This window comes from Ostrinia furnacalis, unplaced genomic scaffold (assembly GCF_004193835.3).
Source record: "Ostrinia furnacalis isolate ACB-3 unplaced genomic scaffold, ASM419383v2 OfSCF0092, whole genome shotgun sequence".
In the NCBI taxonomy this organism is placed as follows: Eukaryota; Metazoa; Arthropoda; class Insecta; order Lepidoptera; family Crambidae; genus Ostrinia; species Ostrinia furnacalis.
In genome coordinates this window covers 206962-328857 of record NW_021130331.1, presented here as the reverse complement: position 1 = coordinate 328857, position 121896 = coordinate 206962, and the positions used below count along the sequence as shown (strand labels likewise).

The 121896-nt window shown below is 38.8% G+C and overlaps 13 protein-coding genes and 3 long non-coding RNA genes across 19 annotated transcripts; 10 read left to right on the top strand and 6 right to left on the bottom strand.

The window, feature by feature from the left end:
• Window positions 1-2299: 2299 nt before the first annotated feature.
• LOC114351578 (xylulose kinase-like) lies at window positions 2300-10370 on the top strand. Its single transcript, XM_028302848.1, has 8 exons — window positions 2300-2498; window positions 3043-3125; window positions 3360-3507; window positions 4199-4375; window positions 7622-7855; window positions 8438-8594; window positions 9885-10145; window positions 10207-10370. Exons 1-8 carry the CDS (start codon window positions 2445-2447, stop codon window positions 10368-10370), a joined length of 1278 nt encoding a protein of 425 aa, XP_028158649.1. The 5' UTR covers window positions 2300-2444.
• Window positions 10371-10518: 148 nt separating this feature from the next.
• Window positions 10519-11421, top strand: LOC114351816 (xylulose kinase-like). The gene is made up of 2 exons (XM_028303155.1): window positions 10519-10686; window positions 11124-11421. Exons 1-2 carry the CDS (start codon window positions 10557-10559, stop codon window positions 11303-11305), a joined length of 312 nt encoding a protein of 103 aa, XP_028158956.1. The 5' UTR covers window positions 10519-10556; the 3' UTR covers window positions 11306-11421.
• Window positions 11422-21000: 9579 nt separating this feature from the next.
• On the bottom strand, window positions 21001-63843 carry LOC114351679 (uncharacterized). Of its 2 annotated transcripts, none has more exons than XM_028302973.1 (2): window positions 63618-63843; window positions 21001-21180 (listed from the first exon to the last, which is right to left on the bottom strand). In XM_028302973.1, the coding sequence occupies exons 1-2, from the start codon at window positions 63781-63783 to the stop codon at window positions 21011-21013; spliced, it is 336 nt and encodes a 111-aa protein (XP_028158774.1). In that variant the 5' UTR covers window positions 63784-63843; the 3' UTR covers window positions 21001-21010. The 2 variants fall into 2 exon arrangements, with proteins under 2 accessions (XP_028158774.1, XP_028158786.1); XM_028302985.1 differs by lacking the exon at window positions 63618-63843 and adding an exon at window positions 55250-55648.
• Window positions 28212-30868, top strand: LOC114351669 (uncharacterized). Its single transcript, XM_028302961.1, has 3 exons — window positions 28212-28482; window positions 29180-29718; window positions 30619-30868. The coding sequence occupies exons 1-3, from the start codon at window positions 28227-28229 to the stop codon at window positions 30718-30720; spliced, it is 897 nt and encodes a 298-aa protein (XP_028158762.1). The 5' UTR covers window positions 28212-28226; the 3' UTR covers window positions 30721-30868.
• Window positions 59007-59476, top strand: LOC114351690 (uncharacterized). The gene is made up of 2 exons (XR_003655800.1): window positions 59007-59084; window positions 59273-59476. It is a non-coding gene; the product is annotated as an uncharacterized LOC114351690 (long non-coding RNA).
• Window positions 63844-64374: 531 nt separating the features above from the next.
• On the bottom strand, window positions 64375-67926 carry Prx5 (Peroxiredoxin 5). The gene is made up of 3 exons (XM_028303099.1): window positions 67589-67926; window positions 67242-67508; window positions 64375-64725 (listed from the first exon to the last, which is right to left on the bottom strand). The coding sequence occupies exons 1-3, from the start codon at window positions 67679-67681 to the stop codon at window positions 64528-64530; spliced, it is 558 nt and encodes a 185-aa protein (XP_028158900.1). The 5' UTR covers window positions 67682-67926; the 3' UTR covers window positions 64375-64527.
• Window positions 67927-68734: 808 nt separating this feature from the next.
• Tnpo-SR (transportin 3) lies at window positions 68735-81771 on the top strand. 2 transcript variants are annotated; one of them, XM_028302908.1, is made up of 11 exons: window positions 68735-69028; window positions 69168-70055; window positions 70326-70505; window positions 71468-71631; window positions 72277-72490; window positions 73053-73208; window positions 74432-74667; window positions 75620-75940; window positions 76546-76715; window positions 79510-79741; window positions 81487-81771. In XM_028302908.1, the coding sequence occupies exons 1-11, from the start codon at window positions 68915-68917 to the stop codon at window positions 81545-81547; spliced, it is 2736 nt and encodes a 911-aa protein (XP_028158709.1). In that variant the 5' UTR covers window positions 68735-68914; the 3' UTR covers window positions 81548-81771. The 2 variants fall into 2 exon arrangements, with proteins under 2 accessions (XP_028158709.1, XP_028158715.1); XM_028302914.1 differs by lacking the exons at window positions 79510-79741; window positions 81487-81771 and adding an exon at window positions 77956-78029 and having other exon boundaries at window positions 68736-69028.
• Caf1-105 (chromatin assembly factor 1, p105 subunit) lies at window positions 81638-87005 on the bottom strand. The gene is made up of 7 exons (XM_028302925.1): window positions 86777-87005; window positions 86406-86639; window positions 86021-86229; window positions 85635-85904; window positions 84451-84654; window positions 83192-83337; window positions 81638-82699 (listed from the first exon to the last, which is right to left on the bottom strand). Exons 1-7 carry the CDS (start codon window positions 86903-86905, stop codon window positions 82098-82100), a joined length of 1794 nt encoding a protein of 597 aa, XP_028158726.1. The 5' UTR covers window positions 86906-87005; the 3' UTR covers window positions 81638-82097.
• Window positions 87006-87366: 361 nt separating this feature from the next.
• Window positions 87367-88341, top strand: RpL36A (ribosomal protein L36A). Its single transcript, XM_028303131.1, has 3 exons — window positions 87367-87473; window positions 87617-87790; window positions 88179-88341. Exons 1-3 carry the CDS (start codon window positions 87471-87473, stop codon window positions 88314-88316), a joined length of 315 nt encoding a protein of 104 aa, XP_028158932.1. The 5' UTR covers window positions 87367-87470; the 3' UTR covers window positions 88317-88341.
• A 333-nt stretch (window positions 88342-88674) lies between these two features.
• On the bottom strand, window positions 88675-89515 carry CCDC53 (Coiled-coil domain containing 53). The gene is made up of 3 exons (XM_028303061.1): window positions 89308-89515; window positions 89032-89196; window positions 88675-88948 (listed from the first exon to the last, which is right to left on the bottom strand). The coding sequence occupies exons 1-3, from the start codon at window positions 89356-89358 to the stop codon at window positions 88685-88687; spliced, it is 480 nt and encodes a 159-aa protein (XP_028158862.1). The 5' UTR covers window positions 89359-89515; the 3' UTR covers window positions 88675-88684.
• A 336-nt stretch (window positions 89516-89851) lies between these two features.
• BCAS2 (BCAS2 pre-mRNA processing factor) lies at window positions 89852-92585 on the top strand. 2 transcript variants are annotated; one of them, XM_028303050.1, is made up of 6 exons: window positions 89852-89951; window positions 90246-90587; window positions 90679-90842; window positions 91056-91268; window positions 91743-91896; window positions 92404-92585. In XM_028303050.1, the coding sequence occupies exons 2-6, from the start codon at window positions 90513-90515 to the stop codon at window positions 92533-92535; spliced, it is 738 nt and encodes a 245-aa protein (XP_028158851.1). In that variant the 5' UTR covers window positions 89852-89951; window positions 90246-90512; the 3' UTR covers window positions 92536-92585. The 2 variants fall into 2 exon arrangements, with proteins under 2 accessions (XP_028158851.1, XP_028158842.1); XM_028303041.1 differs by having other exon boundaries at window positions 89884-90587.
• A 322-nt stretch (window positions 92586-92907) lies between these two features.
• On the top strand, window positions 92908-97725 carry LOC114351729 (ubiquitin thioesterase otubain-like). The gene is made up of 5 exons (XM_028303031.1): window positions 92908-93034; window positions 93135-93434; window positions 93991-94212; window positions 95264-95374; window positions 97597-97725. The coding sequence occupies exons 1-5, from the start codon at window positions 92927-92929 to the stop codon at window positions 97681-97683; spliced, it is 828 nt and encodes a 275-aa protein (XP_028158832.1). The 5' UTR covers window positions 92908-92926; the 3' UTR covers window positions 97684-97725.
• A 451-nt stretch (window positions 97726-98176) lies between these two features.
• Window positions 98177-101142, bottom strand: LOC114351708 (putative E3 ubiquitin-protein ligase UBR7). The gene is made up of 2 exons (XM_028303012.1): window positions 100821-101142; window positions 98177-100241 (listed from the first exon to the last, which is right to left on the bottom strand). The coding sequence occupies exons 1-2, from the start codon at window positions 100983-100985 to the stop codon at window positions 98319-98321; spliced, it is 2088 nt and encodes a 695-aa protein (XP_028158813.1). The 5' UTR covers window positions 100986-101142; the 3' UTR covers window positions 98177-98318.
• Window positions 101143-103127: 1985 nt separating this feature from the next.
• On the top strand, window positions 103128-103714 carry LOC114351723 (uncharacterized). Its single transcript, XR_003655804.1, has 3 exons — window positions 103128-103270; window positions 103370-103433; window positions 103702-103714. It is a non-coding gene; the product is annotated as an uncharacterized LOC114351723 (long non-coding RNA).
• Window positions 103715-107634: 3920 nt separating this feature from the next.
• On the top strand, window positions 107635-108503 carry LOC114351717 (uncharacterized). The gene is made up of 3 exons (XR_003655801.1): window positions 107635-107663; window positions 108089-108147; window positions 108414-108503. It is a non-coding gene; the product is annotated as an uncharacterized LOC114351717 (long non-coding RNA).
• A 1496-nt stretch (window positions 108504-109999) lies between these two features.
• Window positions 110000-110888, bottom strand: Rsph9 (Radial spoke head protein 9). The gene has a single exon (XM_028303119.1). The coding sequence runs from the start codon at window positions 110813-110815 to the stop codon at window positions 110000-110002; it is 816 nt and encodes a 271-aa protein (XP_028158920.1). The 5' UTR covers window positions 110816-110888.
• Window positions 110889-121896: the final 11008 nt, after the last annotated feature.

Here is a 121896-nt window from a genome sequence, read left to right as displayed (position 1 = left end):
CCAACTGAGCTAGGTCAGTGCCGGATTAAGCCAGCGCGGGGCCTGTAGCAAATTTCTATCAAGGGGCCCTTGGTTTGCTTTAGGTTCTCAAGTTTAGGCTTAGATTTAATCTAAGAGTTTAGGGTATTAAATGAAACAAAACTGTTACAAATGAACTTTTCTTGATTTAATGTGGGGAAATTTAGAGATAACACTTTCAATATCAACTTCTTTAAGCAAATCATGCTCTACGAATATATTCAACAAAGTAAGATGATTAAGACGTTCTTGTCCCATCGTGTTCCTTAATTAATTTTTAATACGTTTTAATGTTGAAAAAGAACGATTGCCACTGCAGTTAGTGATCATGAGAGACATGTAAATGCGCAAGGCAATTTCTAAGTTTGGAAAACACGATCCGAAAGAATTATTAAAAGTTTATAAAATTGCTGCTCCAGAGGCTCCTGTGTCTTGCTGTCAATAAGAGTAGCCACATCTGTTTTAAGATCAAGTAAGTCAAGAAATCTGTTTTCAGAAGCTCTGCAAACTGCACTAATTCGCCACCTAGGCTGTTCTCCAAATCAATTAACATACTGACAGTAGTTTCACAGTTCATTTATGAAAACCTTTTATATTATGTTCGCAAAAATATAGAGCAATTCACGAAAAAGAGCGATTTGCATAACTTTAATACAAGAAACAAAAATAAACTTGCCGTTCTTTAATAAATTACCACAAACTGTTGTAGAACTACCCATTGACCATTCATAAATTCAAAGCACATATTAAAAGTACCTTAATGAAAAAGGGCTACTATAAAGTCGATGATTATTTAAAAGATAAAAATGTTTGGGATGCGTTACTGCCTAGCTCGCATAAATATTTATAGTTAACTTTGTACATTTTAAAGCCTGTAAACCTTTGAAAAAGAGGCTGACAATAGTGACTGAGTTTCTTGCGCTGCTTCTTCTCAGCACTGGCCCATTTATTGTCCTGAAGCAGTGGTAGGGTTAATACTGGGACGTGTAAAAGTGCTTTTTTTAAGCCTATTCACAGAAATAAATGAGTTTTATCGATTATAATTAAACATTAGAACATTCACGTTAAAAAGTTCGTAAAATACCTACCTACTTATTTTTATGATTTAACGTGATGAAATAGAGTTTTAGATTTTCAAGTGAAAGTAAAGCATAGCCTAAGCGCTTCGCGTTTAAGGCATGCAAGATATTTTACGCTCCTATCTAAATTAATCTTTTTTTATTTCGGTCAGACAGGCGTTGGAGCGCGGGGCCCCCAAATTCGCGGGGCCCGTAGCATTTGCTACTCTTGCTACGTGGCTAATCCGGCACTGAGCTAGGTACTTAGACAAATAAAAAAATATATTTTTTCTACAGACTAGAATAAGACCGAGGAAGTCTAGACTAGAATAAGTTTAATGAATTTGTTTTTACATGGCATAAAATATTCTTGCGGTTTCTGATACCCCTGAACTGGGGTGTAATTTAAATTACATGATGAAATTCATCAGATAGCCGTGTCAGTAATAACCCTTTAATTACCTAGTTTTTATTTCAATTGCCACGTCCTTAGTACCTAGCACATACAAACCGCAGCATTATTATACCCTTATTATTGAGATACGATATCAGACAGGCATACAGCCAATGGGTAAAACCATTCCTCCTGTTTCAACCTGTTTGTCTGTTTAAAATTAATCTACACTAAAAACGACTGCTTGCGACTGCTGACTAAGTACTGGTGTTAAGTTTAATCGGGCCACCTGCCGCCACCTGACCGATGTTTGACACTCACTGCACACAATATTAATTTTATTTAGGAAGCTTTCAATTTATTTAAGCAATAAGCAATGTCTACGTGCTGTAACTTTGCTCATAATATAGATTAGGCGTTGTATGGCCGCAAAGTAGCAATTAATTATGAAAATACACATTAATTATTTACTACAGTAATTAATCAAGGTAATAAATAGTATTTTGTTACTTTTATAATTGATAATTCATTATTAATGAAACATTTTTAAGTAACAAGATGAATTAGCCAAGGTGAATGAGGGAAGCTGAATACGCGCATCTGAATTATTTAATTAAATTTTAAAATTATGACGAGATGGTAGTTAGATAACATTAATAAGTACTTAATTTATTAAGGATTTGATACTCTGGTATTTGAAGATATTTAATAGAAAGTACTAAGTACAAGTTTTAGATAGACGTATTTAAAATAACATAACTGGGTCACATATTCGACAGTTTTATGATAAGTTTTGTCAGTTCAACATAGGTACATAATCTACAATAAACTGACGCTATCGTGAAATCGTGTTATAAAATTTTACAACGGCATTCAGTCACGAAAGCCGCATAGTAGCAAACGCGGTGCGGCCACTCCCGAACGGAGTGTACTTGTGTCAAATTACGTGCCTGTCAAAAAAGTGTAAAAAAAATATGGACGAATCGCGGAAGAAAACTTTTTTGGGATTCGATTTTAGTACGCAAAGGGTAAGTTAATTATTAATTTATAAATGATTACGTACAAGACTAAAGGACTAGAAATCAAGATTTTTTTATTATAGCTGTCCTATACTCATTAATTAATGTAATTAATGAAAACGCCGGAGTAATTAATTAATTGGCGATAACATCTTTAGTTAACTTACTTGAATTTTTAATGTCTAACTGTGTTAACTTATGACTCAGGCTGCCTTGTCTAGACTTAGAGCTATTTAACGGTATGCTGCAGAAATCTTAGAACTTCTAATTTGGTTTTACCATAACCATAAAGTAATTAAATTAAAAATAAAATTTAGCATCTGTTATTATGCACTAACCTAGAAGTTATGTACTGTGTAATTTTTAAAAGATTCAGTGGAAGTGCATTGACTGAGGCAAAAAGTTTACATTCTTTGTATCAAGGTCAACAATAACAATGTCTATGAATGTATTCAGTAAATTTTAAATTATCGCTTTCATAATAGTCATAGTCATAAATGTTTATTAATACATTTTGCATATTAAATTATTTGTCATTTGTTTGTGCTTTTAGCTAAAAGCAATTGTAATCGGTGAAGAATATGAAATACTTCATGAAGCAGCAGTTGAATTTGATGTTGACCTTCCCGAGTTCAGGTAATCATCTAAACATTTCAAAACTTTTTTCCTATGAAAATGGAAACATACACATTTTAATATAGTAATATTGATTCTCCTTGAATAATAAATTGCTTAAATTGAACTCCAACTTCCCTATATCATACCAGATTTTTTCCATGAAAATGTAAACATACACATAGTAATATTGAATCTCCTTGAATAATAAATTGCTTAGGTAAATTTAACTCCAATTTACCTATATCATACCAGAACGGCCGGTGGGGTGCTCAAAGGAGAGCGCGGTGAGGTGACAGCCCCGCCTCTGCTATGGGTCAAAGCTCTGGACATGGTGATGGACCGCCTGGTAGTGGCTGGCGTTGACTTCTCCTTGATCGATGCCTTGTCGGGAGCAGCCCAGGTAGGTCTTGGAAATAGAAAGTTTTTATGGTTACAGCCACCATTGTATGCTTAGTTGTGGGAAAACATTTAATAAAGCCCTCCAATCTTTTGTTATAATCAAAAGTATTGTAAACGTTTTGATTTCTTTTCCGTGTTGCAGTGAAAGTTAAATTAATTGTTTTTAATATATTCAAAGTACTAATTTTGAGATTTATCACCCAGACATCCATTTAATATAATGTAAAAATTTTCTTCTGTCAAAAGTAATTGTTTCCTTTCATTTAATTTTATTACTATTCAAGGAACATAAAAACAAAACATATTATTTGTATTTATTTTTATAATGCATCTTTTCTTCCGGATTTGTTATCTTAGAATATTAAAAAAAAATTCGTATAGGTCGCACAATGAATGTTGAGGCGATTTAGAACATGCAAGACAAATCTTGGATTGTGTTGATTGCCTCAACTCTTGTTGCGCGAACTTTACACTCTGCTTTAGCCTGGGCGCAGACCACCGACTTAGTTGGCCGATAGTCGAGCCCGATATGAATTTGTATGAAAATCAAATCGGTGTAATGTGTGCACTTCCATACATGCCTATACTGATTAACTGCCCGACTAAACTATCGGCCGACGAAAAATCGGTGGTCTGCGCCTAGGCTTAAACAAAACACTACTCCATGTTTATTATCTTCTTCCCCTACATAGCAACACGGCTCAGTCTGGTGGGCCAAGGACGCGGAGTCCCGTCTGGCCACACTTGCCCCGGACCAGTTCATCCACACGCAGCTGGCTACTTCCTTCGTGACCAACTCGCCGGTGTGGATGGACTCCAGTACCTCAGCGGACTGCAGGGCGCTGGAGGAGGCTGTTGGAGGACCAGAGGTGAGTGCGGGCAATAGTGACTTGTATTGGCATAGCAATAGAACTCATTATGCTGGGCCAAGGACGCGGAGTCCCGGCTGGTCACGGTGGTGACTCAGTTCAGGCAATAGTGACTTATATCATCATAACAACAAGGCTCAGTATGGTGTACCGTCCACACGCCGCTGGCCACCTCCTTCGTGACGAATTCGCCCGTGTGAATAGACTCCAGCACCTCTGCTGACTGCAGGGCGCTGGAGGAAGCTGTTGGAGGAGCAGAGGTGAGTGCGGGCAATAGTGACCTTTATCATCATAGCTATAGGGCTCAGTATGGCAGGACAAAGATCAGAGTTAAAGTCGAGTGACCAGTTCGAGCAATAGTGACCTGTATCAGCATAGCAACAGGGCTCAGTATGGCGGGCCAAAGACGCAAATTCCCGGCATGCTACACTGGTGATCAGTTCGAGCAATAGTGATTTATATCATCAAAGCAACGGGGCTCAGTATGGCAAGACAAAGACCAGAGTCAGAGTTGAGTGACCAGTTTGGGCAATATTGACCTGTATCATAATAGCAACACGACCCAGTATGGCGGGTCAAAGACGCAAATTCCCGGCATGCTACACTGGTGATCAGTTCGAGCAATAATGACTTATATCATCATAGCAACAAACTGTTGGAGTGCAGGCAATAGTGATCTGTATCATCATAGCTATAGGGCTCAATATGGTGGGGCAAGGACGCGGAATCCCGGCTGGTCACGGTACTCACGGGTGACCCTGTTCAGGCAATAGTGACTTGTATCATCATAACAACAGAGCTCAGGATGGCAGAACAAAGACCAGAGTCAAAGTCGAGTGACCAGTTCGGGCAATAGTGACCTGTATCATCATAGCTACAGGGCTCAGTATGGTGGGGCAGATACCAGAGGTTTGATCAGTGTGGGAAATAGTGACCTGTATCATCATAGCAACAGAGTTCAATGTGGTGGTGGGCCAAGGGTCAGAGGTGAGTAATTAGTGCGAGCAATATTGACCTGTATCATTATAGCAATAAGGCTCAGTGTGGTGCGCCAAAGACCAGAGGTGAGTGCTCAGTGCCGGCAATAGTGACCTGTATGACCATAGCAACAGGGCTTAGTGTGGTGGGCCAAAAACGTGGAGTCCCATGTAGCCACACTGGCTCCAGAATATTAAAGAAAAACATACAAAATGCATCCGAATAGGAAAGACAAAAACATTGTTAATAGAATTTAGCAGGTAGGTAGTACATTTCCACGTTCTAATTTAATCTGTGTTATTCTCTAGTTTTATAAGCCTAATAAAATAATTCTATTAGTATCACAATAATTGTTAACGAGATCAATACAAACGAGGTGCAATGGAGCATTGCAGGTAATTTCTCGTTTCTAGCTCACATTACTATAGGTGTACCAGAATCTCATGGCAAACAAAAATATTGGAAAAGTGTGTTTTTCATATGGCCATTGTCTATGGCTTTACTGTCACCTGTCAAAGTAAATCAAGAGATCTGTCAGCCGCTGCAGAAATTTTGTAATCTCTTCATGCCTATTTGTTATTTTTGTGAAAAAGACGAAAAAACTCAAGCAAGTCATATTGTTTTCAAAGAGTATTGTAAAATAAGGCATAATTCAAAGTCAATCTTTGATTTTAATGCGCGTCGTTGAGTTGACAGTAAGTTGGAGTGAAATGTTTTGATACTTACCTACATTTAGTTTATTACCTAACTGCGTCAGAAGGAGGGTTATGTTTATTTTTATATTATTCTTACCTAATAGCTGCTTTATCGGGGTTTTCAGGTGTATTTCATGCATTGGTGCAGAGGAATGGTGAAAATATTATGACCATGTAAAGAAAATTGAAAAAGATTTCATCAAGCAAGTTTGAGTAATTGAAATGCTGAAAAAGCGATTTATATTATATTAATACCTCTTTAACTTGATCATCTATCTGAAGAACAAGAAATGCAAGTGGAGTTCTTAGAATCGTTTTCTAGTTCTGAATGAAGTAATAAGTTATAAGTAATGATACTTAATAAAATTATTTACAGTAATATACGGTTTACTTATTTTTCAAGACATGTTCCTATGTTAAAAACCCGATGTATAACAACATTCTTCATACACATACCTAAAATGTATAGGTAGGCATTCGTACTTCATGTTCATTATTATTAGTCATAAATAAAAATTAAACAGTATCAAGATCGTTTAATCCAATTTCCCCAGTATTGCACTCAACAAAGTTTATTTTCCCCATTTGCCATGAGATTCTGGTACACCTATAATACCAGAATCGTTTATTTTTTTAAGTAGGCTAAAGTGCTTTCTCTCGAGTACCGCTTTAATTTTGCAGATTGCAGCTCAGTTCCGTGCACATGAATTTATAATAACAGAAAATTCTATACGACAAAAACTGAGTTCATTTACTCTTTTTTATAATTCGCAATGTGTTACCTTTAGAATTCGTTCAAGGCTAACTAAAAAGTCGTTCATTTTTTGCAATTAGGTTCGTAAAAAACTTTACACAATACAATAATTTTGAGCCCACCAACCGCTTCGGGATATGGTGAGTGAGATAGCAGATCTCGTGGCAGTCTTTCGAGTGTTACATAAATTATTCTTCTATACCTAGGAAATGGCCAAAATAACCATTTCAAAATTGCCATCGGTTCACGTCACGAGCGCAGAGATGCTCAGAATGCGGGTCTCTCTGTGCGTGTTCTAGTTTTGGTGAGAATAAACGAGATTTTATACAGATCAAATCTCGTTTATTCTCACCAAAACTTTTCTATTCCCACCCAGGAACTGGCCAAATTAACAGGCTCACGCATACCAGCGGTTCACGGGCGCTTAGATCCGCAAGATGTTCCGCACTTGTCCACGGGCGTATCAAGCCGCGACGCGGATTTCACTGATGTACATAATAAAATACTTTCATTCTTATCCAGGAGCTGGCCAAATTAACGGGGTCTCGCGCATACGAGCGGTTCACGGGCGCCCAGATCCGCAAGATGTTCCGCACGCGGCCGCGAGCGTATAAAGCTGCGACGCGGATCTCTATGGTGTATTTATTTCTTAAAAGACTCTTCGTTTCCAGGAGCTGGCCAAATTAACGGGGTCTCGCGCATACGAGCGGTTCACGGGCGCCCAGATCCGCAAGATGTTCCGCACGCGGCCGCGAGCGTATAAGCTGCGACGCGGATCTCTATGGTGTATCTATTTCTTAAAAGACTCTTCGTTTCCAGGAGCTGGCCAAATTAACGGGGTCTCGCGCATACGAGCGGTTCACTGGCGCTCAGATCCGCAAGATGTTCCGCACTCGCCCGCGAGCGTATCAAGCCGCGACGCGGATCTCGCTGGTGTCTTCCTTCGCCTGCTCCCTGTTCCTGGGGCGTATCGCTCCCATCGACTTGTCGGACGGCTCCGGGATGAATCTGCTCGATATACACTCTTTGAAGTGGGACGAGAAGGCTTTGAAGGTAGGTGTTATTTATGAACTGGTAGTTTAAGTTAACGCTTTTGTATTCTTGTATAACTTGAATCCAGAAGTAAAAAGGCAAGTTGACCCCTCGCAGGAGACATGCGGTTGCGAGCCACCAACTGCACTAAAACTTTCTACAATATTTATCATATATTTATGATCTAACTTAAGTATCTAATCTCCCGCTTTTTTCATCAATCCGTTGCTAACTATCTTCTTAAGGTCGCCGGTCCATCAAGCTAGTGCGCATCTTGTCACTACGTTTCCTGAAACTGTCTCATTCAACCGATATGCTCCAGTTTGCCTCAGTTAACCATCATTTAGCATCCCAAACTTATTTAGTCTACTGCCCACTTTGAGAATAATTTATTTTTAGCGCCCCCCATTTTTGTGGTCAAGAGTCGAGCTCAGTCGATGTCTAAGAGTCCTCCTAGTAGATGAAGGCCTCCCAAGCCTCTACACAACGTCCCGATTTTTTTCTGGGTCTCTTACCGCCCCCCTTTAAGCCTGCAGCGCCCACACTTTCGTCATCCACTTAAGCTCATATAGCAACCTGGTAAACTCGACACTTTATTTCCAGGCATGCGGAGACGAGACCCTGGCCCAGAAGCTAGGCGAGCCGATAGCGACTGCTAGCGACCTGGGCGTCATCTCGCCATACTTCGTGGCGCGCTACGGCTTCCGCGCCGACTGCAGAGTGGTCGCCTTTACTGGAGACAACTGCTCTGCGTTAGCAGGTAATCTATATCTATGAAAGCGAAAGGTCACTGATTGACTGACTCACTCATCACGAAATCTCAGAAACTTCAAGTGCTAGGAGTCTCAAATTTTTAGAACGTAGGTGTTCACTAAGACGGGATTTTGCAAAATTCAACTCCTAAAGGGGTAAAGCGGGATCCACGCGTACGAAGTCGCGGGCGGCTGCTAATAATAAATAAATAGCTGGACAACTGTCCAAGTGTAACTACACTGTAATGTAGCCCCAAAGAAACGGGTATAAACTAAGAGTAAAGCATACGATGCGTTGCGGCGGCGGTGCGACGCCGGAGCAGTGTCGCTGCGTCGTCTTCCATAGAAATCTGTAGCGGGCACAGGAGCGGTGCGACGAAATCTTTGCGGTGCGGCGCTGCAACTCATCGTGTGCTTTGGCTTTTACTTTTTTTATACAAATATACAGCACAGGAGGATGGCTCTAATTCATCAGAAGCAAATAGAGGATTGGGTCTAAACATCCCAATACATAACTGTATATTGGACAATCTTCTAAAGAATCTGCTACCGTGGCTTGATTGGACGTCAGACCAAAGTATTCCCATAAAACACTGACACTTACGAAATATGTATGTTAATGTATATTGGCAAAGTAAATAAGCATACAATCTTAGTAATATACTTCGCGAATATCTAAATAAATATTTATCTGGGAGTTATCTTAGCAGATAACTCAAGAGGGCTAAGGTTTACAAGTCGTCAAAAAACAATTTCGCGATAAGATATCTAACTGGCAGCACACGAGATTAAGGCGATGTAATGTGACAGCGTTTGATTCGCTTATCTTGTATGATTGTGTTTACAATACTGAGATGTTTGATAATAAAATAATAACTCTTTAGATGTGATTTTTGTACAATCTTAATAATTTGCTTTGAACCGCGATTTCGTATTAGAAAACTTAGAGGAAATGAAAATGCTCTAGAATCTAGAAGCATTAAAAAACGTAAATAGTGCCAAGAAGGGATTTTTGGAGTCATTCCTCAAGGGTTATACTCGTAATACTGATTGAAAGTTTGTATGAAACTTCATAATGTTGCAAAATTCATGCAAAAACCAGTTGGCTGGATAATGATACTGACGCGTCCTTCTTAGCACGAGATTTTGTTTTTTTTTGTTCTGTGCCAAATAAAGCGTAGTCTATTATAATCTATACGTTGATTTTGTGGCTGGACACAGATTTTCTGTGGACGCCTTGTAATGAATGTAATTATGAGCACTTAAGAGAAAAATACATGCAAAATTTTACTCCACAGGTCTTCGCCTCCGCATCGGCTGGGTGGGTCTCAGCCTGGGCACCAGCGACACGCTGCTGCTCGGGCTCCCCGCGCCCGCCGCGCCCCCCGCGGGACACGTGCTCGTGGGGCCCACGCACGATGCCCCCTACATGGCCCTACTGTGCTTCGCTAACGGCTCGCTGACGAGGCAGAACCACCGCGATCGCTTGGCTGGACCCAGCTGGGACGCGTTCAATGACTTGTTAAGAGCGACTGTTAGAGGCAACATGGGTTATATGGGTGAGTCGTAATTAAGTAGCTAGAGAAATTACCGCGCTTCTTTCGGGGCACGTCCTAATAGGGCCCACTCACGATGCCCCCTACATGGCCCTACTGTGCTTCGCTAACGGCTCGCTGACGAGGCAGAACCACCGCGATCGCTTGGCTGGTCCCAGCTGGGATGCGTTTAATGACTTACTAAAGGCGACTGTTAGAGGCAACATGGGATATATGGGTGAGTCATAATTTAGTAGCTATAGAAAAAAACCGCGATTCTTGCGGGGCATGTCCTAGTTTAATGACTTACTAAAGGCGACTGTTAGAGGCAACATGGGATATATGGGTGAGTTATAACTCAGCAGCTATAGAAATATTAGCGTCGTACCCTCCGCGGGACACGTCCTCGTGGGGCCCACGCACGATGCCCCCTACATGGCCCTACTGTGCTTCGCTAACGGCTCGCTGACGAGGCAGAACCACCGCGATCGCTTGGCTGGACCCAGCTGGGATGCGTTCAATGATTTGTTAAGAGCGACTGTTAGAGGCAACATGGGATATATGGGTGAGTCTTAATTTAGGAGCTATAGAAAAATACCGCGCTTCTTGCGGCGGGGCACGTCCTAATAGGGCCCAAACACGATGCCCCCTACATGGCCCTACTGTGCTTCGCTAACGGCTCGCTGACGAGGCAGAACCACCGCGATAGGCTGGCCGGACTTAGTTGGGTTGCCTTCAATGATAATGATAACAAACTTCGATAGTATCAGCGTGATTTCTTAAAAGAACATTAAAAGGTCAAATTAAACTCTACCTCATAAGTCAAGCGTGTTGGTAGATTGCTGGCTCTTGAGTCTTCTGAGCTCTCGAACGAACCCTCAGAGTCTGACGCGAAGCCTATTTGTATCATCATTACTGTCCTCTCTCCGAGTTCGAGCCTTAAAAGTTCAGTAACTTCACTCAAAGATTTAATTTTCGACTTGGTGTTTATTTGTCCCTCAGGCGTGTACTTTGACACCGCGGAAATAGTCCCACGGGCGGCGCCGGGCCGCTGGCTTCGGGACGCGAACGGGCGCGCTATTGACCGCTTAGCGCCGCAGTTTGAAGCGCGCGCGCTACTAGAGGGACAGGCTTTAGCGCGCCGCGCGCACGCTGAAGATATGGGATTCACGCTGGGTGAGTGAGAAATAACAAGCATGATATCCACCAAAACGGAGAGGAGAGGAAACGAAAGGAGACGTTTTGAATAACCAATCGGATTTCAGCGGGTACCTCTACCCTTTTGGCAGATTGAGCCCCACATAACTGCTCCCTTGGCTGGTGGGTATTAGAGGTGGGCGCCGATATATAATTGGCCGGCGGCGGCGCGCCGACTTTTTGACTTCGGCGGCGGCGGCGTCGGCGGCGTGACCTTGTTTGACCTTTATTCATTAGGTTTTTTTTTTAAATCTGCTTTTTTAGTATGTGTCGTCAAGACTAATCAGGTGATTTGCAGTTGGTTGGGGTTTGACACGGTAGAGCTACTAGAGCAGTGGTTTACCGTAGTAAATTAGCTCTCTTGATCATAGATACTTTGATATTTGGATAGCAGGTTTGGCTGAGATCAGGTTTTCAGGAGCGTACCAATGTGCCCTTAACATGTATTTTTGTGCTCTTTGGAGGCACACAGTTAAGCACACAAACACACGGTCGACCAAAATTAGATGCCATAGATGCCATAATATTATTGTTCAGATCTGTTTTATTTACATTTATGGTCTTTCCATGTCATTCTGCGGCCCAGGTTTTTAATGCAGGTTGATTGCAGCAATGTGTCGAGAGAGATTTGAGATTTGATTTGAGATTGGCCGGAAGATAAGTTGACGATGTCTTAAATCAGTGTTTTTCAACCTGTGGCTCGGGAACCCCTGGGGGGTCGCGAAACCTCTATAGAGGGGTGAAAAAGGTTGAAAAACACTGTCTTAAATGATAATATGGTGAGACTTCGGGGCTTGCTTACATGCGCCACTTGGTCAGTCAAGCATTATTGGCATTTAGCTGACTTTGCAACAGTCTAGTCGCTTTAAGATCACAGTTACATTTTTGAGGAAAGCCGCAGCTTTCTGGTGTCTGGGCTACTTTAATAGTAAAAATGTTATAGAGTACCGGACCAAGTACAGAGACCTGGGATACTCCAGCTCTGCAGCTGAAAAGAGAAGATTTTGTCACTTGTAAGATAAAGTTGCGTGATCCATAAGCCTGGCTTATGGATCACTCAGTGTGTCATTGTCAAGACCATGGACTGAATGGTGATCAGATCAAATGAAGGTGTTTTACGAGGGTCCATTTTGGCTATTTCTTTAGCTCCCCCAAAGACTGGTCCTGCGCCGCTCGCATCCAGGTACCTCCCGCGACCTTCACCAAATCTTCACTAGGTCGGNAACAGACAGACAGACAGACAGACAGACAGACAGAGTTACTTTCGCATTTATAATATTAGTTGGGATTTGTGTCAGTGTGCTCTTCTAAAGAGTGTATGACGATTGTATGTAGGTACTTTTAAAATGTACATAATTTTAACTCATTGGTTTTGTCTCATGTTTGAGGAATGTACTATTTATCATGAGTAGAGTCTTCGTTTAAAAGGATGCGAACGATTTAAATTTCAATAGGTAGCCAAAATTGATAATTTTTAATTATCAAAAATTTAAGCTTTCTCCAGTAACACTGATATTATTATACTGTGACTCATCAAAGTCATCATTGTCAAAAATATTGACAAATCGCGAACTGTCACGGCCAAAAAACTGACACGCGTCCGTCCTCCGTAAGCGCCACCGCGCGACTGATTGAGATTGTCCAAGCCGTCATGGACGATTTTTTCCACATTTTTTAACATAGTAACTAAATAAGACGCAATATAAAAATTTCATCCGTTAAAAGCCCTCAAGTTATTTCTGAACTTTAGTTTAGTAAAAGATTTAGAATCTCAAATCGCTTATTTTAAAAATAAAACCATAAATAGAAAACGAATAGAGGTAACTTTGGGAATTTATTCTATCGAGTCAACTTCATCAAATCGTGTTTCCATCCGTTAATAGCCCTAGAAAATATCCTCAACTATGCCCAATAAAAATCTTAGCCTTTAATTTTACTGTTTAGTACCTCAAAAATGAAAAATGAAAACCTCATTTTCGCCATTTTCTCTGCTACCCGGCCTTAAGTTCGGCAGATTACGGGAACTGCGTGCTTGGCCTGCATAACTCGCAGGAGACGTCACGCTCTCCAGCCTAAGGTGAACGAAGGTTTGCCCTTTTAACTTTAAGGTCCCATATTCTTATTTTGTAACGCTCTTCCGTGAAAGATGTGCTGGATATTTTAGTTTATTCGTTTTTAAGAAAAGCCGAAAATGCTAAGAAAATTTTATAACGATAGCAGTTCCTACTTAATAATGACAATCAATCAATCAACAATCAATTCAACCGCCTCTGTGGTCTAGTGGTTAGACCACCTGCTTCAGACGCAGAGGCCCCGGGTTCGATTCCCAGTGGGGGCAGAGCTTTCTGTTCGGTTTGGTTGGTGCTAGGGCTTGTTCCAAGTCCGCCTGGCTAGCTACCACCATCTTACCTAAGTCTGTCGCCATAACAACAATGTTAACGGTATTGTTGCGTTCCGGCAGTTAGAGGTAAGATAGCCAGTTCATCTGTGGTTGAGGATTCCGGGTGATCTTCGGCCTGATCATCACTTACCATCAGGTGAGATACAGGCCAAGAGTTTCCTCATTGTGGATTAAAAAAAACGGTGTATTAAAACTGAGAAGAAATCCTTATTGCCTAGCTCTACATACTGCTTTATTACAAATTCAATGCAAATGCTATGAAATAAACAAACGTTATATTATATTAAAAAAACAAACGTAACACCTATTAGACACTGTTACAAGGCAGTTACTATGCTGATATGAGTATTCATGACATCTGACATAGCGCTGGTGGTTATGGAACCGTGCCAAAGGCAACAAGCGACCACCTCGTGCAACGAAAAGTGATCGAGATAGAGCTTGTTTTATAGGCAACATTTGACAGTTGCTTCCATCGTGATATGAATTTCAGGCTTGAATAATACAAGAAAGAGCAGACTTCTTTAGAGGCATTTTAGTAAAATGATTCTCAAACAGAATGATGTACCTAGAGGATGATTAGTAAAATGATTTTACTAATCATCCTCTAGGTACATAAACTCTATTTCATAGCCTAATGTGCCGATTATTGCACAGATAAATTCTTGTGCTTTTCGAAGCTGAAGTAATGTACAAATAAGTAGTAGAAATGAATCAGGCCTGCGCAATCCATTACCGGCATCATACATCATGTCCGTGACTGCGCTGAACTGTCGTTTCGGGAACATTTCATATTGCGCCCCAAAGCGGCCGTGACATTGAAGTATTATCACATCCGATGGAATTGTATTGAACACAAACTTTTCATGAACAAATATAACCTCCAATGTGCACTAGGTTTCGTTATTCGCAATTAAAACAATTTAACAAATCAACCAAGTATCTTGCCATTTGAATAAGATATCTTGGTTAACCTGTGGAGCTATCTTCGCATGAAATCTTTAGATACGCCCTGGTGATGCTCTACCTCTGGGCTTCGGCTTGACACTACTTTTTGGGACACCCTGTATAACAGCAATCACCAAGAGCAAAGCTACAGATGGATGCCAGATCTAGTCATCGTCCTTAAACGAGCAGCAGCAGGAAAACGATGGCTTTGTGAATAATTTTTGTTAATGGCTTTCAAAGGCCGAGCCTACGGCGCTGTGCACGCGGCGAAGTGCCGGCATTATGCATGCACCGCACTGTGTCGAAACACAGGATAACGATCTCAGTAAAAGTGCCGCAGAGTACCGCAGCGCCATTGTGTATCGACAGAAATTAACATCGTCCTCTAATGACAAACAATTTGCACAAAAAAATTTTGGCACCGTCCAGTTTTGTTTCAAAATTCATCTGTACCTTGTCTGTACAATTCTGATGCTTCGTTTTATTTTGCACACCCCTGGGAACTATGTTTTATCACGATGAACTAATCCGTTCCAACTACGGCTCTACGTACATTAGCAAGTGTACAACACTTCAGCGATGTCACCAAAAGAGGGCACGGTCTGATGTACTATCGGGGACTCGGACGCCTTGACACCTTAAGGGCCTAAATTGTTTGCACACACACGCTCGATTATGCTACGCCCCCTTCATTCATGTTTCGGATCTAAGCAGCGTCGGCGCACCACTGTAGATGTTTGCCCTAGCAAACCAAGCTCTATGTAAAGCGTTTAGGATTGAGTATTGCTTATTACCCGCATCCGTAGCGCTCGTTTGGCAACGTCGCATTTTAGTCAATTTGGAACCCAGTAAAGAATCGCTACAAAATATTATATGGGGCTTCGTGTAAAATTTGAACTAGCGGTTTAGCTAGTTAAGGCGAGAAATACAAAATCATACAGTTACTTTCGAATTTTACTTATTTAATAGGTATTTAATTTATTCGGAACTTATAATTTATAAACAATATGTTATTGAATTAATTAGTAAAGAGTTAAGGAATATTTGTGGCTTAAAAACAATTATTGTAAGATCTGGCTACATAATAACTTTCTTAAATCCTTGAATGTAAATAAAAACCTATAATAGGTTTCTATTTATAGTTACGGTCAAAGTTAGGTGGTGCAACTCAGCCTAAAACTAAGAAAGATTGAAGAAAAAGAAACATTTCGTTTTTAACCTTAACCGTATGACAATAAAGTGCACAATGGTATTTCGTATTGCAACCTAAGCCCTGATTGTCTCTTATTGGTCGTAGTAAAAATATAGTAAAATGCGTAACCAATTAGAGACGGGGTGAGCACGTGACCGGAGCGATGCGCTTACGCTAAAATTTCTACAAAGTGGTCAGGCGGAAGAGTCCCCGATAGTACCTAGTGTAAATAAGTACCATCCATATACGGGCTGTAAGCAACTGAGGAACTATGTGTGATAAGCTCAAACAGTGTGGCTTCTAACATTTGTAAACTAAGTGCGAGTGTCGAGTACACCCCTCACGGAAGCAAACAAACAGCTTGCTAGCACAGAACTAGCACTCACTTGTGTGTTCTAAGCAAACTTTAATATCAAAGACCAATATTTGAATGTTAAAATATCTTCTTGAGGAATATGCTAGTCTAGAACGTAAAAAAATATAGCAACGTGTATTCCTTATGCTACAATATTCACCAGCATCGCACGCGAGCATGCAAAAGCGGACAATACGTAATCACTGTCAGTGAAAGAAGGATCAGTGGCGGCGTAGCNCCCCCCCCCCCCCCCCCCGTCACAAGTCCTATGGCACCCCCTGGTACCCCCCAGGATTTTGGGGTTACCTACCGATTCGAAGATTGAAAGCCAATCATGACATAGACCGCAGATTTGCCATGCAGATGTGCCAGTGAGTACTAATCTGCGCGACTTGTGTCACCCCCTGATGCTTGGCACCCGGGGCGGACCGCCCCCACCGCCCCCCCCCTTACGCCGCTACTGAGAAGGATTTGCTTTCATGTCAATCAAGTTGAAATTCGTTCGCGCTGGTGGATTATTGCCGCCCGAGTTACTCCAAATTGAATGCTCAACGCGCGCGAACCTCGCAGCGAACATTTATTACGGCACAACACTAGCAGCGTCTGCATCGACGTTGATAGAAGACAGGCACTACTATTCAGAGTGACAGAAATAATCTCGCAGCGAAAAAGAACTACTTCTAAGAAATAACACACGATGTAATAAAACTGCTGAAACAAAAACGGGAAAATGCGGTATGTTAGATAGATTAGATAGAAGTACTCGTACATACCATTTTCTCCACCTGGCATTTTGAGGGGACCTATAGTACCTTGAAACTTCGCTGACTCTAAAACTCTAATCTAAAGCACAGTTTTAAATAAATACAGTTCCACAATTTTATTGCATTATGGTCCATTTACATGCAACTATGTTGATCTTTATCCTCAGTGAAAGAGCTCAAACGGAACTGTTCAAACAGAGAGAAGCAAACAGCTCTCCAATACGGCGTGTTTGCGGACGGTCGACAATTTGCACAGCGCGATTAGCCCCACGTACTTAAAGGGGATTCGGTAAACGCAATCTGCTTTTACCGTTTAAAAATTAAAGCTGGAATCTGATCAAACCAGCAGATTTCAACATTGCCTTTTGATTACTTTCTTGCAAGCATTTCCACCTGACTGAAAAAGTAGAGCAAAACGACGGTGGCGGCCAGCTCGGACTAAAAAGTCAAACTCTGAATCATTATGAAAAAGTAGCCTTTTCAAAAGTACTTACTCGTAAATTATGGACAATCTTTACTTCCAAAATATTCTTACGCAGCAAAAAAATCTGGCTAGTAGATAAGAACTAGAAAAGAGTTTTGCTATGCAGCTCTTGTTAGCAAAATACTTTTCTCTTTCTCTACAAAACGTAATTTTGTACATATCTTCACTCTTTGAAGCTAAGTCGCCACGTTCGGATTACTTAGATTATTTAAATAAAGAGCATAATATTTACTCGTATTATAAGGCAGGAAAACCTCTAAATGCCAAGTTCCATGAGCACTCAAGAGCGCTTTCACTGTGAACAGTTTCTACTTAGTACAAGTTCGAGTGGCTAAACTCATTCCACTATAATGTTGGAGTGCACAAAGCGACGAACTCATGCTGGCCTGTAGGCCTAAGATGCGCGCCGTGATAACTTTTATCGACGTCAATTTGTATGGGCAAAATCGATAAAATAGCGTGATAACGGCCTATCACGGCGCGCATCTTAGGCCTACTGGTATCTATTATTATTAGTTAAGACTATGTCGGGGCACTGCACAAGAAACTAAAGCTTCAAATATGCGAAGATTCTTTGAATTGAAGTAGTGAGCACACTGGTAGTGGGTACCAAACTGAGACAAACGCTAAGACGATAAGATGTTATGCTACGACGATCCGGTTGAATTTTTGCTGACAAAATTCGAAGAATTCCAACTTCCAAGATTCGCCGGTATCTGCCAAGTACCACACGTATCGACGATAGCATCTGGAGAAGTTTTGAATTTATTCCATGTGTTACAAGTTTCAAACAACAAATATTGAACCCCGACGTCCAGCCAAACTTTCTACACAGCACGCAAACATTATTACAACCCTATTTCAAGAAACTTATTGCCTAGCCTGCGAAAAATCTAGAACTACAGAATAAGTAAATCAGGAAAAATAGTAACCAGTGATAAAACATTTTACGGAACCATTTTCCGGTTTATTCATACCAAAAAAGGGAAAATTTTTAGTAGAGAATAAAATAAAAAGTGTCATAAATTTCCCGGGACATAACTTTTCGTGCAGTTGCCAATCCAATGAAGCGCGCAGCATTTATGTCAACTAGGGGCGACGTGAAACTGCGCTTTCAGCTCGGAAATCAAACGCTGCCTATCGCGCCGATTATGACAGTTTCATTTATAGGCCATAAATAAAACTGCCATAAACGGCGCAACTGGGACTTAATGTGCTCTGAAAATGCACCTGGATTACAGAACCTGACACTATTTTCAAGTGGACCCGGCATTTATCGGATAGGTTGAGAAATAACTTGAATGATTACGATAGGTATCAGTCGGTGCTTGCTTGCTAAGCTAGTATCTAGCTAGCTAGTAACACCTACATAATACATCGTGGTGAATAAAATATAATCCTTATAGGCCCAAACAAAAGTAATACAAGTTATTTCGCTTGATTTAGGAAAGTTAATACATTATTGCAAATGATAACGGCTACTGACATGTGACAATGGCGCTACTTTTTCCCCAAACAAGGAAAACATAACGTACTTACAGTGCAACAGTGTAAATAAAGTTGCCATCACATCATCACAAAGTAAGTCATTTAATTCCCGATTTGAAGGTAAGTATCAAACGAACCGCTTTCATTAGCATTTTATCACTAAATTAAAAGCGTTTTATATTAAACCAGTAGCTGCAGCACGGCATCCCGCAGATAATGGCCGAGCGTTTTAATGAAAATAGCATCGAAAGGGGAGCCGCAGCGACCCGATGACCTAGTTGCCGACGTATGGCCAGGTGAGACGTTATTGATGGAGCCTTTGTTCCTAGCCCGGCAGATAAGTGCTTGTTAGCACCAGAATGTACCTAAAAATAACACAAAGAACCCACCCCCGTATCGGGACCATAAGATAAAGATTTCAATGCTGCTGTTATGAAGCGGGGGAAGCAATGAATACCAAAACGGTTGAGCTCGTTAAACTGTGAGTGAAACGTGATTGTATTTCTTTCGTAAATTTTTTACTGGCCGGCTGGGTTGGGATTAATATCTGCAAATATTCTTGTAATTTCATTTTGAAAATTCAACCCTCGTGAAGGTCGTATGTATATGCTTACAACTGAAAAAACCTAAGAATGGCCATATCAAGCTTCAGTGTGATTTCATTTTTAAATGTGTTGCGAACTTGTTATACATCACACAACTTCCATATGAACAACTAGATATTGCTCACAAAGTGTAGACTTCATTAAACCTTCCTGATCTAGTTGCAGCTGGCGCTCGGAATATTGAAAGTTCCGCGGTGAAATTGAACGTCATTTCAAAATCAATAACCGAGATTAAATTTGCTTTAAACCACGACCATCAGGATATGGTTTGGCTTTTACCTACGATCGTAAAGTGGTTTAGTTAGACGGATCTCTGGCTCTAAATAGATTCCGACTGTAATCTAGTATGACAGCATTGAACGCTCTCAGACATGATCCGATTCCCAACTGAAATGCCAACGCTCAGATTCATACATAAGTAATATTTACTGCTACGATCGTGTACTCACGAATAGAAACGACGCCTGACAACACAATAGACATCGATAACAACACCATGTTGGGCGCCATGTTCCCAATTCTCGCACATTCGCATTACTTTTCGAATTGAATGAATAATGTTATGGTAACGCACACTCGCGGCAGCCGACGTCAATATTTTCAGATTCATTTGAGGCGAGGGAAACATATTGCAGGTTTCTCAATTTTGGGTGCTCATTTCATCAGAGGTTTTCAGCCCCTCTGTGAATATTTGACACAGATAGGGCGAGTGTTGATATGTGTGAGACTTTTATTACTTCAGTTTAAATGCAAATCTGTTAAGCTTCAGTTACTTTAATGTTTCAATGTATAGGATTATTTAGTAACTAGTGTACCATTACTATTACTCCACAGATATTTGAAAATACCCAGCTTTAATCCTCCTGTAGCGGTCAATCAAATCCAGTTTAGTTTGGCAACAAGTTAGAAAGTAGACTAGAGCCCTTGATTCGTTTTTCGTAGAATGAAATAGCTGTAATTTATAAAATAGAAGAGTGCGAGATCTGCCTTTAAAACAGTAGACGATGAAAGATCGTTATTTTTATTATTCGCAGTAAGTAGTTACTCATCATAACCAGGACCTAGAGGCCGAAGTCTGATGCGTTAGTCGGACACATCATTTGGGTACCCCAGTTATGTAGCCTCCATGAATTGCGTGGCCAATGCTCGTGTACCTATACAAACCTACAAACCCTCTGGCTCCGGTTCTGTTACAGGGTTTCACTGCGGCTTTTTTTTGTGTAAAGGGTTCCTGTGTTATTCCTCCGTAGAAGTTTATGACTCACTTGGTGTAGGCGTGCTGCAGGCGGTGCGTGGCGAGCGCGGCGCGCTTGAGGTTCGTGCGCTCATAAGTGCCACTTGTGGTCTAAACTGAATAAATATTTTTGATTTTGATTTTTTGATTTTTTTGATTTTTGAGGCGGCGCTCCTCCGCCGGCGGCAGCTCCGGAGCCCCTCCAGCGCTCCGTACGTGACTCACTTGGTGTAGGCGTGCTGCAGGCGGTGCGTGGCGAGCCACTGGCGCAACACGAGGCGCTGCTGCAGCACCAGCGCGGCGCGCTTGAGGCGGCGCTCCTCCGCCGGCGGCAGCTCCGGCAGTCCTTCCAGCTGCTCAGGCGATCCGCAGCCCGACAGCGTCGAGATGCCTGCAACAATGCATATCGTCAGCATTTGGCCACTTTCACCCAACAACCAAAAAAAATTGTAAGAAAAGAAAATCGTCTGAAGCTAATGCTCTCATCTCATGTCATGCCGACTGTCAGGCTGTGCGCCTAATCATGAGATTAGGCCCGCAGCCTGACAGTGATGATATGCCTGCAACAATGAACATTATCAGCATTTTACCAGTTTCACCCAACACCCATTGTTTCAAGAGGCAAAATCGCATGAAGATAAAATCGTTTGAAGCATTTGATTAGACCCCACCCAACAACCCGACAGTTGTGCCGACAGCGTCGAGGATAACTACAACAAAACCCTTCATCAACATTTGGCCACGTTCACCTAACTCTTTCAAAGGTCAAAGACCGCCTTAAGATTCCCAATGTACCTATTGATTGCAGGGAGACAAAGCGTTTCCAATGTATTGTTACCCTGAAAAGGTTTCTGTAAGAAACAAACCTTTCGCTCTTCGTTAAGTCCCAAATAAATAAGACTGTTTCAAGAGAAAAATCACATTCTCTATACAAAGTTTATATTCAGCATTAGCATTAATAATTCAAAATGCTTAACAATAATCACTTAAACAATATTAGGTGACACTGAATACATTTAACCACTCCTATAACTGACACGCACAACCTTGAAATGTGTATAGTTATTTTAAAGGTTGTGGATTGTTTTTAACAATAGAAAATAGAGTAGGATATTTTGAATCGAAGTTTTCCTAGCGTTATTGTGCGGTAGTTAGCTTCCGATTCGCATTAATTTTCCTTTCAACCAAAAGTTCTTTTGTATTCAAAGTGAAAGAAATACTAAGTTTAAAAACACAATTTGGCGCCCAATGTGGTGTTGGTAACTAAGTGGTGATAATGGTGTTAGAGTCTCGTCATGCTTTATTCAGAAAGTTCAGAATATTCACCGTGGGCATGACAGACGGTTTGTTGATTACTTGTCGCCTGGCAACCCTCGGCCTTGACCTTGCCAGCTGTAGACTTGTCTAGAATCTTACGTACATATAAGAGGTAAAAAGTTGTTTTAGCTTTTCTGAGATACAATATTAAATTAGATAAAACCGTATAAGTTTTGTCGAGGCTCTCCATACCTTCAACAAACAAAATTAAACAGAAGCTTGTTTAAAATATTCATCGCCTTTAAATCTAACTTCTTAATGATTCTAAGAAATCGACAAAAGTCTCGTCAAGTCACTTGAAAGTATGAGACACTTTACAATCGATTATCGTGAACAGTGGGCGTAGAGCTTTCGGCGATTTAAGAAAAACTCTTGAATCTTTGCTCCTATTTATTTCAATTCATTTCTTTGCGGCTCCAATCACAGACAGATCGAATAGTACAGACTCCATGGAGTACGCCGAAGTGGAAAATTTTGAAGCCTTTCAAATCGATTTCAACACACAGTAGCAAATCAAGCAATCTGAACAAAGAAGCTCGTTAAGGCGAAATAAATTACGCCGGGAATATGCGAATCTGAATCACGCGACGGCTTATAATCTGATGAAGGCACGGTTTGACGCTCATTGGTGGAGAAACACGCGAATTTTCCAGGCCATATAACGATATGACGTCACGGACAAGAATATACAGCGAATAAATACATCTGTCTGTAAAAATACATTAACTTTGAAATCAGCTAAACTTTTTTATTCAACTCGGCCCCATAATGCGCATTTTTTCTTACACGACTTGTGGTGTGTCCTCATCTTGATGATGGTCTGGAAACTTGAAGAGATCGTTTTCTGTAGGAGGTACAGTAAGAAAAATATGTAAAGTGTCTTCATTTCAATCGGAATCATAAAAGTTTTTCAAGTTTTTGTGAAAACTTAAATAAGTAATTTTGTTTTATTAAAAAGGTTAAAATAAATTATACTTAATATGATGTACGTAATTAAGATTAAGTAGGTACCTTTTTACTGTGAAATCATAATACCTATTATTTTTACAGCTTACAACACAACAATGCTTGGACAATATAAATCCAAATTACGCCCACCATTCCGTTGGATTACATTATGCAAATCGAAGATTTGCTCTAAGGTCAACGGGAAATGAGGTTCAGAGAATCTTTGGGAACCACCAAAATATTCACAGTCATTTTCAGCCTGAGCTGACAGAAATGCGACATCTCTACAACACACAACCGAATTGAGAACCTTCTTGTTTTTGAAGTCGGTTAAAAAGTATTTTTATACCAGACTAGCTATTTATAAAAGCTTTATTTTTTGTCAGCTGATCCCTTATTTGCCTAAGTACCCTAATATAAACACGATTAGCTGAAGGTATTATGTAGGGTAGGACCCATGTTACATATTAAACAGTTTTATTTACATTTAGAGACATATAAAAAGGTCAAGTCATAAAAAGGATCAATATAATGATATGTATAGAATACTTTATAGGTCGGGGTAATGTTATTCCATCATGCATGTCAAATGTCAAGAAGAGGGTAGGTCAGTATGCGATATAACTCGTCAATTTGAGCAGTGTGCAGCAACTCTGTGACATTTTATGTACTTGTATTAAGTGTCATTTTAAAACATCTACATCAGATATCACTACTACAAGTCGGCAACAAAGTTTTAATAATCCAAAAATGTTTAATTTCCCCTCATTTTTAATTAACAAAGATTTAAGTGGTGTCTGAACTAAAAGTGATCCGTTTCAAAGCTCAAAGAAGGTCTGCGAGGATTAGGATAGGACGGTAAACAACTTTAGTCATTTAATTAAGTTTTTGGGGATTGTTACTGTATTATTATTACAGGTTTTTAAGTTTAAAAACAAACATCTTTCTCCTAATGAAACTCCCCACTACGATTCCTAATTAAATGTATTATTTTATACAAGGAATATCTAAATCTTGTTATCTGATTACCTGGCACGGATCTTCCAAAGTCTACCGACAGACAGCGAAAAGAAACTTTGTAATTTCAAGCTTTCCTATGTTGTTTTTAGGCCAAACCGAAATCAATCATCAGGCAACTTGTATAGGCCTACCGAAAGGAGTTCCAAAGTCGGATTTCCCTTTTAAAAGGAAATTAATTAAGAACATTAGGGAGCTCGCCAAAAGTTTTAAAAAGCAAAGATTTTTAGCCTAAACGTGAAAAAGTCCGTTCAACATTGCTTTTTATTACTGAGCCTCTAATTATATCAGGAAACGCGAAAACTTTCACGGTCATTATAAATATGAAGACTCATTTCACTCAAAGAAGATTAATAACAGAAATGGCTCTACAAGACTTTCTTTTGGTATTCAAATTGAGTGGCGTTATTAGCCGTAATTTAAAAAAACTTATAATAGGTACCTAGACATTTGTTTTAATATCTCTTGGCACCAAGTAACTGTCCAGTCGTTTTGAGATACTTAGTTGTTTGTCGTTAAGTTTTGTGACTGAAAAATAGACCGAGGTACATGAAAAGGAAACGAAATCAAACATACATAGCCTGTCTTTGCCATTTCAGTCAAAATTGATACCTAGCTCCAACTTAAATCCTCAACTTAACCAAGGATACAGATAGACTGATTGCTCTCGCCTACGCTTTACATCTACATCTCACAATATCTCAAGCACCGGCGTGGGGGTACGTCAGGGTAGCATTGTAGGGTTTACATTTTAACGCCTACAAATACGCTTTCGCGAAAGCAATTTCCCGTGCCAATATTGAATTAGCTGTTTGACTACATTTAAAATTTCGTTACGCTGGATGTATTGTTGATCTGAAAAGCTGAACGGATGTTCCAATAACGAGATCTTCGAAACACAAATATTGATTTAAATACAGTCAGATCGAGATTAACATCCAAATGGATTCGTTGTGACGGTTATTTTAAAGGGTTTTGCATTCAAGAAATATTAAACACTCGTCAAAATAATTGAATTGCGCAATATTTCTTTAAACCAGCCGTAAATTCAAGGAAAGCAGTCGATGAAGCACATGTTGTCGTGCCCTGCGCGCTCAAACAACTGCACACAGGAAGATGTAATGAATGCTACTGACAACGCCACTCTTATAGCAGTTTTGGGCTGACGACACGACAAGAAGAAGAAGAAGTAGGAAAGCCTCAAAGATCCTTGTAATCTATCAGTTGCTGTTCTTTGTTTTGCAGCACCTGATACCTCAATTCCCGAATGTCCCTGGCGGATATATCTGGCTTACCGGCTTCAGCGCCTGGCAATATTTTGTGGCCAAGACCTCCTGCTAACTTATGATCATAGCCAGGACCCAGGAGCGCCCACGTCCCGGTTACGTAACGCGCACATACGTCACTTGTTGCTCGGAAGTAGGGCGGCGAAGTGGGCCGGTGACCCTCGGGACCGCTACAGGTGACCGCACCCGGTTCGAAAGGTTGTATGCCTGTCAAGTGTTCTTTAAATCAATTTGTTCCCGATTTCTTAGCATTGAAACCAATGGAGCTACAGCCAGATACAAAGGGATATGCGATAAATTTTCCAAAGCTTTCTAAATTGCATGAGGGCTATACGAAATATCGTTGTGGCAATCCTTGGGGAGACCTTTGTCCAGCAGTGAACGTAATTTGGCTGAAACGAACGATTCAAGAATCCGGGATTATTTTCTTACAGGAAAAATTTAGAAATCTGTCCTCTTTCTTCTATGTTAACACAAAAATACTGGTTACAGTTTCAATACATATAAGAAAGATAGACTAGAAGCCGTAGTTGAGGTAACAAGAAGAAGAAGAAGAAGAAGGAGAAGAAATCCCTAAATTAAAGATCTATTTGATGTTGCCTAATCAAAAAACAATGGACATAAATGATGTTTTTATTATATCCTAAATCAACATTGAATTCGCTGCCTCACATGTACAGTACAGGTACGTAGTTAATCAATTAATAAAATATATTTGGATGGATGCTGAAAAGCAAATAAACAGATTTTGCATAGAACCAAAACAACCAACCAGTTGCAGCGCTAGGAAAATAGGGCGCGGGCCTTGAAAGTAGGGCGCGCGGGCGTTGCACCTGGGAAGGGCTGACGGCTGCATGCGCATCCGTCATTGATTTCCATCTCCACGCACGACCCGTGATTAGGAACAGCCGGGAACTAGGCCGATGCCCGACCTCACAGGTTTTCAGAGTTCTCATTCGAAAGGAAGCTACTGGCCCGGTAAATTACCTGAGGTATCGTTAAGCCCGATTTCTATCCATTCTCAAAAGAAACTCACAATTCAATTATAGAGCCTAATCTATCATCCAGTCAGTTTAGTCCAATTTTGATTCAGAATCAACTGATTCAAATGACACGGAATAAAAGCCATAAGAAACTAGAATGCTTCAACTATACATTTCATGGAATAATTTGTATTTAAGAGTGAGTGAAACTGGTCAAACTTTGATAAAATCAAGTTAATTTATCACTTGTATGTATTAGAAATTCTTGTTTAAGGTGACATTAAAGTTATGTAGCATCTTTGGTTCGTATCGTAGGTAAATGGCACTTCATTTCTGATCTTCGTTGCATACGTAATGAAGTTNATTGATATTAAAGTCTCCACATACAACTACTTTCTTTGAACTATTACACACTCTTCTAAGTACCTCTTCCATTGTGGTTTCAAATAATTCATAGTTACTAGATGGGGGTCTATATACACATACAATAACATAGTCGTCCAGTTCTGCACATGACAGCTCAATAGTTCGCTCAACAGAGAGAGATACAATATCTTTACGCTCTTTACATTTTAATTTATCATTGATTAATATTAGTGACCCTCCACGAATAGCTAACTCTCTAGTGAATGAACTAATAAGCTTATAATTATTAATGCTCAGCATTAGTTCATATTGCCTGAGCCAATCCTTCCTATTGTCTATTCCTTTCCCTCCTCAATCCCTCCAGACCCCTCGCTGGCGCGCGTGTCGGCGACCAGCGCGGTGCTGGAGCAAATCATGCGCCTGAGTCCGCGCGCGCACACGGAGTGCCGCTACATCACCGGCTGGACGCGCGCTCATACTGTTAGTCAGTGTAGACAATTTGCAGTTTAATGTGTTATAGGGCAGAGGATATTGTAGTTAATTGACATACTTTTCAAGATCTGTAGATTAAGGCAATGATTGGTGCCACTGTAGACCAGTCTTTCCCAAAGTGGGTGATAACGCCCCCTTGTGGGCGCTGCAGGCTTAAAGGGGGGCGGTAAGAGACCCAGAAAAAAAATCGGGACGTTGTGTAGAGGCTTGGGAGGCGTCATTTACTAGGAGGACTCTTAGACACCGACTGAGCACTCGACTCTCGACTACAAATGGGGGCGCTAAAAAGAATTTATTCTCAAAGTGGGCAGTAGACAAAATAAGTTTGGGAACCGCTGCTGTAGACTAAAGAACTGTCACGCTATGTGAGCGCTAACAACAACTGTTAAGTATAAGGCTGGTTTTAGTGTCACGGGGACCGTCCGGTATCCGGCGTCCGAACTTCTAGGGAGCGTTTTAGAGTAATGCGGTCCGGAGGAACCGCTCCGCTCCCTAGCAGTTCATACAGATCGGCTGTGCGGAGCGATCAGCACTGACAGTCCGCGTGACACTAAAACCAGCCTAAAACAAAAGCCCTCATTTGCGGTTATGCAGAAGCATGACACCGGGATTGTGGTCTCAGTAATAGAAGAATAGGAACCAGTAAAAGTAGTAGCATTCGTGACAGCATTGAGTAGCGGTATTTCAAGATCCCAACGCATTTTTTTTTTCAATATCACTTTGTCTATAAGTACGAGTATAGATAGCATTATTTATAATTATTATTGTAGCTATATTCTCATCATCTCTATTCGTCAGTCATAGCTAGATGGTACATTACTGGTAGAAAGTCGTATGTAAAAGATCTCCCTTGTAATATGTGCTGAAAATTCAGATTTTCAACCTTATCTCGTTCTATACAATTGTATTGGTGTAATTAACTGTTGGTGAACCAGATAAATAAATAAAAATATAAAGTTCAAAATCACTTATTCTATTATTTTTCACACGTTACATTAACCTTTCCAGGATCAAAAGCCTTCAACAACATGACAGAGCAGTTCAGCAAGCTCAACAAACTCAGTCATTCTCTCAACGCGCGCGCACGTCCCAGCCTCCAGCTAAAGTTCGATAAGGGAGCGTCTAGAACTAAGAAAATATTCACTCTTGGCCAGAATAAGTCAGACAAGAAGAAGGGAAGCCTGTCTGATGGCATGAGCAGTGATTATTCGTCCGACGATGAGAATAGGACTAATATTTTTGAGCCCACGTTGGATAATTTTGAGAACAGTCAGCATTATATTGGTAAGTGATTAATTACCTACCATTTTCTTACTGTCATTACGTACATAAGATGTGACAATATTTAGCTTCATGTGACTATTAATGCCAAACACCTAGTTTGTTTAAAAACCCGAAGGAAATTAAAATGATGAAGATATAAAAGAGTAGAGGAAAAAAGACAAACAAGAAAATAAAAATAAAAACTTTATTGTACAACGGCACATCAACCTAAATACTGACCGCTTCGTTCGTTTCAGCCAAATGACGTCCACTGCTGGATAAAGGCCTCCCTCAAGGTTTTCCACAATGAACGGTCCTGCGCTGCCCGCATCCAGGCTCTTCCTGCGACCTTTACCAGATCGTCGGTCCACCTAGTAGGAGGCCTGCCCACGCTACGTCTTTCAGCCTGTGGTCGCCATTCTTATGAAGTCGTAATAGGGTTCTTTTGTAAAAATGTAGACCACACAAAACAAGAAAAAAAAGAAACACGAAAAGAGACTTGTTTCACTGATTAATATTTTCATATTGTTTAGTAAGCACTTTTAAAATAGATACCTAAGATACAGGCAAAATATTTTGCTAAGTTTAGGTATTATTAATTACGTCCGTACACTAATTTTAATTGAAACCAAACGTGTACTTATCTAGGCAAAGTTTTATACAGAAATAAATTTATTTATTTATTGTTTATTTAATTTAATGTATCTTTTTTCAACAGGTAAAGTAACATCAACAAGCCAGCCCCAAGCAACAGAACCGGAAAACGATTGCGAATTAATCGAGAACCCTCTCTACTCTTCCAAAATAGAGCCGCAAGAGAAAGAGGCAGTTTTCGACCCTACCCAACTCGTCCCCACCACCACCGAGAAACAAAACATCAAAACCCCAAGCAACGTTAACAAATTCAACCCCTTTGACACAGAAATGGGTACAACCCCCGAAATACAAGTGGAAAGTGAATCGTATAAACCAGCGCCCCCTAACACTTTACTACTATCCCAAAAGCTGTCCCACAGTTCGAATGATATTAACTACGAGGATCCGCCAGAAGGGGTAAATTTTCATGTCAGGTCGAATTCTCAGCATGAGATCACGCTGAACATAGCTCAGTCGCACAGCGAGTCAGCGATTAGACAGCTGAAAAATATCGCCAGTCCAGTTTCGAGCGCGACTAGGGAGATGGTATTGTCGCCACTGTCGAAACTCGCTAAAGGCGTGCAGACTTTGGGCGCCAATTTAGATCCGAGGAAGATAAAGGTGAGTTTCTATATCCTAACTGAATCATATTTTTGTACATGGTGTATGATATTTTTATGCAACTAATACCCGTTCTCACTAAACTCGATTGAAAGCATGGCCTAAAGTAATTATAGTCTTTCATTGGTTTTAAGTGTGTGCAGTTGGCCAAACTGTTGATTGACGTTTGATATTATTTATGACTGTGCATTTTATACATTTAGGCTAAGAACTCATGGCGCGATTTTCACCCGCGCCCGCGGCGGTTGCGGGCCCGCAGCTTCTGTAAAATGCAGATACTTATGTAAAAACTAATGCACAACTCACGACGCTGTGACGGTGACAATCGCGCTGTGAGTTCTTAGCCTTAGCTCGCATAAATAAATTGGCACCGTTAAACTTTTGGAAAATCCCGGTCACTCTACGTCGTGTTTAACCAAATGTTTTTAAATTTTCTTTATTAATCATAACGTAATACAGATACTTTAAAAGAACTCTGATTTCCGAACTAGGTATAGAATACCTGTATCTCAGAAGAAAAATGTGTTAGTCAATGATGGCTATCGTTTTTATACTTAACAGTTGGCACCCCTGGCGATTGACAGGACCTTACTCTACAGTAGCGCCATCTTGATGAGTTCAATTGCGATAGTCCTCCTACCACTTTAGCGCTCACCAGTTGGTGCCACTGTCTTCGCTACTAGCAAGTGACAGGACCTTACTCTACAGTGGCGCTAACTGGTGAGCGCTAAAACGATAGCCCTCATTGTCACATTGCAAACTTTTAACGGTATCTAACGATGCTAGTTATTTCCTAGCTGTTGTTGAAACTTCATTTTGTCGTAGATAACTCCTAAATATTTAGGAAATTCCTGTGTTTAGTAAAAACTGAGTTTAATTGTATTTTGTATGTATTTACAGGGCTCCGCTGCAGTGAAGCATATTTCCGAACAGCAGTACGAAGAGCACAGGCAACTCCAAGAAAAATGGCGCGATTGTAACACTCGCCTCGTGGCGTTGTAACGGTAGTGTTGCCACACGCTAAAATTGTAGAAAACACATGGTACGTTCTTTTAGTTATCCTTGAGTCGCGTATTCGTTCAAATTGTAAGTTGTAGGTTTAACTTGTCACCTAATGACAGTGTTGCCAGCCAAATATTAGAATTACAGGTGACAAAATAGAAAAAGCTTTGCTTTGTAATTGAAAATTTTATGGCAACAGGATACACCACACGTAGCTGAAGTAAATGAAATTGCAGTAGAAAATTGTTTAGAGAAAAAAATGCGTTCTGAAAATCAATCAGAATGAGCACTTCATTACTTAACTGTTCTCTCCAGTGATGAAACACAAGCTTTATAAGCAGAGGTCTCAGCGATTTACATAACTGTATCGCATTTTAGCTTTCTTAAAACTAAAATTTTAATGTTGCAAAACTTGCAGGAATAATATTTGAGATTGAGTTTTTTTTAATATGGCAACATTAAAGAAGGCGTGACCTAAAACATGGCCGCTGCCGCCACGCATTAAAACGTTGAGTCAGCATCAGTTTTAGACGCACTTTGACTGTTTGCAGATCTTATTTCTAGAGACGACATAAGTGTCAAAACTGTGCGTCAACTTTTGATGCTGACCGTACCCTATTCTGAGGGTAGATAATAATCGAATATAATATATTTTCAAAAGCGTTGTTATTTAAAGAGCCAAATAGATGTCTTCTTTGAATAATATTATTGATTCGAATTATGGATATTGTATTCCGAATGTTATTAATTGTCTAGCTTAAAACGTCAATTAATTACATTATAGTTCTTGTTTTAGCAGCTTTAGTTAATTCGAATAAATAGTGATCTTAAAGACGGTAATATTACAAGGAATTGATGTAATGTTCCCATAAATTTGTGTAGTTACTAGAAGATCAAAAACGCAGTTTAATAACCCTATGGTTTATCGGTTGCCTCTGTCACACGTATAGATTAGACAAGGATAGATAGATTAAAAGGGTTTAGAGTGCGTTAAGAATTATCTACATTGATGTGTAGTCTGTGTTAGTAAATAGTATGCATTCTTTTCGATGGAAAAGTATCAATATCTCTTCAAACTTGAATTATAACACAATTGAATACAACACAAAGTCCTATGCTAACTTTATGGCATTTAGGTGATTAGGTGGTATTGATATTTAATCATTGTTGTGTATCATAAAAATGTTATAGTTCCTTTAATTAGGCTCTATTATAAAACCTAATTTACTATTCCACAATTTGATGACTATAACCCATTTTGATTGTAATAAAATTGCTAAACGTGACAATTTGTATTTAAAAATTAATATTCTTTTTAAGAAATGTGTATATTTTGGCTTTGTTGACGCATTTTAGGGTAGTTTGCATTCATCCTATATGTATAATAATCCCTTTACCTTGAAATTTAAAACATTCCTGTTATAATGTAGTAATATTTAATCTCGTGTACAAACATGTTTAACGAAATTATAACCTTGTCCACTAACAGTATTAAAATTAAATGTAACTATTGAAGCATAGTTTTGTATTAGAACGTGTTTAGCAATCTATTAATCAAAATACTAGTGTAAGATAAAGTAAATACAAGTACGTTTTGCTTTCGGCAAGCTGGTGATTTCAGTAACAAAACGTAATTTTCGTTCATTTTGAACCTTTTCATCAGTAAGTTCTCTCCAGACCAAAAATAATAGTAAAAGAGTTACACATTATTTAAAAAAATATTACAATACATAAACAAATTATTTAAAAAATCCGTCTATCTATGGTCTTTGCGACGACATCAAATTTTGTCTATGGTATTATTCAACAATTTTACTATGAGTTAAATTAATCTGTATTGATTTCCAATTTAATTAGTATAGCAATCTTTAAGTTAAACTTTCAGTCCTTTTCAATGTCACTAGCTTTTGCTTGAAGCAAACTGTACTATGTATTAAAATGAACTAACAGTATAATAAAAGTACAATATATTTGCCAATAGAACGAAAAATATATAAAGTTGACTATTTTATCCTGCGCAAGTTCTATAAGATATATTTACCGTTATTTAAATAATAAACATATAACTATGTCACAAAATAATTAAGTCTGTATAAACAAAGGCATTCGCTTGATGTACGGACGACGGCACGTCAAGCGAAACACTGTAGGACCCATAGAGATATAGAAAGATGCCAACTAATGCGCTGAGTTCAACACACACAAAGTAATCAAAATATGTGCTCATTAGCCACTGCGGTATCAGTACTCAACGTTCGAATAATCTTTAGTACTACGCAAGCAATGTAAACTGTTTACATTATGACGTCGCACAGTGTTTTTTTTGACCCGAAAAAGTGACATTCTGTTTTTATCACTAATATCCAAAGTTTAACTTATTATTAATGTTAGACTAAAACACCCAGGTGACAAATAGCTATAGATTATTTTTTTTTAAATATTTTAGAAAATTTATTTTGTACTGGGTCAAACTACAATTTTATTATTATTTAAAGAAACGTACACACTAAGCTTCTCTTTGCATTGCTGGTAGGTAGGTTGGTGTATGGCGAATATTATTGCACCTATAATAATTATTTAAAAGTAGTTATAGGAACGACAGTATGATTATTTTTTAAATTTAAGAAATTATTATTTTTCTCTTTTTCTACGCCGAAGTAGAATCTCTGCTTAGGTCAGATACATTTCTTAAAATAAACTCTATCACCTATAATTTTTCTATATTCTAACTCGGCCGCAATTTCGAGAAAAAGTATTTTTTCCAAAATGTTAGGATTGTCACAAACAATGACCTTACGTAGTTCCACTTTCTTTAGGGTTCCGTGGCCAAAGCTGGGTGTTTTAGTCTAACATTAATAATAAGTTAAACTTTGGATATTAGTGATAAAAACAGAATGTCACTTTTTCGGGTCAAAAAAAACACTGTGCGTCGCTGCTATCATCATTGCTGTCACGAGCAATGTGTTCTGTTTTTGGGCATATTGCTGCGACACCGGCCCCGCCCCCTTGTCAGATCTCCCTTTCGTTTCTGTGATCTGTGGTAGGACCTTATACATGTTGTAATAGGGGCTATTTTGCAACGAAAATGTAGTGTGATGTGCTGTCGTCTTCTCCATTAAGAGTCGAATATCCGCTAAAAGTAAACCAAACAGTATTGGAAAATAATTGATTGATATTTTAAAGATGCGCCTTTTTGATGGAGGCAGAAAACCCTGCAAGCGTATTTCTTTGTTTGTACGAGTTCACCAAAATAGTTCCCCAACGATTCTATTGTAACATTCGCCTTAGTATACAAAATAGAGTTGTTCCGATGTGTAACACATATTATATCGATAAAACTACTTTTATGAAATATTTACAATACATACATTTATAGCAATAATAGCTTTTACATAACAGATTAATTTTATACTTTTGCACTATAATCGACATAGGCAACGAAAAGCCTTTTATAACAGACTATTTTCTCACAAACTATAAAAAATAAACAGTATTTACTCGATTCACAATAGTATAACTTTAAAAATACGCAAATGCAAGTAATTTAAGGTATTAAATTAGTAGTAATANTTTGTTTTTTAATACTACTACGCTGAATATTGTGTGCGGATTGGGTTGTCGTACAGGGGTACTACATGGTAAAATAAATCTCGGAGGCGAAAGCAGGATAATTTATAAAGTTAATTCAAAAACAATCCACTTTGTTTTTGAAGAGCTCTGATGACAATCCAATCATAATAAACAAAGTCTCCAGATAGAATGGGATTAGCAATTACGAGCTGCCGTTAAATCGAAAGGCGGTGCTATTAATTACACAAATGGACCCAGAGGGCCATGTCTTTAGTGTGCGGAGTAATGGTCATCTTCGATGGCGTTTCAATCAATTGGCTGGGTCATTTATGTTAACTAGTATGTTAGCTTTATGTAAAAACTAGCGGCCAGGCGCGACTTCATTCATACGCGTGGATCCCGTTTTACCCCATTAGGGGTGGAGTTTCGTAAAATCCTTTCTTAGCTGATGCCTACGTCGTAACATCTACCTGCATGCCAAATTTCAGCCTTTGAGTTATATATTATATTTAGATATTGAGAATTGAGGAAAAGTCTATACTAATATTATAAAGCTGAAGAGTTTGTTTGTTTGTTTACTTGAACGCGCTAATGTCAGGAACTACCGGTCTGATTTGAAAAATTCATTCAGTATTAGATAGCCCATTTATCGAGGAAGGCTATAGGCTATATATGTTACTGTAAAAGCTCGAACTACGGTTAATCTTAAGATTTAAGTGTAAGTCTTAGGATTTACCGACATGAGTTGGTAAATGTAAGTATTTCTGAAAATACGACGATTTTTTCGAGCTTTTACCATTCGAATTCAGTATATGCTAGGTTTTACCTCTGTCAGCTGGTAGATGTTGGTTTAAGGAATAAAACAATGAGTAATTCTTAATGGGAAATTATAACACGATCGACTAAAAAATAACTTAGCGACTGATGATGGCATACTTACTGTTTTAATAACTTGAGCGGTATGAATTTGAGTAAGCGAAAAATTAACTTAATTAACGACGAATATTGATTAATCCTTCAAGGCCCGCGAATCTAGACACAATAGATAATCAATTGTTATGGCATTAATGTATGCCGTCTGGGACTTTAAAGGTTAATATAATCAAATGCAGAACGAGCTTACAAAAAGTGGGTTATGTTTAACCCTTAAGTAACACCGTGGGGTAATTTTTTACCCCAGGCGCATAAATATTGACATATCTTTTTTTCTACCGAAGCTAGTGCAATGTCATTTTGTGTATTCTCAATGCAGTGTGTGCGCTTTAAGCTCGTAGACGCGGGATGTGAAAAAAAACATCTGTTTGGCTTGTACAGGTAGGTGGGGTGGAAAATTACCCCAGGGTGTTAGTTACGCATGCTTTAATTTATCATCACCTAACATCTTATTAACAGGTTTTTACAATATTGAAACAAAATGAGTAAAAAAATTTATGACGATTAAGTAGCACGTTGTCTCGAGAATGCAGAGAAATAAATAGAGCTTGATTTACATGATACTTTTCGAACTTTGAAGACATCCCCTCAGAACACAGCGTTCATAAATTCGACACAGAAATAGAGCCCAAAAGTGATAATTACCTAATAATTCAGCGTGTCTGATGTGTTTTGAAAAAAAATATTAGGAATAAAATAAATAAAAAATATATTTTCATAATTTTATTAAAAAAAAGTTATTTTTATTTTGCTTTATTATAAAGCCAGAAATTATCGTTTTATTTCATTTTGTGTTTAAAATATGTATAAAAAAATTATTCATTGTCCGATTAGTGTAAGTTTTTGGTTCCCACAATAACTTTCCAAGATTTTTCTAGAAGACCATTGTGGAGACTATTAGTTGCCAATGAAAAAATCTTTGTTTTTTGTTATGATTGATTTGAGATGTTTCTTTACGCTAGATAGACGTTCTTTTAAAACAATAGTATAATTTAGTGAGTCCACTAAAACACTGTAAATCACAAATTAGATTGATTTTAAATATTTACATAAAATTTTTCAAGTTCCGTTTGGGGTATTTTTTTACCCCAGGGTGTTCAAAGTGTAACCAAAAATAAGGATGTTACTTAAGGGTTAATCCATTTTAGATATTAAAATTCTGTCCGTGCGATTACTAAGTGAGCGACTAGAAATACAAAGAGGGCAACTTCAATATTAAGATAGATTCGTTTTTTTCCAATTGAAGTAATTTCTGATGATGATGATGATGATGAGATGCGCTGAGCACGTTATGACATGTTTTGTTTTTCAACGTTTACCGTGCCATTAATGCAAATCCTAAGATTTACCAACGAAATGGTGGTAAGAGTTCGAATCGCAAACCTTTTGGGACATTTACCATTAGACATTGGTAGATCTTAGGTTTTACTGGAATATCTTAGGATTTACTGCAATTCGAGCTTTTACAGTAACATATATACCATCACACTACGAGTAATAGGTGCAGAGCAAAAATCATTTTCACGCGTCACGCGTACGAAGTCGCGGGCACTGCTAGTCTATTTATAAAGTAAATGGAGGAGGAATATTTACATACTTACAGGGTGGAAACAATAAATGATCTCACTCGATTATTTCTAAAATGTAAAAGATATATAAAAACTGTTTACTGATCCTGAAAGTGCTTCACAAGCTCTATCAAACGGTATCAATAATAGGTTACAGAATAAACTGGATCTATCCGAAAATTCAATTTTGTTTTGCTCCGCAAATATTGAAAAAAAAATTAAACTTACTGCTAAGGGCATTTTTAAGGGATCGTTTGATATTGATCAAGCCATCCTGACGTAAACAAGTAAATCTAAGGCTGGGTTGCACCATCTTAGGTACTTTAACTTTGTCAATTTGTTATCGTCATAGTTAAGGTCAAAGTTAGGTGGTGCAACACAGCCTTAATATACCTATCTTACTAATATTATAAATGCGAAAGTTTGTATGGATATCTGGATGTTAACATGTTTGTTACTCTTACACGTAAAAACTGCTGAACGGATTTTGATGAAACTTTACAGTATTATTGGTTATAACGCAGAATAAATTATGACGATCTGTGAACTAAAACTAAATTTCACGCGGGTGAAGCCGCGGGCAAAAGCTAGTATTGTTATAATTTCATTAACTTCAAAAACAATTAAATAGTGAGATTGTGTTTTACTGCGTCTCCGACCACGTTGTCTTTTGGCATAGAAATAGTAATTGATTAAATTTGTTTAAAATTCTGCATAGGATGCATTTAATTCATTGCCATGTAGTTATAATTAAAGTTGTTCTATTTAGGTAACGTAGCAAATAATTAAAGTAGTTCTATTTAGGTAACTGTAGCCAGTATTTCAATAATTATCTAAAAACAGTTTGTCGTGTTTCTACGAGTATATCTGGTTCTAAAAACCTTCTAGTTTTTTTCTTAAATTGGGCATTTTTAATTTCTAGTTTGTATGTATTACTTTACCCAAAGAAACTTAGGTAGGTTAGGTTAGGTTAGGAATTTCAAATGTATAGTAGTAGGCCTCAAATCTTCAAATTGCAAGTGTAGGTAATGTACTTAGTCTTTATTACCAGATGCGGCTAAATCAATCACACTGATGCATCAAAAACATTATATGAAAACCTTAAGTTTAAATGAATCAATATGTTTACTACGAACGTCTGTAAACAAACAAACGATATGTATTCAAATTGCTCAAAACAATTTACGGTGACCATAAATTCAGTGTTTAACAAAGTATGCGATATATTGCACTTTTTTTTTCATTTCCACGCACTAAAGCGGTGGTAAAATACGTTCGTTTACGTGCGGCGTAAATTGAAGGCAGGCACATCAATTACGCGTACATATGCGCACAGGGGTCGCACGCTACCGACAAACCGTAGGCTAATTCGTGCAAAACTGCCTGGAACAGACACGTATTCAAGGTTATTGGTTAGTTCGTTCGTTTCAAGCAAATAATGTCCATTGCTGGTCAAAGGCCTCCCCCAAGGATTTTCACAGCGACTGGCCCTGCGCTGTCCGCATCCAGGTTCTTCAAGCGACCTATTGGTTCGTACTCAAGTTTATATACCCGTCACGTCTCCACAGTTAAGCAGTAAAATACCTACTTTGTGGAACTCTCTGCCAGCATTGCTCTACAATATATTCTTCACCAATCATAGATTTTACGAATGAAATTTACATTTTTTATAAATCTGTCCACTACACTTTTGCTTTTTTAACTTATTTTGCATCATCTGGATATGACAGGTAAACTCAAATTCTTATTCAACCATACTTTTATATATTATAAACGAGTGAAGACTTGGATTAAAATATTTACCTCTTGACATAAATAATTTCCTGATCAAAGTCTGCAACGTTGCAAGAACTTAGATATTATCTTAAGGTTCTTTACCTGCCTCATAAAAGGCCCAAGAGTAAGCGCCATAAAATTTCCTTTTAGCAAAATCACACTTTCAAACGTCAAGATTGGAAGTGTTTTTACCTTCCAGCCTTTAACCTAGGTCTCTAAATGCCCGTTTGCCCTAGCTACGCCCCTGAAAGCGAGATATTACCGCCCAAAACCGGTTCGAGCCAGTTATTACAAGACCGAGCATACGAACCAATGGCCGACGGGCTTTTTGCGCTTGACCGACGACCGTTTGAGGAGAGCTGATTGTGTTCGCCCAAAGTTTGATTGGGAATAAAATTTTCAGTTTATTCGCAGTATGAGTGCCCAACAGCAGAAAATTTTAGGTTCACCGCTCGTATTTGGGGTCAACGATATTTACATAAAATAACAGTCAATTTCATGCGTAATTCTAACATGATTCTACTTATCTAATAAGAGGTCGCCTATTATTAGACTGACTTTGATAACTTTTAAATGATCCAATCAAAATAAGCTAACATACGACACAACCATAATATCTTTAGTTATTTTCGTATTATACAGAATACGGCTTTCCACATAACAACAATAATTGCCTCTCATATTTTATTCTGAAATAAAATAAACATCGTCTTTTTATGTATCACAACTCGGCTTCATCTTTTGTGCAAAGACGAATTGAGACAATCTTAATAAAACCGACTTCATTGTCTAACCCCAAACGTTTATCTTTGCGTTTATCACTTTTTTTTATTTCTCAATGTTATCTCTGGCATTATTTTCGTCGTCGAAACGAGCGCCGAAGATTAGGTTTTCAACTACAAGCGTTTATCAGGGCCAATGATGCTTTCTCATTAAACTCTCACGTACAAAATGGAGGGAGAATTCTTATCACGTCGACAATGGCTTGGGTTACTCCCTTTGAGTTCTTTCGGAGGCGACAATGTGAGATAGGTTTCGTGTTCTTCACAAGAAATTAGTGGATTGATTCCGACACCCTTTTTGGTTCGACTCTGATTGAATGTGTTTTTCTTTCAACTGTTTATGTGAGGTGTTTCGTCCTTTGATGTTTCTCGTCGTGATGGAAACGTTAGGGATGAATGTCTTTGTGATGTAACGCCCTTTTAAGGATCCATTGTCATTTTGGGGTTATAGATTTTGTGATTCGCGTTTGTGAGGTGCAAAGATTACGTGTTTTACCTTGATGCAGATCTTAAGTGCTATTTATTAATAAACATTTTTGTGTCATCTTGCCTGCAATATCATATCCAACTTGGAAACCAATAATAATGGCATGTAGTTATACATGTTAATGTGGCGTTAGGATACCCACCTGCTCAATGGACCAACGACCTCAGGAAAATTGCTATTGCAGGCTTAATGAAAAAGTAGAGATCGTGCTTTATAACCATCATTTATGATATGTGACAAATAAAAGTTAATCACTTAAATTGAGTTCAAATGATAAATGAAATACAGAATCAGTTTGCTGACAGGCAAATTTATTACTTCAAGAAATTTTACACATATCTGCTTAATATTTACGATATGTCAAGAAGTCTTTGAAAAAATCACAAAATTTTACAATCAATTAACTTATTCGTTGAACTTAGTATTCACAAATTAATTATAAACATTGAATATTTACAAATAGAGTAAAAATTAAATTATACAGAGTGAAAAGAAAAATATAGTTGCAAAACATAACAAAATAACAATACAAGAGTTCTTTCGGACCATTATCTATCTAAAAAAACTTCAAAATGTTCTCTTCGATATTCACCTTAATACTAATAATAGAATATTTACAATTTATAAGTGTACCAGTTCAAAGATAACAGTACTATTTATAAATATTTTAATAGCATCACAGTGAATTCATTTAATTTAAAATTAATATATCATTAATATTCGTATGATTCTCATTTAAATGTAACATATTATATATATATTTATTTACAATCATTTGATGTAAAAATCTTCGATTATACTAACTGATTACATAACTTTCGGGAGGCAACTTTTACCAAAAACTTTTACTTTTAAAGGTAACGGGGATAATCAGTTTCCAAAAACTTTCAAGTACCAACACCAAAAGGTCTATTCAAAACATTTCCAATTTGATCTTCCAAAAGCGGACTATTATTGTTTATAGTTATCTACTACAAAAAATAAAATAAGACGTTAAACATCAGTAGACCAAATAATTGTATGAAAACGTTATCATAAATTATAACTTGTGTCTAATTGCAAAATGATTAAAAACATCGGTTAAAAAACTATCACAAATTAATATTAACTTATTAATGTACCTGTATATTACATGCTGTGATCAGCCATAGTTGTTGCCTTCCGAAGATATGTATCTCAAATATTTTTCCTACTTTTGAGTGCGTTAAGAAATTATAAAAATGATCTATTTTTAAATTAATATTCCCATACGGAATACCTTATTGTCGTTTGTGTTCCGAGCTATTAATTACATTCGGATACTTTAAGAAGAAAAATAAACTAAGACGTTTATAGATTTTACTATTAAAATATTAATTTGTTTAACATTGTTTTACCATAAAAAAACAAGGTACATTTAAAATTATGAGAATATAAAAAGTAACATGTAGATTTTATTTAACCTTGTAGGGGAAAATACATATTATCTTGAAATTCTTTTATAATTGTGAGTGCCACAGATTTTCATGAAATATTAATATATTAATTGCTAACATTTTCTTCGTGGAAGTGATATCCTATCGTAAAATATATTTATCTTCATGTCAATATTTACAGTTTAATTCTAACTTTACATCAAAGGAAACGATCGGAACAGTCTTTATTTACTTAATTCGATGTTTTTTATTTATTTACAACAAATATTTCGAAACATCCAAAAAGGCATGGATAAAATTTATCAACAGGGATGAAATGATGAAAAAATTACCATATACAATTAACAGGCAATAAACGTATTTTTAGAATATTTTATTCATAGTATAATATTCAGAAAAAACTAAATAAATTATACAAAAGTTACGTTCTGTAAAGTAGAATACGAACTTGTAATGAACTTTCGAAGAAAGTATAAAAAATTACTTAAAAACAACTTTTAAAACATACATACATATTCATACAAATTATTTTGGCAATGCCTAGAAACTTTAAAATAATGTAGAAGAAAAATAGATAACAAAAAAATCCCAAACGGTGTCAAGTCGAACCAACGCGAAATAAATTGATCAAGTTTATTTTAGTGATGATCACGATTTACTAATAATAAAGAAAATGAAAAAAAATCGCATACAAGTTGTTACTATCAGGAAAAAGAAAAAAAAACGAATAACGAACAAAAACACTGTCATAAAAAAGTTATTTATTAAAAAAGAAAACAAAAAAAATATAAAAAATCAGCTAGCAGTTTCCCTTAATTCAAAGTTAGCGTGCTCGATACATCTAAACGCAGCTCTCCCGCGCATTGGCTAGCAATGGCGTCCGGGTCGTGACCACCTCTCTTCGCCGGGAGAGGGTGCCACTGGTCACGCTGCGACGGTCTTCCGCTAAGGTTCCGATGCTCTGTGAATAATGGTTTGTTTTGAGCACAAAGATGATTATGATGATAAAAAAATCCATAACGGACATTCGGATAGCAAACTAAAGGAATTTGGGATTCCTAAAACTCAGGTTGTTGTGAACGTAAGATTACTAGAATAGATAGAAATAGAACTAATCCTGTTGGTAGGTAGGTACTTCATATACGATAATGTATTACAAGCAGGAAATAAGTTTCACATAATACCATTTTTAAAAGGAAATGTGTGAAGATTAAAATGTTCGGTTCTTCTTCACACAGAAACATTACAATTTTAATTATAGAAAACCAATCTATATGCATGTAAAAGATGACATTTCCTTTTATACCGCGGTCAGAAATATTCAGTATTTTAGTATTTTTCTAACAAATTAAGTTAGGAGTTTATTCTATTATCTCCGACATGTTTTTCAAGCTTGATACAACCAAAACTAGTAACTATTTTCGTCGAAATCTATCCCGAGTCTTTCCAATATAACCATTAAGCTTACTAACATAAATCAAATTTTACCTGAGCATCAGACGCCGGCGTGTTGGGCGTGTGGGGAGTGGTAGACCGTACTTCGTGCTGATGAAGACTGTGTACACTTCTGGAAGAACCGACAGGTGGAGACACTACTGCACCGTAGGGCGGCGGCTCTGGTGGCCGCTCGGAGTCCCGGGTGCAGTTGAAATCTGGGCCAAAATATACTAAAATAAACATGTGCCACTAAACATCTCACCTAAAATGTCACCCTAATTAAAATATTGTGTTTTGGCTGTTACAGGTACTCGCTATATTTAAGGATGTCGTGTGGCTCTCTCCTACCTTTGGGCTGATCATCACTTTTCATCAGGTGAGTTGCATGCCAAAAGCTTGTCCGTGATATCCATCATCATGGATCGGTAATACTTTGATGGAAGTACCTACATATTTTTCCTACGACGAATCAGGCATGGATACACGTCCTGTGTTCAAAGTTCGCCGACGCATACTCGTTTATTAAATAATAATTATTTTTACTAAAAGTCAAGAATCCATCCTCATATCCACTTACTCATACATTTGCGGTCTAAACAAACAACGTTAAAACTTTCTTGTTTTAATTTCAATCTTTTATTGATTCATGGAACTATGTATCAACAAAAAACAGTAAAAAATCAGCTAATAAATAAGTTTTTACGCAAAACAGTTTTCGTAAATTGATCCGTAGTCCATAGTCAGTTTTGTACATACCTAAATAAATAATCTAAATGGTATAATAAAATAAAAATGAAATAAAACATCCAAATATTTGTAGCCTTTCTCTCTCTCTATCATCTGTCAATAAATATTATGTTCTATTATTTGAATTATGTAGGTACGTTATCATAACAATTTTCCGATGTCAATCGATTCGTAATTTCACGCTGGTTTTGTTCCTAAAAATATAAAGTTCGTTGTATTGTACTCTGAGGACTCAAATGTCAGACAGTTTCCCAAATTGATTTCTATTTATGGCTCGCACTCTCGATCCAAATAGATAGAATCGTATTTCAATGGGTTTTTATCCCTGTAAATATTTTTGTCACTGGTAATTGAACAAACATGAAAATATCTTTCGCGGTATGTTACTTATTGGCTAAAATAGATCCTGTTATTACCACACACAATATCAATATTTTTCATTCGTACATTCATTGTAGACTTCAAAAAATATCAATTCACTGTGGATATTTGCTACGCTACATTTAGCAGTTTTTTAAATTATACGTACACCTAGATAAGTAATATTACAACTCAAAATTTTAATTTTACAAGAACATCGAGTAGTTCACGTGATTTTTGACGCAGATTCTGATTTTTTTTTAGTTTATTTTGGAACAACAAACAATTACACTTATAATTTAAGTATAAAACATGGCTTTCCATTTCGTTTGGTGCATTTAACAAAACATTAGATTTTTTTTTAAATTATGTCTAGATCTAGAAAAACAAACATCGACCATCACAAACTCACAGCCTTGATTGATAGATTAGTGCAATGCTTTTCTGAACGAGGCAGGTGAGCTTGCGAAGAGTTCAAGTTGATGATGGCTAACTAGATTTTGGATTATTCCGAGTTATTCTGCCCTTTATCTAGAGCTGTGATATGTACTAACCTTTACCCAGCGGCACAACGTCTGGGTTTTTATCGTCCGGTTGCATTGGCGAGTGGTTTGTGTTGTGGATCGTCGTTTTGTACCCCTTCACGGTTTGTAGCGGAGCTGGAACAATGCAGGGAAATGAATAAGTCTGTAATTAAAGCGAGAGGTTTACAGGATATTGGGTATTTGTCCTTTTTGCTGCTGAGTACGAGATAATTACTATCTTACCGATACTTTAACGGGGTTATTGCTATGTAAATACTGGTCTACATTATGTATACTGTATGTATACGCTTAGGTTAAACGACATAATAAAATGTTTACTTTAATAAAAGTGTAAGTCATCATAAAGGCCTCTACCCACCAAGCCCAGTTTAGTGACAGCGGATATATTTCAAAGGAAACAAGTGGACGACTTGTAATTTCTATTACTTTTGACAACATGACGAAAGTCGACGACTCATGTTGGTCGGTCGAAGGGTTTGGTGTGTAGACTGCATAATACATTCTAATAATGAATATAGCTATTAAAACTTTCAAGTTTTAACCTTCACTCATTCACTAAAAAAATTTTATGATACCGCTTTTTCCAAGGAATGTAGGTACAGCTGTTACTGAAAACAATGTAATCTGATAGAATATTTAATTTTAGAGCAACCCATTAGCAAAAGCATTTACCAATTTAAGCCCCAGTAAGCCTCCCACCTACACCAGTCAAATGCAATCCAGTACTCACCAATAAACCCACGCATATTAACTAAATCTAGCCCAAACTGACTCGACATTTCAGCCTAGAGCTGTGGAAATACCTAGTAGGTACTATATCGATAGTGAGAATTATAATATGCTAAATCAGTAACAGTGTTAGCAGAGAAAGCGTTAGTAAACATATTTATTTTATTTGAAATATTACTTGAAATGGTACCTACGCTTTTTTGCCCTAATGTACTAGGGTTGTTCAAAAAGTACCTAATGAGAATGGGATATTTCTATCCATCACAAAAATCTGAAAAAAAAAAATGAGTAGGTAGCCTAATTTTAACTTAAAAACTGGTAAAAAATAATTTAAGTTCACCATTGCGTTTAAGAATTACATTCACAGAACACGTTCTATTACTTTTTGAACACCTCTCGCATTAGCTGACCTGACGAATTTCGTACCACCTGTGTTCATCAGAAATAATGTAAAATTATAATGTTGAAAGAATTTGTTAAATCGGTCCAGTTGTTTCCGAGCCTATTCAATACAAACAAACAAATAATCAAAGCTTTCCTCTGTAGAATATTAGTGTAGATGTAGTAATTAGGCCATTTGATAGATAGAGTCATTTTAAGCGACATGTAAATAATTAAATTAGGTATTTTCCATTTAAAGTCAAAACACCGACCTTACTCCGCGCCCCACACCTGGATATTCGTGAATAAATCATACAAAAAGTCACGCTACACTCACGTCTCGTGTACTATATTTTTTACTGGCTCTCAATATTATTTAAATATTGTAATTTACTCCATTTGTCGATAGTGTGGACGATAGCCTTTATATCGATAACTTTTTTCGAAAATTTTTTCGTTTAGTAGAACTAACGCTTTGATCAACCGACCAAATTGGGTCTACAGAATACAGCCAATATTTTATTTTAGGCGAACGTATTTTGTATTGCTGAATAATTCGTTAAAACCGACGATATTCGTGACTGATAACGGTAAAGCAAATCCAATCAGTACTCGAAATGTTACCGCGAATTTTTTCGTTGTATTACGACTAGTCTATTTTGAGAATTAATGTTTTTAAATCATAACTCTCTTTTCGATTTGCATGAATCGTGTAAAAACTATGATCTTTTTATTTCCTGAAAACTAATATTTTATTGGAAATATTGTTTGTTTTGATATTTATTTCGAGCTTTATTAAATAATATGAGTACTAAACAAAATACACGTATTGCAAATGCAGTGTCATTTTCGAATCTAGCTGAGTTTTGATGAACCAAATGCCTGTTCTGCAAAGGAAGAAATAATTGCCAAAGTTTAAGTCTTAAATTTTGATATTTCGAGTCTCAGGCAGCATTGAAATGTTTACTTCTTGCCTACAAAAAATGTACATATTTTATATGAGTATCTTATTCTTAAAAGACAAAAGTTTGCTTTCCCATTTAGGTATAGTCCACGAAATTTGCAAGCCAAGCTCGTATAAAGTTTATTAACCTGTCTTATTCAAACATCTGTGTAATACATTCACGTGATTTACCGTTCACCCATCGCAAATGGGATAGCATGGGTGACAAATAAAATGATAGAACTATATGTCGATTGTTTCCCACGACATACTATGGGTTAGAGTCACGCCATTCACGTTTTAGATCCTAAAATCCGCCTGGCACTAGCCTGGCACATTTCGCGAATTTGCCCATAAAAGCGAAAGAATTACAGTGTTGTAAACGAAAAATGACAAAAATTCAAGCGAATGAAATTACTCGGTTTTGACGATTGTGTGTGGTAAGTAATTTCGGTTTTGATAAACTGTCTCTATGTTAGACTAGTTTGGCTTATTCGTATCTTGTACCAAACAACAACGACTATTGTGGTTGCGGGATCATATCCCGAAGAGGATAAAATCTCTAAGCGTGATTAACACTAGCATTTATTTAATTGCTTTACGTTGTGCTCTACTTTAGTTTCAGTTGCTTTGAAAGTTTTTCGCTTATGATTTTTGCTATGTTTATTTTTGATCTGCGAAATATTATCTCGGATAAACTTTAAAATGGCAAAATAATACCAACATTTTATATGACCGCAACTTGAATTTATTTCCAAACAGCAGCTTGGACATAAAATTCAATCCGTCCAAAGTTTTTAGTTTCACCCAGCTGGTTTCGAAGCCGGTCGCAGTCACACAGCGCACTTGATATCAAAATTTTAATAAACAGTCCGCTCCGCTCGCAGCGTAAACTTAATAAAAATGTCGTGGTGTGACGAAACATCTGCAATATCAGTAGAAATGCAGAAGTACATAAATCACGGCCGAAATGCAGCGAGTTCCAATATTCCAGTCACGCGAGTTAGATCTGCTAGTGTTTGGGTAGTGAAATTAGGGGCGGTAGGTGCAATCAATTTGTTTTTTTAACTACACACTTAATTTATTAAATAAGTTTGATATGTTAGTTTATAAAAAGTAACGCCATCTAAAGTTCTATTTGCCGTAGACTTTAATATGTCGTAACGGAAATAGGACTGATTTACAAGTCAAGTATGCTACAGAATTCAAGTAACTGAGAAGTAATACTACTCCTTAGATACAGTCATACTCATAACCGTATACCATAGTAATGCTACGATAATAAAACTAACAAATGGCAAAAACGAGAGTTTTTTTTCACAAATGAGAAGAAGTAATTAGAAGTAGAAAATTTTTGAGGATCTTTAACGACTTCTTATTCAATAAATTGAACGTCGTTTTTGTATTGGATATTTATGGGAGTATTTTTCATAACAGAATGACATAAGTTTAGCTGTGTAAGTACAGTATAATCAATATCAAAAATAGTATAACCATTCAGTCATACATTCAGCATTTATGTTTTCCAGTGCTACAAACTAGATAACAGTAAAAGTGACTCTACTTTATCTGTCTCCACTGTGTGTTCGCCAGTGAACTCCGGCCGCGATTCCGATTTATTTGGCTCTCCTTTATATTGGGCGAAACAATTTACTTACTAATGCGTTCGGCGTTCCATGCTATTGTGCGCATTGTGCGGCTTTCAGCGCGTTTGAAATACAGAAGCTACGGTTAGCTCTGTATGCATGGAAACTTTGTTGTTTTGGTTCCAGTCGGGCTTAATACTTGATGGTATTTGGAATCAATAGTTCTGTTATGAGCTTCTGTCGCTTGGTGGTACGTTTTGTCTTTTATTAATCTATGGTTTTGTAAAATCGTACAATCGTTTAATAATAACGTAATTATGTGATAGAATCACTTTTTCCCGTGGCTTTGCCTGCGTGAATGCGTGAATTACGGTCTGTCACAGAAATGATGTGCGTCAAATCGCCACTGTTTATTGCCATAAATGTCTACAAAAATATGTAATAATTGAATGTATGATAATTACTTGAGATTTTACGTTTAAGGCTTGGTATTTCTGCTAAAGTAGGTATTTCGCGCTGTCAAAATCTGCGCGCGCAATACTTCGCCGAAGACAGCGCGCCAAAGAGCTCTCGCGGCTACACAGTATAGAAATACCAGTTGGTTAGGTTAGGTTGACTTCCTTCCGTTCAAGTGTCACACTCACAGCACTTTCTAATACAAATCATATCCAAGTGATACAAATTAAAACAACTTTCAGAATTTTTGGGAATATATTTTAGAATCGAATAAATATAAAATATAACTGCCAAAGTAAACAGGGTTCAAAGAGGCGTGGCGTCACCCGACCTTCCGGAATTTTCAAGATTACGTCACCCGACCTATCGTTAGGTCCTCGGGAGCTTGAGCGATTGGAAAAACATTTTATGATCAGTTACTCTTAGTAGCGATTATTTAGAGCTTGGATAATAAATTATAGTTGTTGCAATTCACGAAACTTTGCATGTGGTTAATTACATTAATCAGTACACGCATCAATTTTGTTCAGCCTTTTTGTTTATTAATAAATAAAAATATCATACTAAAATTGCATACATATTTTTTTGTATTGGTCTGGGTGTTTTCTTTCCATAATTTATGTATAACTTATGTACGGGGCTCTGTATTGAAAATCACTATGAGCATCACACGCGGTTACCTGCCGCAGGCACCCGCTCTGAGCACTCATGGGAGTTTATGCAGAGGTCGCTAGAGTTTGACTTTGAGCTTTGTTTATAGTCATTACGAAGCAGATTTTGATGGGAAACTGCACTGTCTTGAATTCGAAAGGGTAATTTGACGGTGTTAGGGGAATTCTAGGAATAAATGCAGAGCCTCCTCATTGAAATTGAGACATTTCAATTTGAGATTTCACTTGACATTGATTGCAATCTGACATGGAGTTTTCAAACACTTGTAAAAATAAAAAGTAATTAAATCAAAAGCAGTGAGACTCCCAAAATAACTTTCTACCCCTTTTACACGTTTGTCATAAATTATAATATTAAGGAATTGTTAAGCATCAAGTAGATTGAACCAAAGAATCACTGTCCCATACAAACTTTGCCCCCTTATTATCACCCCCTTCATTTCTTGACCCCATTTCGGAAAATCGGATGCCTACGTCGTACAAAGAACACACCTTCCAACTTTCAGGTCTCTACGATATCCGTCAGTCATTTAGGACAAAGCATTTTTATTAGTTGTCCAATACTCTATCGTTCCAGGTATGTCATTGACAGGAGGGCGCTACTATCTTAATGGGTTATTTATTAGTCCCAACTTTATGCCACTTGACATTTCAGAATCGTTTGACTTTAGATACCTAAGCGATTTGATATTCAGAGTCCCTTAATGAAATCAAGTTCTAAAATAACTTGAGGTGTTGTACCCGATCAAGCTTTTCATTGCAGGACAGTTAAATGTAGTTTTATTATTAGTTTCTTCTTTAAGTCTTGATTTGTCAGAGTAGGTAAAGGCTCCATGAGAGCAAAATTTAGCTTTATAATGGTTTTTAATTTTTTTCTTGAAATATTTGACGCCTTGTAATCTCTCGTTATTATAGGTCCACACAAATAAAGAATGTTTGACTTCGACTTTAATAATTATGCTCTTACATAATTAGAATAATATAAGAATAAGAATTTTTCGGTTTTTATACAGGGTGTTAGGTAAATGGGTATATGAGCCGACACTAGCCCATGTTAACATGGTCATATAAATGGTATGGCGAAGTCAGAAAATTGATATCTTCATTTTAATTATTTTATTTTTCATACAAATCGGATTTTATAAAATTTATTTTTTATGAAAATTTAAAAAATTAAAATGATGATATCAAATTTCTGACTTCACCATACCATTTATATGCCCATGTTAACATGGGCTAGTGTCGGCTCATATACCCATTTACCTAACACCCTGTATAAGGTTATTTTTTTAACTGATCATATTTTACCAACACATCCTATTACCCCCTATTGGGTTAGTAGTAGTTTCGCACGATTTTCCTTCGCACGAATATGCGAAACGTCCCCTTTCAATAATATTTTTTTTTTAGTAGGCGTTTCGCCCGGATGTATTAGATTAGAAGTATTAAAATCGCGTGCGAATCGATTCTTTTTTGAACTAGTTGTATGCGATTACTAGTTCTCAAAGGGGTCGATTCGCACCCGTTCGATTGTGAAAACCAAACTTATATAATATTTACTGTAAGTAAATGCTAAATAGTAAATTTATATTAGTTTGGATTGTGAATATCCTATCCTACTATAATATTAAAAAGGCGAAAGTTCGGATGTCTGGATGTCATGATGTCTGGATGTTTGATATATTTTTAGATCTCAAATAGGTACTCGACGCACAGTGGTGCTACAGCTTTGGTGCCATAGTAACAAATGCTAAGGCGGACGTATTCTGTCAGAATACAGCACTTTTTTTTTATTGGCCGACACTTTTGATTTTGAACAAAAAATGTATGAATAGTCGATGACTTTTAGATCTCAAATACTCGACGCACAGTGGAACTACGGCTTTGGTGCCATAGTAACAAATGCTAAGGCAGACGTATTCTGTCAGAATACATCACTTTTTTTTGTTGGCCGGCACTTTTGATTTTGGACCAAAAATATTATATGAAACGTGGATGATGTCCTTTGTCCAGTTATAACTCCATTTACATCTGCATCTGTAAACAAGGGTTCATGTTCTCCAGCCCAGATGCCGAGTAAACAGAATCGTCTTTCAGTGACGTGCAGCTGCCCCTATATTTGACCCACTGACCTAATTTTTTATTATTTATTTGTATCAGTGTGCTCTTCTAATAAGTGTAAGACGATTGTATGTAGGTACTATTAATATGTAATTTTAACTCATTGGTTTTGTCTCATATTTAAGGAATTTACTATGTATCATGAGTAGAGTCTTCGTTTAAAAGGATGCGAACGATTTAAATNAGAATCTCAAATCGTTTATTTTAAAAATAAAACCATTATTAGAAAACGAATAGAGGTAACTTTGGGAATTTATTCTATCGAGTCAACTTCATCAAATCGTGTTTCCATCCGTTAATAGCCCTAGAAAATATCCTCAACTATGCCCAATAAAAATCTTAGCCTTTAATTTTACTGTTTAGTACCTCAAAAATGAAAAATGAAAACCTCATTTTCGCCATTTTCTCTGCTACCCGGCCTTAACGGCTGTAGCCGTTAGGAGCCCTTTGATGGCGACGTAAAAGACATCCCTTGAGATCCTGACGGAGCTATTTTCAAACAGATTTTATCCTTACAATGCCTACCTCAAGGAAACAGTGAGGCGTGATATCTTACAGGGACGAGTTTTAATTCCTGGTCAAATGAAGTTAAAATTTGGACTGTTCTTAATTGCCGCCTGGCAATATTAGGCAAGGGAAGGGAGGAAAGAATCACCTGCGTGCCTATTCACTATGCAGGTGAGTCTAGCTAGAGTCTGTAGTTGTAAGACGCAGAAAATCAGTTAAATATTTAGGTCCAAGTTTCGGAAAGGAGGTTATCCGTTTATCAGGAAAACGAGCCTATCTATTCTTAAACAGGACGAAGAAACTCGGAGGTTCCGAGAAGGTGAAAATTGACAGCAAACCGTCCGTCCGCGCCGAAAGAATCTTCACTCTCATTTTCTTTAGATTTAAAGCAAAGTTGCAAGAACTTTACGTACAATTAAATGCGGTTGAAACATTGTTAAACAAATAAAATAAATAAATAAACTTGCGTATCGTTCTAGCTACATGCTCAATTAAACATTACAATGAAAATACTGAGGCGGTGCCTGTTAAATTTTGGAGCTAAGAGCTAAATTGTAAATGTGTGTTATGTCTACTACATAGCAGACAGTTACGCATTAAATATTCACCCGCTGGTAAGCATAAGCGCATCTATTCGTAAAATAAGCAGTAGAATATAGCAAGTACCTATACAAAATATGACATGCAACCAGACTGAGTACAAGTACAGGGTATAAATCATCTAAAAATGAGCTTAAAGATATCATGAATCAGTTTTCCATAGCAGTCAGTCAACCAGTTCATGCATTCGTAACAAGGGGGTTGAGGAACTGAGCTCTCGGTGTACTCAGTACTTCCTAGTCATAAAGGCCATCTGTTTCCGGCACTGGCAGACATTCCGCCAATTAAACATTCATCTGCAAAGGAGCATGAACTTCGAGTCCGGCCATAGCTTTAAGCTTCTACATATAGACAAAGCACAATAGGGATCAGGACAGGGATGAACGGAGCGTGCATTGAGGTGTGTTATATCCTATCCGGAAGGGAAGGAATATTGAGTTAACGAAGCGAAAAATGTGGTATAACATGACCTGTCCTGTGAGTAGTGGTCGACTTAATATGCATTAAGTAGAAGATTGAAGTACTTGGATGCCATGGCAAATTAAAATTCTCCATAAAGCACAAGGACAGAAATTAGTAATGGCGCCAGTTCTATAGTACGAAGGCCAAAAAATATGTTAATCATTGTAATTAGCACTTTAGCAGCTCTAACAACTGTTATGGCTCCATTAAGGCCTCTCGAGGCAGCTTCATTTAATATAAATGAGAGTAAATAAAATGTAAATTTCCGATCGTGAAAGTGTCCCGCACGGCGCGGGTGAGCGAGCGCTTGGCCCGCGGCCAGCGCCCTATTGCAGATGGACAATGGACTCGCTGACTACCCGCCACTTTTCACCTCTATGGTGATGGTGAGTGACAAAGGAAAGTAGTATAGAGAACTAGAAGTAAGCGTGACTTTCATATTCGGTTCTATGGTGAATAGTCACAGAAATAAACTACGCAATGCTTTTGGCAATATCAAAGAATCAAAGTCATGGCAATAATATGATAGTGACTGCGACGAATCTTTGATCCCCGATTTTTTTTTGTTGTATTTTTTCACTCGCTAAGCCAGTAAGTAACGGGCATTGACAACATTTCAGTAGTTTCCCTTGGGTTTGCCTGAACAAGGAAGACTGAAAGCCACTTGGCCGCATTCGAGAACAATTCCCCGTGGTGGCTCTTGAAAATGACAATTTATACGACAGCACTTCTGAGAAATAAAATAAGTAGAAATGCAAGACGATTTTAAGCCATTATTAATTTACGAGTAGCACATGCAAATGAAAAAAATGATGTGTCTCTTTTTCTCTAGCCGTTACTGTAGGTAGAAAATGGTTCTGTTTGAAAATCAACTTACCTAGTTATTATTTTCATCATACTGGATTTATCGTATTGTATTATAGTCTACTAATGGCAAGGTAACAACAATTTCTATTTCTAAGCGATTATTATGTACGAATTCATGTGTAATCTTACATCATAATTATGTAAACTAATGTGAAAACAGCATAATTACGAAAACAATTTTTTTGCCCCGTCATTCCTTTGGCGGGTGGTCGTTAATTTGCTAAAAGCGCGGGCTGAGAGCGCAGAGCACACACGGTGGACGCCCGCAAATACAATTACTCCGAAACTAGCAAGAGAATCCAAAGAGGTATCTTTCGGAGTTTGATGCAGTCGCAAAATAATCTAATTAGAATCAGTTGCCTTTCAAATGCAGAAGAACTAAAAATTTAAAACTAAATCGAACATTATCGCCCATAGATTTGAATCCCTGAGGTTTTGAGCTATTTTGAGCTATACATTTGAAAAGTTACACCGGATGAACACTGGATTAAAATGACATTTCCATACTAAATGACAATTTAAACCAGAGTTAAACTAGGGTGTTACTTTTATAAGGGGGTTGAAGTGTAAGATTTTACCTGCAAGTAGATTTTGTCAAAATGTCGCTTCAAAAATTATGAAGAGGCAGTAAACTCGATTCACACGATTTCCGAGAAAAAAATTACAACACAAACACGTACTGTACGTTAGTAAAGGAATAAGTTTGTGGCCGTTAGGACAAGCGGTTTTACTGCCGAATGCATTTAAGGATCTCAGTGTGATGTGAATCAGGGCTCCACTCGCCTTAGGCTCATCAATTAGTTGCATGCAAGCCACTACTGTACAGTAACCATTACTCTCAGGGGTAATCCGGGTATTTGCAACCAACGTCTAGCTCATAAACCCGCCACGAATCTGAAGATTATAGGATCTGCGACGAAAATTAATAGCATAGATGACTATACTGTAGTAGAGATAGTTTAATGACATTTCACTAGGCAAAGCAAACAAAACGCAATAAATATTACTGGCTCTTTAGATAATACATCATGAAATTCTATCTGCATCTCTAGCTAGACAAAACATCGACAGAAATTCGTTTAATCACAAACATGTAGGTAATGCTTTATTTGTGACATTTTCAATTTTCCCAATGTGCGTCCCTAACAAAATACTCGTAAGTAAATTTCAAGATTGAGATTTTAGAGATACATGGTAGAAAAACCAAACCTAAGTAAGAATGATATAAATAACTTTTAGTCACAAAACAGTAATAGATCATTGTTATCCGTAATTGAAATAGTTGTCCAATACGACCGGTGTTTTGTTTGTCGGGCAGTTGCGCTATTAATATTATTTATTAGACAATACTAACAAGCTCCTATAAATCATTGTTCGGCCTTTATGACCTGTCTAAAGCTAACAAAGGACCGCGTAAGCAATATTAGTAAATCAAGTCATAATCAAATAATATCAAAATGCTTTAACAAATAAACATAACTTTTGGTGGCCTTAACAAACTTGAAAGAAAGTTATCTGTTACCTACGTTACGTGCTACGTTTTAAAATGATACTAATAAGATCTTCTGAAAGGTAAATTATAATACCTGAGAACTGCGAGACACTGGACAGCATGGAGAGTCCCGAGTGCCTGCTGTGGGACGGGTGGATCATCCCGATGGAGCATATCTCCGCGGTCTCGTCGAACTGCCACATGCCGGGCTCGAAACTTATGCTCAGCTTTTGTACTTGCAAGCCAAGAAACATCAATGTCCAAACGGCTTTAGCACATCGGATCTTCCTTTTGTGATGTTATTTACAACGAATACAAAGGATGCTCACTTGATTGAGAGAAGATTTAATTTATTTAGTATAGAATCACGTTTTACGTAAGTTTATGCTGAAGTTATGGTTACTTTAATTGGTTGTTATCACATAGAGGATTAAAGCGATCATATTTAGTGATGCGTGAAGATATGCATGGATTGTAGCGGCGTGCACACGGCGCGGCGGCTGCGGCGCGACTGCCCGCCCCACTACCCACTACCACCCTCTCGGTGGAAGGGGTGGGACTCGGGTGGGGGTGGGTAGCGCGTGGGGTAACAACGTCAGGGGATGCCTCGCCAATGATGGCAGCGGGATATCAGTCGCTATTCATTAATTATTTGTTTGAATAAAGTTAAAAACAAAATTATAGCATGATGGAAACAGTTTTGAAAACCAGAGGTCGAATCGATGTGCTAGATGCAGGGCGCGCCTCTTGTTTTACTGCGTGGTCCCGCGCGTGGGAATGACCCAATGGAAAATAGGTTACAGATTTATAATATGCTCACTATCAGATGTTAAACTGGGGGTGGCTAGCACAAGTAGGTCAAAAGTTCAAGCTGCTATAGTGCAAGTAATTAATTAATTATTAGAACACTAAAGAAAGCTTATGGTATTCCAGTTAGACAGCCAGTAAAACAAAAAAAAAATACTAACATTAGAATAGAATAGTTTATTTCAAAGAAATTATGTAAACTGTGACTGTAAATCAGTTTTGTTGTTACATTCATGGCCACAATTTAATTTTGATTAGATTTTAAGATTAACTAGATTTATGTTCATATAATGTCCATCCATACCAAGTACATGCTGGCAGCATTGGTTATTGTTGAAATCCTTCTGGGCGGACTTTGTCCAACAGTGAACATCGTTTGGATGAAAAGGGAAGGTAAGATGTAAGTACATGAGCAATTCAGGTAAATAAGTTGTCACCAAAACAGACTCAGGCATATAGGCAGGCATTTTAGATATATGGATAAATAAATGATACAAAAGGACATTGTCAGAAACCGCCTAAAAAACCGCCCAAAAACATTAACCCATCATAATTATTTTCTATTTTTTTTAATACATTAAGCACCCTTTCATTCTAATGGACACTTAAGCATTGAAAAATGAAATAAATAAGTCTTTTAACGTTTATTCTATAATACTATTACAACTTCCGGACGTTTTGGTGCGTGGCATGGTCTAAAACCTATCAAGTTCCATAATTTTTGCCGATAAAATCTGTACGAGGCATTACCGTACTTTATTGCTGGGAGTCCATGTATAGTGATGTTCCTGCGGCCATCATAGACAATAAAATATCGATTTTGAAAATAAAATAAATCGTAGTGTCCGACCGAATGTTCGGTTTCGGTTTCGTTTTCGGTTGAGTTTCGGTAAAAACACGAGTTTCGGTTTAGTTTCGTTTTCGGCGGCAAACTTGCCGAAACTACGACCGAAACCGAATGTGCATTCGGGAGTTTCCGCACTGTTATCGGTCATGTTCGGCTCGTTGAATGAGTGAATGAATCCGATCAGAGCCAATGTCGTGATTCGCTCGCTTGTTTGTTTGCTTGGAGATGCAGATTTTCCTCAAGACTACTCCCGCTACCTCAAGGGCGAGCGCATGCAGCGGGTACCGGCTCTGAGGCTAAGGCTGGTTTTAGTCTGGCTGGACAGTCCACGTGACACTAAAACCAGCTTACGTGGAGGCCCCTAGAGTAATAATCTTTAACGTGACATGTGTGTCAAAAAAAATGCACTATTGAGTAATTAATATCAATTTTGAAGTAAATCACCATCAAAATAACTTTCTACCCCTTTTTAACATAGTTTCACTAAAATTTCACTAAAATACGAAACACGTCTTCCATTAATTCTGTTATAGGAATGTTTATGCAAAATTTGAAGTACATAGATTAGACGAAGGAATCTCGTTATCCCATATAAACTTTGCCCCCCTTTTTACCTCCTTAGGGGTAGAATTTTGGAAAATCCTTTCTTATCAGATGCTTACATCATACAAAGAACACATCCTCCAAGTTTCAGGTCTCTACGACTTATACCTATTGTGATTGTGATTGTGATATTAGTAACTTTGTGATTTAAAGTGAAATCTATGTGATTTTAAGAGAAAACAATAAAGTCTGACTGATTATAATAACGTTTTCTTTCTTTTTCCCTCAAAATATGAGCCTTGTAAGGAAGTTTCGGTTTCGGTTTCGGTTTCGGCCGAAATAGACACCGTTGCCGAAATTCGGTTTCGGTTTCGGTCGTAAAACTAGTTTCGGTCGGACACTACGTATGGATAACACTGTTGTTACGAACGGCCTCCTTTTAATAGTCTATGTTTTTATAATTTTATTTTTTACTATGATTTGTCTGCTTGTCAGCTGTCTGTTTGGTTCGATATCCCTGTGATCCTGTATCTTCCTTGATTCCTTAATATAGCGCTTTCCCTGAGCCCGGGTATCATTTTCACTCCTTTTTATCCTAATTCCTAACAACTGTCACCAGAATTAAAAAGGGCCTATGTCGATGAGGATGGGAACTTCGAGATAAACGGCTACTAATTGGAGGAAACACAACAACAAGCCCCCGCGACTGAATCCCTCTCAGCTCTCACAAGTCACAAGTCTTAGAGAGTTTTGTGGAAATGAGGAGGGACATACCGAGATCTCAGAACTTGAAGAACTTGTCGGACAGGTTTGTTCTAGAAAAATTTACAAAAAAGACATCAAATGGAATACAATGGATGACTGCTTTTGAAACAGAATTTTTAAATTTCGATAATCTCCCTATTTAGGGGTCCAAAATTGGGTTCTTCTTGTTCATAAATGGAGTCTGAGTGAGGGTATTTTTTTCTACCTATATTTTATCGCAGCTAGTAGTAATCTCAGTTTAAACATAAAATACTTTTAAAGAAAACGTATCTTGATTAACTTTCAAATCCCTGTCATCGTGTAATGTGAAATGTGCAAATTACAAAGTAAAAACGAAAAAAAAAACTGCTTATACTGTCCATAATTGGTGAATTTACCTTACGGGAATATTTTAATGAAGGTGATGCCTTCGTATTGGATAGAGGTTTCCGTGATTCTTTACCTTTATTACACCAATCTTCTAAATATATAAAAGGAGAAACTGACTGACTGACTGACAGATCAACGCACAGCCTAAACGGCTAAACGTAGGCACTTGAAATTTGGAAGGGACGTAGCTTAGGTACCGTAGAGGTGCACTAAGAAAGGAATTCCCGAAATTCCCACGGGAACGGGAATTAGCGGGAAAAACGGGATTCACGCGTACGAAGTCGCGGGCGGCCGCTAGTGTGGTTATAGGTCTTACGTGCTTGCATCATTACAGGAGGGTGCAACTCAGCTTTCTACAGCTGATGCATATAAGTCGAGAGCAGTCACCATATACCGTTGGGCTGTTGAGGTTGTTAACGGGAGATTAAAAAGAGATTTTAAGTTATTACGTCAAAACTATTTTAAAATAGCGAATAGAAGTTTTATGAAAGATTTTGCTTCTCTTTTAAATATGNGCTCTCACAAGTGTCTTAGAGAGTTTTGTGGAAATGAGGAGGGACATACCGAGATCTCAGAACTTGAAGAACTTGTCGGAAAGGTTTGTCCTAGAAAAATTTACAAAAAAGACATCAAATGGAATACAATGGATGACTGCTTTTGAAACAGAATGTGCTCGTCTGGGAATTGAAGAAGATATCAGCAAAATTGAAACATTGAAGTTATTTTTGGAAGACTCGTGTCTAGATTGGTATAGTTCTATGCTTATGAAACATACTGTGATTTCAGATTGGTTGATTTGGAAGAAGAGTTTTTGTGATACTTACGTGGACAAGGGTTGGTCTCCGGTCAGGTATGCAATGTTATTTAAATATAGACAGGGCTCACTACTGGACTATGCTTTGAGGAAAGAAAAACTTTTATTGGAGGTAAATAAAACTATAGATAAACCTACTTTGATTGATCTCATCGCTACAGGACTTCCAAATTTTATAGCAGATAAAATTGATAGAGGGAGCTTAAAAAATGTTGAGGATTTATTTAATAACATTAGAGGCTTGGAACATTTAGTAAATAAAAGGGCGTTTGACAAAACAACAAATTTGGAAAATAATATCAAAGATAAAAATACAAGGGAACGGCCATGTAGGATTTGTGAAAAAGAAAACAAAGGAAGTCGGTATCATCCTGAATCTGTATGTTGGTTTAAAAATAAAGAAAATAACCTGGGCCCCAAGTCTGCTATTTTTAATTAAATGACAAGCTATTGTTATTCAATTGATATTCAATTACGATTCCATTACGATTGAGACAAANAAATAACCAGTTTAAGAGAGAGCAAATTAGGAGTGTCAATAACTCAGAATTAGAGATTGAATTAAATGAGATAGATTCAAAAAACTAGATATTCCACCATTAATCAAAACTAAAATAATTATAAATGACACCATACATACTTTAGGAATTTATGATTCAGGTTCGAATGTATCTTTAATAAGTTCCAGGTTATTATCTTTAAAAGGTGACTCATTTGATAGTTATAATAATAAAACAAATTTAAAAACGATTAATGGTGTAAAAAAACCTATTGGTATGGTAAACTTAAAATTAAAGATTTTTGAAATTGAAAAGAATATGAATGTTTTTGTCATAAATAAAGAAAACTTTGACTATGATTTTTTAATTGGATTAGATTGCATAAAACAGTTTAAGCTAATTCAAAATGAAAATTTAGAAGTTACTCAAAAAATAAATATAATAAATGGAATTGAGAATCCGAGCACTATTGTGGAGACTGAAAATGATGATTGTAAAATTAACTTTAATGAACACATACAAATAGAAAACTTTAACATTTCAGTTAATCATTTAAATGTCGATGAAAAATTGGAAATAGACAGATTGATAGAGAAATATGGATCACTTTTTGCTAAAGATAAATATGATATAGGTACAGTGAATGGTTATGAAGCACATATTGATTTATTGGTTGATAAATACTGTAGTAAAAGACCATATAGATGTAATATTGAGGATAGAAAAGAAATAGAAGAACAAGTGTCAAAATTACTAAAAAAAAACCTAATTGAGGAATCTTATAGTCCTTTTGCAGCCCCAGTAACGTTAGCGTATAAGAGAGATGAAGGGAGAAGGTCGAGATTGTGCATAGATTTTCGCGACCTAAATAAAATTGTAATTCCCCAATGTCAACCTTTTCCACTTATCGATGATTTGGTGGCAAAAACAAGGAACTGTCATTTTTTTTCAACGCTTGACATAAACTCTGCATTTTGGTCCATTCCTTTAAAAATTGAAGATAGAAAGAAAACAGCATTTGTTACCCAAGATAGTCATTATCAGTGGACCTGCTTACCGTTCGGATTAAAAACTTCACCAGCTATTTTCCAAAGAATACTCAGCAATATCATTAGGAAGCATGGTTTATCAGATTTTGCTGTCAATTTTGTCGATGACATTTTGATTTTTTCCCGGACATTTTCTGAACATATTTTACATTTATCTTTGTTAATGGAAGCAATTAATAAAGAGGGATTTAGACTAAAATTCTCTAAGTGTAGTTTTGCTCAAGAATCTGTAAAATACTTAGGTCATATAATAGGAAATAACTCTATTACTCCACTAAAGGATAATTTAATTGCTATAAAAGATTTCCCTGTACCAATGACACAAAAAAATGTCAGACAATTTTTGGGAAAAATTAATTTTTATGGAAAGTATATACCTAATATATCAATTAGAGATGAAACGGATATCCGGCAACTATCCGGTAGGCCGGATATCCGGCCCTAATTTACTATCCGGCCGGATACCGGATAGTAACTCACTATCCGGCCGGATACCGGATATTAAAAAAAACGACAATTTCCTATTAATAAAATGAAATACATTAATATTTGAGGTAAATATCAATAAAATGGCTTACAATAATGATGGCTTTTATTTAAAGTCCAAAATTTACAAAAAAGCCATATTAAGGCCTTTTTAAAACTAATTTATTTTTCTGGGCTATTCACTCTAATGACGAATACATAGATAAATAGTAAATATCTGTTAATGTCGAAATATTGCCAAATAAAATAGGCGATTTTTTTTTCACTGATGGTCTGATGACATCATGTAATTACACTGGCCATCACAAAAATCGACCCTCCCGCGACAAGCACTTTCAAACGTATGCATCCCCACTTCCCACCAATATTGGCACCATTTAAAAGCCTAGTTCTAAACTTCATTTCATTAGTGCTGGCAGTTCCACCAGTACGCCGTCAGGTATAATACCTCCTATGTTCTTCTGATTAATGGCAATGCCAGATTTTGTATGGAAAGTGGCGTCTTTTTTTTTCGCGCGGCCATCGACCAAACTTTGTTTTTTGATTACAAAATAGTGTAATAAACCAAACTTACTATGGCATGTATACCTCTAAACTCAGTCTGAACTGAGTTACGAGCATTAGAAGTTTGATGATTTTCATACTAGATTTGCTTTTTGTGCGCAAGTTTTGTAAGAAATTGCAACAAAATATTGCGCTATTTTTTTATTGCGCTGATTCTGCTCCATACTGATGTCTGGAGCCTTAATAGGATGATTTTTGTTTGTTTACACATACAATCTCACTATTTTGTTGCAATTTCTTACAAAACTTTGCGCGCAAAAAGCAAATCTAGTATGAAAATCATCAAACTTGTAATGCTCGTAACTCAGTTCAGACTGAGTTTAGAGGTATACATGTCATAGTAAGTTTGGTTTGTTACACTATTTTGTTAAAAAACAAAGTTTGGTCGATGGCCGCGCGAAAAAAAAAGACGCCAATTTCCGGCATTGTCTTTTGAGTGATCTCCAAAACCCATTCTATTATTATATACGATTCGGCTTCGATATCTATAATACAATAGGAGTTTATTTCATGTGTCAGATGACAAGGGTGGAAACAACCTACGATTCATGTTGTTTATTTACGTGCAATATGTGGGCATATTATAAAAGTGGAATGCCGAGTTGTATTTCTAAAACTTGTTCTATTATTTTATACTATTTGGCTGCGACTCGGCGTGACGACAATACAAAACATTTTTCGCGAATCGGTGTTCATACATTCACACAATACATTAGACGCCATGTTGTCATAAACGACATATTATAAAATCGCTGTGATTTAATATTCTTAATCATTAATTTTATGGCAAGTGTCCATCAGGAATCATTGTTCTTACACACAGAATCGTATTATTTCGCTTTCGGGTAGTAATATGTCAAAATTGTTGGTTCTTAGGCGAACAATGTATGGAGAACGAACATTGTCCTTTATTAATTTATTTTTTAGTAAATTCTTTTTTAAAAAGGATATTGTGTCTCATTTATGTACGCTCCCCTATTGTTGGCACAGATATCAATATCTCAATCAAAGTTACATTCTGAATTGTCAATCCCTTATTAAACTAGACATACTTTATAAGATAAGATATAATAAGATAAGGAATGTTGATTGTGTTAACTCTATAAATTAAAAACAAGAAACATTACTTACCTGAACAGTTTTGCTTACATTGTAATGAACCCGTTGGGTCCAATAAGAACTAAGACGCAATCGTTTTTGATTAAGTCTAATTAGGTAGGCACTTATCTGAGGATTCATATAATAACTTGATGATGTACAATCTAATTTTAATCATGATTGGAAACTACACTTAGTAAAAGATAGGATTGGAAAAGGAACTGTTTAAGATTTTGATACTTTTCACAAACATACAATTCATTAATAATGACAATAATTTGATCTTTTTAGTGGCAAGGAAGGATATACATAGATATGATAGAGCCAAACTTATGTTTTTGCAGACACAAATTACCTAAATGCAGGATCCTTTTTAGATATTCATAGGTTATATAAACTTATCGAAGCTATTATTAATTTCATGGTGCTTATTTGAAAATTACGATTGCAATTTAGGTAATAAACACTACACAAAATACAATGCCTTAGTCCAACTAACAGAAAGAGGAGTTACACAATCAGGATTTTATAAATGAAAAATCCAACCTTTGCCACCTTCCAAGTCACTAAGGATGAATACACGTTATTAACTTTCTTATTAAAATAATTAAATGACTTACCATATTCTCTGAAAAGCTTCTTGTACTCTCCAAGATCATTTTGATCCAACCACTCGTCTACCAAAGCACTTTCATCTTCAAATATGTCAGTTAAAACTAGTTGACTTAAATAAATAATTGTAAATACTATTAACGAGATGCCAAAGAAGTTTACGTGCTGAAACATTATTTTACTGCTAAAGTTACATTATTATTTTTGAATTTTGAAAAAGTCGGACGGGCGAGGGGTTTGTTTTGTTTGATGACATTTTGTTTGACATATTTTTATTGACGTTTCTGAACGTTTCGTTCTACGTACGAACGTAGGTATATCAATGATTTCACGAAATACCTAAAATAAAGTTTGTAAAAGCAATTTGGACCATGACCATAGAGTGGGTAGGTGGGTATTCAGATTTTTTGTAAACAGACAGAGATTCACGCTAAATTAATTCGTCGACCATAGTGACCATAGCTGTTAGGATTTCATGAGAGTGAGAAGGCTTGTAATTTGAATACAGTATTTGGTCTCACAATACAGATCAAGCAATGGAGAGAAGTTTTTCTTTCCAAGGAAAGAGAAGAATGAAAGTTTTCGAAGACCAATACCTACAATATTGAAGAGCTAGGTTTTTCAAATAATAAAAAAATATCTTTTTTCATTTACTCGCTACAGACGATCTTCTCAAGGTCGTTGGTCCATAGATCAGGGACTACTATGTTTGCTGAGCCATAGATCACAATATCTTTAACTACTACCAGGATAATAAAACAACAGTTCTTTGAGAATCATAAAATTCTATTAATTAATTGATTAATTTTCATCATATCACAAGGAGTGCTTTAACAGTCTATGATCTGTGAAAGCTGTACATACAAATCACATAGCAGGGGAGCTTATATGCTAACTTTGGAGATATGTTGCGTGCGTTTATTTCTTGACCTTGATTTTGTCGGCCAGAGAGCACGAGAGGCCGGTGCCGTCGGGCTCCACGTTCAGCTCCTCGATCTTGCTGTCGTTGACCACCATGGAGAAGCGCTTCGACCGGAATCCGCCGAGGGGGGGCAGGTCGGTGCCCAAGTCGAGGGCCTTGATGAAGGCGCCTTTGGGGTCCGCTAGCATGCGAACCTGTAACGACAAATACTCAGTCACAAACGTGTCAGCGATTAGAGAACAGTATGGATGTAAGTGTGATACTGTGATTAACGTTAGTTAGTCACCAGAAACGTCGTAGGAAGGAAAAAGTAGTAATTTTTGTAACCGACACGAGCAGTAGGTACATGACAGGGAGCCGAAGTTACCGTATTATTGATTTCAGGTTGAGGTCGTATTTACTGTATGAAAAAATGCCTATACGTGTCTACATTTGCGCAGCGATGTGCAAATTTCTATGCGAATTGGCATTCTGTGCTCTAAAAATAGACCTCCAGGCACGGAATATTCGATTTATAGCCTTTAGGTGGGTCGTGCTTTGCGGGAATGATGACACATCACTTCTTGGATATGTCGCCAATCCTGCCGTGAAATTATATTTACGAGAATAACACTTTAATAGAAGAACTGATAAGTGATAACTTATTTATCTTTACCTACTTATAACATTTGATTTTTAATTGCTTGATACCATACTATCATCCGATACAACTAATAGATTTATTTTAGATAGACAAAGAGCAGGCACTTTGCTGAAGACCTTCGGAAAATACCGAACAATTACTTCCTAAAATCACAATCGTTTTCACGCAAAAAAACAAAATGATTTTATGATCTTGAAAACTACTCCGCCAGCACCGAACCGGTGACTGAATGGCGAAACGAAAGTTATTAAATGTATGCCTAATAATGACATTGAGTATACCTTATTAAATTAAATGTGAAAAGATATATTTGCGCGAATACAAAAGGACAAATATTACTTCCCGCGACCGACATTCGAATCTAATAATAGCTGTCTTGCCCTTGAATGTTTACTTTAATTAAGTAATCGATAGGTATACAATAAATAAAACTCAGGAAAAAACAGTATGGACTTCGAATAACAATCTATTGCATAAAGTGATTAAAGACACAACAACACGCCACAACAGTGGAAGGAGCAGTAGGCTTGGTTTCCGGCCTGTATAATAAGTCAGGGACTAGTTCAAACACTGAAATCAAATCAATCTTATTGTATTCACGGGCCTGAATCATAGCTTTATTTTAAATCGAGCTCGTATGTCAAAGCGCCGCAAAGCTATCGAAAAGCGCAATGTTGGTTGTGGTTATCAAATTGTCTTGGAAGCAAGCTTGGAGTCGAATCTCAGTTTAGACGAATTAGACGTACAAAAACCTTCGCTATTTATAAATATAGGGCCTGGTAAGATTTCAATAATAATAATTTAGGAAGTTCCGCCTGTTTCGGATCATCTTGTGTCAGCAGTGGCGTAACTATACCATCCGAGGCCCGTGGCAAATTCTGTGCATGGGGCCCTTGGCGTATCTAGAGTTATTTTACAGGGGGGCCCCGGGACCATCGCCTTGGAGCAGCGCGAGTGCAGGGGGATTGCGCGGTACCCAGAGAAGTTGCGCGGTTATTCCAGACTAACTTTCAGTCCAATAGTCCAATCCTTCAGGAAAAGTCATTCTAACAAAAGCAAAGCATTTTTGAAAAATGTTTTGTAAACAATTTTGTATTTTAATTGTATCTTGGTACTAATTTGAAAATAATAATTAGGGATTAAACTGACTTTTTGTAAACTGTCATTGTTTGAGCAAGAATATGTTGTGTCTCTAAAAACTGAGCATAATAATTAAACAATTCGAGAGACCCTACTGCATTGCACCTTAATCATGTCAATTATTATCAAAGAGGGTGAAGGTCAGACTCAGTGCCTACTGTATAATAAAATAACTGTTACTTAATGTTGTTTGCGATGAGTCTGTTGCTGTGGAGAGGTCACCTCAGTCAATACTTTTAGATTATTCATGTGATTAACAACAAGTCTTGAACAAAATATTTAAAAAAAATGCCTACCCTATTATATATCTATTTCTTTATGAAATGTGGACATAAGAATAATTATGGGAAATTTAAAAACCTAAAGGACTGTAATTTAAAACAATCCTGAATCCTGTGGAAATATCATGCTTTATAGCTTTACTTTTTGTATCATTTGTTGAATAGATTAAAAACTGGAATTCTTTTTCTATGGAAATCTGGAATCATCTTACTTGACATTGCGGGAGTAAGTCAAGCGTAACATTACTTCTTTCAACCTTCATTTAGGTAATAAAAAATTACCTTGCAAGAACATCATGCACATCAAATCAAATGCACTTAGATTAGTAGGTAATTAAATAAATAATTTTTGTAAGGTATGCAAATAAATTATTTATCTATCTATTAGTAAAGAGTGAGATTCAGTTTTCATTTATCTCAAACTTGAAAAAGGGTAGTCAAAATTTTAAAAACTCATTCGTTACACACTTAACAATTACTTAACAATAAAACAAAAAATCATTAGTCAAACATTTTAGTGGTTGAATGAGATCATGAGTTTGTAACTTTACTAATTGATTTCTTTTGCGACTCATGTTCTTGATCAATTAGAAGTATTTATTAAAGAAATTAGTAGGTATGTAAAAAATTGTAAGTAAATGATTACCTTTCCCTTAGTATTGTGTTGTGCGCCCCACGCAGACATGACGTAGGGGTCGTTGACGGACACGCACACGATCTCCGAGACGCCCTCGGCCTTGAGCTTGTCGGCGCTCTGCACGTAGCCCGGCAGGTGCGTCTTGGAGCACCCCGGCGTGAAGGCGCCCGGCACCCCAAACACGATCACCTTCTTGCCCGCCGTCAGCTCACAAGTGTTCACTTTGTTCGCCGGCGAGTCCTCGAACAAGTCCGCAGCGGGGAGCTGGTCTCCAACCTACAAAACAATCCCGACGTCAGCCTCCAGTGCTTCCAGAAGTTCCAGTTACATAATTTTAACAAAAAACATGCACTCACCTTCACGGGTGCCATGGCTAGCGGAGTGGTGTGTACTGTGCGGCTTGTCGCTTGCTTAGCGAATGCTGAAATACCTCGAAGCGGTAGATACATTTGTAGATTTGCTTAATTTTTATTCTTTGACAACTCCACCCTCCACTTCGCGGTATCGATCCGATGAAATTGACAGGTCAAATGACAGGTGTCATAAATAGCACAGGTGAAGAAAAATGGTATTATTATTTATTGAGCTTTATTAAATTATTTTATAACAATAGCAAATCCTTATCAAAAAAATAATTAACAAATTAATAAATTATTAAATAATTTTTTGGACACATGAGCCCAGCAGGTGCCACTGCCACCATTGTCTAATTATATTTATGTCTATGGTTGGGTGATTTAAAATTAATGTTGCCATCTTTCCAAAATGTCCAATGAACATGGTAATATTAACACAAACAAACACCTTTTATCGGATTTTGAGTATCTGTCAGTCATCTCAAAATGAGACCCTATAATTTTTTTGATCTAACTAAAGTATCAACTCAGTTAATATGCAACTCTTTTTGAGAACTTGCGCATTTATTCACAAGTCAGTATAAAGGTGTGAATTGAGAATTTTTTTTTCATCATCATCATCATTTCAGCCATAGGTAGGACGTCCACTGCTGAATTTTTTTTAAAGAAAAATATTTTAAAAGTTCATTCAGTTTTTCGTTCGTTCGTTCGTTTCAGCCGAAAGACGTCCACTGCTGGACAAAGGCCTCCCCCAAGGATTTCCACAAAGACCGGTCCTGCGCCGCTTGCATCCAGGTACCTCCCGTTCAGTTTTTATTCCTACTTAATGGGATGCATAAGTTTTCTTGTATTTATAAATGATAAACAACATTTACCCATGGTGGCCTTTGAAAATTTTGTGTGTCAGAGATGTCCCGCCCGGATGTCCCTGTTGCACAAACCGGAATAAAAACTATCTTATGTCCATTCCTGGGGCTCAAACTCTATCACTACCAAATTTTATCAAAATCGGTTCATTGGTGCTTGAATGCTTAACAGACAAACCTTATTTTCATGATAGACAAAATGGAAAGTAAAGTAAATTATAGCAACACTTATTGTTTATGGTATAACATTAATGACAGCACAGATTAAAAATGTATGTTCACCTGTCACCAGTTGTCACAGATTTCCTTTCGTCAAGCATTTCATACGTTTCGTATGCGGTTAGTTGTATTTAATTTGTATTTTTACTTAAAATCTATGTTTTAGATATGAAAGTGCATGGTGTTTGTGTTATGAAAAACGGGCGTTAAGTGACTTTGGTGTTGTGTTCACGTTTAAAATATGGAGGCCCCCCCAATGGACACAGTTTATCAGGCCATCAGTGCCTTGTACGACAACCCAGATGCAAGTGAAAAGGAAAAGGCATCTCTTTGGCTTGGAGATGTTCAAAAATCTGTAAGTATCATAGTTTCTTCCAGAATAGTATTAAATATAACTGCCCAATAGATATGCCATAACATGTAAATCATGAAGTTTTAGTCACAATTTGTGCCTAATACGTTTAAATAACCCCACGTCATGCGTTAAATTTCAGATTCACTCATGGAAGATAGCAGACGATTTGCTGCATCAGAAAAAAGATATCCAATCGACTTATTTTGCTGCCCAAACAATGAGATCCAAAGTACAGAACAACCTCTCAGAATTGCCACCAGAGGCCATCATATCGCTCAGGGACTCCTTAGTGTCTCACCTGGAGGGAATGCCGCCCGACACTAGTTCAGCCATCCTCACACAGCTTTGTCTGGCTCTAGCAGACTTGGCTCTACAATTACCTTCATGGGAAAACTGCATAAGTGAACTAATAAAAACATTTTCTAACAAAAATGACTATGCCCTATTAGAAATACTGACTGTGCTTCCTCAAGAAATCGATTCATCAAAACTGAAACTGGGAGAAAACAGACGGGAAGACATAAAACAAGAGTTAAGGTCTAACAGTCAAAATGTAAACTTATTTTTAAAAGAAAGTATTGTTAATTCTCCAAATACACATGTAGGACTAAGAATTATTAAATGTCTAACGTCTTGGATACAAGTTGGAGCTATTGATATGCAAGAAATACCTCAGAATGCAGTTATTGGGTTTTGTTTACAAGTTTTAAGGGATCACAATTCAATAAATATTTTGCACGATGCCGCTTGTGACTGTGTTTGTTCATTACTGCACTGGTTAGAGGATAGTAGTCATGATGAAGTGGAGAAACTGATGTTTGACAGTCTGTCAGCGCTTGAAGACAGTTACCACTTGGCCGTGGCTCATGAGGAGGAGGAGAAGGCATCCAACTATGCTAAAGTGTTTACAGAATTAGGTGAAACATTCTTAACAAAAATTATTGATGCTGTGTCTAATGGGAATACTCACTTTGCTATGAGGTCACTTGAGTTGGCTCTTGTATGTGTGGGACACCATGATTATGAGGTAATTAGATTTTGTATATTTTTGTTCTTTAGTTTGGCAATGAACCAAGCTAACCTGATAGTGATAGTATAGCTATAGTTATTTTTTATTGTTTTATAAGTCACATAAATATTTACTTATATCCTAGGATATCTTAAACTAAATACATTTGTTTATTTATACTTTCTTATCATTACAAAAAGATTTAAACAATCACATTTATATTATCTTAGTCATACTGTTATTTTTATGTTGTTTAATTTAATGGAAATAACTGTCTTACTGTTCCAGGTGGCAGAAGTAACTTTCAACCTATGGTACAAGCTCTCTGATGATGTTTATCAAAGGGACTATCAGCCATTGACAGATGCGTTCAAGCCTCACATAGAAAGGCTAATCGAAGGCCTCGCCAGGCATTGCCAATGTGAGCCAGACCAGAGTACACTACCAGATGAAGGTGATGATTTCTTTGTAAGTATATTACTTCCTTGTAAGTATATTTTGGTTACACAGCTGTGCGATTGCCACTAAAAACTTGTTCAAACTGAGAGATTTCTTACAAATCTGTATGTTTATTTCTTTCTTGTGTATCCTTTGTGCATAATTTACATAATAATTTGTGTGATTATAATAAAGAAAGATAGGTACTGTATTTATCTACATAATATACAGTTTTCTATAGTGTTTGAGCTCTTGTTCTGTAGCTGTCTTAGGTACGCATCTGTAATTGTAAAGCGAAAACTCGTTTTCTAATTAACCTACTTTAATTGTGACTTTTATGTGGTGTTTTTTGGAGAATACTGTCATAGTTAACCTCACAAATAACGGGCGTTATTGTGGGTGTTTTTTTAGTTAATTACCACACAAATATCGGGCGTTATTGTGGTCTTTTTTTGGTTCACAGCCTCACAAATATTGGTAGTTATTGTGGTAATTTTTTAGTTAAAAACCACACAAATATCGGGCGTTATTGTGGTCTTTTTTTCGTTCACAGCCTCACAAATATTGGTAGTTATTGTGGTACCTAATTTTTTAGTTAAAAACTCCACAAGTATCGGGCGTTGTTGTGGTCTTTTTTTCGTTCACAGCCTCACAAATATTGGTATTTATTGTGGTATTTTTTTAGTTAAAAACCTCACAAATATCGGGCGTTATTGTGGTCCTTTTTCCGTTAACAACCCTATAAAATAAATATAGGGCGTTATTGTGCTCTTTTTCTGGTTAGCAGCCTTACAAATAGCGGGCGTTATTGTGTTTTTTTTTTATTCACAGCGTCACAAATATCGGGCGTTATTGTGATCCTTTTTTCGTTAACAACCCACAAATATAGGGCGTTATTGTGGTCTTTTTCTAGTTAGCAGCCTTACAAATATCGGGCGTTCTATCCTTTTTTCGTTAACAGCCTCAAATAGCGGTCATGTTTATTCTTGCAGGAATTCCGCATCAAGGTGATGGGCCTGATCAAGGATGTGGTGTTCATCGTGGGCTCCAGCGCGGTATTCCGGCAGATGTTCGCGGCGCTCCACGCAGACATCTCCTGGGAGCAGACCGAGGCGGCGCTGTTCATCATGCAGTCGGTCGCCAAGAATATACTGCCGTGAGTTCTAATTCTTACCCCCTTTTGGTATGAATTAATGGTGATGTAGACATTGGTGTATATCCAATCCACTCACTATTGTCTTCTGCAAATGTTCCTCTTTTTATGAAGTCCTAAGGTCGCAAATTCAGAACAGCGGCACGTGCAGCGTTGCGGTCAACGCGTACGCACGTAACTAGTTTTCGCTAGAACGCGCGTAAGGCCCTTTTCACACGTCCCGGTTGCCGCCTATTCGGTGGTGAAGTGTATGGGCATGGTACGTAGCTTTCACATGTTCCGGCGTAATTAATCCGGCATGCCCATACACTTCACCACCGGGCACCCGGCGCCGGATAGCCGGCAACCGGGACATGTGAAAAGGGCCTAACGCGTGCGAACGGGGCGTCTGTGGGTAACGCCCTTATTCACAAACATTACTATGAGGTCTGAGTGCGCGTGGACGCACAGGGTGACACACGAACCAATCGCAGAGCTCTATTCAACGCTGTGCGTTCGATTCAAGCATCGTTTGTGAATACGGGCGTAACTTACGATCAGTAGTCGAGCGTCCACGCACAAAATACGGCGCGTGAAATGGAGCGTCCATTTCACGCGCCGCCGTTCCGAATTTACCGTCTCAGTTCTTAACAACCTATCCCGTTCCAGCGAGGAGTACGAGTACGTGCCGAAGGTGGTGGAAGCTATTCTATCGATGCCTGACGACACGCACCCGGGCGTTCGCAAGACTTGCATCCTGCTGCTGGGCGAGCTGTGCGAGTGGATCGAGCAGCACCCCGAGGCGCTGGAGCCCAGCCTGCGCGTGCTGGTGCGCGCCGTGCACGACGACAAGCTGGCCTACGCCGCGGCGCTGGCCTTGCAGGTGAGACTGTTGAAATATGAACGCAGCCCATATGTTTTTTCTTAAGTTGACACTAGGTGTCGCCACTTACGTTTTTCTCTCGCTGAAATACACGCCGCCATTGCTCGTAACGCTCCGTCTTTTATTTATAAATTCCTTATATTTTCAAGGCATCAATGAACTAGTCGTTCCAGTTTAAATGATATGCTTTTCGAGTACTTCATGTCAGGCCTAAAATCAAACAGTACCTCTAGCATGAACATCTTTCGTCTTCGCGTATCCGATAAAATTCGATACTCAACCTTTGAATTAAACGATAACGTGACAATTTGGATTCTCAAAATAAGTTTTGTACATCCATTTCTTATACTAAGTTCACTTTACGACACGTTCACAAGGGCGTTGTTGCATTTTTCGTACTAAATCTTTTGATGGCGATTCGAATACGCAAACGATTCGAACTCGAAAGTTTTTCGTGCTAGCCGTACAGGTCCTACTCCGGCTGGCTCAAAAACGGCATCACGTCCGCCTCGGACCGCGTCTTCTCCAAAGAAACAATATCACAACATTGTTCTTGTTGCAGAACATCTGCAAGGCCTGCCGGGTGCAGGCGGCGTCGCACGCGATGTCGCTGCTAGAAGCCACACGCGACTCGGAAAAGCTGAACCTGCCGCTGCCGGCCGCCGCGGCGCTCGCGCGAGCCCTCGCCTCCGCGCTCGGCGGCCTGCCGCCCGACCAGGTCAGTTGCTCATGACGTCACATAACACTGCCGCCCGACAAGGTCAAAACGGGACTATTCCCACCTCTCGTTCCCACCACTGCAACTCCTGTGTAGCCAGGATCTACAGCTTGACCGCCACAAAAACCCAACCAATGAAGGTCAAGTTTGTCCCGGGGAAGAGTTAAACTGTCATTGGACCCGCAACGAAATTAATCAGAAGAACATAGGAGGAGTTCGAAATTAAGGTTCGACCAGGTCAGTCGCTGATGACGTCACATTACACTGATGCCCGCGGGATCTGCCCGGCTTTTACCCGTGGTCCCCCCAACATGTCCCCAATTTATTTTAACCATGTTCCCACCGCACTAAGTGTGTGATGTGAAGATATTATAAGGATATTATGGTGCCGTACCTACCTATAATTATTTTCTATATTAATTATAGATTTTTTTATAATATTATAGATACCTAGGTGACAAGCAATGTTTGCCACTTAGTGCGGTGGGACCATGGTTATAATAAATTACGGGGACATGTTGGGGGGACCACGGGTAAAAGCCGGATCTGCCGCCCGACCAGGTCAGTGGCCGCACTCCTGGACTCCTGCAGATGACGTCACTCATAACACTGCCCGCAGGATAGACCAGCTATTGTCGCACCCAATGAGCAGCCTTGTGACAATTTCGATACACATACTTCAGTTTATCTTGGCGCGTAAAGCTATGTCTTATGCAACTTTGAACTGTGTGACAGTGACATAACGGTGGTCATGCAAGCAAACATAGTCAGAGTCACTGTATTTATATTGTTACGAATATCCCGATTAGACAATAAGGGAGAAACCACACAGTGCGGTGGGGGCGCGGCGCGGCGGCGGAGCGGTGCCGCTGCGGCGTCCTGCGTATAAAAATCAATGATATGCCAGATGTTCTGGCGCCGCACCGCAAGCACACCGCACTTCGATTGAGCGAGACGGTGCCGTTGCGGCGCCGCATACCACCATGTGTACAGTGATGCGGCAAAATGTTTGCGGTGCGGCGCCGCACCGTACCGTGTGGCATCTCCCTAAGAATACTGGTCTGTCGGATTTTAGTGGATAGGCCCCATTCTGTTGGGAAGACGCCCACATAACCTGCAGGCCGTCCACATTGCCCAATGGGTATGCTCAAAGAATTTCCAGACGAAAAAAAAATGTGTAACTGTATCTTACTCGGCTGAACTAATTTGTTTGTATTCTACAGCTCAGCGTGGCCATGCGGGAAGCGGTGAGCATGCAGCTGGCGCCGCTGCAGGCGACGCTGAAGTCGGACGCGGCGCTGCAGAAGGGCACGAGCTCGGACCCGGTCAGCAGCCTGGACAAGATCGCGGCGCTGTTCCGCGACATCAAGGCGCCGGCGCCGCGACACGACGACGTCGCGCTCGCCTGCCTGCCCGCGCTCGCCGACGCCTGGCCCGTCATACGCGACGTCATGCAGAAGTGAGTGCGAGATGGGCCTAAGGCTGGTTTTAGTGTCACGCGGAGCGTCCGGTGCGGACCCGCTCCGCACGGCCAATCTGTATGATCATCTAGCTCCGCTCCCTAGCAGTTCATACAAATCCGCACTGACAGTCCGCGTGACACTAAAACCAGCCTAACTAGGACGACAACTGTCGAGCATGTCGTGAGTCGAATCACGAAGAGACGTAACTATATTTTATCAATTTTACAGGAGCGACGATTATTGAAATATGGAAAAATGCATTTCGGGCCCTTTTTACCTGTCAATACTGGCTTCCTGAAAAAGAATTCAGTTACGATCTTTTGTGAGGTTATGAAATGCATGTTTTTTAATAACATGGTGTGTTTAACTCAATATCGCCAATTACGAGATGTGGAGAACATGCGGAGTCCATGAGGCACCTACTGTGCGAATGTGACGCGCTAGCGAGAACTAGGGTGGGTCTCCTAGGGTCGACCTATCCGGCACCAGAAGATTATAGGCCATCTCACTCAAGCCCTTGATTCGCCTTATGGATAGGATTTTTGCAGATGACGAAAAGGGAAACACAAAATATCCCAATGGCCCTCATGCGTGGCCCTGAAGAAGATAAGACTGCTCCGCAGGAGACGGTGAGGGCACCGGGGGGAAAAATTACTCGTCTTTGCCACACATAAATACAATAGACACAGAACTAAAAAAAATAGTAATTTCTTCGGGTTAGCTTTGTCTCAACAAATACTGCAGAACTGACAATGTCGACCCACCCGGAACGGTTTCTACACAATAAGTTCAGGATACAAGTCTAGGACTCCAAAAGATGCAGATTACTAGTCCCAAATTTGATAAAAATTAACCGAGCAAAAAAGCCTGCAGCTTAATCAATAGTTGTAACAACCGAAACCGTCGAATAATAATTGCATTGTATTAAACTGTCGATTTTCCCCTCAGATACAACACCGACGGCCGCATAATGGAGCGGTCAACGCGCGCGTTACGCTTCGCCGTCCGCTGCGTGGGACGGAACGCTGCGGCCTTACTTCCACCGCTCGCAGTACACATGGCGTCACTATACATGACTGCGGCACACAGCTGCCTGTTGTACCTGGCTTCAGTGTTACTTGATGAGCTGGCCGCGGCGCCGGGGTGCGCGCCCGCGCTCGTGCAACTTCTGCAAGACCTCATGCCGCGCGCCTTCAACCTGCTACAGGTGCCCAACGGAATGCAAGACAACCCGGACACTATTGATGATCTGTTCCGGCTTTGTATCAGGTTAGTCAGCTTGGTGTCTTTGACGACGGCTGTCTGTAGTTTACAAGATTTTTTTATTCTTCCACTCCCCATGCTGAGTAGATGGGCTGAGGACTACTGAGGAGGCCTGAAGTTCGCATAATTATCCCTTTAGTGACTTTTAACTATGTCATTATGAAGGAATACAGATCATAAAACTAAGATTCCCCTTTCCTGGACGATTCCTTTCTAAATTATGTAATCTCTGCCCCACAAAAGTGTCTCCCAACACGTCTCTCAATGATAGAGGACTCTCTCACACTCCCGTGCAAGATCCTGCAGCGCATCCTGCTGGAATTCCTTGCTGCTGTTCGTAATTCTATATGTGCACTTAAATTCTGAATGATCCCTCTATTTATGTCACTTTTATTGCACAGAAAATAAAGTCCAACATGTTCTTCAGAGATACAATATTAAGCTCATATTCCCCTGCAGATTCCTGCAGCGTATCCCGCTGGAGTTCCTTGCAACTTTTCGTTCTGTTATAAATGTGTTTTCTAACCCTCTGTTTATTTTTGTCTTTAGAGATAGGGTATTATGCCACGCGTCTTTCAGCGACAAATCATAAAGATGGTATTCCCTCGCAGGTTCTTGCAGCGTATCCCACTGGAGTTCTTATCATGCGGCGCGGCGGGCGCGGTGGTGCAGTGCGCCAACCTGGCCTGCAAGCTGGACCACCGCGAGGCCAACTCCTCCGTCATGAAGTTCCTCTACGACTTCGTGTCTGCCGCCAATAGGGGCAAGGACCAGGTCAAAGGTAAGGCGGATCTTGAAGTGGTTGCAGGTTTTGCGACTTACCATAGGCGCAGGCCACGGACTTTTAGTTGGCCGATAGTTGAATCGGGCTGTTGATCAGTATGAACATGTATGGAAGTGCGCACACGCACACTACACCGATTTGGTATCCGCCGATTCTTCATACAAATTAGAATCGGGCTCAACTATCGGCCAACTAAAAGTCGGTGGTCTACGCCTAGGCTTAGGCGGCGTGTGTTTTTTATGACAACTTTAAATTAACATCTTTCCCTCTTATAAGACTTGACACCGCTAGTGTACTAATCGGTGTTCTTGAAATACACAATTTTTTTTATATCCATAGGTCGCTGGCTCATATCCGGCTCAAAGGACCAAAACTAATGTAGCTGTTATAAATCACACATTAAAGATTTGCGGGGTGGTGACTCGATTATTCCATTAATTCTAGAGGAATTGGTCTTTTCCCGATAGCTCCATCCTAGCTTCTCCAGGATCAATGACGAACGACGATCGTTCGTTTCAGCCGAAAGACGTCCACTGCTGGACAAAGGCCTCCCCCGAGGATTTCTACAAAGACCGGTCCTGCGCCGCTCACATACAGGCACCTCCCGCGACCGTCACCAGATCGTTGGTCCACCGAGTGCATTGGTTCCTAAACTTATTTGAGACGTGCCCCCTTTTGACCATAAAAAAATTCCTCAAGTCAAGATTATTTATTGATTGTATCGAACAGTCTAGAATGCACTCTCTCAGTGGTCGCAGGTTTTTATACTTAAGTACACAGATGGCCCGCGCCCCCCTTTAAAGGTGTTTGCTTGCGCCTCCCCTGGCAATCAATGACCTAGTGGGTGACGCGCAGGAATCGGTCTCTTCCCGGTAGCTCAATCTTAGTTTTTCTAGGATCAACGACTCTCCCTGTTTCACGGTACTTTTAACTGACTATGAGCGTCTCCGCAGTGCTAGCCAACGAGCTTCTAGACCTGTATGGGGCAGAGATGATGACGTACTTCCAGTAGCTCCGTCCTAGTTTTTCTAGGATCAAGTACTGTCCGTCTTTCACGATACATCTGACTGACTTTGAGCGTCTCCGCACTGCTGGCCAACGAGCTGCTTGACCTGTATGGTACAGAGATGACGTACGCGCAGGAATTGGTCTCTTCCCGGTAGCTCCACCCTAGCTTCTCCAGGATCAACAACTCTCCCCTCCTTCACTATACTTATGACTTTGAGCGTCTCCGCAGTGCTGGCCAACGAGCTGCTAGACCTGTATGGGGCAGAGATGATGACGTACTTCCAGTAGCTCCGTCCTAGTTTTTCTAGGATCAAGGACTGTCCCTCCTTCACGATACATCTAACTGACTGTCTCCGCAGTGCTGGCCAACGAACTTCTAGACCTGTTTGGTACAGAAATGACGTACGCGCAGGAATTGGTCTCTTCCCGGTAGCTCCATCCTAGTTTTTCTAGGATCAACGAACGAAATTCAACTCTCCCCTCTTTCACGATACATCTGACTGACTTTGAGCGTGTCCGCAGTGCTGGCCAACGAGCTCCTAGACATGAATGGGGCAGAGATGATGACGTACTCCCAGTAGCTCCATGAGCTCCATCCTAGTTTTTCTAGGATCAAGGACTGTCCTTCTTTCACGATACATCTAACTGACTGTCTCCGCAGTGTTGGCCAACGAGCTGCTGGACCTGTATGGGGCAGAGATGACGTACTCCCAGTAGCTCCATCCTAGTTTTTCTAGGATCAAGGACTGTCCCTCTTTCACGATACATCTGACTGACTTTGACCGTGTCCGCAGTGCTGGCCAACGAGCTCTTGGACTTATATGGTACAGAGATGACGTACGCGCAGGAATCGGTCTCTTCCTGGTAGCTCCATCCTAGTTTTTCTAGGATCAACAACTCTCTCCTCCTTCACTATACTTATGACTTTGAGCGTCTCCGCAGTGCTGGCCAACGAGCTCCTAGACCTGAATGGGGCAGAGATGATGACGTACTCCCAGTAGCTCCATGAGCTCCATCCTAGTTTTTCTAGGATCAAGGACTCTCCCCTCCTTCACGATACATCTAACTGACTGTCTCCGCAGTGCTGGCCAACGAGCTCCTAGACCTGTGGAGCAGAGATGACGTACGCGCAGCAATTGGCCTTTTCTGGGTAGCTCCATCCTAGAGCTTCTCCAGGATCAATGACTCACCTCCTTCGCGCACGATACATCTAAGGGCCCTCGCCCATGGCGATTTTCACGAAACGCGCGACAGCATCGTTACTAACGCGTGTTAGTCGCATTTGGCATTTGCAACGCACTATAGAAGTGATGCCAACGCGCTACAGCAGCGTGACTGCATCGCTACAAAAAGTCGCCGTGGGCGAGGGCCCTAAAGATAGCATTCGGATCAAGACGACTGCGACGAGAGACCACGACCCGAAACCGCGACAGGCAACCGGTCGCAGGGCGACAGCTACTTACGAATCTTCGCGACACGAGTCGTGCGATCCATACGAAACTTACTATCTATTAAAATTTCGTCTTCGTGCGAAGAAAACACGGCCATTTTGCATCTGTCGCGTCACGGCACTGCCTTGTGAGCGACCGAGTCGCGCGACGCAAGTAGCCGGCAGGCCACGCCCACACGTCGCGCGACTCGGTTGCTTGCATCCGTCAGCACTTCCTATTAATTTATATAAAGCAGTGGGTCGCGGTCGCCGGTCGCGGTCTCGAGTCGCGGTCTCGCGTCGCGGTCGTCTTGATCCGAATGCTACCTTAACTGACTTTGACCGTGTCCGCAGTGCTGGCCAACGAGCTCCTAGACCTGTATGGGGCAGAGATGACGTACGCGCTGCTGGAAGCGGCCGTGCTGCACCTGCACGCCTACATGCTGGCCGAGGTGGCCGAGGTGCTGCTGGAGCTGACGAGCGCGCGCGGCGGCGCCTGGCTGCAGGCCGCGCTCGCCCGCCTGCCCGCGCGCCCGGCCGCCGCCACGCCGCAGCAGTGCTGGCAGTTCCACCAGTACGCCGTCAGGTATAATACCTCCTATGTTCTTCTGATTAATGGCAATGCCAGATTTTGTATGGAAAGTGGCGTCTTTTTTTTTTAGCGCGGCCATCGATCAAACTTTGTTTTTTGATTACAAAATAGTCTAATAAACCAAACTTACTATGGCATGTATACCTCTAAACTCAGTCTGAACTGAGTTACGAGCATTAGAAGTTTGATGATTNGTATCGAGTGTGCGTTTGCGATTATAATGAAGCTTGTAGAATAAGGGCCAGTAACTATTTTTAATGTGTTATCATTAGTGTCGAAACTATAAAGTATATTTTACCAAAAGTGGGGTTGGGGACGGTTGAAACATTTTTTGTGGGTACGGTTGAAACAGAAAATTTATTAATGTTTATTTTTTGTAGATACCGAGAGTTTGGGTAAATAAGATTTCCAGAGAGGAAATTGACTTAGTAAAGCATTAGAGGTGGTAAAAGCTAGAGATTCACTGCGGAAAGCGGCGGAAAAGTATGGTTTGAAAAAAAAAAAGATTTTCGTTAATTTTATTCAGAATTTTAACATTATTCTATTATCAATGTTTATTAGGTTTGGAAATATCATTTAGTTAATCATATTTCTGTTATTTTTTTAAATGTTTACTACTAATCAAAGGCTAATTAATGATTTAGAAATATTAAATACTTAGACTGATTAATGTCGTCATGTGGTACTATAATTTTAATATTCGTATTATTAATGATAAATAAAACACGTTTTATTAGTACTTATTGTATTATTTGTATGTATTTTAACAGATCCCAATCGCTGTTTCAACCGCCCCTGGCATGGGGACGGTTGAAACAAAATTTCTTTTTTTTTAAATTGCGTATATTTCTATAAATAGTAACCCGGGAACTATAATGATACAGCCATATCATAGCTAAAACTTCAAATTTCAATTTCACGTATCGTAATCGTCACTTGGTTATTAAACAACAAAATTATAGACAATAAAAGCAAAATTGTTTCAACCGTACCCAGTCTCCCCTACGTGACCAACTGGGCTGACAGTTCCACCAGTATGCTGTCAGGTACGTGACCAACTGGGCTGACAGTTCCACCAGTATGCTGTCAGGTACGTCACCACACTGCTGCTAAAACCATCAGTACGCCGTGAACGTCACAACCCACCCCTAGCTCGCAATATGCGGTGAGCCATCACGCGTATGCAGCGAGTTAGTACGCAGCTAGCGCGCAATATGCGGTGAGCTAGCGCGCAGTATGCAGTGAGCTAGCCCACAATATGCGGTGAGCCATCACGCGTATGCAGCGAGTTAGTACGCAGCTAGCGCGCAATATGCGGTGAGCTAGCACGACGCAGTATGCAGTGAGCTAGCACGCAGTATGCAGTGAGCTAGCCCACAATATGCGGTGAGCCATCACGCGTATGCAGCGAGTTAGTACGCAGCCAGCGCGCAATATGCGGTGAGCTAGCGCGCAGTATGCAGTGAGCTAGCACGCAGTACGCAGTGAGCTAGCGCGCTGAACACATTGCGTGTTTTAAATTCATAAATTAAATTCAATTATTTATTTTCTAGGAATGACCTAAAAACTATTGCTAAGTACTTGTTAAGTCCGGTAATGATCGTGAGCTACTATTCACTAATACTGAAAATATACTGCTCTACTTCTACTGCCTCTACATTTGACTACTTAAATAAATACAGAAACGAAGCTAAGTTATGTTTCCAAATATTAAAATATACATATTTATCTTATTCCAGGGCAGAGAAGTGCAAAGAGATGACCCGGCTGCTTCGCGACTTCGCGCGGCTGTACCGATAGCCGCCAGGCGCCCGACTGAACCTCAGCCGCTACTGAACAATAAGACAAACTAATTATATCCGAACTAGACTCTTACTCTTAGACTTCTTACTTCTTCCATATTATCCTACCTAAGTGTAGCCGAGTGAAACAAAAAATCTCATATCAAATGCGAAATGTTTCGCATAATTAAAAGTTGATTCATTTCTTCCCATCTCAAAATTCAATTAAAAGAGTTATTTTAAGATTTGTATAGATTTATTTTTAATAAATAAACCGAACGAGTCAACCCTTAATAAGTTAGGTAAGTATGACACTTTCTATCGATGAAATATATTTTGTTATTATTATACCTTCTTTTATTTGATTGTGATACTTGCTTGTAAATATTTATTATAAATGTTTACTCATACACTTGACTTTCTTTTATTGTTCCAGTAGTAATTTGTTAAAAAAATAAGCTTAAATTAAATGTTAAATGTATATTATAATTGTTATGTATCAAATCTTTTGTGACCAGTTCTGCATCTCTGTCGGCGTTATTGGAATCAAAATGGGCAATATAATCACTTCACTTTTTCTTACTATTTTTAGGGCTCGATAGGGTGACAAAACTCACTCGTCTAGGGGCTTTGGGACTCGGCGCAGCCTTCGACGCGGGTGACTTCACGTCCGTCACTTTGGCTTGCTTAAAGAAATTATTACTGCTAGAACTTTTCGGCGTCTCCGCTTTAGGCGACTCTTTCTTTTGCTCGGGAGAAGTCTTCATTTGTTGGGGTGACGTCTTTTTCTGGTCTTTCGGCGACTCAGCTGACTTGGTCTCAGTTTCGTCGTACACCAACTTCATATCTTCGCTGTCCTCTATTTCGATGACCGCCGAAGGCTTCTCAGAATCCACTTCCATCGCGTCTTGCTTAGGCTTGCCCATTCCACTGTTGGAGTTGTCATTCCACGACGGCATAGCGACTTCTTCTAATACATCAATTTTTATGGGAGTTTTCTGCTGATTGGTCTCGATCTTCTGCTTTTTAGGAGACTTCTGTGAGGGTGTTTTGAATTTGATAAACGAGTCTATTTTTTGGACGTTGCTGGACTGCTTTTCTTCAGGAGCTTTCTCTTTTATTTCGGTTTTCTGAGATTCTTTCGGTTCTTGTTCTTCAACTTCCATTTGGTCTGTAATAAATGATAAATAGTTTACTATCAATAAAGTAAAATAGGATTACAAATCGTTGGAAAAATGCTTCATGACCAAGTAGGTAAATATTATGCAATTCACACAAGTTATACCAATAAAAAAAAACATTTGTAAATCCCACATTAAGCATCTAGGAACTGGATCCGATGATAGGGGTGGATCCGGCTCGAAGGACCATTTAATATAGAGCGTGTGGAATGAACACAACCAGTTTGAGTGACTTAGAAATACACTGATCTATTTCTTTATTGTATTTATCTGTATGATTTATGACTACGCTCGTACATACCATTCCCAACCGATATGATATTTTACTAAAGTTTATTTATTTATTTTGGGAAACATACAGTTACAATATAATTTAACTTAGGTGCAGTAAGAAAACACAAACCAATTAAGTTTCCACATTTAAGTTATAGTTAAAGTTGGGATTTATTGATTCACTTTAGATATTTGTCTCACGGCGATACCTTCAGTGGTCTGAGGAAGCGCTGGTGTTTCTTCCGGCAGCACGTCGCCCAGCTCGCCGTCGTCGAAGCTGATGACGGAGCAGTAGCCGTCCGTGCTGCTGGCCACCAGCCGCCGCGCGTCCGGAGACCACGACAGGTCCGTCAGCCTGGAAGAACGCACAGGCGATTCAAGCTAAACGTCCACATGTCGGTATCGTACGCAACGGATAGTAGTATTATTTATATGGAAACTCATATAAGTGCGTCCACCTGTCCACATCGTACGCATCGCACATCCGATACGATGTGTTTTGTACGATGCGTCCGTTGCGTACGATACCGACAAGTGGACGCTAAGCTTTAAGCAACACACAGGATTTCACCTGGATTTTATGGGCTATTCAATATGGACAGATACACCTGGATTATAAGGACAGCTATTCACTATGGACAGTTGCAGTTTCATCTTTATTATCAGGATGTTAGGTTATGGTGAAGTCAGAAATTTGATATCTTCATTTTAATTATTTTAATTTTCATACAAATCGGATATTATAAAATTTATTTTGTATGAAAATTAAAAAAAAATAAAATGATGATATCAAATTTCTGACTTCACCATACCATTTATATGCCCATGTTAACATGGGCTAGTGTCGGCTCATATACCCATTTACCTAACACCCTGTAAACGCGGCTTTTCACAATAGACACTGGATTATGTATCAAAAATATACTTTTTCTTCTTTTCAGCACCAGCTAATTTATTGAACCAAAGTGGTGGTAGGGCCAGCTATATTTGGAACGTGCATGTACCTTATCTAATGCATTTGAAAGTGCAATATTATAACTTTTAGAGTCATCCAAAGTTTGATTTTTTTTTTTTTTTTTTTTTTCAAATCAAGCGGGCGGGGCATATAGCTCGTAGAGACGATGGCCGTTGGGGCAGAAAAGTTCTTGAGTGGCGACCACGGGCTGGAAGACGTAGTGTGGGCAAGTTTCCTACTAGGTGGAACGACGATCGGGCAGCGCAGGACCGTTCATTGTGGAAAACCGTGGGGGAGGCGGAGGCCTTTGTCAAGCAGTGGACGTCATTTGGCTAAAACGAACGAACAAACGATTCTTTTTTTTTAAACTTCCATAAAATATGAGAAGAGGCCGCAGGCATGCAATATTCATTGGTTGTCGTCAACCTCTCATGTGAAGAAAATAAGATGTTTTTTCATGTGCTAAGTAATTTCTATTTTTACTACTTTTTTGTCAAAAAGTCAGGGTCTCACCTGGTGTAATGTATATTGGATATGAGCGCGACAGGCGTCTTCTGCTGCGTGTCATACAACAGCACGCTTCGTTTAGTAGCCACGGCGAGCAGCATTCGTGGCGCCGGCAGCGCGGGCGCGGGCCCTTCGCGGCGCGCGCTGAACCGCAGCGGCGCCCACCGCACCGCCAGCGCCGGCTCCCCGCACGGCAGGATGCAGGCTGGCCTGGAGAATAATAATCTATACTTATAATAAATCTGTAGAGAGGTCAATTCTGTACATGAAATATATTTTCAAAATAACTATCAAAGGGTGATTAGTGATCGATACTGATTGCCAAAAATGCAATCAGTAAAATTTTTGTCTGTCTGTATGTTCCTTATACAAACAAAAACTACTCGACGGATTTTAACGAAACTTGGTACAATTATTCTTCATACTCCTGGGCAGGTTATAGTGTACTTAGGAATTCCCACGGGAACGGGAAATTAGCGGGAAAATCCTTTTTTATGAAAAATTTAAACCGCTTCAGTTAGACGCTTGAAATTTGGCGTTCAAGTACCTAGTAATCTTAAAGCTTAGTTACAACAGGCTATTGCAAAATTCCCACGGGAACGGGAGTTAGCGGGAAAAAACATTTGTATGCAAAATAAATAAATATCCTTGGACATTTACTTTTTAAGACATTTATTTCATCAAAAGAATTTACAATTCATTTGGTTGTGAAATAGGAATAATTATTTTGTTAGTGATACAAGTGCCGGAATGTTTTACATTTTACACTACACTTTAATCCCAAAACTAAGCAAAGCTTGTACTATGGGTACTAGACAATGGATATAAATATAAGTTACTCTTGAAGTTGATTGAACTAGGGGTGTCAGAATGTATAAGTGGTATAAGTTAGAAGCCGCGACAGAAACTGCGCCGTGGAAGACGGAACGCGAATACATCGGACACATTATGTCTGCAATGTTTAGTTAGTAAATGCTTCAACATTTCTTTTCAAATGGAACTACCGCCTAGTTCACCTAGCTAGGACTAACCCATAAAAGCAATGCTGTTATGTATTTCATTTCAAAGTCAATTTAGGCAAATTAAAACTTCTTAAATCAATGTACAGAAAGCCATACAATTTACTTCTGTAAATATGAGCTGAATAAATACACCTTTTTATGAATTGAATAATCAGAAAGCATACTCACACTTTCAATGAATATCTAGTGTAAATGTACACAGCATTGATTGGTTTTACATCCACCTTGGCCTGGTCAGGTTCAACTCGACCAGCTGGCACTGCCAGCAGCAAGCCATCAGGGCTGAAATGCAGTCTTCTGAAGTATGTCTGCAGCGTGTCATCGTGGTAGAGACGCACTTTAACTTCGTGCAGAGGGTGGTCAGGTGGAAAGGGAAGTGTGGCTTTGCTGCTTCGTGATACAACTTTCTTTGTGTTCACATCAATGGTACGGAATACTCTGGAATGACGAAGATTGATTAATACATAATTAGAATTCAAAATTAAATACAGGAAATAAAATAATCTTAACTAATGTCAAAAAATCAACTTCAAAGTAATGAGCAAACCAAATACCTGTCTGTGCTAGCAGTAGCAATGATACTGCCTTGAGGATCCCATGACACTCCCTGGATGAATCCCTTATGATCTGTGATGATGGATGTGTACCGGCCTCGAGTAACATCCCACACTAGCAGCTTGTTGTCCACAGAGCCTGACGCCAGGTGCAGGGAATCAGGACTCCAGCTGAGATCTAGGACATCTTCCATGTGGCCTCTGAGTGTCTGATGGATAGTAAAAGTATTGACTGAAGAAGTAATGACAGTATTTTAAATGTTAAATTTTTTACAACTAAAATGATGTGAATGCTCTCAAATACCTGCCTTGTTTTGCATTAATAACACCCCTCATTTAGCGTGGGGAATTAAAAAATGGAAGCTTACACAGATTCACCACTCACCTTGTGAATTACCCACGTTTCTTTGTACTGCTCCTCTCCTTGGTCAAGAGTCTGAACAGTTTCCTTCTCAGTCTTTTGTTGCCAGACAAAAATAATTGATTCGTCATCTCCAGATGCCAGAAGTTGTCCGTTAGGGGACCACCGTACTACATTCACTGCCTTTTGGTGACGGGTTAGATCAGCAACTACCTCAATGTTTACAGATCCTGAGTCACTGGAGTTTATGTACCAAATCTATAAAAAAAAAGTAACTTCAGATAATGCCTATAAACGTACAAAGGACTGACTGATTACTGACACAGAACAGATATACTCCAAAAGGACTTATTTAGTATGGTTTAAAGCAATGTAGAACAAGAAAAAGGATTTACCAAAACATGAGAATCCGTGCCACCAGTAGCGAGCCGTAATGGCCCATTAGGCTCTGTATTTGGCTGAAAATCTACACTAAGGACTGGGTCACGATTATGCCAAGATATTTCGGGAATGGCGAATTTCATTTTATCACAGTTTTTCTAACAAACAGGCAAGTAAACTTTTCAGCTGATTAATTTCTTAAATCTGTCAGATTTTAGGCGCCAAAACTCTCCGATTGTGACATTTGTTTTCTTAAATTATTTATTTTTAATTATTTCTACTAATAGTGTTACTATAGTTTAAAAAAATTTTAAATAACTAAAAGCAAAAATAAACTTCTAACTTTTTTATATAGCGATTGCCCTAATAAATATAAAAATAGAGGTAAAAAAAGCGAGAAAACTATCTAAGAATATGAATTCTTAAGGCAGGTGGGGCGGGGGTGGGGCAAATAAAATATTTTCAACCATCTTTCAGCAACGGATTATAAACATTAAAAAAATAGTGCAAGTTAGACAAATGAAATGGTCGAACTCACAAGAAATACTATTCTTAATCATAATAAGAAACAAAATTTTTCTACTACCTACTAATATAACTTGAAAAGTGGCAACATTTAAAGAGTCACTGTCAGTAGTTTTTAATCTGCTGTCTCTTTCTCTCTCGCCTTTTTGACGTTCTTTCAGATCGTGTTGAGCAAAAATCAAAATGGTTTGTGTTTTTTCCGTAAAAATATCCATGTTAATCATGAATTGTGTTGATTTAATTCGAATCAAAACCAAAAATATATGTTCAGTGTTTATTCAAGTGCCTCTTGGAAAAGATATTTTAGTTAAACCCGTTACCAATTTCAGGTGAACGTACCAAAACAGCGCAGGACCTACTGCAAAAAGTGCAAATGCCACAAGACCCACAAGGTGTCCCAGTACAAAAAGTCAAAGGAAAGGCATGCTGCCCAGGGTAGAAGGCGTTATGACCGCAAACAACAGGGTTATGGTGGTCAGTCCAAGCCTATCTTCAAGAAGAAGGTAAACATCTAACATAACCTTTAACAACCGGTAGTATTATTGATTCTCTTGCTCAGACAAATCCTTCTTCTAATTGAAAAGATGAAATAGCTACAGTATTATTGTTACCCAAAAAAAACTGTTCATCAGACAGGCTATTCAAGACTATAATAACTCAGTTGCTCAATAATATCCGACTGATTGTAATTAAATGTTAAATGAACCTGTTTCTGACATAGAAACTTCTTTCTGAACAGGAACTTATTGTACACAGTAATTCAGTGTTCACTACAATCATGCCAGGTTGATGATCTTAGAAATAGTCTCATTAGTAATATGCAGTAGGTATCTTAATTTGTAAATAGTGTAAAACTGGAAGAAAATTAATTCAGTATCCCAATTGTTTTAGGCGAAAACTACCAAGAAAATTGTGCTGCGTCTTGAGTGTGCCGACTGCAAGGTGCGATCACAGGTTGCGCTGAAGCGATGCAAGCACTTCGAGCTGGGTGGAGACAAGAAGAGGAAGGGACAGATGATCCAGTTCTAGGCTGGCTAATAAATAAGTTCAACTATTTGCTGGTTTCATTTCACATCATATTAGTTTGAAATTGCACAAATGGATAGTAAATAGCTAAATGCTTTTGACCATAGGATGTATTAGTGATTTTCTAGAATTTGCATTTTAATGGTAGAGATGTTGATATTATTATATTCTTGGTGTGTTACCCAAGTTCTTAGTTTTTAATTTTGCTGTAATACAAAATTGACCATCTACTAAATTTCTGTAGTTATTCTCTTCTCATGTCTTAGGTTAGGTAACAGGCTATTGAATTATTAGTAGGTAATAGAGAAAAAAATCTAGTGCCCAAAATTTTTAATGGGTGTTTTGTAAGAAAACAAACAACTTGTAAATATTCATTTATTTATAATCTGCTCAAAAATATCAGGGTCTAACCCTTCCATAGATACTTTCAGCTTCACAGCCTGCAAAGGCACACCGACCTGGACCATCTTGATAAACCTGTCGTATTCGGGCCTAGTCTGTGGTGGGCTCTGTTCAGTCTCTTGAGTTTCTGGTGAAGGCTCTGGCTCTACATTCTCTGGTTTGGAATCTGAAGAAGAGTCTTCTGGTGGTTTTTCAACCTCCTTTACACTGTTAACTTCGGGTATTGAGGATAACTGCAAAGTTAAAGAAAATAAAGTTGACTTGATTTAGGTACTGTTTTGAGAAAAATATGCTCACAATAAAAACAATAACTTACTCTTGCTTCTAACAGCACCATAGCTGCTTCAACTTTCTCCAATTTCCTTTCAAAATGCATTAGTTTTTGTTCGCAGTTTTTCATAAAATTATTTAGGAACTGGACTGTAGTGATAGCAAAATGGTTTACAAAAGCTAATGTTCTTTTCTGTTGAAGTGCGGCGACCTACAATTTTAAAAAGTAGATAATTGAGTATGATTTATATGGGTTGGGTCACGTTGGGTAGAGTTTAGATGGCTATAAATTAAAACGATAAATAGGTATATTGAAAAATACCTTTGATAGATCCAACTTGGTCAAGTCTTTTTGTATCATAGTTTCTTGCATATTTATACACTGGAGGCAGTTCTCTTTTAAAGAGAGAAAACAGTATTTTTTAATTTTATGTCTAGGTACCTATTTTAATAAATAAATATTATACAAAACTTTGTTTTGTTGGAGAAGATAAAAACTCAATAGTTTCACGACGTTCACAACATTGACAAATTTGACAGACAAAAATAAAAATGTCAGAAAGCAGCTGTTCTGCGTTTTGTTCGCAGAACCGTTGAACATTTTTTTAATGGCTCGCGCGGTTTGCTAATGTGCCAATTATTTTTAACTTTGCTGTAGTAAACGAGATTTAAAAAAAACAGAAAACCATAGTGATGATGAAAAAGAATCTGTATTTTTTATGGAACCTAAGTGCGTACCTAGTACCTAGTATTGTGTATCAGTGATTTATCAGTCGTCCGATTACATCTCTATGAACGATGTCACTGATGTCAGTCTGCGAGTCTGTCAATTGTCATTAATGTCAGAATTGTGTCATTGATCATTGATTGAGTAAATTGAGTTGTTTGTGAGTGAAAGATAGTTCGCTCTGCGAATGCGGCTTGGACGAAGGCTCTGCTGACCACATATTTTTTAACTGTCCCAGGGTAGGCGCGTCGTTATACGACTCCCTACCTCAAGACTTTCCCCGTCCTTGCAATCTTAAGTCAATCCTCGGTCTTGTTAACTCCCCTATTTTAGACATTCTATCAAAATTCATCCTAATTAATAAAATAAAACTATAATAAATGTTCACGTCTCCCCCTCTCCACTAACTATTTTGTTTCCCTTCCTCCCTCCTACTACTCACCTTGTTGTCTGTTCTCTTGTTTTTTTGTGATTTTATTATGTTTATACTAACTGTGTTGTCTTATTTGTGCCGTTGTGTTTGTCTGTTTTAGGTGTGCACGCTAGACTATACCTAATAGCACTCAAATCCAAGGTTTATAACTTTTTATACCGTGTAATGGCTATGCTCACGTGACATTGGCAAACGTGGAAACACAATAGCCATAGAGGAGAAGAAGAAGAAGAAGAAGAGTTGTTTGTTGCACAGGTTTGTTGTCTTAGATTAATAAATCTAAGGTTGTCTTTTGTTGTGTTGTGAACTGTTGTGGTCCGCTAGATTTTACAAATATTATCACCAAAAGTTATACAATTCAGTGAAAATGGCTGGAGAAGTGGTTGTTGATGCATTACCGTACATTGACCAAGGATACGATGACCCAGGAGTCCGAGAAGCGGTGAGTAAATAGATAACCTTAAAGCACCATCAATTTTCCTAACGTTTCAAATTTTCTAGAAACGACTCAAAATGTAATTTTTAACGTTCAGGCTCTCGCTATGGTGGAGGAAGAGTGCAGAAGATACAGGCCTACAAAGAATTATTTAGAAAATGCGGGTCCAGAACCAAGTACAGCGTTTGAAACTACTGCCCTTCAGAGGGAAATGGAACGCGTTCAACAGCGCCTGCCCATGGAGCCGCTATCTATGAAGAGGTAACCAAATTATTTGAAACGGGTTGATTTGTAATAAATAATTTTTTAGTTGCAAACTGTTCATCAAACTTTTTTCATCCCTGGGAACTTAACACTCAAATTCAAATTCACTCTTTATTGCACATTAACATAAATCTTGATGTCTTCGTAATTATTATGAGAATATTTCTAATAAAATTATTGTAGTTTATAATAAACCATTGTAATTTTCAGATATGAGTTACCACCACCGCCCGCTGGACGTTTAGGTGAGCCGGCAGCTTGGGCTGAGTCCGTAGAGAACTCACATGCACAACTCTCACATCAAGCAATCAGAGTGTTAAACTTAGAACTACAGTTAAGCTATGGGTCAGAAGCATGGAGATCATACCTTAACACGTTGCAAGCTTTGGTCACGAGATCCCAGAATGTTCATACACAACTCAGGTAAGGTTATTGGAACAAAGAAACAGATTTCAGCATTTCGAACCTGATTTTATCTCTTCTGTATTTGGGTCTCATAATAGTAACCAATACTTTTACTTTACTAACTTTTATGAAACTAAATTTATTATAATTTGAAACAACTCAAAATAAGGTTGTTGCTTATCTGTACTAAAATCCTTTACTGTAGTAAAATCAATTCAAACCTTTATTGCTCCAATTTTTTCCATTTTATGTTTCCACTTTATTGCTCCAATTTTTTCCATTTTATGGTGGTTGTTCTAAATTCTTATGGTGATTTATTGAAATAATTTAAAACTCAGTACTTATCTCCTTTTGGGAATTAGTCTACTCTTAGTCAAAACAAAAAAAATATTTTCTTTATTTTTTGAATACATATTTCTGTTCATGCAAAGACATGTGAAGTGTGCAGCAAAATAAACATTTTACTAATACACTTTCCTTGATACATTTCAGGAAACAGATAGCAGGCGTGAACTGGGAGCGCAAGCGTTCGCAGACGGCGAGCGGCGCGCGGCTGCGGGCGCTGCGGCGGCGCTGGGCGCACCTCGTGTCCGACAACTACCGCCTCGAGCGCGCGCTCATGCAGCTCGAGATACAGCTGCAAAAGGTACGCTATGACCACTCCAACCGATCTACCGTCCTCGCCGGCGAGGACTCGCGCCGCGGTCCCCTTCGACCCGTCCCTTTTTCTCGCGGTATCGGCACGTGCCGGGCCGCTTCTCTCCCCAAACCTACGTTAGGCTACCGTCCCCCAGCAACGCCCTAGGCCGAGGTCCGAGCCCCACTCGGGGGCGCCCTTAGGCTCGTTGCTTAAATTTTGAGGTTGAGAGCCATCTGCGCTCACCTATTGTCCGGTGAAGCTGAAAAAGCCGCTCACGGCTATCAGCATAGTCCGATGTGTAAGGTGATGAATTTTCTTGCGCTGCTTCTTCTCAACATGGGCCCATTTATTGTCCTGAAGCAGTGGTGGGGTTAAAGTAATACTCAGACAATACATGTAAAAGCGCTTTTTAAAATCCTATTTGAAGATAATAAAATGGTTTTATGACTAAAAAGTCATAAAACTATAATGCATTACAGGCCCTGAAGTTTTAATAATTAATCTTGATTTCAGGCTCAAGGACAAGCCCCCATTGACGACAATGAACCAGCAGATTTGGAGGCGGTCAAGATGTTACCAGACAAACTCAACTCGGAGTCTGAGAAGGAAGTGCAGAAAAAGATTGAAGATATGTTTGCTGATTAGATTTAAGACATTGTAGAATAAGTTATGAGAATATAATTTATAATAATTAATTTTATTGTTATTTTACTATTTCTCTATCCTTAAACCCGATTACGTGAATAGTTGTTGGATGTTACTTTATATCTATGCATTTTCTGTCTGTTTTCTGTTTATGATGTTCGAGGCTGCAAAAACATAAACAGACGACGACAACTTCCAGCCACATTTGAGGGTTATACGGAAGGAAAATAAAGATTTATTGCACCCTAATGGATGAAAGCTGCACAACCTAGTCTTGAGGACCTTAGAGTTGAGGACAGTCATAAAAAAAAGTATAAATCAATGCAGAAACCAAACGCATCAGTTTTGGTTCGATTGTCATTTGTCGTCATCTGTCAATTTTTATTTGAAAATGGCGGACGATGCATCAAGCAGTAGCGGCTGTGCCGGTAATTTAGTGGATAACTCAATAAATCAGGATGAATTGATTATGAAACAGCAACGGGAGATAGAAAAAGAGGTAATCTTTGAAATACACTTGGTATCAAAGTCAGCCGAGGGCTGTAATTTTTAGAAAAAATAAAATCATACATGACGTGATGTTTGTGTTTGTTTTTCAGATATCAGAGTCGATACCGCTTGTTGGGGAACTCGAAGCCTTATCATCATTAGAAAAAGAATACAATGAGGACCCAGTGTATCTTCTAAAAGTAAAAGATCTGGCTTCTAAGTATAAGTATATGAGGAGAACGCGGCCTGACGGTAACTGCTTTTTCCGGGCATTTTCGTACGCATACTTAGAGTATCTTCTCACAGATAAGGCCGAGTATGAAAAGTTTTTTGAAATAGCAAAGAACTCCAAAGAAATCCTCCTAGCGTTAGGCTTCTCTCAATTCACAGTGGAAGACTTTTACGAGACAGTAAGTTTATTTTTTAGGTTATGTTTTTTGTTTCACTTGCATGATTTGAATTGCTAATTGAGTTGTGATGGTTATTTTGAGAGAACAAATCTTTGTTTTATTACCTACATTTTTGTTCGTGCAGATGTTCAGCTCTGATAGGACAATGTCAATAGTTGATACACATAGATTACAGGATAGCAATGTTGATAATGTATTACTCTATTGTGTAATATTTATTAGTTAGAGCAATTCTACTATTGTAACTCAATACAAAAATCTATATAGTCGGCCGTTTAGTGTAGTGGTTCGAAACGGACTACTATTCCGGAGGTAGCGGGTTCGATTCCCACACAGTACAAACATTTATGTGCATGAACATATTTGTTTGTATTGGACTGGGTGTTTTCTATGTATAATAAGTATGTATTTACAAAAAAAAGTATTTAAGTATGTTTATATCTGTTGTCTAGTACCCATAGTACAAGCTTTGCTTAGTTTGGGACTAGAAGCGCAGTGTAAAATGTCCCAAGGATATTTATTTTTATTTTATTTTATATTGGGCTTAATTTTGTAGTTTATGGAAGTTGTCCAACGGGTCGGAGAGCAGGCCGGGGGCTCCCCGGACGGCATGGAGCCGATCCGCGCCGAGCTCCACGACAAGTTCAACAAGCAGGGCTATTCCGACTACATTGTGGTGTACCTGCGCCTCGTCACTTCCGGCCAGCTGCAAACCCAACATGACTTCTACCAGAACTTTATAGAGGGGCCCCGGACTGTGACTGAATTTTGTAGGCAGGTGAGAAATTATCTAATATGTTTGGAAATAACCTACTTATTTTGTTTCATGCATTGCTGAATACAACATTATTATAATATTGTAAACACACACATATGGGGCACATAGCTCGTAGAGACGATGGCCGTTGGGGCAGGAAAGTTCTCGAGTGGCGACCACGGGCTGGAAGACGTAGCGTGGGCAGGCCTCCTACTAGGTGGACCGACGATCTGGTAAAGGTCGCGGGAAGAGCCTGGATGCGGGCAGCGCAGGACCGTTCATTGTGGAAAACCTTGGGGGAGGCCTTTGTCCAGCAGTGGACGTCATTTGGCTGAAAAGAAAGAAAGAAAGAAATAATATTGTAAACTACCTTGTAATCCAGTAATAAAGGCTTATATTATTATTGCTGAATAAATCTTTGTCTTGAATATGTTTGTCCTCCATGGTTAAAACTCATAAAACTCATTTATTTTTGCAAGTAGGCTTTTAAAAAGCACTTTTACTAGTGTTAGCTAGTAGTCCCTCATTTTTACCCGACTACGGCAAAGCCAAAGGAGGGTTATGATTTTGACAGGCTATGTATGTATGTATGTATGTATGTATGTTCATGTGTTCCCTCGTAACTTCTAAACTACTTATCAGATCAGAACTTCTCCGATACCTTCGCGAAGTGCGACTTACGTTTTCTAGAGAACATGCAAATTGTACGTTAGACTAACCTACCTACCGTAGCACTTACACAACGTGTGACTACGCCTTTCCAAACATGAAAATTACTATGCAACTACATTAGGAAATTTGTTCAGTTCAGTATTCTGAAAATCTTGTTTTATACTTTTTCAGCGTCGTTTTTTGTCGTAGTTGGGTTTTAGTTTTTTTATATAACTTAAGAAACTAGGATTTTTATAGTATAGAAATCAATTAAGTGATTGCATACTTACCAGGCTGCTACCAACCGGGCAACATGGAAAGCATGGGGGAGGCCTATGTTCAGCAGTGGACGTCCTATGGTTGAGATGATGATGATGATACTTACCAGATGTTTTGATCTACGAATTTTGTTACTTTGTAGGAAGTGGAGCCAATGTACAAGGAGTCGGACCACATCCACATAATAGCCCTCAGCAACGCGCTTAATGTCGGCGTGAGGGTGGAGTACATGGACCGTGGAGACGGCAGCCAGGTAAACCAACAATTAGTGTTCCCGGGGCCTATAGGCTTTTAGGCCTAAAATTAAGCCTATTTAGTTCTTTTTTTGGCCATGATAGACTACTAGGCTTTTAAAAGGCTACTCATTATAAAAAGCCTATAGGTTTTAAAAAAACCTGTAGGCCTAAAATAGCCTTTTAGGCTTTATTTCCGACTAAAGTCTTTTTCGAGTAGTAGGCTTATTATAAGGCTATAGCCATTATTCAGGCTATGGCTTCGTATGAATTAAACAAAGTATTTTTGTATTGCATTTATTTTCTAATTAAATAAAAACGTTATGCAAAATATACATAATAATATAATTTCTTTTTTTATATATATTTTTTTATAAAATTTAACTTATTTCTTGCTTTTTAGTTAACTAATTATTACCTTGATGTTACCACCGAAGGTAGGCAGTACATTGAGACCATATTCTTCATGTCTAGTGTAAAATAATATTCCCTACAAAATACAGGTTACCATATCGGCAACCTAAAAAGACCCCCACCTTAAAAACATGAAAGAATACAACTATTGGTCTATTTGTACCTATAATATTTAAATAATTATCCTCCAACTCCTAAGCATTAAGTAGGTAGTTTTACCTTCTATCATCAGCTCATCAATAATTATGAGACCATGATTAATTCCAGGAGCGAATACTTGAATAACTTAAAAAGTTTGAACGATATACGTGCCTATAAAATTTGAGGGTTGCCCTCGATTTCCCTAGGATCCCATCATCAGATCCTGACTTGGTAACAATGGGACCACCTCAGAAGTGTACCCTATCGAACAAAAAAATAATTTTGAAAATTGGTCCACAAAATTGACGGAGTAATCGGTGAACATACATAGAAAAAAAATACATACAGTCGAATATAACCTCTTCCTTTTTTGAAGTCGGTTAAAAATAAATAAAATAGACCTAGCCTAAAGGACTAAAAACCTTTATAGGCTTTTTAGCCTTTCAAGCCTTTTAAATATGCGCCTAGCCTACAAAAAGGCTAAAAGCCTATAGTAATCGGGTGGACAAAAAAAAGGCTATGAAAAAGGCCTAGCCTAAAGGCCTAAAAGACTTTTTAGGCTTTTTTCCCGCTGTAGCCCCTAATTCATAGGCTAGCCTTAAAAAAAAGCCTAAAAGCCTATAGGCCTCGGGAACACTACCAACAATCCCTATTTATCCTACTTCCTATTCCTATACTTATTATAAATGCGAAAGTTTGTGTGGATGTCTGGATGTTTCTTACTCTTTCACGCAAAAACTACTGACCTGATTTTGATGAAACTTTACAGTATTATTGTTTATAGCCCAGCAAAAGCTAGTATTTGTTATGTTTTTATCACAAAAATGATCAGATAATAATATTTATAATGAAAATTGAATAATGATCATGCCTTCATGATCATTACACTTATGATAAGTTACTTTATGTGCTAATCTATATCTATGTGTAGAAAAATTAATGTTTACATGGTTTTCCTATGTAAATGTAGGTAGCAGCATTATATCAGACTCCTGCTCTGAGACAACAGTTTCTTGTAAGAAGTAGTAGGGTTAGTTAAATTGGAATGTGCTTTATAAAGCACTTATTTATTTATTTTAACTTATATGCACATAGAACTGTATACATAAGGGACTTAATGCTTTTTGGCATATTTCTAAATTTGACAAAGCTCACAATCGGCTGCGGCTGAGCTCCTAGCAAAACTCATTATACGTATGACACGTAAATACTCCTGAATGGAAATTCTGGGCACTCATCGGAATGGCTACAATCTCGCCAAACGAACAGACTCCCTCCAGTCAACCTTAGGGCCAAACTGAAAATAAAGTAGGCGGTAGACTGCAGATCTCTAAACAGGAGTTGCAGCAGTGGGAACATAGGAAGTCTAAACTAACCGCCTCTGTGGTCTAGTGGTAAGACCACCTGCTTCAGACGCAGAGTTCCCGGGTTCGATTCCCAGTGGGGGCAGATTTTTCTGTTCGGTGTGGTTGATGGTAGGGCTTTTCTAAGTCCGCATGGCTAGCTACCATTGTTGTGTTTCGGCAGTTAGAGGTAAGATAGCCAGTTCCTCCGTGGTCGAGGATTCCGGGTGAAGCTCGCTTCCACCTTCGGCCTGATAGTCACTTACCATCAGGTGAGATACAGGCCAAGAGCTTCCTCGTTGTGGATAAAAAAAAAAGTAGTAACAGTTATTATCTGTGCGCAGGTGATCGCGCACGTGTTCCCCGAAGGCGCCAAGCCGCTGGTGCAGCTTCTGTACCGGCCCGGCCACTACGACATCCTGTACGCGTGAAGCCCGACCAACGTTACAACTACAATAAACTTATTACCACTCCGCATGAGTTTTATTTGAAGGTTTAGGCTGTTGCACCATCTTTCTTTAACTTTGACAAACGTCAATAATTTAATCCAACTCCATAGCCATACAAAAAGCACCGGTTATTGTTAATGTTATGGTTTAAATAAGGTGGTGCAACTCAGCTTTACAATTGATTTGAATTTTGAAATATGTTGTTTAATGACTTATTATATATGGTTTTGTGTATATGAAAATTTGGTATTGGTCAGGGTGGGGTTTAAGTTTTTAAACTAGCTTTTGCCCATCCTAGCTGTTTGTGTTAAATGACCAAGGAAATGTAAATAACAAGGTACTGCTGACATATAGGAGTGACTATGTTGTAGCACAATACATAATATACATAATAATTACTTAATTTACATTGATCTGCATAATAAGAATCTATCTCATGCAGATCAACGTGAAACTGAACAAATAAAATCCATAATAAGGTACCAAAGAATATATTTAGTCAGTGTTAAACGTCATGAACTTCTATGAGAAGGTCTACATACATTAAAATTCAACACTAAGCAAAGGAATGCAATAATCAACCGAATAATAAAAAAAGTAGTTCTTAAACTAAAATCTCATCTGCAGAAGTAGACGCCATCGGGCTCGCGTTTCGGCTTCATGCCCGCAAAGAAAGCCTTAATGTCCTCTTCTTTCACTACTTCCTTTCGGTCTTTGAAACTCTTCAGGAAGTCCAACAGTTTGTCCCTCATTTTATTGTATTCAGTCAAAGCATTTATTTGCTGGATTCTGTCCAAAGATGATAAGGCTTCTAGACCTCTCTCATACTGTGATGAGGCAGACCCATCAGTCCTCTGTTTGCCTAATGCTTCATACTCTGTCACAGTATCTTCCAAATCAGTCAGGAACAGGACCGAAAGATCTTTGTACATTGAGATGCATTCGCCGCAAGTGCAAAGCTTTTGGCGGAAATTCGATGGCCAGAATGTGGCACCTTTGAATATTCGTTTCACTCCCTTTGGTCTCAAACAGCTGCTCTCTTCTTCTAATTTAGGTTTCTTTATAGCTACCTCTTCAGATTCTTCAGTTGAGTACTTTCTTTTACTGTCCTTTGTAGTGTCTGTTGTTGTGCCATCAATTTCATTGCTTACCTCATCAGTAAGTCTAGAAACATCATTTTCCATAGTACCATTTTGAATATTATCAGTTGTTTCTGACTTTAAGTCATTATCGGTGGTAGTATTGGCATCCTTTTCTTCATTCATGTCTACATCACTGGTATTAATCTCAGCATTGTCTTCTTTGCTTGCTTCTTCTACATTCAATTCAGATTCTACATTATCTGGTGTTGCATCAGTGGTAATACTGTCTTCATTCTTAGATTCAGTCTTATTTTCATCATTTTTAGTGCTATCATTTGATTGAGTTTGCTCATCAAACTTATCTGTTTGTTCTACATTACCAAGTTCACTTTCAAGTTTCTCTATGCTTTCTATGATAGAATTTTCATTACTTTCTCTTTTTTCTTCAGAATCCTGTGCTAAATTTGTTTCCAATTTTTCTTCTGCCTGAGGTGCTTCTTCCATGTTTTCTTCATTCTTTGTTTCATCATCCTTTTCAGGAATGTCATTAGTAATACTATCAATGTTTGGTTCATTGTTTTCTGATGCATTAGCAGCAGTCTCTGCTATATCATCATTTTCAGATTGCTTTTGTTCTTGTGGTTCATATTGCTTTTCATTAGACTCTTCTGTATTATCTTTTTCTGTGTCTTCCTTAATACTATTGGCTGCATCAGGCACTGGCATATCCATTTTATTTTCATCATTTCCATCCAAAGCTGTAGATTCTTTACTATCTTCAGCCTCTTTACTTTCACTATCTGTGGTGGACTCGACAATATTTTTATCTTTTTCTGTCATCTCAATATCATTCACTGTATTATTTTCTTTTTCATTAGAAAACTCAGTAGATTCTAGTGCTCCATTAATTTTTGGTATATTATTTTCAGCAGACTCGTCAGCTGTAGGTGCTTCAGATTTACTGACTGATGTTATGTCTACTTCTGCAGTTTCGTTATTAACTGCTATGTCACTGTAATCATGCAAAAATTCATTTTTCTCCATACAATCCTTGCAAATCATTTCAGCATATTGCTCGGAAGGAAGAGTTGCTTCCAGATGAGCTGCATGGAGCCAATCTTCGCAGATGATGCATTGTATCATTTCATCTTCAAAAGCAGCCTCAGGATCAGGGTATGGCCTGTGACAGGTGCAATAGAGACCACTGAAGTTCTGATTGTAGCAGTTATCTTCATTTAGATCCAGCTTGTTTGTTGTGTATTGACAGGGATGACCATTGAATTTTGGGTTGCCACAATCACAGCGGAAATTACGTTTTGTATACAATTCAATAAGTTCATGGTTTTCATGGCAGTTGAGGCTGCATGCGAGGCAGACACCGGCTCGCTTTGTTGGGTCAGTTTTGGCATCAGAACAGCAGGTGAGGCAGGCATACAGAGCTTGTCTTTTAATGTAACCCTGAAACAAGTAAATAGATTTATGACAAACAAATAGCTTAAAACAATGCAATTACCAGACTGTTAAGATTTAACTTTCCAATAGTGTCCATTAACTTAAAGTTTTGTAAGACCTCATCCTCTATAATATCTTTCTTTTAATTTTAAGCTTTTGAAAGTCATGCAAAAGTTTTAAAGTAATTTTGTATTTATTTCATTTAATAAATATTAAAAATTCTGTTTCTTTCAATTAGTTATTTGCTATTGACATAGCCAAATCAATACATTATAAAATCTTACAGTATTTAATGGAGATAATTGATATTTGAGACAATTTTTAAGGAGATCCATTGTACAACGTAATAGGATGATAACCCCAAAATACGTACGTAATTTTGCAAAGAAAATCAACGTTGACTCAGTTTCATAGACGGCATTTTAGAAGGAAATGATCGGGAAACATGTAGGAGATAAAATAACTTCAAAATGATTGGATTTAGTATATTTTTTTCGACATTAATGCAAATTATCCAATACTACATTTCGCCAGCCATTTTGGACAAGATTCTGTTACGAAAGATAAAGTAATTGCTTGAAATACCTTAGGGAAAGTGCAATTTTTTTCGTCCGATGCTCCGAGGACCGCGTTAGCGTCTTCTTCGAACTCTTGCTGTTCCTGAAGAACGTCCATCATCGTCACAACTTTTTCACCATCACACTCTGCCATGTCGGCGTCCTCTGTTAGGGTTACGCCGTTTGACGACATGTTAATACTTTCAGTAGCAAAAATATTGTGATAAAAGGCTAATCTTTAAACAAAGAATGAATGAATTTACAGGCTTTAGGGACAAAAGCCGGTTACAAATGGGCGCGATTTTCGCTTCGCGAACATCCCACAAAAACGAAACGACCATAGAGAAAAGTAATCATAGAGAAAAGTAATACATAGGAAACGACAGCTGTGAAGAAGAGAGACAAGAAATGCAAGTTAGAGTGAAAAAGCGATATGTGATCATTGATAATACAAGTTTCTATAGATAGAGCACTTTTGACTTGTTGTACAAAAAAAGGTTGCAATGGAATTTTTAAAAAATATAATGGAATTATTGTGACTAGGTATTTGCAAAAAAATATTGTTCGGCTTGTAGCGAAATATCATCGTGTGGTTTGCAACACTGCTTTCGATATCCAACAAGAAAAACTCTCGGGAAACCGCGGGAAACGAGCGTGTCGGGCACGTTTTTAGTGTACCGTAGCCAAATGGCAAAAAACGGAACCCTTATAAATTCGTCATGTCTGTCTGTCTGTCCGTCCCTCCGTATGTCACTCAGCCACTTTTTTCCGAAACCACAGAATAAGTAATAGTACAGGTACAGAAGGATTACTCCGCAAGACGATTTAAATAAATGCGAGTCTTGCTGCGACGCGATACAGTGGAATTCAGCTCGCACAGCACTACGTACCTACAATTTTATTCACCTACAAGTTTTGTCTCTTTCTATCGTGTGCCTCTGAACTCTTCTTACGCTGTTAGGGTTGCTGTCTAGTGAAATAATAATTAATCTACTTATTTTTAATGAGATACGTATGTAGGTAAGTATGCATTCATTATGGAAAACCATGGAAGAGGCCTTTGTCCAGCAGTGGACGTCATTTGGCTGAAACGAACGAACGCATTCTGAGCAGTAGTCATAGTAGGTTAGGTTCCTATACTATCCTAAGAATTATTGATTACCTACATGGCCAACATACCTTTCAGCATCTTTGGGAAGCGAAAAAAAAAGATAAATCCGGTAGATTTATTTTCGAATTTAAACACCCGAACGCCGCACAATATTTCTTTCTCTTTATGTCCATTTTTAAATAATACTTCGATCATAGAATTATAATCATACTACAACGCACGTCAGCGTCCTGACGGGCGCGCGCGTGACACTCGACTGATATAATACCCGCCGGCGGGGCGCTTCGCTGTAGGTAATTATCGGATGTACCGCGCGGAGTGAGCCAGGCCTGCCGAAACTATAAGAGCTATACTGTTGAAAACCCATACGTATAGGTCTTCAAAAATGATATTGAGGTTTCTATATTTTTTTTCTAAATTGAATAGTTTACGTGAGAGACGCTTCCAAAGTGGTAAAATGTGTGTGCCCCCCTGTAACATCTAAAATAAGGTACCTTGGCTGTATCAAGTAACCCCCGCTCAAACTCCAACTAGTGATTCTACTAAAAATAATACAAACCCTGTGATTGCTTCTGCTGTACCGACAGTACCGACCTCAACTCACACTCCTATTTGATCGCCAAATGTATAAAAATACTGATTCTGCACCTTATGGTAATCCATGTACAAAAGACTTACCTAACTCATCAGAAGATAGATTAGATAGATTCTGCACCATAAGGTAGTCCATGTACACAGGGCCGGATCTACCATATGGCTTTTTGGGCTTCAGCCCAGGGCCCCGTGGATTCAAAGGCCCCCAGTTAAATCAAATCCAATATTTTACTGTCTCATTTTTTTCTATACTTTAAGTAATTAAGTTGGCCCCTAAGTAGTTAGCCCAGGGCCCCCTAAACTCACGGTCCGACCCTGCATGTACAAAAGACTTAACTCACCAGAAGTTGCTGGCTGGTGGATAGAGGTCGCGCTACATCAACATTCGCGCTACCTACTTAGCGAGTTAAGCAAGCATGTTCAGTGTGCATTTCTATTGTTTTGAAAATTAATTATAGTGTTTGAATTTGATTTTGCGTTATGTTCTTTTTTTTTTTTTTTCTCACTATTTCATAACGGGAAGTATAATGGGTATGCCTTTGCCTTCTCATGTAAACGGAACGGAAAAACTATGACAAAAAACTTGCTTCAGGCTACCTTCAGAAAAATAATTTCTTGATCGGTGAAAATGGAGGAGCGCATACGCAACTACAACTACATTGGTTTTCAAATTACGATAGTCATAAAACGCGTAATCGCTAACCGCCGCGGTAGATCTAGACGGTTTTAATTGTATTTAACACGAGAAACGAAGAATAGAGCAATGGTGCAAGGTAGGTAACTAGACTTATGGAATTTTAAAATAACTGATCTCATTCCTTTCATGTTGCGTGCACTGGAATATTCGATTAAGTCCAATTATTTTGTTGCAGATTTCAACCAAGCAGTTGATGGTGCGTTAGTGACTTGTAATGGCTGATTGGCGATATTAACAAGGTATAATTTAATATGTAGTGCAAATCGTCCTATCTACCTACTTATTTTTTTTTGTCTTCTTTGCGTTGCTTTTGTATAATGTGTGTGTATGTTGAGGTTAACTTTTGAAAATAAGCTTGGGGTCAACATTTATTGAAACTAAAATATTCACGTTAGAACAATAAATTTACAGTAGGAAAGGGACGTCTAATCCAAAATTTTAAGTGATCTAATTCCTTTCAGGTTATATGCTATGGCTTCTTGACTAAGTCTAATTATTTTGTTGCAGCTTGAAAGCTGCACCATCAACAGCTTGTGTGCAGGACTGTTTATTTATCCGGTCACAAAAATATACGGAACGGTTACGAAGACCGGGTAATCGTAGCGGAGAAGGTACACGGAGTGGGCTGTCGACGGACGCGGTGAAAACGATGATGCGGTGGACTGTATACGGTGGCACTCCGGTAGACGGTGTCTCCAGTCGTTGCACACTGAAGTTCGGTGGGTGGATCGTTGACTCGTCTTTGTCGAAGGACGGCGTCGATACGGTGCGCGGTGAAACGTATCCGAAGTCACGAAGCAATAACGGTGTCCGGTTCTGATGCTGAAGTCGTCACTATGATCACTATTCTTCTATCGCGGTGAGAAGTCTTCCTGTAGCTCTTCGGTCGGAGGAGGTTCACTCTTGATCTGCTCGGAGAACTGTCTTGAGTAGAACTGATGACGGATCGGTCCGGCGGCCGGTTTATATACCGCTCCAGCTCGCCTACTAACTAGAAAATCGACGGTTCGCCCGCTTTCTGGAAGACGCGAGTACTTGCTCTAACGCGCGGGACTCGTAAACAAAGTTTTAAGGCATCCGGATATGAGCCTTATTTCTTACGCGATACGGTCGGTTATCGCGGGCGCGCGTGCTTTGAGCCTCAAGCCAAGTCTCAACGCGAGACTCGTGCATTTCTGAGGCGACGGAGTCGTTGTCTTCCTCCTCCGATTCTTCGGCCTGGATGGCGGAGAGACGGGCGCGGGCTAATTTTAATTCCAGGCGAGCTACCTCTTCTTGAGCATTGGCCAATCGACGGGCGCGGTCGGATTTTACGGAGGATGCCCGCGATGACCTCGGTGCTTTTCTATTTTCTGGAGGTTCAAACTGTATCAGTTCCTCCCGGTTGGTTTCGGAGACGGACGTAGGTAAGGCTTGTTCAGCGGCGACTGGCGGCGCTGCGTCAGCCTTGCCCTTCTGTGATCTTGTGACCGGCATAATGTAGTCACAAACGTAGATTTTCCTTCTTCAAGGGCGATTCGGTGTCTTGAAACGGTCTTCAAGTAGGTTGTCAACGACCCGGCTCGATGGACCAGAAAAATGTGCAGGACTGTTTATTTATCCGGTCACAAAAATATACGGAACGGTTACGAAGACCGGGTAATCGTAGCGGAGAAGGTACACGGAGTGGGCTGTCGACGGACGCGGTGAAAACGATGATGCGGTGGACTGTATACGGTGGCACTCCGGTAGACGGTGTCTCCAGTCGTTGCACACTGAAGTTCGGTGGGTGGATCGTTGACTCGTCTTTGTCGAAGGACGGCGTCGATACGGTGCGCGGTGAAACGTATCCGAAGTCACGAAGCAATAACGGTGTCCGGTTCTGATGCTGAAGTCGTCACTATGATCACTATTCTTCTATCGCGGTGAGAAGTCTTCCTGTAGCTCTTCGGTCGGAGGAGGTTCACTCTTGATCTGCTCGGAGAACTGTCTTGAGTAGAACTGATGACGGATCGGTCCGGCGGCCGGTTTATATACCGCTCCAGCTCGCCTACTCAGGGCCGGATTAACCATCTCGGGGCCCCTAGGCACAGCTCGTTTTGGGCCCCCCTTTTTTTGTCGCGGAAAAAATGCTTTGCGCACCGTCGTCCGTCACCACTGCCGGGGGACAGGGTGGTGTGTGGGACTCAAAAGGACGGGGTATACCAACTAAAACCTCCGCGGCGTTCCGTCATCGCCCAAGTGGGGGTGTCGCGAGTGTCCAGCCGTAGCCTTAGACTTCTGCGACACCACCGGCGACAGCTTGCCTACATGGCGGACCCTACACGCCCACCTTGTGGGAGGCCGACGGGAATGGCACGAAACGCCAAGCCGTTTCCGTCAGATGGAGGTGACAAGGGTGCCCCCGCACCCCCGGCCTGCTGGCCGCCACCTGGAGGGAGAGTAGAACGGTCGTACAACCGCCTTCTCCACCCCCTTCTCCGCCTGCGGAGCGATGAGGCGAGAGGATCGTACTTCCGCTCGCGCTCCGCTGCCTCTTTCTGAAGGATGACCTCTTCGTAAAAGGAGGCGACCGCCATCCAGCATCCTTCACTTCCCAGCATGGTGTTGACCAGGCTCGGAAGCGAAAGATCCCGGCCCACGACCGCAGAGAGGACACGGCGCTCCTCCTCCCAGCACAGTGGGGATTCCTCTCGCCCGATCCTATGCAGGTACGAACCGAAGCAGCCATGCCCGGTCAGCACCTGCGCCAGACGGAACGTGAGGAACCCGTGCGGTCGTTCCAACTATTGGTCCAGAACAGGACCAATGGCGTCCAGATTGCGGCGGCCAAACTGCGCGCGAGTCATGTCTTCCTTCCAGCGGTCGATCATGATCTCGCGCTCTTCCTGCCTGACGGCGCCGCGCCGCTCCGGGGCCGGGCGCTTTCCACGCGCCTTCTGGTCTGCCATCCAGTGATAGATGACAGACAAGATTCCAGCTTCTAGCTCCCAATGAGGAGTACCAGCGAGGACGCACGCCGCAGAGTGCCCTACCGTTCGGTAGGTCCTTGCGACTTTCTCCCTCTTGTTGAGTGCGTCCGCCCAGATTGAGGCGCCATACAGCGCCATACTCCTCAGAACGCCGGCATAAAGTCGACGACACCTCGTTTGTGGCCCTCCCAAATTCAGGAGGAGCCAACTCAGTGCGCCGGCTGCCTTGAGGAGGCGTGGCGCTAGCCCGTTGAAATGCGGGCTAAAACGCCACCTCCCGCCAAGCGTGAGGCCCAGATATTTCATCTTTGACGTCAATCCTAACGTCCTCAATCACAATGTGGGCGTCGGGAGGGCCCGGAAAGAAGAGGGCCTCAGTCTTCTCCAGCGCGACTTTCAGGCCGAGGCGTCGTATTCTGCGAGCGACTAATGTGCCGCCCGCCGACGCCAGCCGTGCCGCGGCCCCAAATGTCTTCCCCCGGGCAGTGACCAGAGTGTCATACGCATAGCATATGAAACTCATGCCCGCGAGAAGGACGCCCCGGAGGAGCCAGTTGAAGCCTAGGTTCCACAAGAGTGGACCGAGCACCGAACCCTACGGAACCCCGCTGGCTACGCCGCGCCGCGCCGTTAGAGCTGGCTGTCTCTGTTAACATACAGGACTTCGCGATTCCGTAAGTAATCGGCCAGCAGCGCTCGAAGGTACTGACACTGAGGCACTCTGTGATGTTGAAGTGCCTAGAGTATGGTGGAATGAGGGATGGTATTGAAAGCGTTGGCTATATCGAATAATACAGCCAACACACCCTCAGTCACCCCTCTCCCTAGCCTTCGCAGTGAGGCTTTTTAGCCTCTGAAGGGTGTCGACGGTCGACCTGTCACGTAAACCAAAGCAGTAGGTAATGCCAACGTTACGAAAATGAATTAGGTTCCACAACATCGAAATAATTATGACGATTGAATGTGTAAACCAAAATAAGACAAAGTTTTAAGGTGGTTTGAGTTTTGTTACATAAAATTGATCTTTAACATTTTTTTTATTTTTTTAATCGGGAGTGCTGGGCCCCTGGTCATAGTGGGCCCCTAGGCACTGGCCTAAAGTGCCTTATGGATAATACGGCACTGCGCCTACTAACTAGAAAATCGACGGTTCGCCCGCTTTCTGGAAGACGCGAGTACTTGCTCTAACGCGCGGGACTCGTAAACAAAGTTTTAAGGCGTCCGGATATGAGCCTTATTTCTTACGCGATACGGTCGGTTATCGCGGGCGCGCGTGCTATTGCTGTCTTTTGCGCGCTCGCGCTGTCTCTTTCTTTTCAAGTACTTGCCGCGCGTCGATCATTTAATACATATCTATAGCTATAATAAGCGCGTATATGTATTGGCCGCGGTTTCTTTATGTTTTTTTTAGGGTTCTGTGGGAAGAATTCGTAGTCGTCGTGAACAGCTTGGTTTCAATCTTGATGGTGCGTTGGTGGTGACCATGGCTGATCTTGGCTGATTGGCGAGAATAACAAGGTAAGTACCTACAAATTGTCCTGCTTACCTCTTTGTGTCTACTTTGCGTTGCTTTTATATTGTAGAATCTGTGTGTGTTATGCTTGAATTTAGCAGCTTTTGTGAAGAAGCTTGAGTAGCTTCGTATAACGAAACATTTGTTGAATCTAATATTAGCGTTAGGAAAGGGACATCCACATTCTTAACTGATCTAATTACTTGCACGTTGCATTATATTGGAGCTTTCAACCAAAGTTGTTAATAATGTGTTGGTGACAATGGCTGATTGGTGAGAGTAAAAAGGGTAAGCCAATAATCCCCACTTCTTTAAATCTACAGTAGGAAAGGAACATCCAAATTTTTAACTGATCTAAGTAATTCCTTTTATGTTACATATGTAGGTACATGCTATAGCTTCTTGACTAAGTCTAATTAATTTGTTGTAGATTTCAAGCAAGCTGTTGATGGTGTGTTGGTGACACGGCTGCTTGGCGAGAAATACAAGGTAAGTACTAATTATTACCCTATTTAATTATTTTCGTCTTCTTTGCGTTGCTTTTGTATAATGTGTGTGTTGTGGTTAAGCTTGGATTGAGCAGCTTTTGAAAAGAAGCTTGAGGCCTATTTTCGTACGACGAAACATATTGACACTAAAATATTCACGTTAGAATAATACATTTACAGTAGGAAAGGACGTTCCAATGTTTAATTATTTCACGTCACGTTGCATGCATTTTATATTCTCGACTAAGTCTAATTATTTTGTTGCAGACTTCAACCAAGTTGATGGTGCGTTGGTGACTGGCTGATTGGCGAGATTATCAAGGTAAGTGCCAATTATAGTCCTGCTTACTTTTGTTTGTCGTCTTTGCGTTGCTTTTATATGTAGGTATAAGGTAAGTGCCCCCTACTTCGGTATATTAAGGCTCTTACGACTTTAACATTTTATTTAAAAATAACCAAGAATGATATTAGTATGAAAGCTTTTTTATGCTAAACTTTGGTCCATTGACAGTAAGTTAATACATAATTTATAGTTATATAGTTTGAACTTTTTTTTATATTAATTGTTCTGCGGACCTCTTGTTTGGATCCTGTTTCGTGACAAAATTTTGCTCTGTTTCTAAGTTCGTGAACTCATGTCCCCTATTTCGGGATAAGGTTTTATGCATCCAGTTAGGATATTTTAATAATGATGAAGGATTTAATAAATTTAAAAACGATAATAATAAATTTAGAATAAAATAATTATGTGAAATTGACGATATTACTTACCTGAAATATTCATAAGAAATAATGTGAGTCTAGATAGGTAGGTACGTACCTACGTATAATATTTTGATTTGTTAATTAACAATGTGTGAAAATATTTATATAACCATTAGAAATGTAGGGGGGGGGAAACTTAACCCACCCCCCCCCCTTCGTACCCCTAAAATTTTGATTTGTGATTTCTAGCGATATGTGAAAATATTTATTTATGTGTCAATTAACTATTATCTATCCCATATACAATACAAATAGACAAAGATAAATAAAATAAATCGAAATAAAACCAAAATTATGCTGGTACTATTTATGCTAATTTATCTTAAAATTGGTCATTTATGTGAACTTCGGACTCGTGTTATATAAATTCTAGTGAACGAAACATATACCGAATTTAGGTCATGAGAAACTTAAATAAATGCATTATTTTCTTCATAACTTACATTTAAATTATCATAAATAATTATTTAAAAACCAAGCATCAAAATGTTATCCATAATATCCTTGAATCGGTAGTGTCACGAAATAGGGGACACCCGAAAAATAATATGTACGCTATTTCGTGAGTCAATTAATCGCAATTTTAAAGGAATTCTACGTTTTCATATAACTTTTTTCTAAGCCAAATCAATTGTCAAGGAACACATGAAACCACTATTACAAGTTTTATTCAAATGGACGTTCCTTCGCCTTTTTATAAGCTTAAGAAGTTGGAGCGCTAACCTTACGGTGAGAGCAACCTTTGCAAGCCGCACGGATGTTTTTGGCTCTCTGAGAGTTTGAAGCTTCGTATTGCTCTCATTTTTGACGCCACAATGTTGGTACTTGGTTTTTTGGATAGCTTAAATAATAGAGTTTTTGTAGTAATGAAGAATTTTTATAAATAATATTCCATTTGCTTATTATTTGAGCTAGAAAAAAAACTTACGAACTTACGTACTATCACGAACTAGTAGCCGTTTACCTTAATGTGTGTGTTACGGTTAAGCTTGGATTTAGCAGCTTTTGAAAAAAAGATTGAGGCCTATTTTAGAATAACGAAACATTTATTAAAACTAAAATATTCACGTTACAATAGAATAATAAATCTATAGTAGGAAAGGGACGTCCAAATTTTTTCTGCCATTACCAACGTACAGAAAGCCACCCTCTGGGCTCTTAACTTTGTGAAAGTACGTCATTCCTGGCCAGTACAGGCTCCGCAGGTAGGCCACACTTCCCGACTTCTCTAGGGACAGGCTCCAGCACCCGCTAGGGATATCTTGGTCGATAGAGTCAAGGAAATCCATGCTGTAGTTGTAGTCTTGCCTCGTCAGAAGGTTGGTATTCCAACGCTGCTGTGGCTGTCTGATGTGCAAGTACGACTTTAATTGTTTGGCCTCGGCTCCTGTGAGGCCATAGAAGTTAGGGTTAATGATCACTTGGCCGTCGGGCTGCTTGATGAGCTGCCCCCGCGCGCATATCTCGGCCTCGTCACAAATGTTGCTGATGATGGCAGCGATGCGGCTCTCCTCCTTCATCAGGCGGCATCTTTCTGGATGATTCTCCTCCAGAGATTCGTCGAGTACCTTGATTTTGAGGGAAGGGTCGCCGCGTAAGGGGAAAGTTGTTAGAAGGGACAAGATCTTGTACTTCTTCTTAGGCTTAGGGAGGAGGCCCCAGAACTTAAAGTCAGTGGTGTAGAAGTACTTGCGGTCGGCGAGGGCGTCGTTATTGATGCCGACGGCGATGTGGTAGTCGGCGTCTACCGCATACAACTGCCCCCAGTACTGGATGTGGCTGAAGTGGTTCTCAACTTGGAGCAGGGTCAAAGAGTTCTGGAGCAGCGATATCAGCTCGCTGGTCAGCATCATGCCGTTTACGTTCACGTACTCTCTGTATTCCCACAATTTGTGCACATTCATTATTAGGAAGAAAATTACGTAATCTTTTTTCAGTAAAATAAACACGGTTGCTTTCAAAATTGACAAGTGACAATTTACTTTTATTGAGGTCCTTGCATTTCAAACGTGCAAAGAGATATTTTATAATCATTAATTTTGTCTATGTAGGTATGTATTATATCAATTAATTATTATTTTAATAAATATCCTTACACACAATAACTTTACCAAATTTCATGAAAAATAAGGCGTGAAAGCGTAACAAACAGACAGTGTTACTTTCGCATTTTTAAAATCATGTTGGGAGTGCAAAAAATCAAAATTGTGTAGATTTTACGAGACGTATTCATGATTTACAGGCAACCAATTTGCCCAAGGATATTCCTCATGTGCAAAAAATCCGCAGGGGCTCTCGGTAAACGGAGCTTCGGTCTCGTGTGACAATTACCGACATCAAATATTTGCTGGCCCTCTGTCGGTCGTAATTCGTAACTTGACCGCTGACATATCCAGCGTAAGTTGACCTCTACTATCTAAGGCTTCATACGACGCTTTGGCTTGGGCTACGCTGGATTTTTCGCCTACAACTAGACACGCAATTTGCTTATTTTTCCAGATTACGACTGATCGGGTTGCTTGTTTGCAGACTCGTGGGTGATATTTGGAAGAAAATATTGCGGGTTCAGATGTGTAAAAATAGGGTATCGGATGCCTAGGTGTGAGAGAAAGAGGGTATTTTATGGGCCATTATTGACGTACTGGATGAGACGCACGAAGGAATAAGTACCTACGCACGAAGGAATAAGTACCTACGCACGAAGGAATAAGTACCTACGCACGAAGGAATAAGTTTTTGTTGTCTGTATTTTTTTGTATATTTTTATTGAATTAAAATTAATAGGCAAAGTTAGACCATGTTTTAGGAAAAATCTTTATTGAAATGTTTTTACTACTCGACACAAGATGTCGCTTGACAAAAAAGCACACTTACAATTTTGTTATTTTTTTTTAATTGCGCCCTATTCGATATTAAATTAGTTATTAAATTTTACACATAATATAAATTTTAAAATTATGTATATTTACACGTAAAATTTTTAATAAAATTTAGACATACAATTATTCAAATAGTTTGATGAAGCCGCTCACCGCTAGATGGCGTTAGCTGTTCCAAAATAACATCATATTGCAATAATCATCATCAGTATGCTATTCTTTTTATGTAATATCTAAATTAAAATTAATTAGATTGTATTAGGCAATGTTTATTTATATTTATGGTTGCAGTTAATAACCCGTTAGACCAATTACAATATGTCCTCTAAGGCCCAGTTTTTTGATTCATAGTTAAAATAACAAATTGTTAAATTTTGCTACTAATGGTTAAATATTAACAAAATGTTATCTAATAGTTAAAAAATGTACTAAAAGTCAAGCTAACCATTGTTTGAAAAACATTTTTTTCTGATATTTAACCACTTGTCATTTGACATCTGTCAAATTTGACCATTGGTTATTTTAACTACGAATCAAGAAACCGGGCCTTAGAGTAGTTTAAAATTTTACTTGAAAATCAGCAGTAGATTTACAGCATTTCATTTCATCTAACATTTAAGCAACACATCATTAGATACATTTCAGTTTCTCAATCTTATTTTTTATCATCATAGGTACCTACTTTATTTATATTCTTTATCCTAGCCAATATTGATTTTGCCCACAATAGACACGCACGAATGTTTTATAATCGCGATTATATGCAAATCTATTGAGTTTTTATCATATTTTGAGGGTAGGTGCGTGATTCTGAACAATGAAGTGTGTGATCGAGTGTCGGCGATCCATAGACAAAACATGTCCGTTAGACAAAGCGCGAACACGTGCGACAATTAGCCACTTGTCTATTAATGCAGGGGTGTGTAACCATCGGTTTTTGATTAGAATAAAAATATACTCTTTTATTTTAAAAAGATATGAAAGTTCTCAAAGTAAAGAAACTTAGTTTTTCTTTGTTTCATAGTGGTCTTGCGCTGCTTTTTCTCAGCACTGGCCCATTTATTATCCCGAAGCAGTGGTAGGGTTACTAAATACTGCGACGTGTAAAAGTTTTTTAAAAGCCTACTTGCAAAAATAAAGTGAGTATTATGAGTTTTTATGAGTTATTAGCACACCGGTTCACTTATTTGTAAAAACGGAATTCGAATCCGCGACCTCGTACTTTACTTACATTGGACACCGTCTATGCTTTTTGGTGGGTATACGAAATCCTCTATCATTTCGTTATGCCATGAAACTAGCAATGTGAAATATCCAGGTGGTGTTCGGCTGGTATGGGGAAATTCGGGAATAAAATAATACCTACCTTGTTATGGGAACTTACGTGAATTTATAGTCTTAAATTTTGGTTAAAAACTAAATTTTCTAAAAGCCCTTACAATTCATTCATATGATTGACACAACAGCTTTTTTTAAAAACAATTAAGCTACCAACAAGCATCAAATGTTCTTCGAAAATGTTGTTAACCCTAAGTGCGCGGTGGGGTGCGATTCGGCACGCGCTGGGGAGGCACACGTCAAACCTCTCGTCCTCCCTCCAGGTACGAGAGGCGGATGACGAACCGGCCAGATTGCACCGATAAGGATTTCACTCTGATTGAGAGGGTAATGATGCAAGTAAGGGGAAAGGTTAAGACGACTCGTTTCGTTGAGAGCTCTCATCAATCCTACAGATTTGTATTAGGCACCGTTCTGAGATCTTTTCTTTTTCAAGTTAAACCAATTACATATCCTGATCTTGTTCTTCATATCCAAGAGTCAGTGATATTCAAGTAAACACTTCGTTCTGAGAAATAGTTACGGTTCCTTCTTAGATCAAGTCCAGGCCAGGAAATCTTTAACGTTTTACATAAATATATTGACTTGGCCATCGCATGAAAACACGTGTAAATTAAATTATTTAGTGCGATGACCAAGTCAATATATTTATGTAAAACGTTAAAGATTTCCTGGCCTGGACTTGGTATTACATGGATCTCACTACTTTTTACCGTAGAACAACTGAGTTGCGAGACTTGGTTTTTTTGACAAGTATTGTTTTTGATGGGATACAAAGATACCTAATCACCAGATAACATTACGAATCTGTAGTACGGTAGTAGGTAAGAGGTACATAAAGTAAGAAAAATTTTCGAAAATCTTTCAATAGGATTACATCTCAGTTACTGAATTCTTTGAACTTTTTGCAATAAATTTCGTCTTTTGTCGACTGTTTGTCCCTTTCCATGCATTTCAATCAGAATTCGCACCCAATATTGACTGAGCACTGAGCATAATGATATTGCGTTCAATCTTTTGTTTAGACTTCAAACTATTATTTGACGACAAATGAAAGCAATTCCCAACAAACCGCTGATTCGTGTCCACCCGGCGTAAGGGATGACTTTGAAACTGCGCAGGAGTCGAGTGAGCAACCACAATGCGCGCACTGGAAGACAATGCCGCGTTCGTTTAGCCCGCCTCGGGCGCACCCCACCACACCCCATGAGATCTTTTTAGTTCCAACCCTCTAATTGTTTTTGAAAGTCGGACCTCGAGGCGAAACGATATCAGAGAAAACAGATTTGATAATGTTTTCTTTGCTATAATGCTGGGATTATCGACTGTGAAAATATCTAACAATAGATCTACCCTTTTGATTCTCATAATAGCTACGTTGTTAACGATTTCGCGCATATTAAAGTTAGGTTTGTAACTGTATGCATTGTTTAATATTTTGATAAAACTAAAAATATTATCAGAAGAGACCCCTTCTAATGCTTGACTAACCAAGGGTTTCTATTTGAAGGCAAACATTGTAACTAATCCTTGTAACGATAGCCTTACATTGCAGGTAGCTTTTAAAACTACTTTGTAATGGTTTTTAATTGAGTTTTATGCAACGCCGGTGTAATAAAATTGAATAAAAAGCAAAGTTTTAATGAATTCCAAAAACAATAAGACAGATTTCTAATTGCAACACGAACCAACAATTGATTTACATGTTCCGTTAACAACCAAACGTTTGAATCGCGTTTCGAAAGTCATTGTCGATCAAGAAACTATTCCCACAAGGGAATTGCAATATTCGAGTGTTTCCCACAATTAAGATGAATAAAAATTAGCGAAGTGAGTGGGCATCGGTACAAAAGATCGCGCCAAATCGCGAGGAAACGCGACAAACAAGGGGAGGGCGAGCGCTGTTTGCGCCAAACATCGCGCTTTATCCCTGCTCGCTCGCTCAGCTCACTGGCCGGTCTAATTGCTCGCTCTTTGTGCTTTAAACGCTCTCGTCAACGGAATCGGCGATCGGTAATGAGCCTGAGAAACGCCCAATCTTGGAGTTCTGACTGATTGATATTCACTTGTAAGTTAATCCACTTTGTTTAAGGTGGATGAGCTTGCGAGAGGCTGCACACTTACCTTTGTGAAATGTAGCGTTAATAACTTATTTTTTAAGTGATTTTCTTTGTTATTCCGATTAGTTTTCTATTACGTTGAAATAGCGTATGTTCAAGGAGTCTTTATTATTAAATTCCTATGAAAATAAAAAATATATATTAATAGGTTTTATTTTACGGTTTCAAATACGTATTAAGCCCAGTAGAATTGTGAGTTACCTATCTACCTATTAATGAAGAATTCATTCCCTCCTAAGTATTACAATTTTATTGTATTATTTAATTTGTAGTCTCTCAGGAACAAGAAAGCACGCCCACATACTACATTACATCTCAATTTTGTTTATACAAACACATCATTCTCACAGTTATAATTGCAACATCCAAAACTATGGCGTCGCGTGCGGCGCACGAGTCGCTAACGAGCAACAGTGTTGCCAGTGATGGGGTTGCCATAATTGGCGCCCCGCGGTCCCGGCGGCAATGTTTTGATAATGACGGCCTTTGTCCACGCGTGGGCCTGTGATTCTGCCCATGTTTTTGTTGCCAGATTTGCGAGTGAGGGTGTACCGAATAAGTAAAAGATAAACAAGTGGAGTGCGCGGTTGTTTTCAAAATAAATCTTTGTTTTTGAAGTGTGCGTGTTTATTGTTTGTGAAGAGTATCACAAATAGAGATAAGTCCTCTTTATTTAGTAAATAGAGCTTGCACGCGGTTTCCGTGTAGTTTAATAACAAAAAGATACTTAATCACGAACCTCTCATAAAGCATTTCTTTATCAGTCTTATAAAAATACGAGAAGTATGATTAAAAATCTTTTAAAATAAATAGTGGAAGTCATAAAAATAATGCCTATCATAATAAAATATGAACGAGCGAGAATTATTACTATAATTCAGGCCTCATGACTTTAATATCTTTTAAATTCGTTCAAACTCTACATTAGGGCAATTAGGGCGTAAATTGAGTAATAAAAATAATTTATCAAAAGATTAAGTTAGTAATGTACTTTATTCAGAAGCAATAAGTTTGGAAACTGGACTGATTTTTAACGAACAACATTCTGATTTTGATAATGAAACACCGTTTGCTACTTATAGGCACTAGATAATTGCTGCACGCTCTTAATTTATAGGATTGTAGTACTGGGACTGGTTATTGAAACTATACAATTACTTATTTCTATCTTGTTTTTCTTGTCCCAAAAGTAATCAATACCGTTCTCTGGCCAGTGGTCGTCAGGCACGAATGCCTCACAGCGCATAAACACGCCATTCAAATGCTCGCGCACGCGTGCTCTGAATATGCGCGGGCGCACGGGACAGTCCACGGATGTAAACTGTAAGAATGGACTAGACTAGATAGATTGTATTAAAGTGGTGTTAGGGTTCCGATCTAAATTTTTGAAGATAGGATCTTTCCGGAGTTATGAACGTAGGTGAATTCTTCTTCTTCTGAACTCCTTTCAACCAATTATGTTGTTATGTTACCCTTAACGGTTTTGGTCAGCTACGATCTATTTCACTCCTCAGTGGGCTGAGTGCGAATTTTTAAAAAATGTATGAAAATTTTAGTTTTTGAACGTTTCCCACTAGGGGCGCTGTACAATCCGTCATACATTTAATGTCACTAATGAACTCGTTTGATGTAAACTCAACTCACACTAGGCCCTCTGTTCTCTGCGCATCTGCGGTTTTCCTTTGTAGCACCTAGTTAGAATCTTGTAATGTATTTAAAATTTATTTAACTATATTTTCGTTACTAAGTTGATAGCAAATGGTAGTCTTGTTGATTGAGATGTTATAGTTTTTAAAAAGGTAGTGTTTTTTGGATACTAATATGGTTATTTTTTAAATAAAACACATAGAGCGCATCTAAGAGTTTAAATCCTTGGTCTTACCTACCGCACGCCGCGCACAATACGAGAGGCTGGCGACCAAATTCAAACTGTAATTAGTCATGAAGAATTCCGTTTGGTTGTACACAAAACAAACGCGACTCAACGGCAGGCATTAGAGCGCGACGCTGGTCACTAAAACACGCAACGGTGAGGCTTTCCATGGCTTCTATGACGCGTGACGGTATTTGAATAATGTTGAATATACTCGTACCTTCGAAGATGTAGAGTTCAGTACGCTTCCAGCTTCTATGATTTCCTTAAACAACAATGCACAGAAGTTTGGATCGCGCGTGGTACTAGGAAAAGCAATTGCGTCAAAAATATTATTTGTGAAAATTATTGAAATTATTGAGAGTAGATTCACCACAATGCTCCAGAAATCAAATGCAGTTGAGCTATTGCCATCTTGTAATAGTGAGTTGCAATATTATTGTCTTGAAAAAGCTTAAATTGACTTGACTTTACCTAAGTAATATTCGTCGAACTTTAATAGGTTTCGTGCTTCCAAGAACAAATTAAGCCATCCGATTGAGCCATAGCAGATTCAATAAAGTTAAGTTTTTGATTTTTCAAAAAGTGCCGTTGCTGTGTCGTTAATCGATTGAGTCCCAGACGGCATTAATTAATGTCATAACAATTGATTATCTATTCAATAGATTCTATTGTGTCTAGATTCGCGGAGCTTGAAGGATTAATAAACTACAATATCATTGAATAATGTCTCTACCAATTTGCCGGCCGTTTGGTGTAGTAGTTCGAAACGGACTACTATTCCGGAGGTAGCGGGTTCGATTCCCGCACAGTACAAACATTTGTGTGCATGAACATATTTGTTTGTATTGGACTGGGTGTTTTCTATGTATAATAAGTATGTATTTACAAAAAAAAAGTATTTAAGTATGTTTATATCCGTTGTCTAGTACCCATAGTACAAGTTTTGCTTAGTTTGGGACTAGAAGCGCAGTGTAAAATGTCTAAGGATATTTATTAATTATTATTAATTCAATTATGAAGGGAATTTGATCGCCGTATTTGTCTCAGTCACATTTTTTATTAAAGTAGATAGGTAAATATTATTATTGTTAATATGTGTCAAGATGTGGGCCAACTAAATACGTTTCAATTATTATCTCCCTTGAAATGTTAATATAACGGCGCAGCAGTCGGCCATCCGTCTTGCGGGTCGTCCGTCTATCATCACTACAATAAGTTATCAGTCGATCGCTCGCATTTTTTCTACCGACTCGGGAATAAAGACCTTGGTTTTCATAATAGCATTTGGTTCTTATTTATGTATTTGTAATAGGTGTTATACTGCTACAAATGTAGAGCCTCTTGTGTTTGTTGCTGTACACACATATTAAGTGACGTAGAAATACAATTTTGTAAGAATCATTATTTCGTTTCATAACTTTTATCCATAAAATTCATCTAATTATTATCTACCGACAAAAATGCGTGGTTAACTGAACCTACTTCTCTAAATCAATGAATCAATTTATGCTATTACTTCTTAAGTATCAGAATCTTGAATCGTAATCATGCCCGCAAAATTGCCTTATTGACTATAAACAGGATATAAAAGTAAAATAAAAAAGGACTACCTTACGAACAATCCTAGTCCAATTCCTATGGCGCCAATAACTTGTCTTTGTCAAAGAACAAGTCTCTTTTCAAAGACCAGCTGCATATTTATTGTGTATTGTCTGAGCCTACACCGCCGACACTATACATATAACAATCATTTGCCTTACGATCACGCCTCGTAAATGGAGCAGATGACTGATCTTGGTGACTTTCGGAAACAATTTAACAAATAACGAATAGCTGTTAACAATTTAACAAGAGTGCGACAATGTTGCGTGGGACGTCGGCCTACACACTACGACATAAAGGGTGCCGATGCCGCGAGGCATCTGCGACTTGGATGGGGTGGCCAAGCTATTGGAGTAGCTTGAGGACTTTTCCATGGTCATTTTTGATGTCCATACGTCTACGTCGTCATATAGTCTAAGTGAATTATTAATCAGCTCGGTAATCTTGGCATTTGGCAATGATTCTTTTCCTTCTTCACTTTTCCAACCGTGTTTTAACAAACCATTAGAATCTAATGGTGCAAACTTGAATCTACCTGATTGTCAGTCAGTGAAAACGATCATCAACAATTAGGTTATTTTGGACTCATTAGAGTCGAGGAGCTCTATCTTGTCCTTGTGGTTATTAGCTATGAGATAAGTAGTATGAGAGATAGCAAATCAGGGAAACACTGAGGCATCTTTTAGATGTAATATTACTTAGTACATGCTATATTGTAATTAACATTTATGGAAGGTTGGTTTGTAAATTTATAATCAAATTGCTAAAACTACTGCTCAAACATTTAATTCTCGCATCGCTCTAAAATCTTCAGAATACTTGCATCTGGTCTCCCTAACGGAACGCGATCAATTATTAGCATTGTCAGCTTCGACAATGACTTCTTGACACGTCGCGCGCTGAGGTGCTGTCTTCGCAACACACCCACACCCTCACTTTTAATTTCCACTCTAATCACATGATTGTAGAGTCTATTTTTATTTTAACACCAAGGGCTGAAGTTTGTATTCAATTTTCGACTTTAGTTTTGAGTTAGTAAAGTAGATTTTAAGTTGAGGTTTAACCGCGACAGGTGCTCGAAAGGAGATCAAATTCACAACCTCCCACTGGGCGCAACAAAGCGAAGATGAAGACATCCAAATCGCGTGGTTGTGAGTCAATTAAACTGTGGGCAGATGATGCGGCTGTCATGCACTTTGTTTGTATGTAGTGTCTATGGATGATGCCAATTTCTCGGGAACGGTTCTCGTGTGAAAGTGGAGAAATGGTTGACTTGTTAGAGTAGAATGACATGACAGTTTTCTCCAAAACATAATCGGCTTAATTATTTTATTTGAAAGAAAGAAAGGAATTATTTTAATTTGAAGGCTCTATGTTATGTTTTGTTTTAATGGTGATGCCATGTCTGCTAATGTTTGATAAAATAACCGGTCTGGAATTAGGTATTTTCTTTATCGCTTCGCTTATTCCACGAGTATAACTATTGTCTAAGACTATAGTATCTTTAGAACTAAATTAATTTACTACTTTTAGTCTCACTATTCTATCATTTAATTTTATTGATTAAGTGGCTAGTAGTGCTAGTACCTCATTACCACAAACTATCTTTAACAAAAAACGACCAAACGTAAAAATCGCATTCCAAACCCAAACTAAGCCGATCAGTTGCCCGTTTCCGAGTGTTTAATCCGCTTTCGTCCAAATGGCCTTTCCTCGCATTCGGACAATCAAAGGGCATTACAATTTACAACAGTATTGCAAGCAATAGTCGGTCACACACAATCGCCTTGCAAAAGCGAGCTGTAGCAATAGGTGGCCACAATGCCCCCCCGCGGCAAAGCCGATCGACTTGAAGCAGCGAAAAAAGAACGCGGGCAAGCGTGAGGAAGTGTGTGTAGGGTTCCGAATGCTTTTAAATTACATGCGTTAGTTAATACACTTTTTAACTTCATATTAAATTGAAAAACTTTAAGTATATTTTCAAGTCAGATTGAAAGAAGTTGACCTACCCACTACAGTACAACAATTTGAAAATTTTATTACCGTAAATTCTTAATGACCGCTTTAAAACATTAGTCCGCCTAAAATTCAGGAGTGTCATGCAACAGATTGTAACTGTAAAAACCATCAAAGGACTTATTCAGTTTTTTATTAATAAGGGACCCTAAAACACTGGCAAAACGGACACGAGTCTCCGGCAGATGTGTTGAAAAAAGTTTGTCGACAGAATCTCGTTTGCGCGGGTCAGACGGAGGGTGGAAGGATTACGACAATTATTTCGCTTTTTATCGCGCGTGAAAACTGTTTGATGCCATTAATAAGTTGTTAGTTGGTTTTAGAAAGGGCTCTGATCCTTTATTGAAGTTTAGACATCTGTGACGTAAATATACGTAATGTATGACTTAACGATCTCTATTTTATTACGAATACAAGCACGCTTGTTGTTAAAAATTATTGACGGCGGTTTTCTCAAAATAAGTAATTCAGTTGTATGTTCTACATAATTAATGAATTTCAGTGCTGAAATATTTTATGCAAATACATACATATTTCCTTTACATCACCTGTCAGTTTTTGCAATCGTTACACAAAGCAAACTTAACAGCCTATGCAAACGTCAAAACCTTGTTTCACTTACAAGTAAGTAGCTTATTTTATTATACTTCGCAGAATAAAGATTTATGTAAACAGCACGACGCCGTCAGCTGCCCACAGATTACAACAAAACGGAGGTAGATTCAAACGAACAATTGCTACTAATAGCTTTCCAATGGCTCCTTTCAGTTGCCAGAAGTGTCAGCACGTACTTTCCACACCTGATGTGCGCCACAGCATAAAAACTACCAAAACTATTCAGTCATGCCCAGTCACTAAACAAAAATAATTGTTTCTTTGGACTGCAGTACCACCACATGTACCACTGGCCAGCTGCACTCCAAATTCAAATACTATTCGAACCTTTCAACAGTTTCAACAGCCACTTCGATTTAATTTTGGAATACCAATCGTTTTGTATTTTAAAATAGTTGTACAAATGGCCAGTAATAATAAAATAAAACCCAATTTATTCTAAAGTGTTATAAAACGATCGTTGTTCAATGCGAGTAAAGTTTAACGATATTCGATTGAAAGCCATTCGCATTGTTTTCAAAACCGTTGCTCAATTGGCG

Bases quoted from the DNA above. Each gene is read 5' to 3' on its own strand.
- LOC114351578 (XM_028302848.1), top strand. From the start codon at position 2,445: ATGGACGAATCGCGGAAGAAAACTTTTTTGGGATTCGATTTTAGTACG. The intron at 7,856-8,437 runs GTAGGTGTTATT...CTTTATTTCCAG, and splicing joins GGGACGAGAAGGCTTTGAAG to GCATGCGGAGACGAGACCCT. The intron at 10,146-10,206 runs GTGAGTCGTAAT...ACGTCCTAATAG, and splicing joins AGGCAACATGGGTTATATGG to GGCCCACTCACGATGCCCCC.
- LOC114351816 (XM_028303155.1), top strand. From the start codon at position 10,557: ATGGCCCTACTGTGCTTCGCTAACGGCTCGCTGACGAGGCAGAACCAC. The intron at 10,687-11,123 runs GTGAGTCTTAAT...TTTGTCCCTCAG, and splicing joins AGGCAACATGGGATATATGG to GCGTGTACTTTGACACCGCG.
- LOC114351669 (XM_028302961.1), top strand. From the start codon at position 28,227: ATGACAGAGCAGTTCAGCAAGCTCAACAAACTCAGTCATTCTCTCAAC. The intron at 28,483-29,179 runs GTAAGTGATTAA...TTTTTTCAACAG, and splicing joins GAACAGTCAGCATTATATTG to GTAAAGTAACATCAACAAGC. The intron at 29,719-30,618 runs GTGAGTTTCTAT...ATGTATTTACAG, and splicing joins TAGATCCGAGGAAGATAAAG to GGCTCCGCTGCAGTGAAGCA.
- LOC114351679 (XM_028302973.1), bottom strand. From the start codon at position 63,783: ATGTTTCAGCACGTAAACTTCTTTGGCATCTCGTTAATAGTATTTACA. The intron at 21,181-63,617 runs GTAAGTCATTTA...GCATTGTTGCAG, and splicing joins GAAGCTTTTCAGAGAATATG to GCATCTCGACGCTGTCGGGC.
- Prx5 (XM_028303099.1), bottom strand. From the start codon at position 67,681: ATGTATCTACCGCTTCGAGGTATTTCAGCATTCGCTAAGCAAGCGACA. The intron at 67,509-67,588 runs GTGAGTGCATGT...ATTGTTTTGTAG, and splicing joins TAGCCATGGCACCCGTGAAG to GTTGGAGACCAGCTCCCCGC. The intron at 64,726-67,241 runs GTAATCATTTAC...TTGTCGTTACAG, and splicing joins AACACAATACTAAGGGAAAG to GTTCGCATGCTAGCGGACCC.
- Tnpo-SR (XM_028302908.1), top strand. From the start codon at position 68,915: ATGGAGGCCCCCCCAATGGACACAGTTTATCAGGCCATCAGTGCCTTG. The intron at 70,056-70,325 runs GTAATTAGATTT...TTACTGTTCCAG, and splicing joins TGGGACACCATGATTATGAG to GTGGCAGAAGTAACTTTCAA. The intron at 73,209-74,431 runs GTCAGTTGCTCA...TGTATTCTACAG, and splicing joins GCGGCCTGCCGCCCGACCAG to CTCAGCGTGGCCATGCGGGA.
- Caf1-105 (XM_028302925.1), bottom strand. From the start codon at position 86,905: ATGAAATTCGCCATTCCCGAAATATCTTGGCATAATCGTGACCCAGTC. The intron at 86,640-86,776 runs GTAAATCCTTTT...TTTTTTTTATAG, and splicing joins GCACGGATTCTCATGTTTTG to ATTTGGTACATAAACTCCAG. The intron at 83,338-84,450 runs GTGAGACCCTGA...GCGTTCTTCCAG, and splicing joins TCCAATATACATTACACCAG to GCTGACGGACCTGTCGTGGT.
- RpL36A (XM_028303131.1), top strand. The intron at 87,791-88,178 runs GTAAACATCTAA...CAATTGTTTTAG, and splicing joins AGCCTATCTTCAAGAAGAAG to GCGAAAACTACCAAGAAAAT.
- CCDC53 (XM_028303061.1), bottom strand. From the start codon at position 89,358: ATGCAAGAAACTATGATACAAAAAGACTTGACCAAGTTGGATCTATCA. The intron at 89,197-89,307 runs GTATTTTTCAAT...TTAAAATTGTAG, and splicing joins CCAAGTTGGATCTATCAAAG to GTCGCCGCACTTCAACAGAA. The intron at 88,949-89,031 runs GTAAGTTATTGT...TTAACTTTGCAG, and splicing joins TGGTGCTGTTAGAAGCAAGA to TTATCCTCAATACCCGAAGT.
- BCAS2 (XM_028303050.1), top strand. From the start codon at position 90,513: ATGGCTGGAGAAGTGGTTGTTGATGCATTACCGTACATTGACCAAGGA. The intron at 90,588-90,678 runs GTGAGTAAATAG...TTTAACGTTCAG, and splicing joins ACCCAGGAGTCCGAGAAGCG to GCTCTCGCTATGGTGGAGGA. The intron at 90,843-91,055 runs GTAACCAAATTA...TGTAATTTTCAG, and splicing joins GAGCCGCTATCTATGAAGAG to ATATGAGTTACCACCACCGC.
- LOC114351729 (XM_028303031.1), top strand. From the start codon at position 92,927: ATGGCGGACGATGCATCAAGCAGTAGCGGCTGTGCCGGTAATTTAGTG. The intron at 93,035-93,134 runs GTAATCTTTGAA...TTTGTTTTTCAG, and splicing joins AACGGGAGATAGAAAAAGAG to ATATCAGAGTCGATACCGCT. The intron at 93,435-93,990 runs GTAAGTTTATTT...TTAATTTTGTAG, and splicing joins TGGAAGACTTTTACGAGACA to TTTATGGAAGTTGTCCAACG.
- LOC114351708 (XM_028303012.1), bottom strand. From the start codon at position 100,985: ATGTCGTCAAACGGCGTAACCCTAACAGAGGACGCCGACATGGCAGAG. The intron at 100,242-100,820 runs GTATTTCAAGCA...TACTTGTTTCAG, and splicing joins AAAATTGCACTTTCCCTAAG to GGTTACATTAAAAGACAAGC.
- Rsph9 (XM_028303119.1), bottom strand. From the start codon at position 110,815: ATGAATGTGCACAAATTGTGGGAATACAGAGAGTACGTGAACGTAAAC.